The sequence below is a fragment of the Saccopteryx bilineata genome, chromosome 2 (genome assembly GCF_036850765.1).
Source record: "Saccopteryx bilineata isolate mSacBil1 chromosome 2, mSacBil1_pri_phased_curated, whole genome shotgun sequence".
Taxonomy (NCBI): Eukaryota; Metazoa; Chordata; class Mammalia; order Chiroptera; family Emballonuridae; genus Saccopteryx; species Saccopteryx bilineata.
The window spans coordinates 146,043,164-146,183,507 of NC_089491.1; the positions used below are offsets into that span (position 1 = coordinate 146,043,164).

At 39.4% G+C, this 140,344-nt stretch overlaps 1 protein-coding gene and 3 pseudogenes across 1 annotated transcript; 3 read left to right on the forward strand and 1 right to left on the reverse strand.

Annotated features, from left to right (window-relative positions):
• Nucleotides 1-8,741: 8,741 nt before the first annotated feature.
• Nucleotides 8,742-92,671, reverse strand: YAF2 (YY1 associated factor 2). Its single transcript, XM_066258125.1, is given in 6 exon segments — nt 8,742-10,132; nt 11,522-11,674; nt 60,832-60,884; nt 60,886-60,904; nt 91,963-92,088; nt 92,521-92,671. Coding segments are annotated over 6 exon segments (615 nt in total). The 5' UTR covers nt 92,547-92,671; the 3' UTR covers nt 8,742-9,894.
• LOC136323737 (importin subunit alpha-1 pseudogene) lies at nt 41,438-43,032 on the forward strand (annotated as a pseudogene).
• On the forward strand, nt 75,380-75,483 carry LOC136327718 (U2 spliceosomal RNA; annotated as a pseudogene).
• A 13,988-nt stretch (nt 92,672-106,659) lies between the features above and the next one.
• Nucleotides 106,660-108,678, forward strand: LOC136322345 (TGF-beta-activated kinase 1 and MAP3K7-binding protein 3-like; annotated as a pseudogene).
• The last annotated feature ends 31,666 nt before the right edge of the window (nt 108,679-140,344 follow it).

Genomic DNA, 140,344 nt, shown 5'->3' on the forward strand with positions numbered 1-140,344 from the left:
TTTCTTCGTCTCAACTGGAGAGAATATCCTCAATCATGGGGTGTTGTCAAGATTAAATTGCTTAACGCACATAAAACGCCTTTCACTTAGAAGGCACATGATTAAGCCTTTTTTCAGCTCCATAGTCCTCAGCAGGGGTTTCCCCAGCCTTTAACTTTCTACAATACTGTCTGTACGAGCCATTTCACCCAGATACCTAATTACTCTGTAATGCTGTTGGGGATGCTTCTTTGGCCTCCTGAGGAGGCTGTAGGTGGCTGGAAAACTAATGTCCTCTCTTTTACATCTTTTTTACCTTCACAGCTCATTTCCATGCCCTAAACAAGTTCTCGTCTTCTCCCTACAGAGCTTTCTCTTCAGCTATGCAATTCTTCTCCCTCTTCCTCGGTCGTATTTCCACTCTATTCACTTACCGAACATTTATAGAGTATCATTATGTGCCAAGTACTCTGTGAGTACTTTGGAGTGTGGGGTGGGACAGTGGATACTTGTAAGTGCAATACAGATATTGGATGTAAACCTGTAAAGGTGTAGCCACACACACCTTTACAGGTTTACATCCAATATAGTTATCAATTCTACCTGTGGGTGTGGTCAAGAGAAACTTAAGAGCAAAGGTGGCCATAGAGTCTTGGGGGTTGAGGGTGGAGGGGGCGCGGTTCTTAAGGGAAGTAATTCCAGGCCCGGGGGGATCAATGAAATAGGCTCTTGTGTTCCAGGAACCCTTGAGAAGTTTGATACCACCAGCTAAGTGAATGCAAGAGAGGACATGATCAACGATAAGACTGTAGAAATTGAAGGGGCCAGATATTTGAGTGCCTTGTTTAGTATGCCAAGGAGTTTGGCAGACAATGGTGAACCATTGAAGGGTTTTTTTTTGTTTTGGGTTTTTTTAGTTGAAGTAACATGATCACATTTGCCTTTTAGGGAGCAGATTCTGGCTGCAGCGTGGAGGCTGGGACAGAGATTGAGACTGGAGCCAGAAAGCAGCTACAGTGCCAAAAAGTGAGGGAAAGGAAGCTTTAAACACACACACACACTCTCTCTCTCTCTCTCTCTCTCTTTCTCAGGAAGAAAAACCATGATGTTAAACTGTTCAAATTGCATTTGGAGCTTTGAAGAGTTTGGCCATGAGAAACAAGGTAAGGAAGTGCTATGTAATTTAACAGTTCTCCATTTGAAATCCCTACACCAAAAAAGTGCTGGCTCTGTGACCATTGGAAAGTCACTAAACAAATGTAAGCCTGTTTCTTTCTTCCCCTGTAAAAATAAAATGTCTTGCTGTACCTGACAAAAAAATGAAAAGCTATCATTCTATCAAAATGTGTAAATAGAATGAAAACATACACTTATTCACTCAATAAACATTTATTGAATATATTCTACATGCCAGACAAGTAGCTGGAGTGTACTGCCTTCAAAGTGGAGACAGGCGTAAAAAAATGACAATATTAAGTTGATCTTTCCACTACACCTTAGTTCTTAAAGAAATAAAGATATATGTAAGGAGATAATAAGATAGATAATAAAGGCATTTATAAGAATGGAGAATAGATTTTGAGAGAAAAACTAATGATATGGTACCAAAAAACTATAAAGGATGTTTAATATAAAGAGATACCAGCTCTGGCCAGATAGTTTGGCTGGTTAGAGCATCAACCACGATGCATAGAGGTTGCTGGTTCAATCCCTGGTCAGAGCACATACAGGAACAGATTGATGAACAGATTTTCCAACTTTTTCCTGAAAACACTGAAAAGGCAGTTTTCATTTCTACAACAATTTATGGGAAGAGCATATATGGAAAAATAACCATCCATTTACTTGGCATCAGGGTCCTGGACCATATCAGCCTTTTAGGTTCCTTTTAATCCTATAATTAAAAAGGAAATTCTGTTGAAAAAGTATATAAGGTATTACAAAAATAGAAATGATTTTGTATTTCCCACGGACTGTCGTGTTTATCTTAGTGTATTAAGGAGCTGTGTGTACACATCTGATCATTTTTAGAATTTACATTTTTTTCATATTCCTAAAATTAATTTAAAATTTTAATGTTTTAATAGTTATATTTTTTCATTTACTATGTACATATTCCTGTCTTATTTTTTTCATATCTGGACCATCCTCTTAGTTCTCTAATGACAGGCTGGCTATATACAAATCTTTTTTTTTTTTAACAATTTTTTTTTTTTAGATTTTTATTTATTCATTATAGAGAGGGGGGGGGGAGAGAGAGAGAGAGAGAGAGAGAGAGAGAGAGAAAGAAGGGGGAGGAGCAGGAAGCATCAACTCCCGTATGTGCCTTGACCAGGCAAGCCCAGGGTTTTGAACCGGCAACCTCAGCGTTTCCAGGTTGACACTTTATCCACTGCGCCACCACAGGTCAGGCCTATATACAAATCTTTAATCAATTATCTCTTCCTTTCATGCTGTCAAAAAAGGAAATTTAGGCAGATAAAATTTAAAAGTAGCAATGTGTTATATCTTATAGTCAAAAAATTAATCTTGATTTTTCTTACAGCTCCTAGTACATGTTGTATCTATAGTAGACATTCAATTAATGAGTGTTTTTATTGTTTTTAATGTCTTCTCTAAGTCACTCTAGAGCAAATTGGGGTCCTGCTCAGTAAGTGTTTCCTTCACCTCTGTCTACGTTGGAGTACTTGATTCTTAAAAAAAAAAAAAAAAAAAAAGGAGATATCCTATTGGGGGAAAATTAAATTTTATACCTTTTCAGAGTAAAACTCAAAAACTTTTTTACACAACTTACACTTTATAAAGGTCTATGCATAATATAATTTATGCCTTACAACATTTACCTGAAGTCGATTTTACCCTTTTAAACAAGGAACCTGAAATTCAGAGAAGCTTGCTAACCACATCGCTAATAACGAAGACCCATAATTTGAATGAAAACCTTTGAGGATAGTCTGTCTTTGTTTTTCCCATTGTACCATGCTATCTCACTATGAACAAATAAATGATAAACTGTGGGATGTAAATTTTAAAAAATCAACATATGAATACTGTGTATCTTAGACTCTTCTTGGGGATTAAAATAAAATTTACAACCAGAGAAATATAAATCAGATTAGTTACAGAGCACAAATTATTAGAAACTCACACTAAAACTAAAAATTATTCTCTCCCCCTGTAGGCCTCCAGTGAAATTTCACCATTTCCACAGTCCAGTTGCTAGAGACATTGTTGGGCTGGAGGAAAAAGTTGGAAAATAATGTAGTCAACAACTTAAAAAGTATTTCAAGTGTTCAGTCAGACCAGTAAATGTGGGAAAAGAGTAGAGTCAGGAATAGGATGAAAGAGTAAAAATCTTAAAAAACCCAGCCACCAGATTAGAAAAAATGGTATTAGAAAACCAATGAGCCCTGGACAGTGGCTCAGTAGATAGAGTCTTGGCCTGGCCTATGTATGCTCCAGTTTGATTCCCAGTCAGGGCACATAGGAGAAGCGACCATCTGCTTGTTCCCCCTCCTCCTCTCCCTTCTCTCTTTCCTTCTTGTAGCCAGCTCAGTTGGTTCAAGCGAGGCCCCGGGCACTGAGAGCTACTTTGGAGTGCATCCACCTCAGGCACTAAAAATAACTCTATACTCAAGCATTGGCCCCAGACGGGGTTGCCAGGTGGATCCCAGTCAGGGCGCATGTAGGAGTCTGCCTATCTCCCCTCCTCTCACCTGAAAAAAGAAAAAAAAAGAAAACCAATGAATGAGGACACCTTAGCTCCTACATTGTTCCAGAATTCAGCTAGCATATCCATCTACAATGGAAGGAAAGTGGGGAGGGGAGTATGGGCTATCCAGTGGTCATCCGTGTATTTCTCCCTTTGTATTTCTCCCCAATCTTCACTCCCATTGTTACAATAGATAATCTATTATTTTAAAATAAATGCTCTCAGTAAAATTAATAGCTGTATTTTTAGGAAATTTTATTCATGGGGAAAATTAGAATTAAAACACATGCACAAATTCTTCTAACCCAGGTTCCCAAAAATTTAAGGCCAATAATAATCACAAATTCTGAAACGACCACATTGTACAAGTCCAGTGCTTAGCTGAAAAAATCAGAATTCTTGTTTTTACCCATTTTCCTTTGTATATAGGAATAACATCACTGGACAGTCCTACATTATGTTTGGTTTCTTTTTTTGTATTTTATTTTTAATAAAGTAAAAAAAGTTCTGTTTTGCTCTAATTTTAGTATCCCTTAAATTATTTATCCTGTACTGCAAACACGTTTGGTTTTTTTTATTATTATTATTTACTCTTATTTGTTATTTACTCTTATTAAAGATCAAAAACTACTTCTTAGGCCTAAGGCCAGGTCACTCTGCTCTGTAATTCAGACTATTCTTTTTTAAAATAATGCTTTCACTGCCGTTTTGTCCTTTAGGCTTCTCCTCCTAACTAGATAGGAAGGGAGAGAGAGAGAGAAAGAGAGACATTGATTTGTTGTTCCACTTATTTATGCATTCATTGGTTGATTCTCCTATGTGCCCCAACCACGCAAATCCACAACCTTGGCATATTGGGATGATGCTCTAGTCTAACCAACTGGCTACCCAGCCAGAGCTTTCCCAAACTGCTTTTAAACAGTATCCCAACTCTTCTCAATCTTGCTGACTCCAAAGTAAACACTGGCTCTTTCAGTGCTATCATTAGAAAGTAAAGGACAGAGAAGCTAATATGTATTAAAAAGTCTAAATAAACCTTAGCACCCAGTTTAGTTTCTGTATTCTCTTGCTAAAAGAGTCAGTGTTAATGGAAGTATAAAGATGGTATGGTAGTTTTCATCCCGACACCTACTTCCAATTAGGTTAGCAGATGTTAACCAAGGTGCAATCTTAAGTGGCCAAGCCCGTATACTGTCCTCACTGACAGGAATTCCAGCTGATCAGGCACAACCCTACTGGCTCCTTGCCCCCAAAAGTTCCTGTCCAGGCTTATCCTCATAACTTGAAATAAAGCAGTTTTTGAGCTTTTTAAAAAAGTATTACTATTTAGCCTTATTTACAGAAGAGATTTGAGGAACTTTATAAGGACACAAGGAATAAAACATAAGATAAAAACCAGAACCTAGAGAAAAAAGAGGAACAAGTTAGAATACAGACATAGGCAATTGAGTCTTGCATAATTATTAAAAGCAAGCTTAATTTTAATCTGAGATTTCTCACAACTAAAGCAAAACTGAGAACAATTAATGATTTGTATTGGCCATAAGAAAAAGACAAATTGAGGAGTAAAACTTTTCCTGGAACAGGTCTCAATCAAATTTCTCACTTGGATTGAGTGATGTAACATTCCCTCAATAATCTTCACAAAAATAGCAGACCTCCTTCAGCTGTTTATTGATTTTTTTTAAATTACAGTATAGCTTACAGTTTTAAACTTGAGAACATTCAAGCTGGAATAATGAAATGATGCTGTTGCTAAAACTTGTGACACCCAATGTTACCAGCTGAGATCTAACATTTTCATTGTGGACTTGAGGTAGACACTCAGGCCAGGGTAACAGTTCTAGAAACAAGTGTGACAAGCACACCCTCCTCGCTACTTCTGTATATACACAGACTTATTGTTGCAGTGATGGCATTGTGATATTACAGATCTCCTCTGAGATTCACATTTTAGACTTTAACCAACCCCTAGCCCAGTGCCTAGTACACAAGATATACTCAGTAACTGTTCAGTGTTGAATAATACTGATGTGAAGAAAATCTAGATTAGGAAAATACTGAAAGTATTATAACCATAGAACAGCTACTACAGTCTACAACTCCTGCTGACAGCAGGGTGGGAGGTAGAGGGGCGGGGTCTATCACCAGAGAACGATTCAGAACATGAAACATGTCCCAAAGCGCTAAAACCTTTCAGAGCTGTTCTTGATTTTTCCAGACAAACCTGGTCTTATCACAGGATTTCATATGCACCAGAACTGGCCTACTCCACAAAGGCAGGAATATCTGTACTGGCTAAATAGAATGCTACATTGAAAACATAATGTTCTTTAAAAAATTTTTAATAATCTGGACTAGTGAAGATGTGCATTCAGGAAAGTAAAGTGTTCCTATAATTCAAGGTAATACTTCTCTATGGTAGCTTTTTATAATGAACTCGTTTTGAAGAAAATCATTCTAAAGTTATTACACTTACTGCCCTAAATACATAGTCTACTAAACACAACTCAAACTTTAATGAGTTATTAAAAATTAATATTTGCAGAAGACAAACCTGCTCTAAGTTGTTTGCTCTCTCTCCGTTCCTATTAATTTTTCTCCATCATCCAGACTGTATCCCAATGCAGAAATTTTCTAATTTCTGCTACTATTTGTGCTTTGTTTTTCCCTTCTTCTTTCCCTCATTTTTTTCCCATTCCTATTCTTCCTTGCCTTTGATATTAGTAGGGTTATCTTTCATCAATAGCTAGTGAGGGCATTCTTCTCTCGCTTTCATAAAACGATCAGTCATGCCCTGTATTCTGTCACAGCTGTTCTTGTCACTAACTTTTCTATACTTCAATTTTCTACATTTCTTGTCCAGACAATTGAAGGTGATTGTGGTTAAAGGGGAGAGGAGCCAATGCTAATAAGTCAAAATATTATTTTATGGTTATCCTTATCCTTACACAAACTTACTTTTCTTTTTTCCCTTAATTTTCAAAGTACAGCACAAAAATTGTTGTCAATTTCCCAGTTCCTACATCAGGTCTTAAAAGATCCCAGAAAAGAGGTAAGTTGCGACCAAGAATACAACTAAAAAAGGGCCTAAGTGGAAACTAAAACTTCTAGACCATTTAGCATTAATGCACAAACATGCAGAAACTACATTCTATTTTAGGCAATAAATATTTTTATCTTCAAGATAATAAATATGCAATCAACTTAGAAAAGCTGAAGTTTCTCTTTTTTTAATGTTGTCTACTATTATCACTATAATTTTAGGAAAGCATTTAATAAAAATAAACCCTTTATTAAGTCAACTATTGCTACTGTGTAATACAAAAGGCTTTAAGATTATGCTTGTATGCCTCAAATTATATCTTCACTCTTACTTATATCAAAATAAGGTAATAAACTCTAAAAAACATCCAGATTCTTTTTGCATTGAATTTGGTTAAAATAATCCACTGCTGAAATCACAGGGTAAAGTGATTAAACAGAGCTAAAAATGTACCCTAAGCCCAGGCTCTGAATCTTTTTGCATATTTTAACATTAGGTGTAAGTATTGATGAGATTTGGGTCTGCTTCCTCATTTGGAAGTGTTTGAGGGAGGGTGAAATGAAGGCAGATGAAGATGATTATGATTAATGAAAGAAAAACACAATTTTAAAGTAGCCAACTCAATGACCCGGGCACTGGGGATGGCTCTGTGGCCTCTGCCCCAGGCGCTAGGGATGGGCAGAGCATCGCCCCCTGGTGGGCGTGCCAGGTGGATCCCGTTCAGGCGCATGCGGGAGTCTGACTGCCTCCGTTTCCAGCTTCAGAAAAATACAAAAAACAAAAAAACAAAAAAAACTAGCCAACTCAGTTCATTTCTCCTGTCTCATAGTGCGTCCCATCAAGCTGATTACAGAAAGATGGCTGGGCTGGGAGCAGAACAAACATCTGATGCAGACAATTCAGTGTAACCTATACAACACAATTCCTTTCAGTCATCCAAGAGGGCACAAATCATTTTTGTTGCAAAAAAATTTTTTGTATTTTTGTAATGGGATTTTACTGATTGAGATAGTAAAGGCTCACACTTACTAAGCATCCAGTCATGTGTCAGGTAATTAAGAACTTGATATCAAGTGACATTTAATCCTCCCAACAACCCTATATGTTAGATACCATTATCATCAATCACCCTATTTAACAGATGGGCAGTGACCTTGAGTAATTTACTCAGACTCACGTTCTAAAACAGGGATTCAAATGGCAGACAGTCTGTACTCTTCATTTCCATGCTATATTATTTCCCCACCACTACAGAAAGATGACTATGTCCTCCCCCCCATTCAGGTAAAATCCCACCTTCTGTCAGATTTATCTCTTGAAGTCCATTAAAAATACCTCCTGAAAATATCTGAGCATCATCAGAAATCCCAGTACTTCTAAAGCATAGTTTTAATTTAAAATTTAGAATATTTTCCCTGTCATTATTATTTGTAATTTTTGCTATATCTAAAAATAAGTATATAAAAATTTTGAAACGTAAAAAAAACAAATAAGACAAAAAAAATTCATGTCTTAAAAGAATATAACCAGTTAGTTGGGGTCCCATTGAAAGTATCTAATAATAAAAACAAATTTTAATTTTTCATTTAATAACACTAAAAAATGAGGTATATAAATGTTTTAATCACAGACTTTTACTGTATGCAATTAACTGTATTTCACAACTAGCATCTTACAAAAAAGACAGTACCATTGTGCCTATAAAAGTACTGCAATTAAACAGAAAATCACATTACCACGTGAAACCACCAAATATCACAACTGTCAGGGTCCACAGTTTTATTTTTTTCTTGAAATACTATCATGATGTCTTTACGTGATATTTTGTATCCATGTTATGTTTTTGAGTTCACTGCAGAAGTCTACAGGTGGCTATATATTAAGCAAATGGCTAAGAAAAAGCAGGAGACCCTAGGAAAATTTAAGAAGTACTGTGTGGTTTCTAGGTTTGATTTTTAAATATAACATAAACACTTCATTAGTTGTAAACAAAAATGCAAAATCTGTAGTCATAAAAATATTTTATTCATAACTTTACATAACAGTAAGTGGGGCTGTAAATAATTTTTTTATTTGGGGATACTGATAAATGCATAAACTAGCAGTTGTATCTGAAAATAGGGCACTGTGATCTTCATAAGAATTATTACATTTAATAAAAGGCCAATTAAACTGGTTTAAGACTAGTTTTTTCCCAATTCTGTGCAACAGTTCCCATTTCTGTATTAATTAGATTCATACTTCTATAACCCTGGATAAAGTTTGGAGCAAGGAAACAGTGATAGAACTATTAAGTTAAAGCTATTCCAAAATTGCAGCTTTTTAAATATGGCAGGTTTCTTTTCTCTTCTGCTTTTGCCAAATGCTTATAATTATTTGAATTTTAATTTTTCATATAATACAGAAAATACCAGTGTTCCATGACAATAGCACTAAACCTGAATTAGAAAGCTAAATAATCAATGTTTTATTGTTTACTAGTCTGAGAGTAAACATTACAATAAATGAATGTTTTGAAAAATAAGCCAAAAAAAAAAAAAAAGATAAAACCAGAAACATAATTCAGGAATAATAATTTAGTAAAATGTGTCAAAAATATTGGCAATGGTTCATACAAATTCTTTATTTAATAACAATTTTCCTATTTAACCACACCAAGTACCAGCAGGTGTATTAAGAAGATAACCATTAAGAAAATTCTGTTGCAGCAATAGTTGATTAAGTTGACCTTTGACTTGTATACATAGAACTATTTGTTTCACAATTCTCAAATAATACATATTTAGGCAGCTTGCACTATGTTATAAAAATTTAAATTCGTTAACATGCCAATAGTAGAGAATTCAAGAATTATGTGTTAGAATTCACTAAACTAAAAGTGAAAATAGACTTACCAATAACACTGCATAATGAATAATTCAACCACATTTTCATGGCACCTTTAACTGTGGAGATCAAAAAGTTAAAGTCTGGAAATGTTTGGTAGGCATAGATTGCAATAAAATCAAACAGATTCTAACAAACTTCTATTTTATGTAAAACGCAAATTGTGGATTGTACATGACTATGTTTGTCATGAAAATGTGGTACTTCTTGGCATAATCTGGGTATTTGCATGGTATGACAGAAGTGACTAAGAAATTGGAGAAAATAAACTTTAATGAGATTCTCCATTCAGTGATGAGGCTTCTCCTCTGGGTGAAGATGACCTGGACATTCCCCTCTCTGTATTGTCAGAGCTAGAGCCACTCTGACTGTGTTGATCTGCAGAAGCAGCACTAGATGCAGGCGGTGACTTTGTTTTCTCCTTAAAGTCTGTAATAATGACTGTCAGATCTCCAACGGTAACTTCCAAATGCTGAGCACTACTCCGATCCACATTTTTCAATCTTGGCCTACACATACAAAAGATAAAATTTTAAACTAGTTTGTCTGTCCATCAACTTTCTGTGCATATCATGAATCAATCAGGTAAAACAACAAAATGAATACAACTATTTTTTTAATACATCTATGTTTAAAGCTCTAAATTCATGTGTAACTAGACACAAAAATACCATTAAATGTTTCAAATAATTAACATTAATCAAAACAATCACTCATAAATCTTCTTCAATGTGACAAAAAGCTATGACACTTGGAAGAAATGATCTCTTAACTCATAATTTTGTAGACAGATTATCAATTTTATTTAAAAAAATGTTTTAGAATGGCAACGACACAGTTACATCACAGAAGAAGTTGGTAACATCTAAGGTTACAATATAGCAGGGCTGCTACTCCACTGATGAACATGGATAAGGGCATCGAGACTGTTCGTTCTGCCTGGACCCATGACCATTCTGATTAAAGCCCACGCAAATACAGAATCTGTGAATACTGTGAATATCACTCCTGGCTTTACAAGTGAAAAGAAATAGCTCAAAAACAAAAGTCGGCCCTGGCCGGTTGGCTCAGCAGTAGAGCATCGGCCTGGCGTGCGGGGGACCCGGGTTCAATTCCCAGCCAGGGCACATAGGAGAAGCGCCCATTTGCTTCTCCACCCCCTCCCCTCCTTCCTCTCTGTCTCTCTCTTCCCCTCCCGCAGCCAAGGCTCCATTGGAGCAAAGATGGCCCGAGTGCTGGGGATGGCTCCTTGGCCTCTGCCCCAGGCGCTAGAGTGGCTCTGGTCGCGGCAGAGCGATGCCCCGGAGGGGCAGAGCATCGCCCCCTGGTGGGCAGAGCGTCGCCCCTGGTGGGCGTGCTGGGTGGATCCTGGTTGGGCGCGTGCGGGAGTCTGTCTGACTGTCTCTCCCCGTTTCCAGCTTCAGAAAAATACAAAAAATACAAAAAAAAAAAAAAAGTCTTTTAATCTAGTTAAAAAAAAAAAAAAGCATTTTCACATTTAAGCTTATATTTGTGGCCTGTTTAATTTCTAGTACAACTTTCAAACTTAAAAAAAAACCAATTGCAGCCTGACCTGTGGTGGCGCAGTGGATAAAGCATCGACCTGGAAATGCTGAGGTCGCCGGTTCGAAACCCTGGGCTTGCCTGGTCAAGGCACATATGGGAGTTGATGCTTCCAGCTCCTCCCCCCTTCTCTCTCTCTGTCTCTCTCTACTCTCTCTCTCTCTCTCTCTCTCCTCTCTAAAAATGAATGAATAAAAAAAAAAGAAAAAAACCAATTGCATGATACTTTAAGGAGATGAAATATTTCACTTCTATTTTCTATACATCAATATTAAAAAAAATAAGCAGTCAATTTTATTATTTCAAAAGTGCCATACAACACTATTTAAATTTACCTGGTTTTCTTATGACTGTTCTTTTTGCTAGTTGTTTCTTTTTCACTTTTTTCTTTTTCTACTTTATCTTTTTTCTCTTTCTTTGACTGTGAAGGGGGCACGAACTGCTGAGTAACCTGCTGTGCAACCAACTGAGAGACAGGTCGAGGTTTCCTGTGCACATGTTAAAAAGAAAGGGTTTTTAGTTATTATTGTAACTTACAAATACATATTCCTTATTAGAGAATAGCTCAAATTATGAGAATAAGTATATGTTATGATTTTCAAGTATAAAACTCCTTATATGTAAGGTGATATACAATTAACATATATACACACGCACACACATTATTATTTTTCCAATCCAACAAAAATAGAAATATCATATAATAGTTAAAAAGTTATAGCCCAAGGTATATGGTCAAACCATTAAAATATAACTTAGATAAATCAACATGAAAATTATTAAGTGTCTCAAACTTCATCCTTATATAAGGAAACCCATGTATAAACATAAATTTTTAAAAATAAAATTCAAAACTTACACTAAAATAACATGTAAAATTTTTCCTCCTCTCTGAGAAAATATCTAACCATCTGTGACAATGACTGTTTTATTTCCTTTAAAATCTTTCATTTATTCATTTAATAAATATTTGAGTGTTGAAGTTTCCAGTCCTTATCACTCAATTCCTTGAGGCTTCTTACATATCTAGCCACAATCTCACCATGCTTTTTTGACCTTGGAGATCTGCCAGTCCTTTGAGACATGCCTTCTCACTCAGTCATTTTAAAGATATTTATTGAGAAATTACTGTAGGAACTGCAGAGAGATATCTGAAATGTTTCCTGGCTTCAACCTTTGGTGCCAGTACAAGCTCTTACTCTATTGGCCCAGAACAAGCTTCCAGCTTTGGCAAAAGTCAAGATTCAAATTAAGTAATCTCTATGTTCTTAAAATGAGAGAAAAAGACCGAGGAGGGGAAAAAGAAAAAAAAGGAGGATAAAATAAAAATTCATTTCAACAGATGATCTATAAACAATAGTAATTTTATTGTCTGAAAAGTCCTGGCCCTATTTTGGTCAGTAGAGTTACTTAAAAAACAGTGTTTTGTTTTGTTTTTATGCATCTAGGGTAAGACAAAACAGAAATCAATGAGAAAATACTGCATAATCTACAATTCAATGCTGCAAGGAGGAATCCTTTGAAGGAGAAAACAGGAAACAGTATCTAAAACAGATTTCAGCAGATGGATAATGAGTTTTGTTTAGAGCCTAAAGAATCTGAAATACAGGAAGGATATTCAGGAAAAATGTCCCAAGTAGAACTAACAGAGAAATCATGGTTAATGATGTAGATTAAGAGTTACACAAATGGACGTGATACTGAAAGCATGGTAATTAATGGCTGAGCGTATTAAAAAAATGAACTTAAAGGTTAAAGAAGAGATTCTCAAATTTAAGATACATCAGAATCACCTGGAAGGCTTAGCCCTACTTCCAAAGTTTCTGATTCCATAGGACTGAGGTAGAGCCCAATAATTTGTATTTCCAACTAGTCTCCAAGTTACACTGATGCCTCTGGTCTAGCCACCACACTTTGAGAAGAAGCTTGAAGAATTGTAACATATTAGTACTACTGTAGCATAAAGTTTGAGACAAAAAGGAGGGAGTGGCAGATAAATAAAAAAGGCAAGGCTGAATGGCTAGGGAAGGAACCTGATAATGAAAAGCTAAGGAGTCTGATTTACCCTTCAAAGATGGGAGATCACTGAAGAAACTCCAATTTAAATTTTACAAAGATTACTGTCAGCAGTCTTAAGGGGAAAGGTACAACAGAAGCAAGGAAACTTAGAAAGCTCCTTTAAAAGATCAGGCAAATGGTGTGCAGGGGTCCAGGGTTCGATTCCCAGCCAGGGCACACAGGAGAAGCACCCATCTGCTTCTCCACTCCTCCCCCTCTCCTTCCTCTCTGTCTCTCTCTTCCCCTCCCGCAGCTGAGGCTCCATTGGAGCAAAGTTGGCCCGGGCTCCGAGGACAGCTACATGACCTCTGCCTCAGGTGCTAGAATGGTTCTGGTTGCAAAAGAGCAACGCCCCAGATGGGCAGGGCGTTGCCCCCTGGTGGGTATGCCGGGTGGATCCCAGTCGGGCGCATGTGGGAGTCTGTCTGACTGCCTCCCCGTTTCCAACTTCAGAAAAATACAAAAAAAAAAAAACTTTAGAAGACCAGGCAAAATTAATGGAGCATGAATTAAGGAAGCAGCAGTGGAGTTATGTAAGACAGACTGAAGAAGCAGAATCAAGGGGACATGATGACTTATCAGATGTGCCTTTCTCACTTCTCAACCAACATTCCTTAGCAAAACATACAGCAATCCTTGCCCGGGAGTGGCCAACTTATGTGGGTAAGTTGGCCACATAAAAAAAAGAAAAAGTCTTAGATGTTGATAAATGCTATGAAGAAAATAAAGTAAGGAACACAGGGAGTGTTGGGGAAGAAGTTGCAGTTTTAATTTTGTCTTGTTTCCTCTTCTAAAATAAACTCCACAAGGGAAGAGATGGTATTATGGACCACTATATAACAAGGACCAAGCACAGTACTTAAAAAAAAGTACTAGTTACTTAATATTTGCTGAAGAATGACTAAATAAAGTCAGGTTTAATGAGGAATTAAGTTTTTTTGTTTTGTTTTAAAGGAGTAATGTCTAAGCTTACTCATTGGCCAGGATTAACCATTCACTACACAGAAGGAAACAAGTAATGAAAAAGTAAGAATAACAAGCATTAATTTTTTTTTTTTTTGGCAAGAGAATGAATGTACATGAGAAACAGACAGACAGGAAAAGAGATAGATGAGAAGCATCAACTCGTAGCTGTCACACCTTAGTTGTTCATTGATTGCTTTCTAATATGTACCTTGACTAGGGGCTCCAGCTGCGCCAGTGACCCCTTGCTCAAGCAAGTGACCTTGGATTTCAAGCCAGAGACCATGGGATTACATCTCTGATCCTATACTCAAACCAGTGAAACCGCACTCAAGCTGGTGAGCTTGCACTCAAGCTGGATGAGCCCACACTAAAGTTGGCTAACTTGGGCTTTCAAACGTGGGACCTCAGTGTCCCAGGTCAATGCTCAATCCACTGTGCCGCCACCGGTCAAGGCTTAATTTCTCTTTTAATAATGATGGAGTATAAAAACAGAAAGAAGTTCAATGGTATGGCAGGATTGAGAAAATATTTGTTTAGGCCTGACCTGTGGTGGCGCAGTGGATGGAGCATTGACCTGGAACGCTGAGGTCGCCGGTTTGAAACCCTGGCCTTGCCCAGTCAAGGCATATATAGGAGTTGATGCTTCTTGCTCCTACTCTCTCCTCTCTCTCTCTCTATGTCTCTCTCTCTCTTCTCTAAAATGAATAAATAAAATCTTTTTTTAAAAAAAGGATTTGTTTAGACTAGTGCCTAGTGAATAGTGAGTCACATAAGATTGAGTCACTCCAAGATATAAAATGCAACTGAGATGTAGTAATCATTTGGTCTCCAAGGTAATAGGGATCTCTGAATCTATTCCTTCCATAATAAATGAAGGTTCAACAACTTCCTTTATTACATTTGGTACTGTTATTCCCTTCCCTTTTGCATCCCAAAATTTAATGCAAAATAAATTTATAAAAGCATTAATGAGTTAAATTGAATTGCAATAAAACTGTAAACATTAAAATAAATTTACATTCTTTTAAATCTAGAGAAAAATCCTTAAGTTTTAAGCAATCAATAAATTGATGATATTCAGAAGCCATTGATACTAACTTAAAATATAAGGTCTACCAGAAAGTTCTGTCTGTTTCTATCACAACAAGTTTCGACATGTAAGCACATGTTTATTTGGCGCATGTGTGCCTCTTTAATTTTATCACTTAATGTATACATACTGATGTAGCAAATTAACTAAAACAAAGTTGATTCACGTTAGTCTTATGTGTGAAGAGTTAGTGTACCCATGGCTACTGATAAAGTTCATTTACGCCACTGTAATTTTTACGAATTTCAGCAAGGAAGAAATGTTACAGAAGCATGTCTGTCACATCCACCATATTCCCGACTTAGCACCCTCCGACTATCACTTGTTTTTGTCCTTATAAAATTTTTTGAAGGGCAAAAAATTCAAAAATGAAGATATCAAACAAGCACTGGTTCAATTTTTCACATCAAAAAATAAAACATTTTTCAAAAATAGGATATACAAATTGCCCTCACACTGGCAAGAAATTGTTAATAATAGCAATTATATTATTTAATAAAGTTTATTGATGGTAAGAAAAATTTGTATTTTGTTTTATTCCAAAAATGAACAGAACTTTCCGATAGACCTTATATATACTTATATTCTGTTTAGTACTGACTTTAGGTAAAATGGATTATTTTTCTAGGTTTTTTTGGATTCATTAATGACCTCAACGCTGTTTTTTTTCCTAAGATCTAAATATCTCAATTGTGGATACTATGATCATGAAGATTTTCAGGAATATAACTGTTGTGCTGTGCTTAGGTACAAAATATTTTTATAACATGATCAAACACTCCATCTCCCCTCCAGCATTTGTCTCCAAGTGGGTACCTATCTATTTGTGACACAGTCTTCAACATTGTCACTCCCACTTTCAAGTGAGAAGGGATAATCCTAATTCCCCAACTTCACAAATCTTACAAATTCTGCCAAGTCTTTTTCATATTTAACAAGTTTTATGGCTCCAGAATCTTCCTAGAATAATTTTCCCTTTTATACTGCCCATATAAAATATGAGTCCATTAATGTGAAAATGAAAGCATATTAGTAGAACAGAATTTACTTCATAAAACGATGATGCTAAATTAAATAAATTAATAATTTATTTCCAAATGAATTATGAATATAGAATTCTTCTAAGTGTTAAATTTTCAATGTTAAGAACAAAATAATTAATATATACTCTCCTACAGGCAAAACCAACTGAGAAAAAACAATTAGTTGTACTGCTCAGGTGACAGACTGGACTAAGGAGATAAGCTAGAAGACTAAACTAGAAATGAAGTAATAGTAATATGGATCCACTGTATGGTGTAGTCAGGGGAATGAAACTGAAGCAGTGAATCTGATGACATTTCAGAAGGATAATATAACCTGATGTGTGCTGAATAAGGGGAATAAAGAACTCTCCCCAAATGGGAGTTAAACTGAAAGAAATGAATTCAGTGTTATGAATTGAATGTGTCTCTCCTCCTCAAATTCGTATGTTGAAATCCTACCCTGCAAGGTGATGGTATTAGAGGAAGATCCTTTGGGAGGTGATCAGTCAGGTCATGCAGGTAGAGCCCAGATTAATGGAATTAATGTTCTTATAAAAGACGCCACAGAGAGACCCCTTGTCCCTTTTATGATGTGAGGATACAGTAAGAAAATGGTTGTCAATGAGGAAGAGTGTCATCAGACACAATTTGCCAGTGCCGTGATCTTGGACTTCCCAGTCACAAGAATTGTGAGAAATGTTTGTTATTTATATCCCACACAGTCTATGGCAGCTCATATGGATTAAGACAGACAGTTATAGGAATCCACAAGCATAACTATTCTAAATAGGAGGGACTGATGAACTTGGTACTGGCCATGTTGGGTTTGTAGAATTTATAAAATATAAGACTAGGGGTCTGATAAGCAACCATATGATCTCTGTACCTATTGTTGTGTAACTGATTTTATTTTTTTAATCATCAACAAATTTTCTAGTGGTTCCCTTATTGCTCAAGAAAAATGTTATTTCTAGCCTGACCAGGTGGTGGCACATGGGATAGAGCATCCACCTGAGATGCTGAGCACCCAGGTTCAAAATCTTGAGGTTGATGGCTTGAGCAAAAGCTCGCCGGCTTGAGCAAAAGCTCGCCAGCTTGAGCATGGGATCATAGACATGATCCATGGTCGCTGGCTTGAGCAAGGGGCCACTGGCTCAGCTGGAGCCCCTCAGTCAAGGCACATTACATTATGAGAAACAATCAATGAACAACAAACATGCTGCAACTATGAGTTGATGCTCTCATCTTTCTCCCTTCCTGTCTGTCCCTGTCTATCTCTCTCTTTCTCTCTCTTGGGTAGTTGTATTTTCTACCCTCTTTTTATCGTAGACCTTATTAAATGTATACTATTCGTTCTTTTATTGCTTTTTTAATTGTGGTTTTTCACTCGAAGACTGTAATTAACTCTTCTGTTCTAGGATTATTTGTTCTGGTTCAAATTTGGAAGAAAAACACAAAATAGAAATGCATATGTATACATATACCTTACTATTGAAATAGAGTTTTTTGTTGCTCTCTACAGGCTAAATGAGCTTTAAAGACCCTTCACTGAAGATGGAGGGAACATAGTTTACAATGATATTTTTATATTATAAAGTGACTCGTCACCATGCCCTGTTAAAAAGAAAGGCCTCCTATCTCCAGAAAGCTTAAGGTGGTTTAATTATGGTCCCTTTTTCTATTTAGTGAGAAAAATAAGGAGTAGAGTAGGAATTTTAGAGGTGGCAGATAATTAACTAAGAAAATAAAGGACAGGGCATTTTTTAGAAGGTATGCCCTTTTATGTTCAGGGATTTATCATTTGGGGTTTTGACAATACACCTGTAATGCCAACAGTTCGGTGATAACAAATTTGAAAGGTTCATCTAGTTAGTAAAATATCCCAGCTACACTCTATTATCTTCTTACATGTTATGATTAAGCTGTAACTTGTGAAATACAGTATTTAAGAATTTTGGTATCCCTAAGTGTCTCTATATATCCATCATAAATGCCCAAATGGACTGTGTAAAGTTTAGCAGGTCTGTTGATTTACTGTAATGTAAGAAAAAAAGGAACATTTCAACAACCATTTAATGAATATCTACTATCCATCAGAACAAAATATTTTAGAAGCTGTTAAACCTCCCATGTGAATTGGAGGCTTACTTTTTAAGATTTTATTTATTCATCTTAGACAGAAGAGAGAGAGAAAGGTGGCAGTGAAGGAATAGCAGGGAAGCATCAATTCGTAGTTGCTTCCTATATGTGCCTTGACAGGGCAAACACAGGGTTTCGAACCAGACCAAAGCATTCCAGGTCAACACTTTATCCACTGTGCCACCACAGGTCAGGCAAGAGGCTTAATATGTTCCATTTCTAATTATGTGTCTGCCCTTCACCTCCACCACCCTCCAATACAAATTTTATGTGCTAAGTCTAAGAAAAATGCTTTAAGCTTGATCAATCTCATTACAATTTAGCTTTGTTAAACTGGACAGGCAAAACAAAAAACAAACAATATAATACAATAACTGGTTCTTTTCTAAAAGAGGCAGCATTACTCATAGCTCAAAAAGAAGCAATCTGGTTCATAACACTAAAATATATGGTAAATTGAAGCAATATAACAAATCTCACTAAGTAAAAAAGACTGAACAAAACTCAAACCTGTTGTGAGTCTGTTGATACAGTGTCAACAAAGCCCAAAAATCTAACCAAGGAAGATTTATAAGCACCCACCCTGACTGACAAATTTATTTCACACTTACACTTGTCAGGTACACGGTGAGAAGCTTCATCATATAACAATACAGACTTAGCCCATGCCCTCATAAAGTTTACTTAGAGGAGAAAGACACCACACAAAAATGAAAATAAAAGTAAACTTTGTCAAAAGCACTTAAAAGAAATAGGTGTGCCATGATAGAGAAAACAGGACTTATTATAGACAGGGTGGAAAGAACTTTATTTAGTTCACGTTTAAACCATCAGTACACCAGGAAAAAGAGCCATGGCACAAACCCCTTTTTTAAATACGTTAAGACATTTTATAAATAATTTACAGATGAAATTAAAAAAACAATGATTAAAAATTATAGTAACACAGTAAACCTACCTTTTTATTCCCTAATTACATGGTTTTAAAGGCATACAGACCTAAAATACAGTTGTTGGGGTTTTTTTATTCTTTTTATTCTTTTTTTTTTTTTTTTTTTTTTTTTTTTAGAGAGGAGAGAGACAGAGAGGGGGACTCCTGCATGCGCCCGCCCAGGATCCACCTGGCATCAGCCCACCAGGGGGCAATGCTCTGCCCATCTGGGGCATCGCTCTGTCGCAACCAGAGCCATTCTAGTGCCTGAGGCAGAGGCCACAGACCCATCCTCAGCACCCGGGTCAACTTTGCTCCAATGGAGCCTTGGCTGCGGGAGGGGAAGAGAGAGACAAAGAGGAAGGAGAGGGGGAGGGGTGGAGAAGCAGATGGGCACTTCTCCTGTGTGCCCTGGCCAGGAATCGAACCCGGGACTCCTGCACGCCAGGCCGCTGCTCCACCACTGAGCCAACCGACCAGGGCCTCAGTGTTGTTTTTTAATGTAACTAACTCATCAGCTATTATGTCTAATCTTGGGAACATCTTATAAACACTGGTTTCCTGAATTTATATACACCTCTGATAAATTTTGGCCAATCTTTACATCCACTTCTTACACTGGCATTGTCAAAACATTTTACTTTGAAAACCTTGATGGCTCATCATATTTTGAAAAGAGAACAGCCATTTTCTTTGCTCCAAAATTACCAAACATTTTCATTTTTAGACTAGTATATATACATATCCTCCAGTATCTATCCATTTATGAATCATATCAAATACATGTTGGTGTCAAATATTATAGAAGAATACCATCACATGTCCTAATATCAAAATAAGATGGTTCAAGTTCACTGTTGCAAAATATCGCATGATGAAATCCTTTTGTTGAATGACTATCCACATGAGAAACCGTATTTCCTCTTTGTCCTTCAACATATATTGTTCATGTAACAACTCGAGTTTGCAAAAAGGTCATCTAGGATGTTGTCACTTGAAAACCTGGTCAGAGAGCTCTAGCATTATGCAGCCTATAAGCATTAGCAAACACAAAGAAATTAAAAATTACTCCATGGCAAATCCCTGGATTTCTCCTCCCCTGTCTGGTTCGGCCTGCTACAGACTCTTCCCCACCCAGGCTTCCTGAGGTAAATCTTACTTGACAGATCAGTTTTGAGATTTTGTGCTAGAGAGTCAGAAGGAAAGGAAGTTAGGAAAAAAGAAATTGCTAAAAGAGTTTTTTTTGGGGGGGGGAGGGGGAGTTTTGAGGACTGTAGCTTGAGAGAAAAACTATTACTTAAGGGCAGAGGTGAAAAATGGAAAGTGATGACTAAAAAATGCTCCAAGGCTATATGTCTTTTATTCATAGTGTGTGAGAAACGCAAAGAATTTCCTAGTTTATTTTGAAATCGTAAAAAAAAAGAGTTTATCTGCAAAATAAATTAGCTTTACTGGTCTTCCTTCTGTACATGTAAATATTTGGTTCAAATAATACATTATACAATGTGTTATTTTATTTTTAAAATGGTTAATATATATTCAAAAGATTGTGCATCAAATATTTGTGGAGCCCCTGCAGAATCACGGTCTTCCACAGTCCTCTGTGATGCTCTTGATCTTTGTATCACTGTGTGCTACCTCCTCACCAACCAGACTATTTAATCTCTCCATGGAGAAAGATCACATCTTACCTATTTTTGTATCCCTAGCATCTCATATAGATCTTATATGTAGTAGATGCTCAATAAATGTCTTGATATTAACAATGATTATAAATACAAGTTAAATAAGATGTGTAAGAACTATTAATCAATTGTGTAAACACTGATATGATTATGTGCCAACTTCCAGCATCTTTCTTGAAAAAATTTATGATGCATTTTGTTTTTGAGCCATTTAGTTCTTTTCCATAAAGATGGAATGAAGAGTTTAATGCATGTCTGTTTTCTATAAAAATTTATTATTAATTCAAAAGACAGAGTCGCCTGACTAGGCGGTGGCGCAGTGGATAGAGCGTCGGACTGGGATGCAAAGGACCCAGGTTCGAGACCCCGAGGTCGCCAGCTTGAGCGCGGGCTCATCTGGTCTGAGCAAAAGCCCACCAGCTTGAACCCAAGGTCACTGACTCCAGCAAGGGGTTACTCGGTCTGCTGAAGGCCTGCGGTCAAGGCACATATGAGAAAGCAATCAATGAACAACTAAGGTGTCGCAATGTGCAACGAAAAACTAATGATTGATGCTTCTCATCTCTCTCCGTTCCTGTTTATCCCTCTCTGTAAAAATAAATAAATAGGCCTGACCTGTGGTGGCGCAGTGGATAAAGCGTCGACCTGGAAATGCTGAGGTCGCCGGTTCGAAACCCTGGGCTTGCCTGGTCAAGGCACATATGGGAGTTGATGCTTCCTGCTCCTCCCCCCTTCTCTCTCTCTCCCTCTCTCTCTCCTTTCTAAAATGAATAAAAAATAAAAATAAATTAAAAAATAAATAAATAAATAAATAAATAAAACAAAGACAAAGAGTCCTTTTAAAGTGGTTCTCCCTACCCTCAAATAATGGAATCATCTACTCTTCTAACAGCATTATCTGACCAGCAAAATTTAAATAGTAGCTACAATAAGGATATTAAAATGTTTTTTGTTATTATACTAACAAAATCTTACAAGAAATCTCAATATATAAAACTATAAGCCCTGGCCGGTTGGCTCAGCGGTAGAGCGTCGGCCTAGCGTGCGGAGGACCTGGGTTCGATTCCCGGCCAGGGCACACAGGAGAAGCGCCCATTTGCTTCTCCACCCCTCCGCCGCACCTTCCTCTCTGTCTCTCTCTTCCCCTCCCGCAGCCAAGGCTCCATTGGAGCAAAGATGGCCCGGGTGCTGGGGATGGCTCTGTGGCCTCTGCCTCAGGCGCTAGAGTGGCTCTGGTCGCAACATGGCGACGCCCAGGATGGGCAGAGCATCGCCCCCTGGTGGGCAGAGCGTCGCCCCTGGTGGGCGTGCCGGGTGGATCCCGGTCGGGCGCACGCGGGAGTCTGTCTGACTGTCTCTCCCTGTTTCCAGCTTCAGAAAAATGAAAGAAAAGAAAAAAAAAAAAAAAACTATAAGAACTTTTACATCTGTGAATTTGATGTGGAGGCTACTTAAACCCCATGTGCTCAGGGCTCATTCTCTAATCTCCCAGTTATCCTGAAGTGTGGCCCTGCCGAATACAATGGGGAAACCACTGATCCAGTGTATTCACACAATACCAATTAAATTCACACCTCAGGTTCAAAGTACTCTTTCTCCTGTCACTAGCCTAAGTGTGCTGACAGAATGTATGAAATAATATCCTTCACCATTTCAAGAATCTATGCATAGTATGATATTTGGAAAAGTCTTTAAGGTCTATTATATTTAATTGTAAACATCAAACACTTCTACAGAACCCCATAACATAATTTTCCCTAAACTCTTAGGAGGTAGCAGCAGGGGAGACTTGATTCCTTGGAAGCTACTACTATAGTCCTTGGTAAGCGCGGACAAAAGAGTTTTGTTTTACAACTATAAAAACTAGGTTAGAGTGTTTGGCAACTAAGTCTCTGGAAAATCCTTCAAATCATTAAACATCATCACAGTTCACATAACTTGAAAGACCTAGGCCACTCTCCAGAGCTACAAAGCAGTCATCCTCAGCTTTTCCTTCCCCTTAGCCAAATAAACATCAAGTCCTTTCCATTTTTCTTTCATATTATTGGGACAACTCCCCTTTATCACCCCATGAACACCACTCTAATCTAACCCAATAGCAGCATCCTATACCGCCTATTTGACTGCCTTCTCCCTTCCAATATAAGACGAGTCTTCCTTGCATTCCTTTATTTAACGTATTTATTAAACACTCACTATGTTCAAATCACTGTTCCAAGCACTGGGAATAGAGCACTGAACAAAACTTACCTTTACTGCATACCATATTATCCTGGGTGATCTTGATTCTATTTCACAGATAAAACAGAAGCTATGGGATTAAAATTTCCAAAAGCTCCCTTCTGTGCCCATATACTCTCACTTCCCTATCCAAATTCCTATTTGAGAACATGCCTCTACCTGCTCACTGGTTCCCTCCTCCAGGACACTACTCCTGCTATTGATCTCTTTTCTCTTCTGCTCCAACAGTATTTATTTCCTTCTCTAAAAGGTTATTCTTATGAGCATACACATACATTATAATAGTTCTTACCTTAAAAAAAAAAAACCTTTCCCTAAGTCCGCATCCCTTTATATCTACTGCCCCATTTCTCTCCTGTTTTCTACCTCAGTATTTTTGTCCCTTACCATTTACCAAAATTGGTTCTTTCAAAGCACCAACAATCACTTTATCTTTTCCATTGGTCAACTGCAGCTCTCAACATACTTGGTCTTTTAAAGGATCATTTAACAGAGTTTATCACTCCTTCACTTCCAGCAAAACTTTCTCCACAAGTCTTTAGAACACCATGTTCTTCCAATTTTTCTCCTGCCTCACTGGCTACTCTTTCACGGTCTAATTTACCAATTCCTTCCCAATTTCTAAATTGTGCCATACCCCAGGACTCAGTCTTCAGATAGCTCTTCTATCTACTAACCCTACTTGAAGTGTGGTTCACCAACCCAACTAAGGGAGTCTGCACTGGGAGCCCCCTAGAAATGCAATTCTCAGACCTAGTCTCCAAACTATGGGTTTTTTTTATCTATGCAAAGCTTGAGAAACACTAGTATAGGTGACCTAATACAGTCATCTGCTGTAAATACCATCTGTACAATGATTTGCAGCCTTGACTCCAATTAGAATTAAACTACAATGTTTTAAAATAACTATGCCTAGGAGGAAAAATGTTAAATTTTATAGGTTGAATAAAATTTGTAAAAACGAACATTTAAACTAGATTTTAAAACTGAACATTAGTTTTAATAAAAAATTTTCTCAAGGACACACATGCACACACACATACAACCTCTCATGTTGAAACATATGAACAAATGTGATCCATATTTATCCGACTACTCCACACCAAGGTATTTATCTAGAGAGAAAGTAGTATATGTCTACACAAAGACTTGTATACAAATGTTTATAGCAGCTTCATTTGTAATGGCCAAATTCTGAATGAAAACCCAAGTGTCCATCAACAGTTGAGTGAAGAAATTGTGAGATTGCTGGGTTACATGTCTACATTTAGCTAAAACAGTTCTTATCCAGAGATTACGTTTCTCTTTTATGGTACAATTTCCATTCTTGTAACCTGTATCTATGGACAACTTATAACAGGCTAGTCCCAGAGATAGTGCAAGTTCGGTTCCAGACCACAGCAATTAAATCAATCTTTTTACTAGTGAAGAATTTTGACTTCAATTTGTAAAAAATGCAGTATCTTTAAAGCACAATAAAAGAAAAAAAGAAATGAAAATGCCTGTATAAGCTATTTCTCCTAAATTTCTCTCTTTCCTTCATTCCTTTACTCATTTATTGTAGCAGGCAGTCTTCTTTCTAAAGATGGCCCCCAATAATTCTTGCCTCCTGGTATTCATGTCCTTTCTAATCCCCTCCTTGTGAGTGGGCTGGACCTAGGAAAGTCCTTTAATAAACAGAATACAGCAAAATGATGCCACTTCCAAAGTAAAGTTACTAAAAGACTCCCGCTTTCATCTTGCTCGCCCTCTCTTGCCTTGTTGTGAGCTCCCCTATAGAATGGCCTATGTGACCAAGAACTGAGAAAAGCCTCTGGTCAACAGATCAGTGAGGAACTAAAATCCTCTGCCCAACTGCGGGTAGGGAACTAAGGCCTGCCAACAGCCACCTGAGTAAACCTGGAAGTAATTTCTCCCCCACTGATACCTTAAGATGACTGCAGCCCATAACAGACCCTGAATCACAAAACCTAGCTAAGACGTGCCCAGATTCCTGACCCACAGAAACTTCAGGTAATTAATATTTGTTTTAAGCAGCTAAATTTTGAGGTAATTTGCTATGCAGCAACAGATACTAATATACACACTGACACCTATCACATTCTAAGAATTGAGATGCCATTCTTCATTACAGAAAATCTGGTACCCATACTGCTTGTTTGAGACATCTCACTATGGTCCTCTGAATCTTCATGTATCACATAGGCATTACAGTACAACAAATCATCCACCAGATTACAGCACCTTCAGTGAAAAACAAGCTGTCTGTCCTTTGTTTGAGGTTACTGATGTAAATACTTGATTTGTCCTTCAGTTAGCATTCTCATAATAGAGCTGTCCTATTTGGTGTTTCTTTTCACTCCTTTGCAATGATCACCTTTATTCTGTGCTGTTATTCTTGCTTTGCAGTTTACTTTGTATTGTCCCTCCTCACTCCTTGCCCTATTGCTTTTCCTGTGCTTCTTGGCCCAATGTGGGTAAGACACTGGTTTTCACTATCATCCATGCAATAGTATTGTTCCCTTCATTTTAGCTCTCCTGTACGCTTTACCAGCCAGGCCTTTACTGCTTGTGTAATAATCAGATCAGTGGCTGTTTTAATAACTGTTCCTAGAGCAGCTGAGTGCAATGTTCTCAAAGCATGGTCTGTGTACCACCAGTGGGCCCTGTCGGTCCATCTAGTGCCCCTAGGCAGCCTGGTATAATCATAAATTTAAAAGATCGAATATGATTTTCCACGGAAACTCCATTGTTAGTTTGTAATGCATAATACAAACTCATAAAAATTGTTTTAACTTATAAAAGTAGGTAATTCCAGAAATTCCAGAATTCAGAGTAATGATATAAACACTGAACAGGCCTTCAACAGAATATAGAATGTCAATCAGTATTACTGAGGTACATAAGTCGGAAAGCACTGATATGTATGTATAAGTGCCTGGAAAACAAAAGTGAAATGGAAAGTGTATTGTAAATATCTGAAAACAACTTTTTAACAAATCAGCATCCTTTTGCCTCTAGACACCACAGTACAATTCTTTGTAAAACATTGACATGAAAGCTTTTCAATAATTTTCAAAATATAGTACTTCTCTGAAAAACAAAGTAAATTTTTACAAAATATAGGCAAAATATGCTCTTCAGCCTAAAACTGATGCATTTTGTCACCAAAAAAGAAGTCTGAAACTACAACAGCATCATTCATAGCTATACCCATAATAGCAAAAACATTATAAGAAACTTTTATAAAATTTACAAAGTTGATGACATGTTTGAAGAGAAAGCAGAAGACACCAAATTCTTTTAATATATTATGTAGCTGGCCACTGTTTAATATTAATAGCATACAATATGGAAGAGTTAATACTGTTACATGTACATGCTATGAGATGCTTTTGCTTTATAGCTCAAACAAACCACAAATGTGAAAAAATATCCATTCTTGTTATATCATTATAGATAACCTACTTGAGAGAGAAGTAATCAATGACTTTTTGTTTGATTTATCACTGACATGCCAAGCTACAAAAAGTTATTTCCAAAAGAATGAAACAACATTGAAAATTGGAAACTGGGGATTCACCTGCAAAAGGTAGGGTGGGATCAGTATTGATTGAACAGCAAGTATTGGTGTAGATACAAAGCTATAAAAGAGACTGCAATTAATTGCCTAATTTACATGTCGCACTATTCCTCAATGTATAGCTAGCAATAAAAAAATACACCTCCCAACTTTGATTCAATATGATCAGAATGGTCATAATATCTATATCTTTTTGTTTTTTTTTTAAGTGAAAGAAGGAAAGATTGACAGACTCCCACATACGCTCCAACTGTGATCCACCTGGCAACCCCCACCTGGGGCCGATGCTCTGCCCATCTTGAGCTGATGCTCTCAACTTTTAGAGCCTGAGGCAGAGGCTCCATGGGGCCATACTCAGCCCCCAAGGCCAAAGCACTTGAACCAGTTGAGCCATGGCTGTGGGACGGAAAGAGAGAGAAAAAGAAAAGAGAGAATGGGAGAAGCAGATGGTCACCTCTCCTGTGTGCCCTGACCAGAAATCTAACCTGGGATTTATACATGCCAAGTTGATGCTCTACCACTGAGCCAACCAGCCAGGGCCAAGGCCAATGCTATGCTCATCTGGGGCCAATGCTCACAACCAAGCTATTTTTAGCACCTGGGACAGAGGCTACATGGGGCCATCCTCAGCTCCCAGGGCCAATATGCTCAAACCAATCGAGCCATCATTGCAGGAAGGGACGGAGAAAGAGAGAAAAAGGTGGGAGAGGGGAGAAGCATATGGTCATTTCTCCTGTGTGCCCTGACCATAAACCAAACTCGGAACTTCCACACGCCAAGTTGACACTCTACCACTGAACCAACCAACCAGGGCCAGTATCTTTCTATACAAAAAATTATTGAATGTATTGCTTTTCCACCTTAATGTAAACTGTCTATTGCAGGAAAACATGTTAGCATTTCTTCAGGACACTAATACTTTGAAATGACTGTTTCTATAATTCTAGAGATCTGCTCAAGTGACATGTATATTGAAGCAAGATGTTTAAATCTTGAATAGTATAAATATGTTGATTGGAGGTACAATGTGTTTAATTTTTAGTTTAAGAAAAAGCCAAATATGGTACAGAGAGTTGAACACTAAGAGATTGACTTTCCCACTAATAACTGAAAAGCTAATTAATATGACATCTATCACTGCCTCAATTTGAAATACTTCAACTTTCAGCAGTGTAGTGAGATAAGGTTAATCAAGAGTCTGAGGGTAGAAAAAACAGCTTAAGAAATAAATCATAATTTGAGGGGTCATGTTCAATCAAATATCCAGAATTATCTGAGCAGCCACCAGTTGCTACCATTTCAGCAATGTGCAATTTTAAGTTAGCATAAAATAAGAGCAGGAAAAGAAACATAATTTGGGGGATATGATCTGTAGTTCAAACTCATGAACCCTATAGAAAAGCTGGTAAGCAACACCTCTTTCACAGATATAACTCATAACCACCACTATTTTTTTTTTCTGAAATGAGAAGCAGGGAGGCAAACTGACTCCCGCATGTGCCTGACTGGGATCCACCCAGCATGCCCACTGGGGGGCAATGCTCTGTCCACCTAGGCCATTGCTCCATTGCAACCGAAGCCATTCTAGTGCCTGAGGCAGAGGTCATGGAGCCATCCTCAGCGCCCAGGGCCAACTTTGCTCCAATGGAGCCTTTGGCTATAGGAGGAGGAGAGAGAGATAGAGAGAAAGGAGAGGGAGAAGGGTACAGAAGCAGATGGACACTTCTCCTGTGTGCCCTGGCTGGGAATCAAACTTGGGACTTCCACATACCAGGCCGACGCTCTACTTCTGAGCCAACTGGCCAGGGCCATAACTATTATTTTTTAAAGTACTATTTAATCACTTTAGGTGTGATATTTTTTAATTTACCTAATATTAGTTGTATACTTATGCAGTACATATCCTCTGTGTTTCAAAGATACTGAAAGATTGAGATTCAATGGCATGATGTTTAAAAGCGCTTGGAGATAACGTAAGATCACTTGGAGTCTAATCCTACTATGATACTTGGTGAAAATCTCGTTTCTTGTTTATAAAATAGGAATTGTGAGGAGTAAATATTGTGAGCATAAAAATATCTTAATACATTATCTTATACATAAGTACTAATAAAGATTAATAATAAATTATTTATTCTTATTCCTTAGGTTATTCAGACAACTGAGTGTATAAAAACCTGAACGTTAACATGTGACAGTACTCAAAAATTTGATTTAGGAATATATCCTTAAAGTTTAACTCAGGGGTCCCCAAACTAGAGCCCACGGGCCACATGCGAGCCCCTGAGGCCATTTATCCGGCTCCTGCTGCACTTCTGGAAGGGGCACCTCTTTCATTGGTGGTCAGTGAGAGAAGCACTTTATGTGGCATCGCTCACGTACAGTACTACTTCCGGTGACGCGGGATGCACATGTCAGGGCTCCAGAAATGCGTCATATCACTTGTTACGGCTAGCAGTGACAAATATGGAACTGGACATTGACCATCTCAGCCAAAAGCAGGCCCATAGTTCCCATTGAAATACTGGTCAGGCCCTGGCCAGTTGGCTCAGTGGTAGAGCATCAGCCTGGCGTGCAGAAGTCCCGGGTTCAGTTCCCGGCCAGGGCATAGAGGAGAAGCGCCCATTTGCTTCTCCACCTCTCCCCCTCTCCTTCCTCTCTGTCTCTCTCTTCCCCTCCCGCAGCCAAGGCTCCATTGGAGCAAAGATGGCCCGGGCGCTGGGGATGGCTCCTTGGCCTCTGCCCCAGGTGCTAGAGTGGCTCTGGTAGCAACAGAGCGACGCCCTGGAGGGGCAGAGCATCGCCCCCTGGTGGGCAGAGCGTCGCCCCCTGGTGGGCGTGCCGGGTGGATCCCAGTCGGGCGCATGAGGGAGTCTGTCTGACTGTCTCTCCCCGTTTTCAGCTTCAGAAAAATAAAATAAAATAAATAAAAAGAAATACTGGTCAGTTTGTTGATTTAAATTTACTTGTTCTTTATTTTAAATATTATATTTGTTCCCATTTTGTTTTTTTACTTTAAAATAAGATATGTGCAGTGTGCATAGGGATTTGTTCACAGTTTGTTTGTTTTTTTTACTTTCTAATTTCTGAAGCTGGCCTGACCAGGCCGTGGCGCAGTGGATAGAGCGTTGGACTGGGATGCAGAGGACCCGGTTCAAGACCCCGAGGTCGCCAGCTTGAGTGCGGGCTCATCTGGTTTGAGGAAAAGCCCACCACTTTGGACCTAAGGTTGCTGGCTCCAGCAAGGGGTTACTCTGTCTGCTGAAGGCCCGTGGTCAAGGCACATATGAGAAAGCAATCAATGAACAACTAAGGTGTTGCAACGCGCAATGAAAAACTAATGATTGATGCTTCTCATCTCTCTCTGTTCCTGTCTGTCTGTCCCTGTCTATCCCTCTCTCTGACTCACTCTGTCTCTGTAAAAAATAAATAAATAAATAAAAATTAAAAAAAAATAATAATTTCTGAAGCTGGAAACAGGGAGAGACAGTCAGACTCCCGCATGCGCCCGACCGGGATCCACCCGGCACGCCCACCAGGGGTGATGCTCTGCCCACCAGGGGGCGGTGCTCTGCCCCTCTGGGGCGTCGCTCGGCTGTGACCAGAGCCACTCTAGCACCTGGGGCAGAGGCCAAGGAGCCATCCCCAGCACCCGGGCCATCTTTGCTCCAATGGAGCCTTGGCTGCGGGAAGGGAAGAGAGAGACAGAGAGGAAGGAGAGGAGGAGGGTGGAGAAGCAAATGGGCACTTCTCCTATGTGCCCTGGCCGGGAATCGAACCCGGGTCCCCTGCACACCAGGCCGACGCTCTACCACTGAGCCAACCGGCCAGGGCCTTGTTCACAGTTTTATAGTCTGGCCCTCCAATGGTCTGAGGAACAGTGAACTGGCCCCCTGTGTAAAAAGTTTGGGGACCCCTGGTTTAAATCTTTCAGCCTGACCAGGCAGTGGCACAGTGGATAAAGCATCAACCTGGAATGCTGAAGACCCAGGTTTGAAACCCTGAGGTCAACAGCTTGAGTGAAGGGTCATCGGCTTGATCATGGGATCATAAGGCAAGACCCCATGGTCACTTGCTTAAGCCCAAAGGTCGCTGACTAGAGCAAGGGATCACTGGCTTGGCTAGAGCCCCTCGGTCAAGGCACATATGAGAAGCAATCAATAAACAACTCAAGTTCCGCAACTACGCGTTATGTTTTTCATCTTTCTCCCTTCCTGTCCGTCTGTCTCTCTCTTGCTTTAAAAAGAAAAAAAAATTTCAGTCTTTCATACTTTGTATTACCAAACAAACTGGCAATGCTACACTATACCCAATTTGGAAAAACTAAGTTATTTGGCTTTTTCATTTTACCTCTCTTTCCCAGTTCCAGATAACTACTGCTAGTCTCCAATATGGTGGCCAATGAGTCTCTCATCTCCTGGCATCCATGCCCTTACCATCTCCTCCCACATAGAAAAGTGCTGACCTGTCTAACCAGAAAGATACTGCAGAAATGACAAAGAGGGACTTTCAAGACTAGGTCACTGTGACTTCCTTCTTGCTCACTCTTGGATTAGTTAATCTGAAGGAAGCCAGCTGCTACATTATCAGGACACAAAAAGTAGGCTGGCCTATGGGAAAGTACACATGACAGGGAACTGAGACCGCCAACAACAGCCAGTGTGGGTGCCCCACATCTCGGAAGCAGATGCTGCTGCCTCACTTGACATCTTAACTGCAACATCAGGGTAAACCCAGAGACAAAACTACCACACTAAGCTGCTCCCAAATTCTTGAGTCACAGAAACTGTAAGAAAAATGCTTTGAGATAATTTGTTACACAGAAATACATGGTAACTCTGTTTATCAAAAATCCATGTGAAAAGACAGTGGTGTCTAGTGTGGGAAAGGGGAACATAGAAGAGAGAAAGAGGAAGCGAAATAGGACTAGAGCTAATCAAAGTGAATAGAATAAATCAATGTAAAGAATTCAAAAATATTTCAGGCTGTCATTATTTCTAGGTTCCTAAGATCATTTCCATTTCTCTGTTTGTCCTTATCTATATTTTCACACCTTTAACAATATACTTTTCAAAATAAAAAGTATATACTCTTTAATTATAAAAACTTTCTCTAAGTATTCACATGTATAATTTTATTATGTAGTAATTACTTGACAACAACTGAAGGTCAACTGTTGAGATTACTATTCACTTCAAAACTTATATGCAATCACTGGCTAAATGCAAGAGAGTTCGTAACATCACGGAACCTCAATTTAATAGAACAAACAGATATGAGGAATCCAATATGGCCTAGAATAGTGGTCGGCAAACCGTGGCTTGCGAGCCACATGTGGCTCTTTGGCCCCTTGAGTGTGGCTCTTCCACAAAATACCACGTGTGGGCAGAAAGGACAGCTTAGGAGTACCATAATTAAGTTAATAACAATGTACCTACCTATATAGTTTAAGTTCAAAAAATTTGGCTCTCAAAAGAAATTTCAATCGTTGTACTGTTGATATTTGGCCCTGTTGACTAATGAGTTTGCCGACCACTGGCCTAGAACACAGTATATTCCCAATAAATATTTGTTGAATAAATAAGAGAACACACACACACACACACACACACACACACCCTAAACTGGGGAGTCAGAATGGAAAAGAAATAAGAAATATGCCCTGGCCGGTTGGCTCAGTGGTAGAGTGTCGGCCTGGTATGCAGGGGACCTGGGTTTGATTCCCGGCCAGGACACATGGGAGAAGCGCCCATTTGCTTCTCCACCCCCCTCCTCCTTCCTCTCTGTCTCTCTCTTCCCCTCCTGCAGCCAAGGCTCCATTGGAGCAAAGATGGCCCGGGTGCTGGGGATGGCTCCTTGGCCTCTGCCCCAGGCGCTAGAATGGCTCTGGTCGTGGCAGAGCGACGCCCCGGAGGGGCAGAGCATCACCCCCTGGTGGGCGTGCCAGGTGGATCCTGGTCGGGCGCATGCGGGAGTCTGTCTGTCTCTCCCCGTTTCCAGCTTCAGAGAAAAAAAAGAAAAGAAAAGAAATATGTCAGGGAAGCCTTCCTGAAAAACTGGTATTTAAAGTGAGTCTTAAATAATATGTAGAATTTCAATGGATAAAGTTGAAAAGAAGGGCAATTAAGACAGAGGGAGCAAAATGAGCAGTTACAATATCAGAATGATACAGGGAATTTCCAAAGTATTTTCAGAAAACACATAATTAGGAAGTAACCCAGTACAGCGGGAATACTGATATTATAGTAAGAGGCAAAAATGGAAAAGCAAACTGGAACCAGGCTACAGAGAGTTATTAAGTGGTCTATAAAGTTTAGATTTCATTCTAAAGTAATAGAGATCCATCACAAGTTCAATCAATATGCTATTCTCTCTACTTTTACAGTTTATGTTTGAAATGTTATATGATAAAATTTAAAAACAAAAAAAAACCCATGAAATTTGCCCTGGTTGGCTGGCTGACTCGCTGGCTGGCTGAGTAGATAAGAGCACCAGCCCAGTGTGCAGACCTCCTGGGTTCCATCCCCAGTTAGGGCACACATGAGAAGTGACCATCTGCTTCTCTTCCCCTCCCCCTCCCCCTTCTCTCTCTTCCCCTCTCACAGCCAGTGGCTCAGTAGGCCCAAGCATCAGCCTTAGACACTGAAGATAGCTCAATTGATTTGAGCATTGGCCCCAGATGGGGGTTGCTGGGCGCATACAGAAGTCTATCTCTCCTCCTTTCACTTAAAAATAAAAAACCAAAAAACCCCCTGAAATCCCTTTTGAATTCTCACTGCTCACAATGCAAAGGTATCAGGGTCAGACTTAATGGCAAAGAACACCATTAAGACATTATTACTTTGGGCCCCTTGCTTGGTGGCCCAGAAACCCTGGGCCAGGAGGTTGCAGTGGTTGTCGGTTATTGATGGAGCCCTTGACTCCCTGCCCTGGGGTTCCTGCTTTCCTGCCTCAGGCAGCCTTCACTCCACACTTTGGACAGGTGTGGAGGTGCCCACTGCTGGGCTTCTTCTCTGCTGGGCTCACCATGCTGCTCCCAGGCCTCGGTCCTTATCATGCCTTTGTTCCTTTCTTCTTTTTTAACCAGGTAAGTTTTTCTTATGAAGTAAATTTTGGGCAAAAAAAAGAGATTAGTACAATAGCTGAGAGAAAAGCAATAAGGATTCAAATAGGGCTTCAGAAGTTAGATGGGCTATGTGAGAAAGTATGAGAAAAACAAAAATACTTAGATGTCTAACTGGATTTAGGGTCCTAAGACAGAGAAAAAGAGGAAATAATGACTTCAAGGGTGAAAAGCTGGGTGCCTGAGAGCATATTGATGCCACAATAGCAGAAAATATAGTTAGCTGCTTGGCCTTGGGTATATATTTATGTCAGTGTGTATATATATACACACATACATATACACATATCTATAAATATGTAATCTGATGTTTAAATATTATATATATACAGCCCAGACCAGAAGGCTCAGCTGGGTAGAGTATCGTCCAGAAGCACAGAGGTTGCCAGTTCAGTCCCTGGTCAGGGCACATACAGGAATAGATCGATGTTCCTGTCTCTCTCTCTCTCTCTCTTCCTCTCTCACTAAAACCAATATTTTAAAAAGTTACATACATTATATATTACAAAACTTACATATACTATATAACATATTGGCAGCAGATATAAAATCCTTAGAAATTTTATATTCCTGATTATGTTTCTTAGGTTAATATTAATATTAGATGGAATTTGATAAGTACCAATTGATGCTAATGACAAAGAAGATAAACCCACACTAAGTTCAGAGGAAAATTGCCTTAGGGTAATAACATCTTGCTGATAATTCATATACAAAAAATCAATTCAAGACAATCAACAGGTTCAATGTAAACATCAGTATAGCATACACTTTCTAAATAATAAAAGCAGAAAATGTTAAAACACAAATCCTGATAAAAATCACATTTTAACATATTATACAATACCATACCATTTTCTTTAGATTGCTTTTTCTATTTAATTCAAGATGCTCATAATCAAAGTAATTTCATTCTATTTTAAAGAATTTTTTTTTTAAATACCTATGATTAGAAGTATTTTTTTAAATGAGCCTAATAATACCAATCACAGCTAGCCTACTTCTTTTCGATTATACTACATGTGCATTAATTCTTTACCGTTAGGGTCATAAGAAATCAACAGTGATTATCATCTGCTATCTGCTAACAGAAAATCTAATTAAGATTTCAGTAAGTCCTACAAACTTTGGATCCAAAATATGGCTATAAATAAAGTTTATGGCAGAATATCACATTTCTTAGAATAAAAACACAGTATTCTGAATGAAAATAAACACTCATGTTTGCTAAGACAGATTTAGCTCGAATCAGTTAAATTATATCACAAAATATTAAGTGAACTAAGGTTGAAAAGAAGTATAAATTACATTCATTTAGAATGAATGGGCCATAATAATATATTCCAAAATAACTGAAAAGAGGAAGTTAAAGCTTAACAATAACATCAAATATAAAGAAACATGCAACAAAAAGACAGGGCTACCTGAAGTAAACAAGAAGAGAAAAAGACGAAGAAATTTCTGCTGATTGACAAAGTCCTAATTTACAAAGGACAAAATGGCCCTCTTTTCTCAGCATTTCTCAGCCAAACACACTAGTGAACTCCCAGCTTCTCTTTTCCAAAGTCTATAAGGAACTACTTCAGGATCCTCTCTATCCCTAATGATCCTAAGAAATTTAAGTCAAGTTTACCTTCCAGATCAAGCTGGGAAATAGTTGTAATTTCCTCTCCCATTCCATAGTTCTCCATCTGCTCATGCTAGCCAAAACTTACTTTAGCAAACAGCTAAAACACAAATGTACGGCTAACTTGACAAATATATAAACATATTAGTAATGCATCAACCAAACAGATCTTTGCTTTTTGATCAAAGGAAAAGTATAAGGAAGAACAGAAGTTTATTAGGCTCTACAAATGAAATAAATAAAAATGAAACTTGAGAGAAAAAATTTTATAATTTTACACAGGATTACACAAGTTAACATATATTATGTACTAATAAATGGAACCTATGTGCAGAAATTTTTGTTCCAAGTCCACAAATACAATTTACTAAAAACATGATCACTGAGTTAGACCAACAATGACTACAAATTAACTCAGTTTTTTGAAGTAAAATTAACTTCCTATAAAAGAACTTTCTTAACATAAAATTTACTATCAGCCTGACCAGGCGGTGGCGCAGTGGATAGAGTGTCGGACTGGGGTGCAGAGGACCCAGGTTCAAGACCCCGAGGTCGCCAGCTTGAGCGCGGGCTCATCTGGTTTGAGCAAGGCTCACCAGCTTGAACCCAGGGTCGCTGGCTCCAGCAAGGGGTTGCTCGGTCTGCTGAAGGCCTGCGGTCAAGGCACATATGAGAGAGCAATCAATGAACAACTAAAGCGTCGCAACGAGCAATGGAGAACTGATGATTGATGCTTCTCATCTCTCTCCGTTCCTGTCTGTCTGTCTGTCCCTCTCTCTGTCTCTTTAAAAAAATAAATAAAAAATTTTTTAAAAATTTACTATCAGTTGTCAACTAAATTTAGCAATTCACTAGTAAGTAGTAGTTCATTGCAAATGAAAGATACTATCACATTAATAGTCAAAGTTAAATGTAGTCAAACTGCAAATAAAATACCTGTGCATTTTACTATATGTTAATTATACTTTAGTCAAAAAACTAAATATAGCAACACTTTAGTTTTAAGTAACTGAAGATGAATTGTTTATTGATTTTATTGATTTGAGAAGAGGAAGGAAGAGAGCAGGAGAGACAGGAACATCAAGCTGTTCCTGTATGACCAGGGATGGAGCCAGCAACCTGCATGCTTCAGGACGATGTTCTAACCTGCTGAGCCATCAGGCCAGGGCAAGAACGAATTATTTAGATAAAACTAATTTCTAGACTCTGGCCAATTGGCTCAGCGGAGAGAGAGTATCGGCCTAACATGGACTTCCACACTCGATCACTTGATCCCCCATCAGGGCGTACATAAGAAGCAACCATCTGCTTCTCTTCCATTCCCTCTTCCCATCCCTCCTTCTTCTTCTCTCATAGCCAATGGCTTGGTTGGTCCAAGCATTGGTCCCAGATGGAGGTTGCTGGGTGGATCCCAGTCGGGGTGCATGCAGGAGTCTACCTCCCCTCCTCTCACTTAAAATTTATTTTCCAGCTGACTAAAGTATACATTTTTTAAAAATATAATCTTTTTTCTTCCTAAAAATGTTACATGCTCCACTGCCATAATAGTGTAACATATAAAAGCTATTAACTTATTAAAGGGTATCTTATGTGTGTCAAGGATCATACTAAGCTCTTTAATATTCACTAATTTAATTTCAAATTATTTTTGACATGATGAGGAAACCAGGACTCAAGATATTTAAGAAATTTTGCCATGATCACATTCCAAGTCATACTTAATGCTAGGTCTGCATGAATGTTCTACACTTTTTTTCCTGGGGTTTATTTTTTTTGTTTTGTTTTGTTTTTTTGTATTTTTCTGAAGCTGGAAATGGGGAGGCAGTCAGACAGACTCCGGCATGCGCCCGACCAGGATCCACCCAGCATGCCCACCAGGGGGCGATGCTCTGCCCATCCGGGGCGTCGCTCTGTTGCGACCAGAGCCACTCTAGCGCCTGGGGCAGAGACCAAGGAGCCATCCCCAGCGCCCGGGCCATCTTTTGCTCCAATGGAGCCTTGGCTGCGGGAGGGGAACAGAGAGACAGAGAGGAAGGGGGGGGGGAGAAGCAGATGGGCGCCTCTCCTGTGTGCCCTGGCTGGGAATCGAACCCGGGACTTCCGCACGCCAGGCCAACGCTCTACCACTGAGCCAACCAGCCAGGGCTTTTATAGTATAATTGAAAAATTAAAATAGTATATAATTTAAGGTATACAAATAATATTTTGATATATAATTAAGCTATTTAACAAATCCATCAACTCACATCACCTTTTTTTTTGTAGTCAGAACATAGATTTACTCTTTTAGCAAAGTTCAAGTACATGGAACAGTATCAACTATAGTCATCATGGTGTACATTCAATCCCCAGAACTTTATCTTGCATAATTGAAACTTTGTACCATTTTAGCAAAATCTTGCCATTTCTCCCACTCCCCAGCCATTTCACTGTTTCTGAGCTCAACATTTTTAGATTTCACACATAGGTGAGCTTCCACAGTATTTGTCTCTCAGCCTATATTCTGTATATGTAACAATGTTGTGCTGTCTTGATGACACAGAACACCCACTTAGAACCTCAAAGAACGTGTCTCTCTGGAACCATCAATCAAGATGTTCTCTAGGCCACCTGCCCTTATCTAAAATGGCAGTTCCAGAATGTTGTATCATTCTACTTGGTAATTCTTTCATCTCCTATCTTATTGTCAGTTATCACTTCTCAGTATATCTGCTTCTGGCAATCTTAATCATCCCATTCACAACTCAAAACCCAAGCTAGATCCAATTTATCTTTCATAACCAGAGAGGAACTGGAAGTTGCCAAGAGTAAGAAGATCTTACCAAACTGCTGATCATATTTTAAAAAGCTGTTTTGTATCACCATTAAAGACTATGACATAGGAAAGTGCATAATAGAATACAGTTATGATTTTTTTTATTTTTTTTAAATTTATTTATTCATTTTTAGAGAGGAGAGAGAGAGGATGAGAGAGAGAGAGGAGAGAGAGACAGAGAGAGAGAAGGGGGGAGGAGCTGGAAGCATCAACTCCCATATGTGCCTTGACCAGGCAAGCCCAGGGTTTCGAACCGGCAACCTCGGCATTTCCAGGTTGACGCTTTATCCACTGTGCCACCACAGGTCAGGCGAATACAGTTATGATTTTTAAAGCTGCAAACTATATACCAAAGACCTAGTACAGGAGGGATGGGAGATGAGGAAGCAGTGGTGAGGAAGAGGTGACTCACCCCTCTGCAATCAAAGCAGCTCTGCTTCTGCTTTACAAACTGGAGTTTGAAACAAAATTCTTTGAGGTTGTACGTGTGAAAACTATTAAAATAAGCTAACCGAGAACACTTTAAGACTGCATTGGACGAAAATTACTGGAAAATGGCTGAAAATTCAGTAAGGCAAATAGGTCTTGAAGACACAGTGACAAAATGCCCAGAACAAGCACTGGATGTTATCTAAAGAGTTTAGGGATTACTTCTACATCATGACTCTTTAATTTGTATAGCATTTAGCAGAGCTAGAATAAAGTTAAATAATAAGAGAATTTCCTTGCCTTGTTTCTAATTTTAATTTTACATATAAAAAAGGACTTTCCTAGCCCTGGCCGGTTGGCTCAGCGGTAGAGCGTCGGCCTAGCGTGCGGAGGACCCGGGTTCGATTCCCGGCCAGGGCACATAGGAGAAGCGCCCATTTGCTTCTCCACCCCTCCGCCGCGCCTTCCTCTCTGTCTCTCTCTTCCCCTCCCGCAGCCAAGGCTCCATTGGAGCAAAGATGGCCCGGGCGCTGGGGATGGCTCTGTGGCCTCTGCCCCAGGCGCTAGAGTGGCTCTGGTCGCAACATGGCGACACCCAGGAGGGTCGCAACATGGCGACGCCCAGGATGGGCAGAGCATCGCCCCCTGGTGGGCAGAGCGTCGCCCCCTGGTGGGCGTGCCGGGTGGATCCCGGTGGGGCGCATGCGGGAGTATGTCTGACTGTCTCTCCCTGTTTCCAGCTTCAGAAAAGTGCAAAAAAAAAAAAAAAAAAAAAAAGGACTTTCCTAACTATGGTTTTGAGATGCAAAATACAATTATGTTAACATTTCAGTGACTTTCAGGAATATATGTTAGATTTTATTAACTACAGTTGAAGATCTATTAAGATGACCATATGGCTTTTCCTCTTTTATCTACTAATATGTTGAAGTATATTAAGAGTACTCCAACACATCTTTACAGTCCTGAAATAAATTCTGCTTAGTTATGGCATGTATTTTACACACACACACACACACACACACACACAAAGTAATATATTATATTTTGAATGTACTATTGAGTTTCTGTATCAATATATTCTTAGGTGAAACTCAGCTGTAGTTTATTTTAATATAATATCTCTATCAGGTGTTATCAGTATTCTGCCTGCTTTGTTGCTCTATTTTTATGTCACAAATATTATATATTTGAATACTTTCTATACATCAGGCATTGTTCTAAGAAGTGTGTTTGTTTGATTGCTTTATTTCAGTGAGAGGCGGGGAGGCAGAGACAGACTCCCACATGTGCCTGACCAGGATCCACCCAGCAAGCCCACCAGGGGGCAATGCTCTGCTCATCTGGGGCCCTTGCTCTGTTGCAACCGGAGCCATTTTTTAGCACCTGGGGTGGAGGCCACAGAACCATCCTCAGTGCCTGGAATCAACTCGCTCTAATCAAGTCTTGGCTGCAGGAGGGGATGAAGAGAGAGAGAGAGAGAGAGAGAGAGAGAAGTGAGAGGGGGAGGGGTGAAGCAGATGTATGCTTCTCCTGTGTGTCCTGACTGGCAACTGAACCCGGGACATCCACACGCCAGGCCAATGCTCTACCACTGAACCAACTGGTCAGGGCAGAAGTGTGTTTGTTTTAACCTGCATAAATTTCATAGCAACTTGTCTCACCTGATGTTTACTGCTTATATTAATTCAACTTTGTCTAGCAATAATATCCACTGACAATTTTTTGTTAATATTTGCCTACAATTTTGGTTTGACTACTGATTTACTTTCAACGCCCTTAGTAATTTTGTTCTAGATGTGTTTCTAACATCAAGCGTATGGGGGGGGGGGGTTATAGTTAATCTAATCCAAGTCTTGCTGAAGAGCTGAGCTTATGTTGTATGCATTTATTATTTTAGCAAGCATATTTCGTACTGTTTTTGTTTTCTGGGTGTTTTTCCCCTTCCATTCTTTTTGTTATCCATATTTTGTTGCATAGTAATTTCACATATTAAATAAATGTTTAGTAAGTGCCTACCATGTGTGAAGAACCATGCTTAGTGTCAGAAACACAATAGTGAACCAAAAAGTTAGCTATATATAATTACAAACTGCAACTCTGTACTTCCCCATGCCACTCCAATACCATAACATAAGCAATTCTAATATGAGTGAGGGTAGATAAAACTTTCAAGAAAATTTTCTCATAAATTCTGGCATGCTCAGATTTAAATAAGACAAAGGAGCTGCTGAATGAAAGACTGAGGGAGATTATCTCAAGCAGAAAGTAAGCCCTGAGTATTCAAAAGTGGAAAGAACTTAGTGCATTACAGACTGAGTGTCAAAGGGCTGGAAAATACTGAGTGAGAGGAAAGATCAAGAGACAGGCAGGTCAGACGAGATCTACAAATGGACCACATTAAAGAACCTAATTAACACCGTTTTGGGGCTGATCCACAGTAGACATTCTCAGAGCAACTAAACCGCGCCTGTGCGCTCCTCTCTGTCTCCTATGTAGTCTGAACCGACTGTATATCTTTCTTCCTTTGTCTCAAACCATGTCCACCAATGAGGATGCTAATTCACCAGCTGCCCACCTTAAGATTCAAGAACAAGGGGGAAAAGACAGTACAGAAATGAGGTGTCGTTGAATAGAAGTTAATGTGGAGCTGAGGAAAGCTAGTACGGATGACCAGATGCTGAAAAGGAGAATCGTAGGCTCATTTCCTGGTGATGTTACTTCTCCACTGTAGGAGAACCGCAACAACCAGAGCACCGTAAATTGGTCTGTTGAGGACATTGTCAAAGGCATAAACAGCAACAATTTGGAAAGCCAGCTCCAAACTACTCAGGCTGCGAGGAAACTGCTTTCTAGGAAAAAATAGCCACCCACAGACAACATAATCTGGACTGGTTTCATTCTCAAATTTGTGTCCTTCTTGGGTAAAACTGATTGAAGTTCGATTCAGTCTGAATCTGCCTGGGTCCTCACACTGCTTCCAGGACATCAGAAAAAACCAAGGCTGTACTAGATGGAGGTGCTATCCCAGCATTTATTTCTCTTTTGGCATCTTCCCACGCTCACATCAGTAAACAGGCTGTATGGGCTCTAGGAAACATTGCAGGTGATGGCTCAGTTTTCTGAGACTTGGTTATCAAGTATGGTGCAGTCAATCCACTGTTGGCTCTTCTTGCAGTTCCTGATATGTCATCTTTAGCATGTGGTTACTTATGGAATCTTACCTGGACACTTTCAAACCTTTGTCACAACAAGAATCAAGTGCCCCCGTTAGAAGCTGTTTAGCAAATTCTTCCTACTTTAGTTCGTCTCCTGAACCATGATGATCCAGAAATATTAGCAGATAGCTGCTGGGCCATTTCCTACCTTACTGATTATTCAAATGAACAGACTGAAGTGGTTGTAAAAACAGGAGTTGTGCCACAACCTGTGAAGAGTCTAGGAGCTACTGAAATGCCAGTTGTGATTCCTGCATTAAGAGCCATAGGAAATAGTCACTAGGACAGAAGAACAGACTCAGGTTGTAATAAATGCAGGAGCACTTGCCATCTTTCCCAGCCTTCTGATGAACTCCAGAACTAATATTCAGAAGAAAGCTACATAGACAATGTCAAACATCACTGCTGGCCACCAGGACCAGATACAGCAAGTTGTGAATCGTGGATTAGTCCCATTCCTGTTGCTGTTGCCTCTAGGCAGACTTAAAGACACAAAAGGAAGCTGTATGGGCTGTGACCAACTATACAAGTGGTGGAACAGTTGAGCAGATTGTACATTTGGTTCATTGTGGCTTAACAGAACCACTGATGGACCTCTTAACTGTGAAAGACATCAAAACTGTTCTGCTTATTCTGGATGCCATTTCAAGTATCTTTCAGGCTACTGAGCAACCAGGTGAAACTGAGAAACTTAGTATAATGACTGAAGAATGTGGAGGTTTGGACAAAAATTGAAGCTCTACAAAACCATGAAAATGAGTCTGTACAAAGCTTCACTAAACTTGACTAAAGTATTTCTTTCCCTGTAGAGGAAGAAGAAGATCATAATGTTGTACCAGAAACTACTGCTGACGGCTATGCATTCCAAGTCCAGGATGGCACTTCTGGGACCTTAACTTTTAGATTGTTCAGCTGAGGCATTAGAAATTGTTTGTTGTGTACTATGTTTGGTATAAGTTTGTTTCACTGTTTCTCTACTAAGAACTCTTTTTAAATGTGGTTTGTAACTGTAGCACTTTTTACAAAAAACTATACTTGAACAGTTCCAAACTGTACTTACTGTATAAAGCTTCTCCTTTCAGTGGGTTTCTTATTTCTATGTGGAATTTCATATTTTGCGGTGTCCTATACATAAAGATTAAATTCCACCATTTCTGTTACTTAAAAAAAAAAGAAAAAGAATGAACCTCATTATTCTAGGTGAAACATACACCCTGAAATATGCTTCAGGAGAGAAGTGACTTCTATCATATCTCCATTTTTAAACTGTTTTGTAGAGAATGACTGGTGAGTGAGTTCCACAGCGGTGAAGAGAACACGTGGCACACTATTAGAGTGGCCCACACAAGAAGTGACAGTAGCATGGAGTAGCTGGCAGATGGTAAAGATGGATGGAAATGAACAGATCCAAAGATTTTAATCAAGATAGTATTATCATACTTCCTCCTTCTCTTCCAATATTACTTTTACATATAGTATAATTTTACTATTCCTATAATAAAGACATCACTGTTCCTTTACATAAACTCATTCAGTAAATAGTCAGTAAACATATTATTACAGCCAAGTAACATGCCACATATGGGAATATAGCAAAGAAGAAAAACAAACCTCTAGCCTAACAAAGCTTTTAATTTGTGAGATAAAATAAAACTAAGCCTTCCTTATATGTTTCTGATAATGTCCTATCATATTATTCTAAATCAGTAATATTAAAACATTTTATTTTTGGTGTAAGATAGTCATTCATTCACTCAAAAGATATTTCTAAACACAATCTATGTACCAGGTCCTATTCTACAGGCATACAGAAATACTGCCTCATGGAGCATACATGCATTATAGAAAAGAGAGGCAATCACACATATATAAGTATGAAGTATTATTAAGAAGTCATAGAAGATAAAGCAGGGTCTGGGAAGACAGAGTTACACAGAAGTGCTATTTTTCTATGAGGAAATCAGGGAAGCACCTGGGCTGAGGTTACACTTAAACAGAATCCTAAATGAAGAAGCAAGCACCGTGTAGGTATCTAGATGTAAAATAATTCAGGCAAGGCAAGAACTGCAAAGGCCCTGAGGCAGAAGGCTGATATATTCAAGGAACACTAAGGCTACCAAAGTATCTGAACTGCAACAGGTGGACAGAAAATAATATAATTAGTTCAAAGAGGCAGCCAAGGGCCAAATCATGTAAGACCTTTCTTTCATACAATGGAAAGAACTTGAAATTCTATTATCCTAAGTAGAATGAGAAACTAAGTAGAACGGGAAAGTTCCCAGGAAGAGAACAAGAAGATTTAACTAAAATTTTTTAAAAAAGAAATTGTCTGGTTGCTCTATCAGAATGGTCAGACTCCAGAATACTGCCAACACTAAATGCTGGTGCAAATGTGGAGCAACCCAAGTTCTTATTCAGCTGATGGGAATGCAAAATGGTGAATGGATGAATAAACTATGGTACATCTAGATCTAGACAGTGTAATATTATCCATCACTTTTTAAAAAGCTATCAAGCCATCAAAAGGATGGAAGACCTTAAATTTATATTAGCAAGTAAAAGAAGCCAATCTGAAAAGGTTACATTTTGTATGATCCCATCTATATTACAATCTAGAAAAGGCAAAATTATAGAGACACTAAACATCAGTGGTACCAAGGGCTAGGAGGAGGGAGGGATAAATAGGCAAAGCACTGAAGAGTTTTAGGACAATAAAACTCTTTTTTATGGTACCATAATTGTGGGTACTTGTCAAAATGTATTTGTCCAAACCCACAGAATGTATATCACTAAGAGAGAATCTAATGTAAACTATGGATTTTGGGAGATAATGATGTATCAATACAGGTTCATCAATTATAACAAATGTACCATTCTAGTAGGGATGTTGACAATGGGGTAGGTTAGGCAAGTGTGAGGGCAGAAGTTATATGTGAGAATTTGTGGTCCACAAGACAAAGCTAAGAGACATGAAGCTCTATAATTAAATTCTGGTTCTACTAGTGAATAGCTTCTGTTCCTAGGTAAGTCATTTAACCTTTCTGAACTCTACTTTCCTAGTAAAATAATTATAATAATAAGTCATTCTACAAAGGGATTTGTGAAGATCAGATAAAAAGGAGCTTTGGAAACCTAAAAAGGCTACTATTAGAGTCCAGATGGTAGAGGAACAAAGGGTAATCAGAAAAATCAATTAGGAATTTACAATAATAAATAGATAGGAGATGATGGTGGTTTATATTAGGACAGCAATAGTAGGGAATGGAAAAAGTGATATAATTCTAAACATATTTTGGAGGTATGGCATATAGGACTTGTAGATGAATAGGAAATAGAGAGTGAAAGAGGAAAGAGACAGTATTATCAAGAGAAGAGAAGTTTGGGGATAGAAATGTAAGTTCAGTACCATCCATTTTAAAACATGAGATACCTGAAAGACAAAAAATAGAGTTGCCTAAATAACTGCCTAACAAATCACATGTAAAAAAATGAGAGTCATGCCAAACTTACTGAAAACACTGTTTTTAGCCACATCTTACACATGCATATTTTAAATATCAAGATAATATAAACTCTAATATTAGTTAAAATACTGTATTAACAGGTGGTTATAACAAGATAGACATGGTTTCAACTATTCCTTAGTTTACAGTTTAGTGTGACAAACATGAAAAATATTTAATCAATTAAAATATATGCACTGCCCTGGCCAGTTGGCTCAGTGGTAGAACATCAGGCCAGAGTGTAGATGTCTTGGGTTCGACTGACGGTCAGGGCACACAGAAGAAATGCTTCTCCACCCATCCTCCTCTAACTTCTTTCTCTCTCTCTTCTCCTTCCCTCCTGCAGCCATGGCTTGATTAGAGCAAGTTGGCCCCAGGTGCTGAGGATGGCTCCATGGCCTCCGCCTCAGGCACTAAAAAATGGCTCCAGTTGCAACAGAGTAAGGGCCCCTGATGGGCAGAGCATTGCCCTCTAGTGGGCTTACCAGGTGGACCCTGGTTGGGGCGCATGCAAGAGTCTGTCTCTGCTTTCCCTCCTCTCACTAAATAAAATAATAATAAAATATACACACTAAGTATTATTGTGGTAGAAGTCCAAATTGAGGAAGAAATTTAGATAGAGATAAAATCTTCTGACTCGATGTCAGAGTTCTCAATTAATGAGAGAGAATACACAGAAGGGTAGTAGAGGGATGATGCATGTATGAACATAATCAATAAATTATTTTAGCTAGCAATATACCATGAGTAAAGCACAGGTTATGGTCAAATAACACCTTACGAATAAAACTGTGACATGAGATATAACTTCAATTTAAAACAACATACATAAAAACTATGTCAAATGCTGAAACAAGAGGGTTCTAAAAGTACATTACCAGAACTATTTTTTTTTTTTTACAGAGACAGAGAGAGAGTCAGAGAGAGGGACAGATAGGGACAGACAGACAGGAATGGAGAGAGATGAGAAGCATCAATCATTAGTTTTTCGTTGTGACACCTTAGTTGTTCACTGATTGCCTTCTCATGTGCCTTGACCGTGGGGCTATAACAGACCAAGTAACCCTTGCTTGAGCCAGCGACCTTGGGTCCAAGCTGGTGAGCTTTGCTCAAAGCAGATGAGCCCGCGCTCAAGCTGGCGACCTCGTGGTCTCGAACTTGGGTCCTCCGCATCCCAGTCTGACGCTCTATCCACTGCGCCACCGCCTAGTTAGGCACATTACCAGAACTTAAAGAAATGAAAGGTAAGCAGATACTGAAATAGGTATACCCCCCACACCAAAAAATAAACTTCTTAGGATATTCTCCAGGTTGAAATTTAGAGGATGAACAGAAGAGTAAAGAGAACAGTCCATACAATAGAAACCACAAAAGCAAAGACTGATAACTAAGAATTATTATAAGAGCTGAGAGAAAGAAGTCAGTCATTCAAGAAATATTAACTATACACCAATTTTATTAGAGGCCCTGTGAAAGAGATACCCTTTAAAAGTCTACTGAACAGTATGGGGAGCAGACCAGACTATCAAAAGCAGTTGTAGTAAGTGTTAAGACTAGGTTAATTTCAGACAGTTACAGAAATAGATAGGCCCATCCTTGGAAGCTGGGAAGGATTTTTGAAGGATGTGACATCTAAACAAAGACATTAACAGGAATTAATCAAATCTGGAGTGGTGGTCGGGAAGCGGTGGGGACAGAAAATGGAGAGGAAAGGCAAACTAGCATCTATCGATAGATATTAGAGTGTATGTGAGTGCAAAGGCCAGAAACAATAGAACACAACACCCGTAGGTGGATGGTGAATATGACTGGGGCGAAACATGTCTGGGTGAATGGCAGAGGCTAAGGCCAGAGAAGTAAAGGGGAACCAGACCAGGAAAGGATTTCTAAGCCATGTTAAAAAGTACAGACTTTACTTAAGGATGTCACTTGGCAATACTAAAAGGTTCATATCAAAGAAAATTTATAGTAGTGAGGGACCAGATTATCTAAAACAGGAGCAGCAAGCTCAATTATCTACAAAGACAAAGTAAGTAATAAAAATGAGTAAAAAGGACCCGATATAAGAAAAACGGAGGACACAACAGGGAGTTAAAAGAACTATAGAGAGCAAAAGTCCCCTCTAAATGGGGCAAATTGTTGTAATGAACAATGTGGCTCAGTGTTACTCGATTTTCCAGTTAATAAAAAGAAGCTGAAAAGTTGAAATTTCAAGAGAAATATCCTCAATTTTTAAAAATGACAATTCGATTTGTTTGCAACATGGTGCAGACCAACACTGAGGGGACCAAACAAAACAAGACTAAGTCAAGCCAGCAGCCATCAGTTTCCAGTCTCTACTGCAGAATCCCAGAGACTAAGGCCTCTAACTTGAACTTGACGGCCGCAGAAAGTTCCTGGACATTTAAAGAGGAATAACAAGTAACCACCACTTAAGAAGGCACTGTCAGCCTTATTTACTATCAAGAAAGTACCTAACACTTTATTAGTTACAGTAAATATTTATAGAGAAAGTTAAAACTGGAATTTTTTTGAAAAGCAGGGCCATGACAGTTGATTGGACAAACTGGAGGACAAAAAATTTAACAAAAAAACCCCCCAACTAATCCAACACTCCTTTGCTCTTAAGCTAGCTCACTCTTCTACTAGTTTTCACTTTTGATCAAAGCTTCTACCACATGCTGCCTAGTGTTCTTTCTTTGGCTATATAACTGCCTCTAACTCACAAATGTAGCTAACACACCAGTGACCACAATTAGCAATTATCAACTTTCACCTAGCTAGGGACAATGAAATAAACAGGATGAAATAAATAGGATGAATAATCCAGTGGATGGGAGAATAAGAATATTCTTTGCTTCACTTAAACATCAGGCCAGGACGTCCCATGCTAATTCTCCACTGTTGCTAAAACTGCAACCTAAACATCAGGGATAAGTAAACCAAATGATGCACTAACTGTGCTGGGAACACCCACCAGAAACAACAGGTATGCATGGACAGTACGGCTGGAAAAGAAATAGAGTACGACTGAGATGCTGCTGGGAGACAGATGGAGTAACCCTAACAGAGAGGCAGGCTGAGAAAGACTAGGAATTCAGAACAGGTATGAAAGTTAAGCAATAATTAAGACCAAAAAAACAAAAACAAAAGGAAACTCAAAACCCCCAGGATCTGAGCATTTATACATTCAGAATCCAAGTAATCTCATATTATAAGAGCAAAGTCTGGCACTGTTTGATATAAATCATAGAAGATTCTTCTGCTGTTATTGGGACACATGAAAAGCAGTATTAGAGATTATAAATTCATTTACTGAGAATAATCGTCTTAAATGTCCCTCATCTAGGAAAGGTGAAACCAACAGACTATCAGAATGTGGCTCCATTGCTGAGCAATGAAGCAAGAGCCCCAAATGGGCACAGCATCGCCCCCTAGTGGGCTTGCCCGGTAGATCCCGGTCGGGGTACATGTGGGAGTCTCTCTGCTTCCCCTCCTCTCACTAAAATAATTTAAATTTTTTTTAATTTGAAATTTTTTTTAAAAAGAATATAAAGTCATATGTATTACTGTACCTTAGATATGACTTCATTCTGTACTGAGATATCTACTAGGAAAAAATATAGAGAAAACGTGCATTACCTTGAAAATCTCTAAGCAACAGTATCTTAGGGAATGGATGTCCAAATGAAATGATCAAATAAGGAATTCTTCTGGTTCAGAGCAACTTTAAGTCAAGAAAAGAGGTTTTTTACCCTGCTAAGGTGAAGGAGATGACAATGACAATAATGTGCAATCCTACCTACAATTCCCCATGTTCAAGGTCTGAGTCTGACAGTCTGATAAAAGCAAGAATCAATATTCTGATTCAAAGCTTACAGGAAGAACATTTTACACTTTATCTAAAAAAAATTATCATAAGTAAACCTAATATCAGGAACCACTACAGAAAGACCTAAATGCTGTCAAATTTAGGAATGAACAGTAGAGTTTCAGGTGACCACTGATGAATAGTAAAGCCAAGCACCCACGAACAGGTGAAATAGTAAAAGAAAAAAAACTCAAAAGCACCTGTAATGAGACGTAACAGAATGATACAGAACCAAATATTCTCTCAGATACACCCAGCCTGTGCTACACAATGCAGAAGCTACATGTGAGTACTAGGAATGGAAAATGTGTTAGGCCAAATTGAAATGCTTTCTAAGTATAAAATATGACACAGATTTTGAAGACTTAGTACGAGAAAGATTGCAAAATATTTCACTAGTAATTAAAAGACAATACTTTAGATACATTACATTAAACACAATATAATATTAAAAGCAATTTCACCTGTTACATTTTATTTTTTAATTTGGTCAAAAGAAATTTTAAAATTACACATATGGCTCCCTTCTGTGATTTACATTACATTTCTATTGGAGAGCACTGTTATAAATTAGTCATGTTTAATGTGAAACCTTAAATTAACAACTATTCTAACTTTTTCATTGAATTTAATATTGCCCGTTCTTTTAGTATTAAATTCCTCTTGGGTACACCCTGTAACATGAAGAACAATGACAGCTTACAGACTATCCAGAAAAGAGATTGAATCAAATTTCTGGGCAGAGGTTGAGCAGGATTGTCCCACCAAATGGTAACCAGGCTCTCTTCATGTTATCTCTGGCAAAAGGGTTACATCATAAGAAAGATGTACACATGGAACAGGATTTGACCAATACTTTGATGACTATAATCCATTCAGCAAATATGCTTTGTATAAAAATTTTCTCAATTACATATAATCCAATTGTTATTACAAAGTAAGATCAACATCTTTCACTATGATTTATTCAAGTATACCAATTCTTAGGAATTTTTAGATATTAAAATTTTTAACCTTGGAAAAGATCTCACCTAACAGTGACACTGATTCGCTACCAAGGGAAACACAAATCTCTCACTGAAATGAGAGGAAATAACAGTACGGCAACTACTTTTTATGAGACAATATGACAATTTTAAAAGCCACAGCAATTCTCTAATTATAAACCTAATACAATCTGGAAACAGTTCATGTTCCATCTGGAAACTTCAAGAGAATGTGTGGTTTTAGGAAATTAAGAATTGCACAAATAAGATGCAGGATATAAACACAATACAAGACAGCAGTGACTAAAAGAGAATATAGTGATTTTGAGGAATACAGTTGTACTACCTCAATATTACACTACTATTGTATTTTTTTAAAAAATGTGTTGGACTCAGCACAATGAAAACTGGATTTAGAGATTCAAATTTTCTTAGAGATTAAAGTATTTCTCAAATCAAAGTTCTTTGGCACAAAACAATTCAAGACTTTATATTGTGTTCTCAGTCGAATTACCTAAGACTTTGGTAATGAGTGGAAAAAATGGAGCCAATACAAGACATCGCACATGGCTTAAGGAGAATTTGGATTCGGGTGCAAGCTGATTTGACAGTGAAGAGTGAAAGTGATCAATTATTCATTCAAACATCTAGGAGTCTACTAATACAAAGCATACATAAGTCATTTGAAGTTTAAGTTTTGGAGATACAGGGGTGAACAAGCTACTACCTCCAACCATTATAGGTTTATTCCCTAGTAGTTATGTAAAAAAGAGTAAGCAGCAAGATTGCCATTGGTATTTCATTGTCTGTTTCCTATGCCCCAGATCAAGATATTTTCCCTTCTCCTGTATGTATTTAGAGGGAAAAGGGTGGAGATAGAAAAACGGGGATAAAGAAATCTGCACTTAACATACTGAATTAAAATTATTTATTTTAACTCTTTCCCTGTAAAACTCTGAACTCTTTAAAGACAGGATGAAACCAATTAATCTCCTTATCCCTAACTTGGTGTCTGGCGCTCATCTGTGGCTATCTCAGAACTAGATTAAATGATAGCCATTGTGCTAAGGCCACTGCTTTCTTTTTCTACTATAACCAGTATCAAAAATAAATGAAGATTAAAATAATAAAGGCCAATCCTTCCTGTGTATTTTCTTGCAAAAATAAGCATATATGTACATTAAATGTAGGTGTTTAAAAGCAATATACATATTCTTTCAGGAAGAACAGGTAGGTCTCCCCCCCCTAAAAAAATTAGGAACCTCTCACACTAGAGAACATCTCCAGGGAGCCATGCAGGGAGAGAGAATCCAAAGAGACCTGTGCAGTCTTGCTGAGTTAAGGGTTGAAAATGCAAAGGCTAGACTTAAGAGAAAAAGGAGCTTCTTAGAGAGAGGCCTGTAAGATCTACATGGGGGTTCACATGCGTCTTCGGCCGAGTACCGATCTATCCATATGAGCAAACGATCCAAATCTGGGGAAAGAACCATAGAAACAGAGTAGGCAAAACAATTTCCATGAAAGGAAGGGAAAAGGAAGGGGAGGGAAGGACAGGGGGAAAGAAAATAGGCAGTTTCATAAAGTTAATTTCCTCCCACCACTATCACTAGATCTCCCTCACTTCCCAACCCCAACCAAAAGGAAACACTACAACGAATTTGTATAAATGAGATCACATCATCCTGTGACAAACTTTTCCTTACATTCATGAGGTCTCTCCTCATATTTATATACATCAAAAGGCAATATGGCATAGTACACTCTGGAGCCAGGCAACTGAAGGTCAAATCCTAGCTTTGAATCCTGGCTCTATTTACTGCCTATGAGAGTGGGTAGGTTATTTCAGCACTCCCATATATAAAATGGAGATAATGACAGTGAATGTTTCTGAATTCCTAGAACTAAAACAGTTCATGTTTTGAGGTGGTGAACACATGATGCAATATATAGATGATGTATTATAAAATTGTACATCTGAAATCTATGTAATTTTATTAATCAATGTCACCCCAATAACTAAATAGTTAATATTTATAAAATACTTAGAATAATCCCTGTACATAGACAGTATAATTTGTTTCTTAATGGAAAAAAAAATCACCAATGATAATAAGCTGAACATAGATCTAGGTACTGGGAAATTCTCTGTTATACAACTATTTTATACCTTATTTATTCCTGCCTCCTATTGCTACTTTTTTTTTTTTTTTTCTACAGTACATTTATTAAAGCTGGGGACAATGAAATAAGAAAGGGCCTAAGAAGCAGCAACAGTGAGACTAGCTGAGGCTGCTTTGGCTCCCTAAAAACGTGACAATAAGTAAGCCAAGGCAGAGTTGCTGTCAGTTCTCTGGAGAGTCGGGGGGAAGGGAGACTTGAGCGCAGGTTCAGGAAGTTAGCCAGTGATAAGCTGCTGCTAGCCATTGCTCCCTGGTTGCAAGTTTTGTAGGAACTTAAGAGTTTAGGAGACACCCCACTGTAGAGGTAAAAGAGGAAGAAGAAAATGTGTAGGGGTACTCCCAGGAAGAAGAGCACATCTGACAGAGATTAAGATTTTTTTCCAAACAAATATCCCTGCACAAATGCTGGGCAAATGTACAAGATTCTCTAGACTAACACCTTGAATGGTAACTGCAGAATACTAGAGTATGCACATTTTCAACTATGTAACATTTACCTGATCCTGAGCTTTGCAATCTAATGAGTGAAAACTGATGGCTCATAAGTTTTTAACTGCATTTCCCTGCAAATGAGACTAAGCATCTTTTCAGTTCATTAGCCATTCCAATTTCCAGTTTTCTCTGCTATGAATTCCCTTAATATCTATTGCTGATTTTATTTTTTATTTGTATTATCTGTCTTATTCTTTTGATCTTATATACTCTGAACACAAATCCACTGGCTATTACAGAATCTGTGTAACTCCCAGTTGTGCCAGTTATGTTTTAGTTTGGCTTATATCTTTATTAAACCTACGTTTTTGTTTTTGAGGTTCTCAAACCCTTTATCCTTAATGGTTCAGATTTCTTTTCTCGATTAGTTTAAAAAGACCTTGAATATTCTAAAAACATATTCTTCTATAGTTTCTTCTTTAAAACTTTTTTTCATGTTCAGTGTTTAACCAACTGGAATGTATTTCTGCATATGGTTTGAGATCTAGTCCCTTATCCCATATAGAAAACTAATTTGCTGGTTCATGCTCTTTCCGTTAAAAGAAAATGCCATATCCAGCCATTACCAAATTCAAATACATATGGATCCATTTCTAAGCTCTGTTACATTCATCTGCCTTTTCCTGTATTAAGGTTATATACTATTTAAATGGTTTTTTTTACTTTCGTATTGAGGTATAATTTACATAAAGTAAACACTGCACACAGCTTGATTTTTTTTTTTTTTCCCCGAAGTTAGAAGCGGGGAGGAAGTCAGACAGACTCCCGCATGCGCCTGACCGGGATCCACCCAGCATGCCCACCAGGGGGCGATGCTCTGCCCATCTGGGGTGTAGCATGTATATTGATACATGCTACAACGTGGTTGGACCTTAAAAATATTATGCTAAGTGAAAGAAGTAAATCACAAAAGCTCACATATTAAATTGTTGTATTTATATGAAATGTCTAGAAGAGATAAATCCATAGAGGCAGAGAGTGGATTAGTGGCTGCCTAGTGCTGGTTGTAGAGAACTGGGATTGAGCGCTAGTAGGTGCAGTTTCCTTCTGAGATGATGAAAATATTCTAAAACTGATTACAGTAATAGTTGCATAACTGGAAAAATACTAGAAACTGAATCATACATTTCAAATGGGTAAATGGTATAGTTTGTGAATTATAGCTTAATAAAGTTGCTATTATTGAAAAATTCTTCCTGGGGAAATTTCTTAAATAATTTTTAATTTCTTTGGATTTTCTTTTTTCTTGTACAGTCAAATTTGAAATGATTATTTTTCCCTAGAAAACAGATCATTTCACTTGGTTTAAGAAATTTATATACATACAAATCAAAAGTATTTTTCTTGAGATCCTTGAAGTTACCATTACACTTGTAATTATATTCCTTTTTTATACATGATTGCTTTGTAACTATATTCCATTTTTTAAGTTTTATTTGTCATCTGTTTCTTGATGAGTATTTTCAGAACTTAATCAGCTGCAAAGCAGCTTTGATTTGGATAAATATCACTATTTTCTTATTGTTGATTATTTTCTATCTAACCAAATTCTATTTTTATTTCCTCTCTTTTCCTTCTTTCTTTGGTTTTACTTTCTACTTTTTTAAGTTGAATATCTGGTTCATTTATTTTAACCTAAAACATGCAGTTAAGGTTATAAGTTTGCCCCTAAGCACCACTTTTCTTGTATTTCTCAAGTTTTGATACAATGTTTCATTGTGACTAAGGTCTAATTCAGGGGTCCCCAAACTTTTTACACAGGGGGCCAGTTCACTGTCCCTCAGACCACTGGAGGGCTCCCACATACAGTGCTCCTCTCACTGACCACCAGTGAGAGAGTTGCCCCTTCTGGAAGTGCGGCAGGAGCTGGATAAATGGCCTTAGGGGGCCAAAATGCGGCCCGCGGGCCGTAGTTTGGGGACGCCTGGATATTTTAATTCTTGAAAAATTCTTAGCCATTTTTTCAATATTGCTTCTCTACCATCCTCTGTATCCTCCTGGAACTCCAGCAAGACTTTTGTTAAGTTTTTCAATCTAGCCTCCAAGGCATCTTAGCTTTTCTTCTGTATTTTTCATCTCTTTAATCTACCTGTGCTGTGTTCTGAGTTACCAGTTTTGTCTTGATATATATAGATACTGTGTGTGTGTGTGTGTGTGTGTACATATTTAGCAAGAGGCAGGAAGACAGAGAGATGAGACACATCAACTCATAGTTGCATCACACCTTAGTTGTTCATTGGTTGCTTTCTCATATGTGCCTTGACTTGGGAGCTCCAGCCGAGTCAGTGACCCTTTGCTCAAGTAAGCGACCAACAGGTCATGCCTATGATCCCACACTCAAGCCAGTGACTCCACGCTTAAGCTGGTGAACCTGCGCTCAAGCCGGCAACTTCAAGGTTTTGAACCTGGGTCCTCAGCATCCCAAGTCAATGCTCTCTTCACTCTGCCACCGCCTGGTCAGACTAAAATTAACTTCTTTCTTTAGCTGTGTATAACTTCTATTATGTCCATTTATTGAGTTAAAACTTGCTAAATTTGGCAACTTCCCTGACCTCCATCTCTCCCCCATCTTTCTTTCCTCGGGGCCAGGGAACCTTGCCGGGCGGGATGTGCACTCTGTACCCAATAAAGCCGTCTGCTATTCCATACTTTGTGGCTCTAGCCTCTTCCTTCCTTCTCAGCGGGGAAAAATACCTTACATTTTGGTGCTGAAAACCCAGAAGGAGTTAGAAGTCTGCAAGGACCGCTCCTTTCCCCTCCCTTCCGAAAAAGAACCAGGATCTCCGACTTTCACCCACTTTGGCGCATGGTGCGGAGGGTCCCCTGCCTCCGCCTTCCTCTCAGTTCTTTTTTCCGAGACTCCCTGTCCAGAACCATGGCTACGTCGGGGGAAGGGGGGTGTCTTTTCCGTCCGAGTGCGTGTGCTTGTGGAGACCTCCCCAGGCACATCCACTTTCGTCCGTGACTGGACCTTGAGTTTTTGGGACGCTAATGCTAGGGTCTGATCACTCCGAGAACTGAGGGCAGCTGTTGGGGCACAGGAATTTCCCTCCCTAGGGAGGAGGAAACTGTTCTTCTTCTCCGCTGTGGCCAGGCCACAGATCCCACTGAATTAGCCTCCTGAAGGGACTTTTGGTGTTAACACCCTCACCAATTTAACTATTGCCAAAAAAGCTGGGAACTGATTGGAGATCTCTTACATTCAAGGCCTCTAATTATTCGCGCACCCATCCTTAATCTCTGTGCCGCCTGTTCCACCGCGCAGGCCATTTTCTGGCCAGAGAAATCTCACCTAAAACCTCTACTCCTGATCTTTCCTTCTCTGCAGACTTCCAACTCTCTCTCTCTTCCCTCTGAGAGTCCCGTCCCCTCCCTTCATAAAAACCTGTTTCTTATTCGCCATCTACTACCATCTCTCTTTCACCTCCCCTGCTGGTCAGGGGCCCCTCCCTTCAAAAATAATAAATAAATAAATAAATAACTTGCTAAATTTTTCATTTTCAAGATTTCAATTGGTATGTATCTATAAATTTATTGTTTGTTGATTGTTCTTGTTCAATTGTAATGCAATATGCTCTTAATAGACTGGAAATAGATATATTTTAAGCTAACATACTTTTAGGTTAAATGTTCTTCAAAAACTTTTCCACTATAAAACTCTCCTTTAATGTAAAATACACACACACACACAAACACCTTCTTAGAAGTCCTCTTGACTGCTATTCTATCTACCAAATGCTATCCCACTGTGCCTACCTGCATCAAGGCGTGGAAAGAACAAGTTCTATCATTCTCATTTTAGAATTAGAAAAACGGAAGTACACTAAAGTTCTTTTTGATATAATTTCTCTCCAACTTTTTTTTTAAGACTTTATTCCATTTTTAGAGAGGGGAGAGAGAGAGCAGGAAGCATCAACTCCCCCATGTGCCTTGACCAGGCAAGCCCAGGGTTTCGAACCGGCAACCTCAGCATTCCAGGTTGATGCTTTATCCCATTGTGCCACAACAGGTCAGGCTCCAACTTTTTTTCTGAGAAATATCAAATCAACATAAAAGTTAAAAGTACAATGTATATATACATCTATATGCCCTTCACCCAGGTTCAAAATTAACATGTGCAACATTTGCTTTATCTTTCTTTTTATCTCTCTTTATATATACATACACACACCATACCAAAATACCCACATTTTCTTTTCTGAGCCCTTTCCTAAACCCATTATGATACTTAATTCTAAATATTTCAGTATATACCTTTAAAGAAGAAGGGTATCCTCAATATAACCATCATACCATTATCAAACCAAATAAAGCATAAGAAAGAATAGTCTCTTACATGGATGTGTATAAGTAGACTAAAAACCAGCATTGAAATAAGCCAGTCAGAGAAAGACAAGTACCATGATTTCACTTACATGTGGAATCTAATGAACAGAATTTACTAACCAACAAAATACAAATAGATTAATAAACAGAAAGCAGGCTGGGAGCTGTCAGAGGGGAAGGGGGATAGAGGCTGAGTGAAAAATGTAAAGGGATTAAACAAAGGAGGGAAAAAAGCTAAGACTTAGACCAATGTGGTGATTACAGGAGAGAAAGTAGGGGTGGGGGAGGTGGAAGAGGGGAAAGGGAGGACAAATGGTGATGGAAGGAGACTCAACCAGGGGTGGTGAATGTGCAGTGTAGTGTACAGATGATGTATTATGAAATGGTACATCCAAAATCTATGTACTTTTATTAACCAATGTCACCCCAATAAATTTAATTAAAAAAAAACACTTAAGTCATTTGACTAGATGGTCTTTATCTTGGCTTGTCTATTGGTTCTCTGGTAATTATTTAGTAGTGATACTCAATCTGTCAAAAAAGCAGTTCCTTCTTCAATGACTTGAAAACAGATTTCATTTACTGCTCCATCAGAAAGGTATATTTAAATCCAAGCATTCCTGAAAATTAAGCAATAACCTTCTAAGTTAATAAAACCTCAAAAATCAAGTATACTACTGAATTTCCAATTTTTTTCTAACACTACCAGAGTCTTAAAGTAAAGCCAATCTAATTAACTCTCAAAACTACACACTCCTTTGTAATGTTCCATAGAAGAAGTTTATATTGTACTGAACAATCTTAATTTCACTATACCAGTTTGAAAGGAAAAAACATGTTCTTAAAATATACAGCATAGATAGCATTAATAAACCAAACAAACCTATTTGTAAATGAAAAAACTGTTTAGTATATTTGTGAATTTAGATAAGAGAAAAAAACAAATTTTTTAGTGGATACAATTTAATCTCAGTCACTGGAATTAGAAACTAAATAAGATTTAAAAAAATAGTAAAATTCTATTCTTGCCCTCAAAAACCACCTAGATCAGCTTAAGAGTTTTATTTCAAAAGAAACAACAGGCCCTGGCCGGTTGGCTCAGCGGTAGAGCATCGGCCTGGCGTGCGGGGGACCCAGGTTCGATTCCCGGCCAGGGCACATAGGAGAAGCGCCCATTTGCTTCTCCACCCCCACCCCTTCCTTCCTCTCTGTCTCTCTCTTCCCCTCCCGCAGCCAAGGCTCCATTGGAGCAAAGATGGCCCGGGCGCTGGGGATGGCTCCTTGGCCTCTGCCCCAGGCGCTAGAATGGCTCTGGTCGTGGCAGAGCGACGCCCTGGAGGGGCAGAGCATCGCCCCCTGGTGGGCAGAGCATCGCCCCTGGTGGGCGTGCTGGGTGGATCCCGGTCGGGCGCATGCGGGAGTCCGTCTGACTGTCTCTCCCCATTTCCAGCTTCGGAAAAATACAAAAAAAAAGAAAGAAAGAAAGAAAGAAAGAAAGAAAGAAAGAAAGAAAGAAAGAAAGAAACAACAATATAATCTTAAACATTTAAAGTCTAAACTGTATCATACAGATAAGAACCACATCTGTAATCTCACAAATGTTTAAAATCAACCTACAATTAAATAACAGCTAACAAGAAGAGTATTCACTGTGTGTTGCTAGGTACTGTCCTAAATACATTCCATTAATTCAATCCTCAGAGCAATCTCATATCTCCACTGACTGAAACAGAGGTGTTAGCACAAAAAGATTTTATGTAAAGGGTACAACTTGACATCAATCTTAAAATATAGAAAAGCAAAATGGAAAGGTCATATCAAGAAAATGGAAAAGAACAAACCAAAGTATGATATAAATACAATAAGTGTCCTGGTAAGACCAAACAAAAGTTCTATATCGAAGAAATTAGAGTTAGAAAATTGAATGGCACTGGATTATGAGAGGCCTTAAGTACCTAGTGTTGGAGGAAAGCCAAAGCACTGAGTGACTTTCTGTTCCCATCCTGAGGAAGTGAAGGTTGAGGCCAAGCACCAGTGACTGAAAGCAGTCACGTTCAGGGACGGCCCAAGGACATGAGTGTTCAGCCCAACTGGAGCTTTCTGCAGGCCAGGAATCAGACAGACAGATGGTGTTTTGTCTCAGAAAGGGCAAGAGAAATCCAATCAGTTTTATAAAACTAAGTAATAAAATTGTACACTGTATTCTGCTTATTAGTTTCTTACACAAGATGATATACTTCTGCTTAACAAACTGAATAACTAATCTCTTCAAGGCACTTCAATCCTTGAGAGATTGTGGTCCTCCACTTGCAATATTGTTATTGCTATCTCATTCCTTTGTGACCTCCTCTTCATAAAACCCAACGTTAACAACAACCTAGCACGTGGATGAAAATTTTATAAAATAGCTAGAGCAGGGCACTACTACAGGCTCTTGATGTGCTCAAAGTGTCCTTTTAGAAATGGTACCCTGGTAAGAATGCAGAATGGATGAGAGAGAAATGAAAAGCAAAGGAACGCTGTCCATTTCTAACACTTACATGCCAGCTCAATAAGTTATCTGGTGCCTGAGGAACCAGAGAACACAACCAAGCCAATTGTGCCACCCTTCATATCAATAAGCCCATCCACTGTGAATAAAGAAATGGTAAATATGATTACAACATGCCCTGACTTATTTTCCAAATATATCTTCAGTAAAGTTAAAAAGTATACTGAAAACTATGTCCATAAGAAGTGCTAGTCAAGCAACATAAAACTATTTTTGCTGTTCAGTACTATGCCAAAAGATTCTAGCCAAATTTGGCATAAGCATAAATTTGACAATGTTAAGTATTTACTTCAATAAAGCAACATCACAAATAAAAGAACAAAATAATTCAACAAAGAGCTTCCTTAAATTACTTTAGAACTGTTAGACTATTTACCATAAGGTAATAAACAGCCATCATGTAAATGATACACTTTGAAATTAATGTCACATTTATTCAGATACTATTTAATAACTAGGTATCTACCATCCATACAATAAATTCCATAATCCACATCAAACTTACAAAAAGAAGCTATCACAAACAACTTCCTTTCTTTGTAACTAAATGAACTCCTTCTAAAGAGAAGAAATGTGAGAAAAAAATCTCAAGTTTGCAAAAACTAGATTACTTACCAGTAACTTGAGTTATCCTATTGGGTCTTTTCCCTCACAGATCCACCTCTCTTGCCCTTCTGTCCAGCATGAGTCTTCCTGATGGGCATCCACTGGCACTGAGGGGGCATGCAGTACAGACGTATATGTAAGAAAGCTGGGGGGAGAGGATTTGGGAGATGCTAGAGACATGCTTCAGCGTACTTGCTTACCTTCCTGAAATTGGGCATTTCAATGGTTCCTTGGTCCTCGAAGCATTCACAATTAACTTCAAAGAATGTGGATCTGTGGAGATTACCCAATAGGAGAACTCCAGTTACTGGTAAGTGATCCAGCTTTTTCTTCTCTATCAGAATAAGAAGATTATTAAATTTTATTTGAGATTATTAATACATATAGAACTACAAAGGAAAGGGTTGTAAATTCAGCAGATAACTACATATTCATGAACCAAAGTAAATACAGAAACTATCTGCTAACTACAGTGTCAACAAAATCTCCTGGTATTATCAGAAACACAAGTAATGACAAACAAACAAACAAAAAGATGAATAGTTTCATTTTGTAAATTTCCACTATAATGGCAGCTATACTTTAATATACAAATATAAATTATAGGACTATTCTATTTCACTGAAACAACACCATCGTCTCTAAATTAGTACAAAGATAAATAGATGAACAAAATCTGTCATTTCCTAACTAGCCATGGTCAGTAACATTCACTGAATTTTCTTGTAGAGGCCACTACAGTGGATTAACAATATGTAAGACTTCAAATAAAAAGCATCAGTACAATCCCCACTCACCAATCAGTAAATCTTTAAAATAACCATTTGCCACCTATTAACAAACCAACCACAAACACATATACAAGTATGTCAAGGCCATGGATAAACAATAGTGCTGATTTTAATTTCATTATTACTTGTACAAATTAGTATAGTAATATTTTTTATTAACTGTTATACTTTTTAAATAATTGCCTAAAAATGGATCTGTCATTAAAATAAAACAAAAAACCGGGTGACCGGTGGTGGCGCAGTGGATAAAGCGTCGACCTGGAACGCTGAGGTTGCCGGTTCAAAACCCTGCACTTTCTGGTCAAGGCACATGTGGGAGTTGAAGCTTCCTGCTCCTTCTCTCTCTCTCTCCTCTCTAAAATGAATAAATAAATAAATTTAAAAAAATAAATAAATAAAAATAAAAAAAAAAACCTGTTTCCAATAAAAGGGGGAAAAAGGTCTTCTCAACAAACCTCTATTTTCAGGATCACATCAAGACAATCTATCACCTTTAACTCAACACATATTAATCAGGCTCACATTCATTTTATTATGCTACAGCAGTGATGACTTCAAACTAATTCCTTTTGAAGATAAAGAGATATTTTAGTAATACTCCTCTCTTTTAGCATTATGTTACTAAATAACCATTTCCTACTATCAAGAAACTATGTATTCATGGTTCTTCAGTCTATAGAAACAAAGATAATGTATACTTTTTCCCTAATTTTAATCATAAACAGGATAAAATAATATATAATTATTCAACAAAAACTGAAAATGTAGTTCTAATAAAAATCTTACATTTCATTCTTTTTTTAAAACTTTTTTTAATATTTATTTTATTTATTCATTTTAGAGAGGAAAGAGAGAGGGAGAGAGAGAGACAGAGAGAGGAGAGCGAGGCAGAGGGGAGGAGCTGGAAGCATCAACTCCCATATGTGCCTTGACCAGGCAAGCCCAGGGTTTCGAACCGGTGACCTCAGCATTTCCAGGTCGACGCTTTATCCACTGTGCCACCACAGGTCAGGCCATTCTTTTTTTTTTTAATTTTATTTATTTGTTTATTTTTTCACAGAGACAGAGAGTGAGTCAGAGAGAGGGATAGACAGGGACAGACAGACAGGAACAGAGAGAGATGAGAAGCATCAATCATTAGTTTTTCATTGCGCACTGCGACACCTTAGTTGTTTATTGATTGCTTTCTTATATGTGCCTTGACCGCGGGCCTTCAGCAGACCGAGTAACCCCTTGCTGGAGCCAGCGACCTTGGGTTCAAGATGGTGGGCTTTTGCTCAAACCAGATGAGCCCGTGCAAAGCTGGCAACCTTGGGGTCTCGAACCTCGGTCTTCTGTATCCCAGTCCGATGCTCTATCCACTGCACCACCGCCTGGTCAGGCTTACATTTCATTCTTGTTATGAGGTAATACTTGTATTTGGTAAAGGCTAACAGCACGCGTCAAGATTTTTGCTAGATTTCTAGTTAATTTTAAGATACAAATTGTCTTTGGTAAATTAAATCTATTCTTCCATAAGCCTGAGTTTTAAAAATAACAGTAATTATTACATTCATTTTTAAATGACTCCTTTATTCAAACAGAGGCACTACCTAGACTTCCATTTCTAACTGTAATACAAAGATAAATACCAAAGAAGTCATCTAGTTCACTTCTCCAGTTAACCAAAATCCTAGTTAACTTCTATTCCCTGACAAGCGAGCAAATGCACGGCACAATGGTCTTCTATGTTTGATCAACTAGACAAAGACACAATAATCCAAATATTTTATCTTTATGGCATAGCCAGTATAAAAGATGTCATTAAGAACTAAATAATATTTTCCAAATTTTATTTATAGCAAATGCAGTCTCCATTAAACTCAGGTATTATGAATTTAAAATAGAATCAAATGCATTTTTTTTAATAAATTTTTATTAATGGTAATGGGATGACATTAATAAATCAGGGTACATATATTCAAAGAAAACATGTCTAGGTTATTTTGTCATCAAATTATGTTGCAAACCCCTCGCCCAAAGTCAGATTGTCCTCCGCCACCCTCTATCTAGTTCTCTGTGCCCCTCCCCCTCCCCCTCTCTCCCTCCCATGTCCTCCCTCCCCCCCCACCCTTGGTAACCACCACACTCTTGTCCATGTCTCTTAGTCTCATTTTTATGTTCCACCAATGTATGGAATCATGTAGTTCTTGTTTTTTTCTGATTTACTTATTTCACTCCTTATAATGTTATCAAGATCCCACCATTTTGCTGTAAATGATCTGATGTCATCATTTCTTATGGCTGAGTAGTATTCCATAGTGTATATGTGCCACATCTTCTTTATCCAGTCTTCTATTGAAGGGCTTTTTGGTTGTTTCCATGTCTTGGCCACTGTGAACAGTGCTGCAATGAACATGGGGCTACATGTGTCTTCACGTATCAATGTTTCTGAGGTTTTGGGGTATATACCCAGTAGAGGGATTGCTGGGTCATAAGGTAGTTCTATTTGCAGTTTTTTGAGGAACCACCATACTTTCCTCCATAATGGTTGTACTACTTTACAGTCCCACCAACAGTGAATGAGGGTTCCTTTTTCTCCACAGCCTCTCCAACATTTGCTATTACCCGTCTTGTTGATAATAGCTAATCTAACAGGAGTGAAGTGGTATCTCATTGTAGTTTTGATTTGCATTTCTCTAATAACTAATGAAGCTGAGCATCTTTTCATATATCTGTTGGCCATTTGTATCTCTTCCTGGGAAAAGTGTCTGTTCATGTCCTCTTCCCATTTTTTTATTGGATTGTTTGTTTGTTTGTTGTTGAGTTTTATGAGTTCTTTGTAAATTTTGGATATTAGGCCCTTATCTGAGCTGTCGTTTGAAAATATCAGTTCCCATATAGTTGGCTGTCTGTTTATTTTGATATCAGTTTCTCTTGCTGAGCAAAAACTTTTAATTCTGATGTAGTCCCATTCATTTATCTTTGCCTTCACTTCTCTTGCCATTGGAGTCAAGTTCATAAAATGTTCTTTAAAACCCAGGTCCATGATTTTAGTACCTATGTCTTCTTCTATGTACTTTATTGTTTCAGGTCTTATATTTAGGTCTTTGATCCATTTTGAATTAATTTTAGTACACGGGGACAGGCTGTAGTCGAGTTTCATTCTTTTGCATGTGGCTTTCCAGTTTTCCCAACACCATTTCTTGAAGAGGCTTTCTTTTCTCCAATGTGTGTTGTTGGCCCCTTTATCAAAGATTATTTGACCATATATATGTGGTTTTATTTCTGGGCTTTCTATTCTGTTCCATTGGTCTGAGTGTCTATTTTTCTGCCAATACCATGCTGTTTTGATTATCGTGGCCCTATAATATAGTTTAAAGTCAGGTATTGTAATGCCCCCAGCTTCATTCTTTTTCCTTAGGATTGTTTTGGCTATTCGGGGTTTTTTATAGTTCCATATAAATCTGATGATTTTTTGTTCCATTTCTTTAAAAAATCTCATAGGGATTTTGATGGGAATTGCATCAAATGCATTTTTTTAATTGAAGTGAATTAAAATATCTTGAAAATGTTTTAATGTTTAAGGTAACCAAAGGGGCACTTAGAGACCATCACTGAAAGATGTTTTCTGTTGTTATCATGCCATAAGCTCAACTAAGATTGGCTTATAAAAGAAATTCTGAAAATTAGGACACTATTCAAAAGTATCCTGTGTAAGCTTTAATAATCATAACACCCATCCACAAAAAGGTACTTGTCCCTCCTTAATAATCAAGAACTAAATCAAGCATTCCACTAATGAAAATCTATTCTATCAACTCAATCTGAACTTAGTGAAAAACTGCTCAGAAAACAATGTGGTATCTAAATTTCACTTACATTACTACCCACTTGGGTTTGGACATTACATTTTGGCAAGAAGTAACTTAAAATAGAATTGGTTTTGATGATTCCGGGGTATATTATTTTCTAATTTTCATTAAGATTTAAATATTTAATGTAAGGTATTATGGTTATACATATGTAAGTTGTTCTGGATAAATCCTGGACTTAGAATCCTGAAATAGTGTAATATAATTTGATATTATACACATATTCACACATCTTTAAGTGACATTACTGACAATCCATATAAAAATGTATGTCTATATATATGTTCCCCCATATAAATATGTGTAAATATAATTGAGCTGAATCTCAGTTAACCAAAGTAAGGTTAAAAGTGACTTATAAATTTATTAAGTAATGTTAGTTAGAAAAAACTGTCCTCTTTTTTTGGTCCTTGAACAGCTCATCAGATAGGAATCTCATTTAATCTCGTTTTTTCTAGTTAGAACCTCCCTCTCATTATCATCCAAAAGAGAAAAGTTTTACAGGCACAGAAGTTATAAACAAAAATTATAAAAATAATACTTTCTCCTTAATACATTTAACAAAAATTTATTGGATCTATGGTGCCTTATCTCCCTTTCAGTGCCATGATACACTACCCTCAGAGTCCCCAAATTATAAATACCATCTCATTCCTAATAAAAATTTTCCTTTTCCTTAATTTTTATTCACCACTTCACCTATATCAATCTATAAAAACAAAACAGTACTATTTTCTTATTAATGCAAATTAGACTGAAATTAAGATGGCAAAAAACTAATCATCTATAAAATAAGAACCTACTTCACAGGGCTATTGTAAGGAATAAATAAGTTAATGTAAGTAAAATTTACAGAAACAATGTCTAGAATCTAACAATTAACATGACCACCAAGAAATAAAATTATTTTCAAATGATTTTAGTTATAACCTCTTTACAGGAATGTACCTAAGGACTAAAAGAACTATAAAGAAATTCTCACTCAGAGATTTTTGTATTCTTTTTTTTTGTATTTTTCTGAAGTTGGAAACAGGGACAGTCAGACAGACTCCCGTATGTGCCCAACCGGGATCCACCCGGCATGCCCACCAGGGGGCGATGCTCTGCCCACCTGGGGCATCGCTCTGTTACAACCAGAGCCATTCTAGCGCCTGAGGCAGAGGCCATAGAGCCATCCCCAGCGCCCCGGCCATCTTTGCTCCAATGGAGCCTTGGCTGCAGGAGGGGAAGAGACAGAAAGGAAGGAGAGGGGGAGGGGTGGAAAAGCAGATGGGCGCTTCTGTGTACCCTGGCCCGGAATCGAACCCGGGACCTCTGCACGCCAGGCCAACACTCTACCACTGAGCAAACCGGCCAGGGCCCATTTGTATTCATTTTGATACTATTATTTGAAACTATAGTCTTCATATTGCAAGATAACGAAAATAATTGATGTTATTGATTAGGAGTCACAATTTGCAGAATAAAAGAGCTACATGAACATACTGCCTGACCTGGGGTGACACAGTGGATAAGCATCAACCTGGAATGCTGAGGCTGCAGGTTTGAAATCCTAGGCTTGACCAGTCAAGGCACATACAGGAAGCAACTATGAGCTGATGCTTCCTGCTCCTCCTGCCCCTAACCCCCACCACCTTTCTTTTTCTCTTTCTCTCTCTCTCCTCTCACTAAAAAAACAAACAAACAAACAAAATAAATAAATAAAGCATTTTTAAAATGCTTTATTTTAAAACTGTATGGAAAAGCTGAAGAAGAGGGATGCTGGCAGGTAAGTCAGGACCTCTGCTCTGGACAGAACAGCTCCCCTTTTATCTATTGTATATATTTTGGGTTCCCCCATATGTTTTCATTTCAAAAGAATTCTGCAATGATTCCAGTTTTAAACTTTAAAGGATGGTGTGTGGTTGGCAGTCTCTAAGATTATCATAATGATCCCACCTTCTGGAATGCATACCTTTCAGTAATCTCCTCCCTCTGAATATGGGCTGAATTTCGTGACTCATTTCTAAGGAACAGAAGCAATAGGATGTCACTTTGCAAATTAGATTATAAAGACTATACCTTTTGTTTTGGGGGCCTCTACCTTGGGATAAGCAAGCTGCCATGTTGTAAGCAGCCCCCTGGAAAGACCCTATGGCCAAGAAATTCATGTCTCTGAACAAAAGCCAGAGTCCTGAGGCCTGCCAATAGCCATTTAAGGAACTTGGAAACAGGTGTTCAAAGGCCTGCTGACAACCACATGAGTTAGCCTAGATCCTCCCTCAGTTTAACGGGAGAAGACCTGGGCCAGAACCACTTACTAAGCTACTTCTGAATTCTATTTTGTTTGAGAGAGAAAGAGAAAGAGAGAGAGAGAGAACACGAGAGCGCACGCGCACACGAGATGAGAAGTATCAACTCACAACTGCAGCACTTTAATTGTTCACCGATTGCTTCTCATACAGGCCTCGATGGAAGGGGGGTGCTCCAGCCAACCCAGTGACCCCAGGATGTTGGTGATCACACGCTCAAGCCAGCAACCCCATGCTCAAGCTGGTTAGCCTGCCCTCAAGCCCCAGATGAGCCCACACTCAAACCAGGTGAACTTGGGGTTTTGAACTTGCAACCTCAGCATCCTAGATTGACGCTCCATTCACTGCGCCATTCACTGCGCCACCAACCAGTCAGGCTACTTCTGAATTCTTGACAAAAAAAAAAAAAAGCCACCAAGTTTTGGGGTAATTTGTTACACAGCAATATGTAACTAATAGAGAAAGCTACAAAGCTATTAGTATTAACCTAAAAATGGCAAAGCAAATGTCAATTAGCTGTCAAAAAAAAATTCATAGGTAAATAATGCTGATGAGTTGATGGGTGGGGGCCCAATTCAGAATTTTGCTTTTGGTTTTTAGGCCCAAATATTCAACCAAATACTAAAGCAGAGAAGACTGAATGAATGAATTTTCCAACCATCCTCACCAAACTGATTTAATAAATCAGATGCCACCTCCGGGGCATTTCCTTCCCAGTATCACCATACCTGGACAGGGGCCAAAGCATTACGAAGAGCTACATAATGTATGTGGCAGCCCTGGAAACTGGTTGCTTGCTATATCTGACTACTTTTAAAAACCTGAATGTGGGCCCTGGCCAGTTGGCTCAGCGGTAGAGCATCAGCCTGGCGTGCGGGGGACCCGGGTTCGATTCCCGGCCAGGGCACACAGGAGAAGGCGCCCATTTGCTTCTCCACCCCCCCCCCTCCTTCCTCTCTGTCTCTCTCTTCCCCTCCCACAGCCAAGGCTCCATTGGAGCAAAGATGGCCCGGGCGCTGGGGATGGCTCCTTGGCCTCTGCCTCAGGCGCTAGAGTGGCTCTGGTCACGGCAGAGCGACACCCCCGCGGGGCAGAGCATCGCCCCCTGGTGGGCAGAGCGTCGCCCCTGGTGGGCGTGCTGGGTGGATCCCGGTTGGGCGCATGCGGGAGTCTGTCTGACTGTCTCTCCCCGTTTCCAGCTTCAGAAAAATACAAAAAAAAAAAATAATAAAATAAAAAAATAAAATAAAATAAAAATAAGAAAACCTGAATGTGGCCCTGGCCAATTGGCTCAGTGGTAGAGTGTCGGCCTGGCGTGCAGGAGTCCCGGGTTGGATTTCCAGCCAGGGCACACAGGAGAAGCACCCATCTGCTTCTCCACCCCTCCCCCTCTTCTTCCTCTCTGTCTCTCTCTTCCCCTCCCGCAGCCAAGGCTCTTTTGGAGCAAAGTTGGCCTGGGCGCTGAGGATGGCTCTATGGAGTCCACCTCAGGCACTAGAATGGGTCCGGTTATGACAGAGCAATGCCCCAGATGGGCTGAGCATCGTCCCCTGGTGGGCTTGCTGGGTGGATCCCAGTAGGGCGCATGCGGGAATCTGTCTGTCTCCCTGCTTCTAACTTTGTAAAAATTTAAAAATTTTTAAAAATCTAACCTTTATCCTGTAATTACATTTTTGCTCATCTCTTCTGATTATAATACCAAAATTAATTTGACCAGATTCTAAGCCCTGCATTACTTTTCAAATCAATTCTTAATAACCATCTCAAAGATGTTAAGTGCTTATCTTCTGTGTAAAACTGATTTTCTAAAACTATGACTAATTTTTCTAACAAATTTCAGTATTGTATGAAATCAACAGTGACAGTTTTCAAACTACTGCCTATTCTCTAAGTAATAACTTTGTTTTTCAGCACTCATAAAATCTAAATCATGAGTCACATCAAGTTCAATGTACCCCACAGATGACTATCACTTTACAAACCAAATACAGGCTTATGGAAAATGCTATGACTTCTCTGGTTAGCTGATCCAGAAAGAGTGCTATGATTCACTCCTCCTAAAAACAAAAGATAAGGGCTTCTTCAAACCATGCATGGTCATCCTCCACAATTTACCATGCAATTTTCGAAGAGTCTTCAAAGTTACTGTACATTCACTTACCACTTAAAAAATTCTAGATACTAAAATAGATCCAATTTTTAAAATTAGTTCTATTAATTTCTATAGCTAAAATCAGGAACCACCTGTAGAAGTGCAGGCTTAATGACAGATTTACTACATAAAGTTTTCTTCCTTGAGAAACAAAATAAGATACTAACATAATTTTACTCATCTCCCAAACTACCAATATTAACCTCCTTTATTTAATCTATAGATATGATTCAGAACTGTTGTAACTATCATAAAAAGCTTAGTATAAGCACTATGCAGGATTATCTTGTTACAACTTAAAATATGTAGGATTTTAATGCCACATTTGTTAAAATAAACATTACATAGAATACAAAGAGAAATTTAAGATTCTGTCTGATAAAAGTAAAGAACATCTGACAAGGCTGACTATATCCCTCCTTTCGAAAACATCCTTTTCCCTGTTTCTGTAACATTACACTTTCCTGAGTTTCTTATTCCATATTTAATTTTTTTCTCCTCCATTTTTCTTCTTTGTGGATCTCTTCTTCTACCACCACAAAACAGTGCCATTTCTCAAATTTCTGTCGTAGGTTCTCTTTTCTCAGACTACGTAATCTATTCTCTCCCTATCTGTCTTACCACTCTCATGTCTTCAACTTGGTCATGTATACTGATGACTATCCAATTAATATTTATAGCCCTGTATTCTTTCCTAAGCTTAAGCCCCACATATCCAACTGCCTCACAGATCTCCCCTCTCAAATCTAATAGTGAACTATCACCTTCCCCAAACCTGCCCTTCCTCCCGTTCTGTCAGTGAGATGTACCACCATTTATTTATGCAGCTACTTAAGCCAGAATCTGGGATTCATTTTTACCTCTCCCTTCTCTACAACCCAACTTCCTATCTCCTACAGCCACTTATGGATGGCTGGATACCAGCCATCCATAAGTCCTACAAAAATTTTCTCCTACACATAAAGTGAATCATTTCTCTTTCACACTGGTATTATCCTCGTTGGGCCACGACTAACTCTTGCTTAGACTATTGCAATGGCTTCCACTAAATGTTTTTTTTTCTGCCTCCAGCCAAGATTAAACAAACTTAACTAAGCAGGACGTTAAGACAATAAACTGCTGTATGGACTGCAGTTTCAACTATTTATTAAATTGATGGCAAAAGAAACATTCTAAACTGTTGAAAATAGTGAGTACAAAGGTAACTTGGGTTACATAAATTCTTTTATCAAATAAAGTGGGCATAATTAAACATACTCCACCCAACTCACAAGTTCATGAAATGAAATACTAATATTCTTTAAAAAACAAAAAAAGTGGAAAACAGTTTAAAGCAGCAACAGAAACAGATAAATGATAAAAAAACAAACAAACAAAAAAAAACCTTGCAGTTCAGTTAAGCATTATCAAGACAATGTGACAGGCATTGGGAATTTTTATTAATGTTATTTACAATTATCTTTACTATTAAAAACCATGCTAATTTCCTTATATCATTCATCGCATTTAATCATCACCAAAAAGCCCTATGGTTACATGGCTACAAATGGCAAGGTGGGGATTTAAACTGAAATGTGATTCCAGGACCGATGGTACTTTTCTCAAGGAAATTTGCCCAAGGAAGGAAAGAGAAACAAAAGCAAAATATTTTCAATACACTATAAACACAATCATCACATCTGACACAGAATGTTTTAAGAGTAACTGTAAGGGCATTATTCTGGCCTAGGGATAAAGGAGTGCTTCTTGAGAGAAATGATGCTTAATCATAAAAAGTTAAGAGGCTGCAGTAGACGAGAGAGTGTGAAGCAGAAGAAACAGCATAATATAGCACATAATAAGATGACATAGTGGCCTAAAAAAAGACCATGACCATGCTCTCTGACAATCCATCCTTAAAAATAGACTCTTTACAGCAAATAATAAAAAATCGCTGCTTGACCCTGGCCGGTTGGCTCAGCGGTAGAGCGTCGGCCTAGCGTGCAGAGGACCCGGGTTCGATTCCCGGCCAGGGCACATAGGAGAAGCGCCCATTTGCTTCTCCACCCCCCCCTTCCTCTCTGTCTCTCTCTTCCCCTCCCGCAGCCGAGGCTCCATTGGAGCAAAGATGGCCCGGGTGCTGGAGATGGCTCCTTGGCCTCTGCCTCAGGCGCTAGAGTGGCTCTGTTCGTGGCAGAGCGACGCCCTGGAGGGGCAGAGCATCGCCCCCTGGTGGGCAGAGCTTCGCCCCTGGTGGGCGTGCCAGGTGGATCCCGGTCGGGTGCATGCGGGAGTCTGTCTGACTGTCTCTTCCCATTTCCAGCTTCAGAAAAATACAAAAAAAAAAAAAAAAATGCTGCTTTAATTATTTTAATTCCTAAGTGTATACAGACTGCTTACCACTATTACACTACCAAAGTCCTATCTTGATGGTAAGGCCCAAATTCTGTGACAGTCCATATCAGGTTACTATGGAAATGTTATTTTTTTAGGAGAAAACACTTATTCTCATGTTCTGGTTTTTTCAGTTACCCCACTAGAATCCACATGTTTGACAATAGGGACTGTTATACCCCTATCTAAATTATATCACCACTTGTGTATTTAATGTCTTTTTTTTTACAGAGACAGTGGGATAGATAGGGACAGACAGACAGGAGTCTAGAGAGTTGAGAAGCATCAATATTTCATTGTGGCACTTAGTTGTTCATTGATTGCTTTCTCATATGTGCCTTGACCGTGGGGCTACAGCAGACCGAGTAACCCCTTGCTCAAGCCAGTGACCTTGGGTCCAAGCTGGTGAGCTTTGATCAAACCAGATGAGCCCGTGCTCAAGCTGGCGACTTCAGGGTCTCAAACCTGGGTCCTCTGCATCCCAGTCTGATGCTCTATCCACTGCGCCACCACCTGGTCAGGCTAATGTCTTTATTCAACATTTTTAAGGACTTACTATCCAATAGGCACTATGCCAAATACTTTCCAAGAATTATCTCATTTAATCCTCGCAAGGACCCTATCAGGTAGATGTTGTTATCATCTCTATTTTATGAATGGAAAAATCTGCAGCTCAGAAAATTGAGTATCTTTCACAAAGTCACACAGCCAGTAAGCGGTGAAACCAATATTTAAACCCAAACAGTGGAACTCCAGGGTCTAAACTCTTCACCACTATACTATATAATTGTAGGGAATTATTAAATACTGAAGTTCTTTTTTTTTTTTTTGCTTTACATTATTATACTGAATACACAAAATATTTAAGATAAATATGTATTTGAAAAAATAAAACTAGACATACTTTCCTGCACTAAAAATATGAATATATAATGAAATTCTATACAAATGGATGATGGCAAGGTTACAGTTAAAATGTAAATTACCTGGCCCGGGCTGGGTAACTCAATTGGTAAGAGTGTTGTCCTGATATGCCAAGGCTATGGATTCGATCCCCAGTCAGGGCAGACACAAGAATCAACCAATGAAAAATAATAAGTAGAACAAATAGATGTTTCTCTCTCTCTTCCTCTCTCTTCCTCACTCTCCTTCTTCCTCTCTCTCTAAAATCAATAGAAAAACTATAAATGTAAATTACCAAGAAATATTATAGAAAATGCTGTGTGATCAGGGACATTAAGTTTATGGAAAATTGGCAGCAAGAGAATTTGATAACCAGATTCTTATAGATAATCAAAATCTTTCTAAATTTTATCAAAAAGCACAATTTGGGCCCTGGCCAGTTAGCTCAGTGGCAGAGCGTCGGCCTGGCATGCGGGAGTCCCGGGTTCGGTTCCTGGCCAGGGCACACAGGAGAGGCATCCATCTGCTTCTCCACCCCTCCCCCTCTCCTTCCTCTCTGTCTCTCTCTTCCCCTCCTGCAGCCAAGGCTCCATTGGAGCAAGGTTTGCCCCGGCACTGAGGATGGCTCTGGTTGCGGCAGAGCAATGACCCAGATGGGCAGAGCATCGCCCCCTGGTGGGCGTGCCAGGTGGATCACGGTCGGGCGCATGCGGGACTCTGTCTCACTGCCTCCCCGTTTCCAACTTCAGAAAGATACAAAAAAAAAAGGCACAATTTGATGGCATTACAAATTTAATCTATGTTTCACCTACTGCTCATTATTCATCTAAATCTGATTATGTAGCTCTGGGCCTATCAGCCTTGGTCTTAAAAAGGAAGAGCAAAGTGTCTAAGAAGATGGGTGAAAAGAAAGAAAAGAAAGACACAGGGAAGGTTTCATGAGAGAAAGCCTCACATTTCCCCTCCACTATTATAAAGCACTTTATCAGCTCTTCCCTTAGAAATGTGAGGCTAAGAAGTCCAGTCACAATTAATTCAGCCTGTGCTGAACAGAAGAATCTGAGTTGTATAAGAACCAAGTGGTGATTTTCAAAATAATGGTTTGACAGCAAAACACCTTTAGGAAATAAAAATCAAGACAAATCCTAATAAATGAAATATTTAAGAGCGCAGGTGATCTGGCTGAAAAAGAGTGGGGAGCATGGAGCCCCACTTGCTCGCTCCTATTGCCAGCCAAAGAGATAATCCCCAGAGACCTCACGGTCCCAATCAACACAATTCAAAACTTCTGGGCCCTTCTGCGGGAGGGCCAGCTCCTTTCTACCCCAAGCAACGTGTTACTTGATTTTAACTGGCAAACCCATCTCCTCCTACTCCCTTATATCCTGCGACCTGCCTTCTCACAGGAGGCTTCCAAAGCAGCCCTGAATGAGCTGTACAATTGAAGGAATGGATGGCTGTGTATGGATAAGTAGAAGCAGGGATAAGAGGAAGAAGGTGTTAATAGAGGAAGCATTTTTGGACCTAAGAGCTCATGAGTGAAGTGCTGGGCATACAGAGAAGCACCACAAAGACACACCCACACATTCACTTACCTGTATACCCATGCATGCCAACAGACACACTCATACTCGCAACCTTGCCTGCACACGCGCGTGTGCACACACACACACACACACATACACAATAAAGGGGGGAAAGCTCTTTGGAAAATGCAGATCAACTGGAATTAACACCTGAGAATCTTGCCCAGCTCCAATCAGCACTTCTCAAATTTTAGTTTGCATATGAATAATCTAGGAATCCTGTTAAAATATAGGATCTGACTTAGCATGTCTTGGTAGGGAACCAGAGATTCTTCATTTCTAACCAACACCCTCCCAGGTGATGCCAAATACCACTGGTGTTTGGAACAACTTCAACAGCAATGGTCTACAGAACACTATGTCCCAACATGTTCTGGTCAAGTAAAATTGAGGACTGCTCAATTAAATAAATCAAGTTGTTCTACCAAAGGACTTCTCAAACTTAAACTCCATGAAGACATATTATGCAGTATTTTCCAAACTTTCTTGACTTCTGGTTTTCAAAGAGCATTCCCCCAAGACTAGTGTTTGTGAAACACACTGGAGCACAGATGATTGGACAGGTGAAAGCAGTCATGGGAAGTCAAGGAAAGTGACAGATTTAAAAGTCTCCTCCTTTCTCCCCTTCTTTCAAAGAGATACCTCAACTTGCACTTTCAAATGCTAATATCTACATGTAAAAAGACAAAAAAGAAACACAGCATTTTAAAAGTAGCTTTCTCTGGATGGAGATACGTTATGATGATGGGCATCCCTGTTTTCCTCCTTATCCTTCTTTATTCTTTAGTATCTTCAGTGATTGCTTCTCGGCCTTTTGGCTAAGATCAAGTGTAGTATCTTCAATGAGCATGTATTACTTTTGTCATCAGACAGTTATTATCTTAAGGGGAAAAAAACTCTACCCACACTGCTCAGGTTATTTTCATCCACATTTGAAAGAATTATTTTAATCAGACTTACATAAAGTAGAAAAGGTTTCCTAGTAAAGGGAGAGCTGTTGGTGGAGTAAAAAAAATAAAGAAATCAGAAAATTTTAGAATGTAGGCTAGAAATGAACAATAGTGAGACTTTGGGCCCTGGGGAAACAAAAAATAAAAAGCAAAAAGGGATGGAAAAAGACAAAAGAAGAGCAAAACAACTTTGCCTACTCTGCAAATGCACACAGAACTCTACTTAAACAACTACTTCTGTTGCATCAAATATCTACTTGCTGCTCTTGTTCCTGGTATGTCCAATAAAACTACAATATTGTGCAAAGCACCTTGGATCGAACTAGAAAACATGTCAAGATCAAGTGTTTTAACTCATCTAAAATTGTCAAAGAGCTGTACAATCTTTTTATCATATATATTCATATATACATATAATCAAATTGGTTATTAATTATACTATTAGTGATTCTTAGTGTTTATATCACAAATAAAAGGGGAAATAATATTTACTGGGATTGTTCTCCTAAGAAATATTATATCAAAAAAAACAGGACACACAGCACAATGTGACTAAAGAAGATATCAAAATGAAGTTAATATTTGTACTTCAAAAATATTAATTAACATAGGGAAAATAACTGACTGTATTTTGTTCTTCATTCATTATAGTGCTAGCCCAACTTTAACAAAAGTTCTTATTACATTAGTTATAAGTAGTAATTTTAATGTTAGAAATTATCAAGATGTACAGCACTAGAACTAGGTATAATGAAATTTACAAATCATTATGAAGTTACTTGCTAGCAAATTTAAATGCTACCACAGTCAGGTTATAAAAGGGACTAGAAATCCAATCTAGGGTCTAACACCAGTGATGAGATGACCATCTTTCAAGGCCTGCTTCTTACCTGTCAAAAGGATGCTAGACTAGAGCCATGAGTTCCAACAAATAGAAATGATCTCACCCAGAAGATTGCTATGTGTTACCTAGCACTTCTCTAAGACAGTACCACAACAAGAAGCCTCCAAACTGAGCTGAAAATCCTACCAAGAGTTTGCAAACAGTAGTGGCCTCAACCCATCTCAAAGGTTTTAATGCAAACCTGAAATTCTCAAGATCTTCCCAAAGGCTATCTTATCACTCTAACATTAAGGTTTTAAGTAATAAAAACTACTATAGCCAATCTCAAGAAATGACTAAACATTATGGAAGCTCTTAAAAGGTACCCTTCCAGCTCAAATTTTCAGTAATTCTATAATTTTTCATAGTAAACAATATTACAGAAGGGAGGTATAATGAGTATTTTAAAACAGATTATCAATCATAGATCATATATCAAAAGGTAAAGATTTTAGCAAACATGAAAGCCAATGAATAAAAACACTGTAGGTAGGTGTTCAAAATTTACTAAATGAATAACTTACAAAGTCACTATGACATATTTTATACACTTATAATACCAATAAAATTACGACCTATAAAAGTTTTAAGAAAATGTATCCTTTATTTTCTTCTTTTCCAAGTGAGAGGAGATAGACTCCCACATGCATCCCAACAAGTATTCACCCAGCAACCCCCATGTGGGGCCAATGCTCTCCCCACCTTGGGCCATGCTCCCAACCGAGCTACTTTTAGTGTCTGAAGCGGAGGCTCCACAGAGCCATCCTCAGAATGTGCAACTAATGTGCTCTAACCAATCTAAGTCATGATTGATTGGGGGGGGGAGGAGAGGAGAGGGGCAAAAGGAAGGGGAGAGGAAGAGGAAGAGGGGTGGAGAAGTAGATGGTTGTTTCTCCTGTTTGCCCTGACCGGGAATCGAACCCGGCACATCCACAAGCCAGGCCGATGCTCTACCATTGAGCCAACTGGTCAGAGCCAGAAAAATGTATCTTTCAAAAAAAAAAAAACCACTAAGGTTTCAATAAATCCTTGAATAAAATTTGATACCCCAGAGAATGTAATCTTTCTACCAAAGCATGCTGGCCCTATGCCTACCCTTGAAAGAAAGAATAAACAAAGAAACATTTTACCCAAATAGGATTATTTTATAAACCTAGTTATCAGAAATGGAAGGATGAAAAGGTCCACCAGTCAAACAACCTGAATTTCAGTCTAGTCTCTAACACCAATGATGAGATGACCATCTTCCTTTCCTCCATGTAAGGTGGTTTGATGAGCAAATGGAAGACATTACAGAAAAGAATTTTGAATACAGTACATGATAATTTAAAGATAGCTTTTACTACTGAATTTCTACTCCCCCCACAAACCACCAATAGTAACTAAAAATTAATCTGGCAGTAATAAACTTTTTTTCAAATACATACTTACTGGTAATGGCTACCATTTAGTGAGCACTTGCTATGTGTAAACCACTGTTAAAACAGCTTTACATAAACTCACTAAATCTTCTCAGCAATACTTTTTAAAGAAAAGGAAAAAAAAAAACCCAGAGTAGCACTGCCAATATAAGCAAAAAGATAGCTGAAGAAACATACATTAAATTTAATAATGTAGTCCTATTACAAAACTACTATATTCTCAAAAAGGGTGGTTTCTATCCTGGCAGGATAGTTCATCTGGTTAGAGCACCATCTCAAAGCACAGACTTGCCAGAGGTTGTTTCTCCCCCTTCCCCATCAATATGTAAAAAAAAAAAATTGTTAAGGTGGTTTCTTGGACAAGTACTAAATATGTGTGTGTGTGTGTGTGTGTATATATATCTATACACACACACACACACATTTAATAGCTTATAACATCCTGTGTAAATTTGTCATAGGCAGGTAATCAATTTAGTCCTCTGAATTTAGTCCTCTGAAATCTTACTTCAATTATGTAACAACTGTTTTAACTTTTTTTTTTTTTTTTTTTTTTTTTTTTTTTTTTGGTTAGAGTAGGGGAGATAATGAGACAAACTCCCGCATGTGCCCAGGATCCACCTGGTAACCGTCTTGGGTCGATGCTTAATCAACTGAGCTGTTTTTGTGCCTTAGGTTGATGCTCAGACCAACCAAGCTATCCTTAGCACCCAGGGTCAACACTGGAACCAATCAAGTCACAGGCTGCAAGAGGGGAAGAGGGAAAGAGAGGGGGGATCGGACGGGGAGAGAAGCAGGTGTTCGCTTCTTTTTTGTGCCCTGACCAGGAATTGAACCTGGGATATCCATAAGCCTGGCAGATGCTCTATCCACTGAGTAAACCAGCCAGGGCCACAACTATTATCTTAAAAACAGTAGTTTCAGCCCTGGCCAGTTAGCTCGGTAGGTTAGATCATCATCCCAAAGTTGTGGGTCAGAGTACATACAAAAAGCAACCAATGAATGCATAAATAAGTGGAACAACAAATTGATGTTTTTCTCTTCCTCTCTCTCTCCCCCTTCCCCTCTAAAAATCAGTAATTTTTTGTTTTGAAAAATAGTAGTTTCTTTTAAAAACATACACATTTATACAGATATATATATATATATATACATGCACAAAGAGAGAAAGAGACGGTTTTACCCAGCAATGAGTGGCAGCTTTATGTAGCTGAAATTTTGTAAGTGAAAGGTAATCCATCAAATTGGAAAATTGGCAATGATGTTACAGCACAAATTATCAAGAGTGCTTTACTAATAATTGCCACAGCAATAACTGATTTTGTACTTAATTGAGCACAGGACTTCTTCAAAAACTAGAGCTATGTTGGAAAATCAGCTTTAAATTCCTTCCGTTTACTCCTTAGTGATATTATCTATCTTCCTTGTTAGAATTCTAATTCTGTAGAATTCCACAATTCTGTAGTCCTCGCATAATTCGTGGCATACGGTACGTATCCAATAAGAATTTAAAGAATTCTCAAATTTTGTTTACTTCCATTTATTTCCAATAATTCACACATGTATACAGGAGGGTTCTTTTCCAAATGACTTATACAACCTATATTAGAATTCCAACTTTTTCAAAGTTTATTTTTAAAAATAAATAAATCTTCCTTCCTAACACCTATGGTTCTCTTATAACAAACCTTTACTGAACACCTATTATTTCCCAGGTACTTTGTCAAGCATCTTTGAAAAAGATAATGAAAAACTCTTATTTCCCTTAAAAATTGGTAGCTGGCCCTAGCCGGCTGGTTCAGCAGAGAGCATTGGTCTGGCATGTGGACATCCCAGGTTCGATTCTGGGTCAGGGCCCACATGAGAATCAACCATCTGCTTATCTTCCCCTCCCTCAAACACTCTCTTGTCCTCTCACAGCCAGTGGCTCGACTGGTTTGAGCATCAGCCCTGGGCACTAAGGATAGCTCAGTTGATTTGAGCAATGGCCCAGATGGGTTACCAGGTGGATCCCGGATGGGGCACATGCAGGAGCTTGTCTATCTCCCCTCCACTCTCTTAAAAATAAATAAATAAATGTAAAAATTGGTAGCAAAACAAGTAAATGCATACATGTAACAGAATTATAGCATAAATGATATAGTAAAGGTAAACATTACAAGTTGATTGCAATTTGCTAATTTGTATTATTTATCCTTAAAGTAGTAAATTCTTATATAAAAAATACTACCCCATTTAGAAGATAAAAATTAGTTCAATTCTGCCTAACCAAGGGAGTGGCGCAGTGGATAAGAGCGTCGGACTGGGATGCGGAAGGACCCAGGTTCAAGACCCCAAGGTCGCCAGCTTGAGCACAGGCTCATCTGGTTTGAGCAAAAGCTCACCAGCTTGGACCCAAGGTCGCTGGCTCAAGCAAGGGATTATTCAGTCTGCTGTAGCCCCACGGTCAAGGCACATATGAGAAAGCAATCAATGAACAACTAAGGTGCCGCAATGCACAACGAAAAACTAATGATTGATGCTTCTCATCTCTCCATTTCTGTCTGTCTGTCCCTGTCTATCCCTCTCTCTGTCTCTGTAAAAAAAAAAAAAAAAATTAGCTCAATTCTAATTATGTTGAATTTAATTTATTCCATTAATTTAAATTCAGTATAGTTCAAATGCAAAATCTGAATTTTAAACTATTTTTCAATTAATCTCAAATATCATAAATCTGAGTTTTAGTATACTTTTATTTTTTGATAGCCCTTCAGTGTCAACTTTAAAATAAAATAACTTGCCCTGGCCGGTTGGCTCAGCGGTAGAGCGTCGGCCTAGCGTGCGGAGAACCCGGGTTCGATTCCCGGCCAGGGCACACAGGAGAAGCGCCTATTTGCTTCTCCACCCCTCCACCGCGCTTTCCTCTCTGTCTCTCTCTTCCCCTCCCGCAGCCAAGGCTCCATTGGAGCAAAGATGGCCCGAGCGCTGGGGATAGTTCTGTGGCCTCTGCCTCAGGTGCTGGAGTGGCTCTGGTCACAACATGGCGACGCCCTGGAGGGGCAGAGCATCACCCCCTGGTGGGCAGAGCGACGCCCCATGGTGGGCGTGCCGGGTGGATCCCGGTCGGGCGCATGCGGGAGTCTGTCTGTTTCTCCCTGTTTCCAGCTTCAGAAAAATGAAAAAATAAATAAATAAATAAATATATAAAATAACTTTAAAAGTCATTTGAAATAGAATTTATATAGTTGAGAAATAAAATACAATTCATAATACGATATATTCATTCATTACTTCAGTCATTTACTTTTCATTTTTAGCTAAACTATAGAAATTTACATAGTCTGGATAACACCTAAATACATGGTGGTAGATGAGATTGAAAAAAGGCCCTGGCCGGTTGGCTCAGTGGTAGAGCATCAGCCTGGCGTGCAGAAGTCCCGGGTTCGATTCCCGGCCAGGGCACACAGGAGAGGCGCCCATCTGCTTCTCCACCCCTCCCCCTCTCCTTCCTCTCTGTCTCTTTCTTCCCCTCCCGCAGTGAGGCTCTATTGGAGCAAAGATGGCCTGGGCGCTGGGGATGGCTCCTTGGCCTCTGCCCCAGGCGCTGGAGTGGCTCTGGTCGCAACAGAGCGACGCCCCGGAGGGGCAGAGCATCACCCCCTGGTGGGCGTGCCGGGTGGATCCCGGTCCGGCACATGCGGGAGTCTGTCTGTCTCTCCCCATTTCCAGCTTCAGAAAAATACAAAAAAAAAGAAAAAAATTAAACATAAAACTGGCCCTGGCCAGTGGATAGAGCATCAGCCTGGCATATGGACATCGAGGGGCAGAGCATCACCCCCTGGTGGGCGTGCCGGGTGGATCCCGGTCCGGCACATGCGGGAGTCTGTCTGTCTCTCCCCATTTCCAGCTTCAGAAAAATACAAAAAAAAAAGAAAAAAATTAAACATAAAACTGGCCCTGGCCAGTGGTCAGTGGATAGAGCATCAGCCTGGCATATGGACATCGTGGGTTCGATTCCCGGTCAGGGCACACAGGAGAGGCGATCATCTGCTTCTCTCCCCTCCTTTTCCCTCTTTTCTCCTCCCCCAACCCCAGCAGCCAGCGGCTAAATTGGTTTGAGTGTGGCCCTAGCACTGAGGATAGCTCAGTTGATCCCAGCATCAGCCTCAGGCAGTAAAAACAGCTTAGTACTTGAGCATCGGCCCCAGATGGAGTTGTCAGATAGATCCCAGTCAGGGTGCATGCGGGAGCCTATCTCACATCTCCCCTCCTCTTGCCTTAAAAAAAACACACACACACAAAAATAAACCTTTCCAAAGGTATACCTTAAAAATATTAAGGTAATCATGTAAAATTTCACCTTTGAAATAATGCTGAAAACTAAATAAGAATGCTAAAAACTGAGAGGAAAATTTTATTTTCCACTTGCATACATGTTTTTAAGAATATATGACAAGAACAACTAAAAATAAATATGGTATATAGAAAAAAAGAAGACATTAAGTTCTTTAATTATATTCTAATTTATTCTTCAAAATAACCACAAAATGTGTTATAACTTTGTTCTTTAAAAATACTATTGCCATGCTTAAAGATGAAGAAACTAAAACTTGAATACATTCATCTTGGTTACTAGTCTAACTATAAAAATTGTGCTTTTAATCAAATTACACAGCATCAATATATAAAGCAAAATTGTGAAAATAATAATACTAAACTAATATAATTATATATACCAGTAAATTATGAACAAAAGTCTTATAATTTTAAAAACAGACTTAAAAATTATTTGAAAAGCAATGCCAGGTGTCAAATTACAATAGGCAAATAAAAAAAATCATTAATTGAAAAAGTTTAAATATCTGCAGTGTTCCCCAGTACTTTACCAGTTTCTGGGGATACCACAGTAAGAGTCCTTGCCTGGTAGGGCAGACAACTATCTTCACAATATTACAATATGGTGATTCTGTAGGAATAATTAGGTAGGTAGGTAGGTAGGTAGGTAAGTAGATAAAATCAATGTGACATTTGGTGTGGGGGGGGGTAGGTAATCTCAGAGGGTTTCTCTTAAGTACCATTAGATCAGAATACCTACTTTACATCCATTTGATGTAGCATAGGATTCAATGGGATACACAGCAGAAAATGAAGCTAGGAATGTAGTTTAGGTTATTGCCTGGAATACCATTCTCAGGAGTGTGACCTTTTTTCAGGAGTTACTGGAGAATCTCTCTCTTTTTTTTTTAATACAGGGACCAACATAATTACATAGTTTTAAAAAACTGTACTGAAGATAACATTAGTATTATTACAGAGAAAAGACCAATTTGTCCAATAACTCATGAGAGAAATGATATGGGCTTCTAAACTATAGCTACATAAATTGGGGAAAGGACAGATTTGAGAGAAAATCCAAAGAAAGACTGACTGTACATAAGGGATAATGATGAGTTAGAATCAAAGGTGAGTCAATGATAGTTTCCGGCTAAGGTTCCAGAAAATTTGTTCCACATACAAAGAGAGGCCAAGTTTGGGTTGGCAGAAATTGCTATCAGAGATGTATAAGAAAACTAGAGAAAAGGAGGGTAATTTCAATTTTTAACAAAAGGTTACCAATATCAAATACTGCAAAGGTGACTTAGAAGACTAAGATTAAGCCACTGAGTTTACCTGGTCACTAGGTCATCACAGAGATCTTCCTCAACAAAGGATAAAGGAAAGGAGAAAGAAAAAAGAATGCTGCTAAAGTAAACCTGTTTTATGTAGAAACCCAAGGCAGTAAAACTCTAGACCAAGTAGTTCATAAACTTTTTGGTTTCCCCTCTCTTTACACTCAAAAGTTGAAAGAGCTTTTGTTTATGTAGGTTTTATCTGTCAAGAAATAAAATGCTTTATTAGAAATAAAAACAAAAAAATTAACATTTAAAAACTCACTAAAGTACATCACATGTTGATATAAATAACATTTTTATGCAAAAACCCGTATTTTCCAAAACAAAGATAATTTTGCATGAAGACTGGCACTTGTATATTTTTGCAAACCTCTAACATCTGGCTTAACAGAAGACATCTGGATTGTCATATCTTCTTAATACTTTCAATTTGTTGCACTATGCTGTTTTGGTTCAATACAAAAAAAATCTGGACTCCCACGAATATGTAGTTGAAATAAGGGAGGAGTATTTTAATAGCCTTTTCAGATAATTGTGGATATTCTTCTCTGATATTACATAAAACACAAGTAACTGTTTCTCGAAGGTTAGCTACATGTAAAATCTGAAACCACATCAAAAAAGTTTTCATTGTATTCCCTTAAAACCCAGTAGTTTATTTAGTATTTTGAATGGATTATATCCATACATGGTTTTGTAACATCACATGTTGGTTATCAAGAAATATTGGGTCGACCCTGGCCGGTTGGCTCAGCGGTAGAGCGTCGGCCTGGCGTGCGGGGGACCCGGGTTCGATTCCCGGCCAAGGCACATAGGAGAAGCGCCCATTTGCTTCTCCACCCCCACCCCCTCCTTCCTCTCGGTCTCTCTCTTCCCCTCCCACAGCCAAGGCTCCATTGGAGCAAAGATGGCCCGGGCGCTGGGGATGGCTCCTTGGCCTCTGCCCCAGGCGCTAGAGTGGCTCTGGTCGCCGCAGAGCAAAGCCCCGGAGGGGCAGAGCATCGCCCCCTGGTGGGCAGAGCTTCGCCCCTGGTGGGAGTGCCGGGTGGATCCCGGTCGGGCGCATGCGGGAGTCTGTCTGACTGTCTCTCCCCGTTTCCAGCTTCAGAAAAATACAAAAAATAAAAAATTAAATTAAATTAAATTTAAAAAAAAAGAAATATTGGGTCACTGGGTTACAGAGATCTTCCAAATACTAACAAACTCCATGATAAAATATCAGAAATTACATTCATTGACATGACCACACAATCACATCGTTAAAGTATTGGGAAGTTCTTAAGCTCACTGTAGTGGTCACAAGTTTTCAAAAATTCTAATTTTCACTTAAAAGCTCAATTTTTATCATTGGCAACAAATACTATCAATTGTTTTTCTAGACATGACAGACTCACTGTGTTCATTTTTGAAAAAATATCAGCTAAATATCCAAGTCTGAGTTCTTTCAAGTAAAAATTATATTCTATAAAAAAAGGCAGTTAGTCAAAGTCAAATGCTTTCCCTTGAATCAACCACCTTACTCTGGTATGAAGCAACAGTGCTTTACACCAGTGGTCCCCAACCCCCGGGCCACAGACTGGTATCGGTCCGTGGGCCATTTGGTACCAGTCCACAGAGAAAGAATAAATAACTTACAATATTTCCATTTTATTTATACTTAAGTCTGAACGATGTTTTATTTTTTTTAAATGACCAGATTCCCTCTGTTACATCGTCTAAGACTCACTCTTGATACTTGTCTCGGTCATATGATACATTTATCCGTCCCACCCTAAAGGTCAGTCTGTGAAAATATTTTCTGACATTAAACCGGTCCGTGGCCCAAAAAAGATTGACAACCACTGCTTTACACATACTTCCTAGTTCAGGCGTGGCCAACAGCTTTTTCCCCCAGGCCAGATTAGAAAGAAAACTTTTTTCACAGGCCGGATGATATATTAAAATTAAAAAATGTTAAATACAAAATTGATTTGTTTAGCCTGACCAGGCAGTGGCGCAGTGGATAGAGCGTCGGACTGGGATGCAGATGACCCAGGTTCGAGACCCCGAGGTCACCAGCTTGAGCGCGGGCTCATTTGGTTTGAGCAAAGTTCACCAAGCAAGGGGTTACTCGGTCTGCTGAAGGCCCAGGGTCAATGCACATATGAGAAAGCAATCAATGGCCCTGGCCGGTTGGCTCAGCGGTAGAGCGTCGGCCTAGCGTGCGGAGGACCCGGGTTCCATTCCCGGCCAGGGCACATAGGAGAAGCGCCCATTTGCTTCTCCACCCCTCCGCCGCGCCTTCCTCTCTGTCTCTCTCTTCCCCTCCCGCAGCCAAGGCTCCATTGGAGCAAAGATGGCCCGGGCGCTGGGGATGGCTCTGTGGCCTCTGCCCCAGGCGCTAGAGTGGCTCTGGTCGCAACATGGCGACACCCAGGAGGGTCGCAACATGGCGACGCCCAGGATGGGCAGAGCATCGCCCCCTGGTGGGCAGAGCGTCGCCCCTGGTTGGCGTGCTGGGTGGATCCCGGTCGGGCGCATGCGGGAGTCTGTCTGACTGTCTCTCCCTGTTTCCAGCTTCAGAAAAATGCAAAAAAAAAAAAAAAAAAAAAAAGAAAGAAAGCAATCAATGAACTAAGGTGTTGCAATGCACAACGAAAAACTAATGATTGATGCTTCTCATCTCTCTGTTCCTGTCTGTCTGTCCCTGTCTATCCCTCTCTCTCTCTCTCTCTATTAAAAAGAAAAGATGTGTTTAAGTAAACAAAACTATTATGTAATTTATGAATAAATGTGTGAAAAAAATTTTAATATACAATATTTTAATAAAAATATTAATTACATACTGTATAAATATTCAAACTGTATCACAATCAATCGGAACAATATTTAATTAATAGAATGAGCTTGAAGGGGTTATATCGCAAATAAAACAATTATTTCATTTTACAAACAGCCTGGACACATTTCCAGTTATCAACTGCAGCTATTGTCTATGCTATAATGCCACTTGATTCAGCACACTTGACCACAAAAATAACAAACTGTTTGACCTTGGGTGCGCCCTGGCAAACTCCACCTAAAAGAACGTGGGTTTCACATCGCCGCTAAACATCAAACAGTTCATATCGAGTACAGACAAGTACAAAAGTTGTAAATTTTTATAATGGAGGTTTTTTTAAAAAAAATAAAGTATTGCGAATCCATTCGACCAATTATTGGAAGTTAACCCTATATTAGTCACAGAAAAAAATTCCGCGTATCACTATCTTCTTAAATATCTCAATTTTCAATAATCAAAGACACTTCCGCTTCTGAGTAGCTGAGATTTTAAAGTAGCGGAAAATATTAAAAATTTAATCACAGGCCCTGGCCGGTTGGCTCAGCGGTAGAGCGTCGGCCTAGCGTGTGGAGGACCCGGGTTCGATTCCCGGCCAGGGCACACAGGAGAAGCGCCCATTTGCTTCTCCACCCCTCCGCCGCGCTTTCCTCTCTCTCTCTTCCCCTCCCGCAGCCAAGGCTCCATTGGAGCAAAGATGGCCCGGGTGCTGGGCATGGCTCTGTGGCCTCTGCCTCAGGCGCTAGAGTGGCTCTGGTCGCAACATGGCGACACCCAGGATGGGCAGAGCATCGCCCCCTGGTGGGCAGAGCATCGCCCCTGGTGGGCGTGCCGGGTGGATCCCGGTCGGGCGCATGCGGGAGTCTGTCTGACTGTCTCTCCCTGTTTCCAGCTTCAGAAAAATGAAAAAAAAAAAAAAAATTTAATCACAGGCCGCATAAACTCACTACGCAGGCCAAATCAGACCCGCGGGCCGTATGTTGGCCATGCCTAGTTCATGAGACAGATTTTAAAAGACATGAGACTTCATAAAATCAGTAACTTCTCCTACTTCATCAAAGACATTCTTAAGTGAAACAGAAGTTATTGGTACTGCATATGCATGGTGGTGAATATTACAATGACTGTAACAATTTGGTGCCACTGCTTTGATTCATACAAAGGGGCCAGCCGTTTTACACACCACTGCCTCTGCACCTCCACTGAAGGTGTCACACAGTGAAAAAGACAAATATCATCTTAGGATGATTATGAAAGCAGTTTGGGCCTCACAGGCTTCCTAAAAGGATCCTAAAAGGGAACTTCAAGGTTCCTCAGACCACACTTCATAAACTATTATTCTAGACTATCTAAACACAATCATTTTCAAAATTTCTCTATAATACTGAACCCATGTAACTACTCTAACCCAAAATATAGGGAGGAAAACAAGCCAACCAACCTCCTAGAATAAGGAGTCTCTGAACAACTGTGTGGTAGCTGGAAAGGCTCCTCAGACAGGTAAGAATGGCTCAGGAACTCTGCGTATCTGAAAAATGGACTGACTTAGATGGTCCTTAATTTTTTCTTCCCATCCCCACGCCAAAAGTCTAGGAGAATCTGCCAAACTTCAAATTACAAGATAGGAAGCAAGTATGAACCGACAACAATGACACTGAAATGTTTATCAGATGATAAATGGTTTCTTCAAAATGTGAATTTTATATAATTTATTCCCATGTTATAGAAGCTGAAATTATTTATTCGTTTTACCAAGAGTCAGATCCTAACCATAATAGGGCTTTTAGTTACAAACACTATTTTTCTTTAAATTAGAAAAATTTACCTCTTCAGCTCACATATAAAGGAAAGATTTACTAATACTACCTCATGTACAGAATTTGGTACAAATTAAAGTGTTTCTGATTTGACAAAATTGTAAAACTTTATGGAAAAAACAAAGAAACATCTATTTTGCTCACCTCTGTATGCCCAGTTTGTAGCTCAGCACTTGTATAAAATAAGATGTTCAATAAATATTGCTGAATGCGGGGACTGAAGTGGCTGAAATAAGAATCCTGGTCGCTAGACTCCTACTACAAAACTTAGTATGCTTTCTACTCCGTGAAATCTTTTTCATAGTTCTGTAAAACACCTTAAGGATCCTAAAGGAACTATTACAATTTACCCTGAGAAGATAACATTATTTTTTACACGTGAAATTACACCAGAAAGCTTGCTATGAGCTAGGTGTTTTCTAAGTTCTCATTCAGATCAAAGTTCATCATTATAATTTTTTTAATATTTGCTCTCTGAATTACCAGTAAGCAGTAATTTCCATTCCTATATGAAAAAGTGGCAATCATAATCTAATTCAATTATCATATATTGATTGTACTATTCTCACACATACACTCTATACTAAGTATTTCATTTTCTGTGATGATTCAGAATGGTTCTTAAATTTCTCAGGTTTATCTGAGACACTTACTGCCTTGAAAGAACTTGAGATATAAATATGAAGGAAACTATGTTGTACTTTTTTTTAAATTTTTTCAATTCCTTTTTAGAGAACAGAGAGAGAGAGAGAGAGAGAGAGAGAGAAAGAAGGGGGGAGGAGCAGGAAGCATCAACTCCCGTATGTGCCTTGACCAGGCAAGCCCAGGGTTTGGAACCAGCAACCTCAGTGTTCCAGGTCAATGCTCTATCCACTGCGCCACCACAGGCCAGGCCATGTTGTACTTTTGATGACAATTTGTCACTGTAGCTTTTTCTTTTTTAAAATTTTCCCTGTCACTTTGACACTTATCATTTTTTCCTCACAAAAGCACAATGTAGAAAACCTCAGGTACTTGAACTATGCAGTTATTTAGAGTCTGGATAAAAAAAGAAATTAATAAAATCTGAACTAATTAAGGCCAGCAAGTACCAAACTGAAATTCAATTGTGGAAATGGTTTAATTGAAACTACTTCAAATCATATTTCATTTTAAAATACTACTACTAATATAACCTCACTTCATTCCATACAAACAGTTATTCTTCAAAAACCATGACCTACCAAGAGATAGCCAAATAAATTGGTCTTCTGTTGAAATATAAAGGATGTGAATGAGATAGTCTTCAAAGAAAAATATTGTCAGTGAAGACTTAAAAGGGAGACTATGAACTGCATCTTCTCTGAAGGTTTAGAAAGAAAAGATTTTTGAAATGTCTTGGATGGTTTAGACTTAGCCTCCCATTTGGTGACTGAGACACAATCAGTTCAGAGGTCTGACCCAAGGGATTCGAGTCTTGTCTGTCTCAGGCAAACAAGGCATTAGCAATCTGCATCCTTCTGCTCTGCAGCTATCAGTCCCTGCTTTGGTAATCGCCAACCTTATCCTTGAAATTACCTTAACTGCTAATTAACATGTCAGTTGTAGGAAATTATTTCTCCTAACTACTAAAAATTTTGCTTCTCCATCGTGCTCTGCAGTCCTTTAATCCTGTTTTCTAACGTTACCAGAGAGGGCAATACACTATTTCTTGGAACAATCAATATCTGCCCTATTAACATTGCCCTGCTTCATTATTTTATCCAAACATGGATTCCACTGATTTTCAGAAACAGTGGTAGGAAAATAACAGAGAAATGAGAGCTCTTAGGTTTAACTTATGGCCAAAATCAAGAGAAGAGACAATTCAGAGAGAGGAAGGAAGAAGCTGAGAGGGTTGTAGTGTAGAACACTTACTTTTAGGAACAGAGTGTCCCTTAGACTTCTGGTGAGTTGCCCAGAGCCTCTTCAGTTTCAATCCAAATGACAATGCTTCTCTGAGTCCTCCTCAAGTAATCCACTAAAAATTGGATCTACAAGAGCTCAGATGTACTGGTAAAAGAATGTCAGGGGCCCCAAGTGGGCCTCAAGCCTCCTTTAATCTAGGCCCACTTCTCTGTCCTGGGCCAACTCCCCTGTGCACTAAATTCCTTCTTCTTCCAGGTGCCAGGGATTCAGCCTGTTTCTTCTCTTCTGAGCTGCCATCACCTACTCTATTTCTCAGGGTTCCTCTAACCCCAAGACTGGCTGTGGAGTAGGACACCAGCTTCCCCCCTTCCTTGCTGTCCCTGCAAATAAACATATAGGCTCTTCTAGTTTCAGCATTTTTCTAATGGCTACAAGAAAATGGAACAAAAAGCAACAATATCGTACCAGAGATTAAGATTATAATAGCTGCCTCCACTTTAAAGTCTCTGCCTCCAAAAACCAAATTTTCTGAAAACCGCTTATTGAGCATTTTTAAAAGCACAAAGTACTAACATATACAAATCTAAACCAAAACCAACTTTATGTAGACATAAAGATATTGTGCTTTTCAAAAATACTGTAATCACGGGTCCAAAAATAACTACCACATTCATTTATAAAAATAAGGACGTTTTTATTAGAATGTTCTGTTACATTTCCTTGAACTTTGTAAATGTTTGAAAGTTTGCTTTTTTTATGAAAAATGCTCATATTTCATCCAATGTAAGTGGGAATTTGCAGAAAACATCTTTTTATTTACAAAAGATGTCAAAAACAACTAGTTTCACTTAGCAAATCTTAAAATCTGAAATTAACAACCATTTCTGAATCTACATTTTAAAATTTCATATGTCCTAAATAGTGTTTAAAAATCTAAATATCTCATTTTAAAAAATCTAATTTCTACTGAATATATAAATCTAATGTCAATATTGTGTTGGCATTTTTTAAGACAACAGTATTATCACATTAGTATGCTTACATTTTTGTGAAAATTTAGTTTGTAACAAACTTTGTAAATATCAAAAACATGTTATCTAATATCAGGCCACTAATCACAGGATTATAATGAATTAATTTAAAGGCTACCTTCCTACAAAGGTGAAGGAACTCTGTAACTAAGTGCTGGCGTAACAAGAATGTCAACGAGTTTGAATTTACTGGATGATTTTCTTTATTCACTTAATTGTTTTTTTAAAGACTGAATTATTGTAAACTTACAATAAAATAAAGAATGAAAACAGGCAGAGATCATTTAATCTCATTTGTATAGTCTAATAGATTGCCATTTGATCAAGGTAAAGATATTCGTATACTTCCAGTAAAAATGTGTCCGTGAACTGGGCTCACCTCTATCTATTTATAAAACATTAGAGAATTGCAATACAAACACTAAACAAAACCTTGATCTGACCCTTCCAGGCGTCTCTATTAAAAAAGGAAGTTAAGCCTATTGTGTATTCTATAAACAGGTATTTTTCTTTTTGAGGAACGAAATTAAATTACATCTTTTGCTCCTAAAGAGGTCTTCATGGTTTTTCTTTGATTCCTGCACACTCATAAAATGCAACCAACATTATATACGAAAAGTGTTGGGAGGGGCATTACACACAGCGATAGGAACTAAATCGCAGTAGCTAATGCCTTCCTTAAATAATTTATTCTTTCTTGGCAGCAAAAAATGTTACAGCCTCTTCAATTACACCTCACCGCAAACCAGCGCTTGGGTCCCGATCAATCTGACCCAATTCCTACCGCGGCCACCGCCTCAGTCTGGCCTCCTCCCGCCAGGTCTGCGAGTGTCAGGGAAGGGGCGGCAGTCGCGGGGGTGGGGGGACGTCCTCTGCGCGGCGACCGGCCGGCCCGCGGCGCGCCGGGCAGGCCCGGGACTCACCGGGTGGAGGTGCCCTTCCGCACATCGCACATCATGCACTTGAAGGCCTCGGCGCTGTTCCGGAAGGTGCAGACGCTACAGTCCCAGTAACCCTCATCCGAGGACGGCTTCGGCTGCCGCTTCGGCCTGCAGGACACAAGCCGGACACGACGCCACGCGGGGTCACCAGCAGGCCGCGCCCGGGGCCCGAGCCCCGCGGCTGCCCCCGCCCCGCCCCCTGCCCCAATTCCGCGACCCCCGCCCCGCGGGACCCCAGCGCGCCGCGCTCCGGCTCGGAGGGGGAGGGGAGTCAGGAAGGGGGAGGGCGCGACCGCGGCTGAGGTCGCCGCTAACGCTCCCGCCGCCGCCGCCGCCACTCTGACACCACGGGCTGCCGTTCCGGCCGCCGCCATCGCGGCTCCATTGTGGGGCGGCCGGCGCCGGCCTCTCACGCGGAGCAGCGGCGCCGCCCCCGTTCTCGTCCCGCTGCCCGGGCGGCGAGTGAGGCGGCCTCCCGAAGCCCAGCGCGAGGGCCCTGCCGCCCGCACGGTCCAGGCCCGGGGGCCCGGGCGCTGGTACCTGGTGGGGCTCTTCTTGTCTCCCATGGCTTGGCTACAGATGCACGCCAGGAGTCGCCGGGGCGGCCGCTCTGTTTGTCAATACGGAGGATAATAAGCCGGGCGGAAACGGGCGGGGAAAGAGGGAGGGAGGGGGCGGGGAAGGCCGCACAGCAGAGCTCCCGAGCCGCGGCCGGATCCCACGCAGCCTCCAGCTGTCGGGGAAACTCCTGCCTCGGCGCACGTGACCCCGCGCCAGCCAACCAGCGGCCGCGCCGGAGACTTCAAACGCGGCCAGCGCGGCCCAGCACCCGCGGCGAGTTCGCTGGCGGCTGGCGTGGGGGGTGACGCTGCAGCCTCGGGCGCCGCCGCCGGCCCTCCGGCCGCTTCCCCGCCTGTCTTCGGCATCCCTAGGGAGCCCTCTGTGTGTCCCGCGGGCTGGCGGGGATGCTTAGTCCTTCCGCGGGGTGTCTAGTCCGAGGTGGGGCCGCCGTTCGGAGGTCAACCCAGCTCGAGACAAGGGTGCCCGAGTCAGGTCTCCGGGTACAATCACTCTCCCGGCCTCAGCCGCCGGGGGCTGCCCCGACCCAGACCGAGGGATACCTGGGGCAAGACGGGAACCAACACTGAGCGCCATTGCTAGGGCTCTGCGCACGCAAATGCTTTACCAAGTAGGGACTGTCGCCCTTAATTTAGAGGAAATGAAACCGAGGCTCAAAAGAAGTTAGGTGACTTCCTCTGTATTACATAATTAGAAAATAACAGCCAGGAATCTAACCCTGGTTTTACTTGCAAATGCGCTGCTTTGGTTTCCCAGGCCTCTACAGTAGCTGCTTTAAAAAAAATTTTTTTGTTTACTTTAAAGTACTCATAAGTCCTTTTTGAAAAATAAAATAGCAACAGCTTTACATTTTGCCTGAACACGATATGTTGACTAAAAAACAGAAAACCCAGGTCTCACTAATTACTTCAACATACTGGATGCCCTTCTCCTGCACGGCTAGGCTGTAGCAAAGCCATCTAACTTGTCTCTAAAACTCTAGCCTCAACTCCCCAATCTATTCAATGTCCACAACCTTATTAGTAATGAAATGCTGGTAAACTGGTGCCATCACCCCGTTCAAGGATTGTGCTACGGCCCTCACGCTCTGGAGCCTGGCAGTAAGGACTTCTGCACCTTGCCCCTGCCTTCCCACCCCATTCCCCGTCAGAAAAGCTGCCTCCCGGCAAAGACTGCGGATGAAATTCATTGCCTTCCGGAACTCTTCCTTCACTCACATGGCTGGCTTCTGCATAAAATATTTCCCTCTAATCTTTGACCATACTGTTTCTACCCATCTTTTTAGATTCAGAGCATGTCTGAATTCTTGTAAAATAGTAATCTTTTCTTTTTAATTGATTTTTTAAAGAGGGGAGGGAGCATGAAGAGACAAGAACATCAATCCGCTCTTACCCTGACCAGGGGATGGAACCGGCAACCTCTGTGCTTCCAGACGATGCTCTAACTAGCCGAGCTATGTGGCAAGGGTGTAAAATAATCATCTTAACCTAAACAGGATTTAATCTACTATAAAGAAAAAAGAAGGCCCAGATTCTCGGCCTTTTTCCTGTTCCTGCACTGATAGACCTTGGAAACTTTGCTTAATATCTGTAATTCTCAGCCTCTTTATCTGCAAAATGGCATCTGTGTTTATGAGGTTTTTAGCATTATATGGCAGGCACTTTCTAAATCTCTTTATACAAGTGCCTGTTTTAAAGAACTCCAAGTACTATGCAAATGTTCTCGATAACTAGCCTATGGCTTCATTTGAAAGACAAGAAACTTAGAGCCCTGGTTAAGTGGTTTTTCTTCTCCTCAGCTAGCCTATGGCTTCATTTGAAAGACAAGGAACTAAGAGCCCTGGTTAAGTGGTTTTTCTTTATTGAACAGGCCACAGTTAGAGCTCAGATATCCCATCACACTTTCACAAACCCTGCTTTCTGATTAACTGTATCACCTCAGTTTACAGCGATCTCTGAACTCACTGCATAGTCTGTACTTCCAATGTCACTTCTTGAGACTCAGACCTTGATTCAGAAGCACAAAAACCATGAGGAACATGATTTAAAAAGCATGCAAGAAAAGATCTAAGGCCTAGTCTTCAGTCTTTCCCTAATGCAGTGGGTAAACTTGTCACTTCTTTTTGCCCATCTGTAAAATAAAGGAGTTACAATTATTATCTCAACAAAGGTCCTTTCAAGCTATGACATTGTAATATTTTTAAATTCCTCAACTGGCTGAATCTTCAAGGAAACTGATAAGAACTGTAGTCTACATGCAAAAGTGATGGTAACAAATGAAAACCAATCATATATATCTTAAAAGCTTGGTTAGGGAGGGATATTAGTTTAGTTGGTTAGTGTTTTGTTTTTGCAAAATGAAGATACTTTACTAATTTTATTATAAAATGTATATGTTACCATTGTATTAGTTTCTAAATTGCCAAGACAAAATATCACAGAATGAGTGGCCTAACAATAGAAATTTATTTTACAATTATGGGGGCCGGTTGTCCTGAGATCAAAGTTATCTACAAGTCTGATTTCTTCTGAGGCTTCTCTCCTTGGCTTGTAGATGGTTGTCTTCTCTCTGTGCCCACACGTGGTCTTTCGTGTGTTTGTGTGTGTCCTGATATCTTCTTCTAAGGACACCAGTCATAGTGGATTAAGTCCTATCCATATGATCTCATTTTGCTTTAATTACCTCTTTAAAGATTCTCCAAATACAGTCACATTCTGAGGTACTAGGGATTAGGACTTCAACATGAATTTGTTAGGAGGCCACAATTCAGCCTATAATACCAGTGTAAAAAATTTCAGGAAAAAAAAATTTTTTAAGCCTAACCAGGTGTTGGCTCAGTGGATAGAGCGTCGACCTGGGATGTTGAAGACCCAGGTTCAAAATCCTGAGATCACCAGTTTGAGCATGGGATCGTAGACATGACCCCATGGTTACTGGCTTGAAGCCCAAGGTTACTGGCTTTAGCAAAGGGGTCACTGGCTCAGCTGGAGAGCCTGGTCAAGGCACATATGAGAAAGCAATCAATGAACAGCTAAAGTTCCACAGCTATAAGTTGATGCTTCTCATCTCTCTGCCTTCCTGTCTGCCTCTCTCTAACTAAAAAAAAAAAATGAAAAATAAAGGTGTTTTTTTTTTTAATTAAGATATCCAGCACCTTCTTGTAACATTACTAGGACAGATTCACAATTCTCATGTGAAACCCTTAAGTGTGGATATTTTTGTAAGTAAGGGGATTTTCAAAAGAGGATGGTACAAATACCGAAGTAGTGCACCATAATCAAATGCATTAATATTTATGCAAAACATATAAATATTCACACCATGTTGAAAAGTAAAGTCTATACATCAGTTCTACTCAGGTTTTACTGGTAATGATTACAAGTCAGGTAAAATGTGAAGATACTTTCAATTTTCAGTGCTTTTTCAGTTACAGGATTATGGAAAAAGGATGTTTATCTGTAAGAATTTGAGGGCATATTAAAAATGAAAATATTACGGTTAAAACCATCTATATGCCCTGTCATAGCAGTTCCACTTTGAGGACTATAAGGATACAACATGAAGGGCATAAAAAGGTTTTCACAGAGACAGTCATTGCAGTTATTTTACTTCCTTTTTTTTTTTTTTTTTTTTTTGTATTTTTCCAAAGTGAGAAGGGGGGCAGGGGAAGCAGACAAACAGACTCCTGCATGTACCCAACCAAGATCCACCCAGCATGCCCACCAGGAGGCAATGCTCGGCCTATCTGGGGTATTGCTCTGCTTCAACCGGAGCCATTCCAGCACCTAAGGTGGAGGCCATGGAGCCATCCTCAGCACCCAGGCCAACTTTGCTCCCATGGAGCCTTGGCTGTGGGGAAGAGAGAGATAGAGAGAAAGGAGAGGGGGAAGCGTGTAGAAGCAGATGGGAGCTTCTCCTGTGCGCCCTGACCAGGAATTGAACCCCGGACTTCTACACGCCGGGCTGACGCTCTATCACTAAGCCAACAGGCCAGGGCCTGCAGTTATTTTAATAAACATTGAAAACAGCCTGACCAGGCAGTGGCACAGTGGATAGAACGTCAGACTGGGATGCGGAAGACCCAGGTTCGAGACCCCAAGGTCACCAGCTTGAGCGCAGGCTCATCTGGCTTGAGCAAAAAGCTCACCAGCTTAGACCCAAGGTCGCTGGCTCCAGCAAGGGGTTACTCGGTCTGCTGAAGGCCCACAGTCAAGGCACATATGAGAAAGCAATCAATGAACAACTGAGGTGTCGCAACGAAAAACTGATGATTGATGCTTATCTCTCTTCATTTCTGTCTGTCTGTCCCTATCTCTGACTCTCTCTCTGTCCCTGTAAAAAAAAACAAACACATTGAAAATAACCTGAATTTCCATCAGAAGAGTAGTTAAATAATGATCTAACCAAAAACCTGGATTTTAATCAATCACTAAAAACAATGTTGAGGATCTGAATAGACATTTTTCCAAGACAGACATACATATGGCCAACAAGTACACGAAAAGATGCTCAACATCACTATTCATAAGGGAAATACAAATTAAAACTACCATGAGTATCACATCACACCTGTTAAAATGGCTATTCTGGTGACGTCACGGAAATGGCGCCATGAGCAGCGCATCCGACAGATCTCCCCAAAATCACAACAAATTTATCAACTAGAAACAGAAAAATTTATCCTCGGAGCATTCCGGAGTTCCACACAAACTGAAAGCGAAAGGACTTTTATCACTTGAATCTGAGAGACGAGGGTGTGGAGGAAGTTAACTACCGCAGGGACGTTCATTCAAGCCGCGAAGGGAGTGTGCCTGTGGTGAGTCAGCCCACACTCGGGAGCGGCGAGCAGCCGCCGGCGCGCCCGGTCCGGTTGCAGAGCGAGCACCGCTAACGTTCCCAGCGGCCCGCACACTGTGAGTGAGAGTCCCCAGCCACGGGTGCCGGGAGAACCCCATTCGCGCACATGCCCTGGGCATTCCACGCGCCCAGAGCGCGCTACTGGCCCGCACACCCAGGGTGCCCCATTATCCTGCGCCCGGTGCGCCCCAGCCGCCAGCGGCGGGGCAAGCGGGAGAGGCGCCAGGGCGGTCTTCCCTACTTGGGAGATTCTCTCCGTGGGCGGGGCACCTCACCCAGCCATTCAAGCTAACAATCAAGCATTGGGGGAGGGGCGCGCAGGCAGCCTGAAATACCTTCGGGAGCACAGCTGCGGACCCAATCACTGAAATTAGCTTAACCCATGAAATCTGCGCACCCACGGGTCATAATTGATGAGATCTCTCTCAGTTCAGCGATCCAAGACAAGAGGCGTGATATTTTTTAGAGCCTCTCGCTAAAGGGGCAGGGGCAACTTCTGATTGATAGAGCCTCCATATTCAGGGATAAACGCTAACAAGAGGGACTTGGCAGATAATAAGATCTATACTACACTAGTCGCAAGCAGAGACTAGTGCCTGTTCTTCCCAGCCAAAACAAGCTACAAAGTGTGGAAAGCCTGGGTTGAGTGGTCCAACTGAATGCTAGGTGCTGAACAGTCACCTTGACAACAATTGACTCCCACCCCCGCCTGATTACACTGGAGGCTGACTGCCAGAGCCTTTCCCAAAGCCTTGCGCTAAGTGGGGATAGAGTGGGGATTTCCTAGCTCTTTGAGCCTCTTACTCCCCAGGCAGAAGCAGTTGCAGCCTTATAGCTGGATCACCAGGCTGCTAATTCAGGAAGGGGGGACTAGGAGAGAGACTCCAGGAAAGCAAACTCTCTCATCGTTGGACCCTGCGAATGCCAACAAGCCTTGACTACCAGCAAGAATAAAGCCAATTATATGACATTGCATAGAATCCCATCAACTGCAAATCCCTACCTAAGTGTGACACAGGGGCAGAGCCTGGAGTACAGAGTCACCGACCAGGAAGAGGGAGAGAAAAGAAAAAGGAAGAAGTTAACCTCTCAAAATCAAGAAAAATCCACAGACTTTACAACTTGTTCCACTAATTTTTTTGTTGTTGTTGTCTGTTTCTTCTATCTTATTGCCTTTATTATTATTATTTCTATTTCCTCCACCTCGGTCCTTCTATTCTCTGCCCATCTTATGCTTCCCTTTTCTTGAACTACACTACTCATGAGTGTTACATTTTATTTCTCTTCTTCATCCTCACCCTCCTTTAAGGTTATACTCCCAAACACTTAACTCTCACTCTCTCCTCTTTTGTTTTTTTTTTGTTTTGCTTTATTTTGTTTTTTTCTCTTCCTTTTTTTTCTTCCTTTGTTTTTCTCTTTTTCTTATTTTTTCCTTTCTATTCATTTTTTCTTTTCTCATTTTACTTTTCCTCCCATTTAATCCTCAATCACGAACAAATTAGTTAATTTGGGACTCAAGGGGTTTTTTTGGTTTTATTTTTCTTTTTTGCTTTTGTTTTTTTTTGTTTGTTTGTTTATTTTTGTGGCAGTTTGGGTACTTTTTATGTTGCTTTTTAACTCACTAGAATTCCTCCCAACCCAAGGTCTCCATTGTATTTAGTCTTCGCTCCACTTAATACAACAGATTTTTACTTATTATTTTTATTTTTTTCTTTATTATTCTTTTTTTTCCTCCTTTTTTCTGGTTCCCTCTTATCCCTCTCATTATATCTCTTAGTCGACCATCACTTACAAGCAAATCATCTTATGCTTGTCTAAGATTTTCTTCCTTTTTTTTTTTTTTCATTTAGTAGGTCCCTACTCCCTTTTTTTGCCCCTTGAAATCTTCACCCCAAATCAGGCCCTCCGTTATAGGCAGTTTTTGTTCCATTTAGCATAATATAATTCACAGGTCATCACGATATTTCCCTGAGGAGGGGAGAGGAGGGAAAGAGAAGAAAGAAAAAAGGGGGAAATAATAAATTATTACTGTTTTTTTTTGTGGGGTGTTTTACCTTTTTTGTTTTTGTTTTTTTACTTTTTACTCTTTATTAATTCTAATTAGTGCTATCAACAAGACCACCTTCAGATGCCAATAATAAAGAGGAAATCAAATATTATGGATACAAAAGAAAGAGAGGTAACACAAATAGATGTGAAAAAATCTATGAAGACTTAACATATTGGAAGCCTTGGAGCTAAATGACAGAGAATTTAAAATAGAAATCTTAAAAATACTCAGAGACATACAAGAAAACACAGAAAGGCAATTTAGGGAGCTCAGAAAACAACTCAATGAACACAAAGAATATATTACCAAGGAAATTGAAACTATAAAAACAAATCAAAGAGAAATGAAAAACTCAATTCACGAGCTGAAAAATGAGGTAACAAGCTTAGCTAACAGACAACCCAGATTGAAGATAGGATTAGTGAAATAGAAGACAAACAACTTGAGGCACAACAGAGAGAAGAAGAAAGAGACTCAAAAATAATAAAAAACGAGAAGGCCCTACAGGAATTGTCTGACTCCATCAGAAAGAATAACATAAGAATAATAGGTATATCAGAGGGAGAAGAGAAAGAAAATGGAATGGAGAATATACTCAAACAAATAATAGACGAGAACTTCCCAAGCCTGTGGAAAGAACTAAAGCCTCAAATTCAAGAAACAAACAGAACACCGAGTTTTCTTAACCCCAACAAACCCACTCCAAGGCACATCATAATAAAGATGATACAAACCAATGACAAAGAAAAAATTCTCAAGGCAGCCAGGGAAAAGAAGAGTACAACATATAAAGGAAGGCCTATTAGATTATCATCAGATTTCTCAGCAGAAACTCTACAAGCTAGAAGAGAGTGGACCCCAATATTTAAAGCCCTGAAAGAGAGGAACTTTCAGCCAAGAATACTATACCCATCAAAGCTATCCTTCAAGTACGAAGGAGATATAAAAACATTCACAAATACAGAAAAGATGAGAGAATTTATCAACAGAAAGCCCCCACTCCAGGAAATACTAAAGGGGGTTTTCCAACCAGATTCAAAGAACAAAAGAAAACAACACCACAAGTAACAGCTCCACCAAGAACACAATAAAACCAAACTTAAACTGTGACAACAAAGGAAAAAAAGGGGGGAGAGGATGGAGATTAACAGTAGCAAAGGACGATGAAGTGCAGAAATACTCATAAGATAGGGTACTATAATGAATATGGTAGGTACCCTTTTCATTACTTAATGGTAACCACCCTTGAAAAAACCACCACAAAAACACTTGACTTAAAAAAGGTAGCAACAGAGGAAAGAAGTATGGAACACAAACAAACAAAAACAAATGATAGAAAAACAAAAGAGAAGAATCAAACAAGATACAAAACTAACAGAAAGCAATTTATAAAATGGCAGTAGGGAACCCACAAGTGTCAATAATTACACTAAATGTAAATGGATTAAACTTACCAATAAAAAGACACAGAGTAGCAGAATGGATTAAAAAAGAAAATCCAACTATATGCTGCCTACAAGAAACACATCTAAGCAACAAGGATAAAAACAAATTCAAAGTGAAAGGCTGGAAAACAATACTCCAAGCAAACAACACCCAAAAAAAAGCAGGCGTAGCAATACTCATATCTAATAATGCTGACTACAAGACAGAAAAAGTACTCAGAGACAAAAATGGTCATTTCATAATGATTAAGGGGAAGCTGAATCAAGAAGACATAACAATCCTTAATATATATGCACCAAACCAAGGAGCACCAAAATATATAAGACAGCTACTTATTGACCTTAAAACAAAAACTAACAAAAATACAATCATACTTGGAGACCTCAATACACCGCTGACGGCTCTAGATCAGTCATCCAAACAGAGAATCAATAAAGATATAGTGGCCTTAAACGAAATACTAGAACACCTGGATATGATAGACATCTACAGGACACTTCATCCCAAAGCGACAGAGTACACATTTTTCTCTAGTGTACATGGAACATTCTCAAGAATTGACCATATGTTGGGCCACAAAGACAATATCAGCAAATTTAGAAAAATTGAAATTGTACCAAGCATATTTTCTGATCATAAAGCCTTGAAACTAGAATTCAACTGCAAAAAAGGGGGGGAAAAAACCACAAAAATGTGGAAACTAAACAACATACTTCTAAAAAATGAATGGGTCAAAGAAGAAATAAGCGCAGGGATCAAAAGATATATACAGACAAATGAAAATGAAAATACGACATATCAGAATCTCTGGGATGCAGCAAAAGCAGTAATAAGAGGAAAGTTCATATCACTTCAGGCCTACATGAACAAACAAGAGAGAGCCGAAGTAAACCACTTAACTTCACACCTTAAGGAACTAGAAAAAGAAGAACAAAGACAACCCAAAACCAGCCGAAGAAAGGAGATAATAAAAATCAGAGCAGAAATAAATGAAATAGAGAACAGAAAAACTATAGAAAAAATCAATAAAACAAGGAGCTGGTTCTTTGAAAAGATCAACAAAATTGACAAACCCTTGGCAAGACTCACCAAGGAAAAAAGGCACAGGACTCAAATAAATAAAATCCAAAATGAAAGAGGAGAGATCACCACAGACATCATAGATATACAAAGAATTATTGTAGAATTCTATGAAAAATTATATGCCACCAAATACAACAATCTAGAAGAAATGGATAAATTCCTAGAACAATACAACCTTCCTAGACTGAATCATGAAGAAGCAGAAAGCCTAAATAGACCAATCAGCAGGGAGGAAATAGAAAAAACTATTAAAAACCTCCCCCAAAATAAAAGTCCAGGCCCAGACGGTTATACTAGTGAATTCTATCAAACATTCAAAGAAGACTTGGTTCCTATTCTACTCAAAGTCTTCCAAAAAATTGAAGAAGAAGCAATACTTCCAAACACATTTTATGAGGCCAACATAACTCTCATACCAAAACCTGGCAAGGATGGCACAAAGAAAGAAAACTACAGACCAATATCTCTAATGAATACAGATGCTAAAATACTAAACAAAATACCGGCAAACCGAATACAACAACATATTAAAAAAATAATACATCATGATCAAGTGGGATTCATCCCAGAATCTCAAGGATGGTTCAACATATGCAAAACGGTTAACGTAATACACCATATCAACAAAACAAAGAACAAAAACCACATGATCTTATCAATAGATGCAGAAAAGGCTTTTGATAAAATACAACACAATTTTATGTTTAAGACTCTCAACAAAATGGGTATAGAAGGAAAATATCTCAACATGATAAAGGCCATATATGATAAACCATCAGCCAACATCCTATTAAACGGCATAAAACTGAGGACTTTCTACCTTAAATCAGGAACAAGACAGGTTGTCCACTCTCTCCACTCTTATTTAACGTGGTGCTAGAAGTTCTGGCCAGAGCAATCAGACAAGACAAAGAAATAAAAGGCATCCATATCGGAAAAGAAGAAGTAAAGCTATCACTTTTTGCTGATGATATGATCCTATACATCAAAAACCCGAAGTCTCCACAAAAAGATTATTAGAAACAATAAACCAATACAGTAAGGTCGCAGGATACAAAATTAACATACAAAAGTCCATAGCCTTTCTATATGCCAACAATGAAATATTAGAAAACGAACTCAAAAAAATAATCCCCTTCACGATTGCAACAAAAAAAATAAAATACCTAGGAATAAACATAACAAAGAATGTAAAGGACCTTTATAATGAAAATTACAAAGCATTGTTAAGGGAAATCAAAATGATACAATGAGATGGAAAAATATTCCTTGTTCTTGGATAGGAAGAATAAATATAATCAAAAGGGCCATATTACCCAAAGCAATATACAAATTTAATGCAATTCCCATCAAAATTCCTATGAGATTTTTTAAAGAAATGGAACAAAAAATCATCAGATTTATATGGAAGTATAAAAAACCCCGAATAGCCAAAACAATCCTAAGGAAAAATAATGAAGCTGGGGGCATTACAATACCTGACTTTAAACTATATTATAGGGCCACGATAATCAAAACAGCATGGTATTGGCAGAAAAATAGACACTCAGACCAATGGAACAGAATAGAAAGCCCAGAAATAAAACCACATATATATGGTCAAATAATCTTTGATAAAGGGGCCAACAACACACAATGGAGAAAAGAAAGCCTCTTCAACAAATGGTGTTGGGAAAACTGGAAAGCCACATGCAAAAGAATGAAACTCGACTACAGCCTGTCCCCGTGTACTAAAATTAATTCAAAATGGATCAAAGACCTAAATATAAGACCTGAAACAATAAAGTACATAGAAGAAGACATAGATACTAAAATCATGGACCTGGGTTTTAAAGAACATTTTATGAACTTGACTCCAATGGCAAGAGAAGTGAAGGCAAAGATAAATGAATGGGACTACATCAGAATAAAAAGTTTTTGCTCAGCAAGAGAAACTGATATCAAAATAAACAGACAGCCAACTAAATGGGAAATGATATTTTCAAACAACAGCTCAGATAAGGGCCTAATATCCAAAATTTACAAAGAACTCATAAAACTCAACAACAAACAAACAAACAATCCAATAAAAAAATGGGAAGAGGACATGAACAGACACTTTTCCCAGGAAGAGATACAAATGGCCAACAGATATATGAAAAGATGCTCAGCTTCATTAGTTATTAGAGAAATGCAAATCAAAACTACAATGAGATACCACCTCACCCCTGTTAGATTAGCTATTATCAACAAGACGGGTAATAGCAAATGTTGGAGAGGCTGTGGAGAAAAAGGAACCCTCATTCACTGTTGGTGGGACTGTAAAGTAGTACAACCATTATGGAGGAAAGTATGGTGGTTCCTCAAAAAACTGCAAATAGAACTACCTTATGACCCAGCAATCCCTCTACTGGGTATATACCCCAAAACCTCAGAAACATTGATACGTGAAGACACATGTAGCCCCATGTTCATTGCAGCACTGTTCACAGTGGCCAAGACATGGAAACAACCAAAAAGCCCTTCAATAGAAGACTGGATAAAGAAGATGTGGCACATATATACTATGGAATACTACTCAGCCATAAGAAATGATGACATCAGATCATTTACAGCTAAATGGTGGGAACTTGATAACATTATACGGAGTGAAATAAGTAAATCAGAAAAAAACAAGAACTACATGATTCCATACATTGGTGGAACATAAAAACGAGACTAAGAGACATGGACAAGAGTGTGGTGGTTACCAGGGGTGGGGGGAGGGAGGACATGGGAGGGAGGGAGGGAGAGAGTTAGGGGGAGGGGGAGGGGCACAGAGAACTAGATAGAGGGTGGCGGAGGACAATCTGACTTTGGGCGAGGGGTATGCAACATAATTTAATGACAAAATAACCTAGACATATTTTCTTTGAATATATGTACCCTGATTTATTAATGTCATCCCATTACCATTAATAAAAATTTATTAAAAAACATAAAAAAAAATAAAGTAAAGCAACTATGAGTTAAAAAAAAAAAAAAGAATGGCTATTCTTATCAAAAAGACAAGCCTGACCAGGTGGTGGCACAGTGGATAGAGCATCGGACTGGGATGCGGAGGACCCAAGTTCAAAGCCCCATGGTAGCCTGCTTGAGCGCAGGCTCACCAGCTTGAGCCCAAGGTTGCTGGCTTAAGCATGGGATCATAGACATGACCTGATGGTTGCTGGCTTGAGCCCAAAGATTACTGGCTTGAGCCCAAGGTCGCTAGCTTGAGCAAGGGATCACTTGCTCTGCTGTAACCCCTTCCCCCAGTCAAGGCACATATGAGAAAGCAATCAATGATCAACTAAGGAGACTAAGGAGCTGCAACGAAGAATTTATGTTCTCATCTCTCTCCCTTCTTATCTGTCTGTCCCTATCTGTCCCTCTCTCTGTCTCTCTGTCTCTGTCACACACACACACACACACACACACACACACACACACAAAGACAAGAAATGATGAATGTTAGCCAGAATGTATAGAAAAAGGGACCCTTGTGCACTGTTGATGAGAATGTAAACTGGTACAGCCACTATGGAGAACAGTGTGGAGATTCCTCAAAAAATTAAAAACTAGAACTACCATAGGATCCAGCAATTCCACTTTGGGTGTTTATCCAAAGAAAACAAAAACACTAACTCAAAGAACACACAACCTCCCCATTTTCGTTTTAGTATTATTTACAGTAGCCAAGATATGGAAACAAATCAAGTGTCCATCAATGAATGAATGGATAAATAAATTATAATATATATAGAATATATATAATGGAATATTATTCATCCATAAAAAAGAATAAAATCTCACCGTTTTTGACATCATGGACCTTGAGGCATTATGCTAAGTGAAATAATTCAGACAGAGAAAGGTAAGTACCACATGATCTCTCGCTTATATGTGGAACCTAGAACAAAAGACAAGCTTATAAATACAGAGAATAGATCAGTGACTATCAGAGGCCAGGACAGGGGCAGTTAATGGGTAAAAAAAAGTCAAAAAATGCAAGCTTCCAGTTATAAAATAAATGTCATGGATGTAGTGTACAGCGTGGTGATTATAGTTAATAATACTGTATTTCCATATTTGAAAATTGCCAAAGGTAGATCTTAAAAGTTCTCATCATGGGTGGCAGAGATGGTGGCTCTTGGCTCACCATACCTAGGCTCCACTGGTGTGCACCCGAGGTGGGGGGTTGGGTGGGGAAGCAGCGCCTGTGGGGTCCCCCCACACACACACACACCACCACCACCATCACCAGGGGAGCACACTGTGGAAGTGACTGTGAAGAGGCAGCAGAAGCAAACAGAAAGCAGTACTTTCCAGGATAGTGTCTTCTGCCTTTTCTTCAAGGTTTTTATCATGAATTACCACATGCCAAGCTGCATTAGGTATCGTAGTTGAAGTTTCACTGAACAAATTGGAGCTTCAACACCCCCTGCATGCTTACCAGTCGGATCCTACTATAAGCAAAAGCCCTTCCTTTCCCACCTATAAAATGACTGTGGTTTTGGAAGGTCATATATTGGAAAGCCGGTTAGCATCCATTTCCTAAGAGAAACTTGACCACCATTTGCTCTGGCATCGCACACAGCAGTCCACAGCTTGACATGCAGATTCTCCTTGTCCTCCAATGTTTCTCTGAGATTTCAAAGGGTGTGATGTCTCTACACATGTTACACAATAACAACAATCTTGAAGCCTGTTGCTGAGACCTTCCCAAGGAGGGTACCAAACATATATGGAATACCATAGTGTGGATGACTAGAAATCGCCTTTTGCATATTAACCTGGATATCCTTTCTCCTAGTAGCTACCACCCAGAGGATGGAGCGCAACTTCATGGTGGTGGAACACTGGTACAGAGCTCAGGCGATGGACATTGATCCAGAGCATCTAGCAGGTAAACTGCCGATATGTGTAGTACAAGAGCTATGCTGGGCTCCAGCTGTTGTGGCTGCTACTCCCAACTACAATCAATTTTTTATGAATGAACAGAAGTACAGCTGCTCCTCCTTCACAGCCACCTCCATAAACATCTTCCATGCAAACAGAAGTGAGTCCATCTGCTGTGCAAAAACCCTCACTGCTGCCACCACCTCCTTCATACATGCACATACCTCGATACAGTACAAACCCAATTACTGTTACAGTATCCCAAAATCTCTGGACAGACTGTACCAAGAGCTCTACAAATTCTTCCACAAATTCCAAGCAATCTTTATGGGTCTCCTGGTTCTATTTCTATTAGACAGACATCTCAGATAAGACAGACATCTCAGGAAGACAGACTCCTCAGAGTATGCCATGGCAGTCCTCACCACAGGGCCCAGAGTCTCATTATAGCCAACGTCTTTGACTTGTTTATCCACATCACTAGAACTATCACCCTTCTCAGTATTCTCCCAAACAACAGCAGATCCTTCAAACTACTCATCAACCGCCACCTCCTTCTCAATGTCCTTCAGCTCTCCACAGCATCAAGTGCAACCTTCCCAGCTGGACCATCTGAGTCCCCACATCTTTATGCCACCAGATCCTTCAACTACTCCACTCCATCCATATCAACAAGGACCTCCTAACTATCCCAAACAGGAAAACCATTCAGTTGCTTATCTTCCATATACAACATTTAGCTTACCTAAAGATTACAGTTGAATCTCCTCCCCTTTTGTTTAATCAGAGGCAGGAAAAGAGAGAGAGACAGGAACATCAAGCTCTTCCTGTATGTGCCCTGACCAGGGATCAAACCAACAAACTCTGTGCTTTGAAACCATGCTCCTACCAACCAAGGTATCTGACTGGGGCTTAATTTTTTTTAGTGAATTGATTGATTTTTAGGGAGGGAGGGAGAGGGAAGGAGAGAGAGGGAGGGTGAAGGGAAGCATTCATTTGTTGTTCCACTTAGTTGTGCACTCATTGGTAACTTCCCATGTGTGCTCTGACGGAGGATCAAACCCACACCTTGTTGTTTCAGGATGACCCTCTAACCAATTGAATTAACTGGCCAGGGCCCAGCTGAACACTCTTCAAAGAGTCTTTCACCTATAAATCAGCTTTGTACACAGACTTAGCACTCACTGTACACAGGCCACCACCTCACCTTCAAGTTCTTCAGGAGGAATATCCAGTCCAGTAAAAACCTCTATGTACTGTCAAGCCAGTGTATGTTCTATACACATAGTCAACTGGACCTTCATGCACTCCATCATCATCTCTTCAGGTGGAACCAAACCCAACTACAGGTTTTAAAATTACTGTAGACTGAGTAACAACTGAAAATCTTTTAAATTTAATGAACCAAGAAGAATGTTCTGCAGTCACAGAACCTATTCAACCCATATCAGTGATACCAGGCTCTGGGGGAGCAAAGGGAAGCCATCAATATCACAGGAGTTCTAGTTCTGGATCAGAAGACTGTGCCTATACACAAGCCTTGCATGACCTGATGCAGAGACGGCCCAGAAGGGTCAACTGCACCATTCCAATTCCCACGCCTGAGGAAATGACAAGCTTGAGAAACATGAACAGACAACTCCAGATAAATGTTGACTGTACACTGAAAGAAGTCAACCTCCTTCAATCTAGAGGAAACTGATCCAAAAGCTGTGAGTAATTTTTATGACAACATAGAACCTGGTGCAATGGTACCACCCAAGCCATCTAAAAAAAGAAATTAATAAGCTGCCCTGGCCGTATAGCTCAGTTGGTCAGAATGTCATCCCAAAGCACAGAGGTTGCCTATTCGATCCCCAGTCAAGGCACATGCAGGAACAGATCCATGTTGCTGTCTCTCTCTTTCCCGCTTCCTCTGTCTCTCTCTCTAACATCAAGAAATAAAAGTTAAAAAAATAAAAGGTAACCCTGACTGGTGGTGGCACGGTAGACAGAGTGTGGACCCAGGATGCTAAAGGCCCCAGTTTGAAACCCAAGGTTACTGGTTAGAACACAGGCTCCTTGGTATGAGCGTGGGCATACCACCTTGAGCAGGATCATCAACATGATACCAAGGTTGCTGGCTTGAACCCATAGGTCACTAGCTTTAAGCCCAAAGTTGCTCACTTGAGTCCAAAGGTCGCTGACTTGAAGCCCAAGGTTGCTGGCTTGAACCCAGTCACTGGCTTGAACCCAAAGTCGCTGGCTTGAGAAAGGGGTCACTGGCTTAGCTGGAGCTCCCCCACTACCCTTACCCCCCACACACACCCCGTCAAGGCATGTATGAGAAGCAATCAATAAACAACTAAAGTGAAGCATATACAAGTTGATGTCATCTCTCTCTTTCTCCCCTCCCTTTCTGTCTCTCTCTCTCTAAAAAAAATAAAAGGTAAAAAAAGAAAAAAGTCACCACAGGAAATTCTGTAGTTATGTATGGTGATGGATGTTGACTAGACATATTGTGGGGATCATTTTGCAAATATACAAGTATCGAATCATTATGTCAAACACCTAAAACAAATATAATGTTATGTCAATTGTATATCAATAAAAATTAAAATGGCATTGATTCATAAATAAATAAGTAAATAAGTGTAGGGTACTTTTGTTGCACTATGCATCATCTTCGTATTCTCTTTTGCTTTCATGCCCAGATAAAAAAAAAAACAAAACAAAAAACCTATGTTGATTAAGAATTTGTAAGAAGAGGCATTGCTTATGTTGTAATGGTTTTTAAATATATATATGTCACTATGGAGTGACATAGGTCAATCAGGATACATAGGTTCAAAGAAAACATCTCCAGGTTATTTTGACATTTGATTATGTTGCATACCCATTACCCAAAGTCAAATTGTCTTCCATCACCTTCTATCTGGGTTTTTTTTGTGCCCCTCCCCTCCCCCACCCTCTTCCTCTCCTCCCCCCCCCAACCACCACACTCTTGTCCATGTCCCTGAGTCGTATTTTTATGTCCCATCTATGTATGGAATTATATAGTTCTTAGTTTTTTCTGATTTACTTATTTCACTCAGTATAATGTTATCAAGGTCCATCCATGTTGTTTTGAATGATCCGATGTCATCATTTCTTATGGCTGAGTAGTATTCCATAGTATATATGTACCACATCTTCTTTATCCAATTGTCGATTGAAGGGCTTTTTGGTTGTTTCCATGTCTTGGCTACTGTAAACAATGCTGCAATGAACATGTTGTAATGTTAAGTGGCTAATGCAAAATAAAAAATTGATTTTACATTAATGACTAAACTGTATAAAAAGCATAGAAAAAGATCAGGAGGAAACACACCAAAATATTAATGCTGGCTTCATTTCAGCACAGAATAACACTTTTACTACACTATCAGCTCCTGGCCTTTTATTCCTTCTACTCTCCAACTCTCTCCCTCCCTATATCCTACCCCTTTCTAACAGTTCTGTATTTCATCCACTGATTTTGCCTTGACCCACCTGTCAGTGCACTATTTCTCCTGCATTTGCTCTTTACTCCAAACCAGTCCAACACTAGCTTTAGCATAGCCTCCCATTTCTACATGTTGGCTCTCACCCACCTTTCCCAAATCCAAAAAGGAATGTGATAGGGACCCAAAACATATTAATAAGGGATGAATTTGACTAGGGAGTTGGAAGATATTTCAAGGCTTGAACCCATACCTCAGGAGAGAGCCCATTGGGCCCCTCATGCTGGTGTCTCTGTCAGGGTCATGTGAAGCTGGGACTACAAATGTTAGGGAGACTGCAAACTGGATTCCGCTTCTACCTTAGAAAGAAACTGCTGCTGCTGGAACAGTGCTCAGAGGAGCAGGAAGTGGGCTGGAGGACAGCAAAAAGGTAACAAGAAGCTGATGGAAAGGAAGCAAGTCACTTCTTCTTTCTGCCTTTGTCTCCTCCTGGCATCCCCTACTGGGAGAGCCAGCTGGAGCCAGCTAACAAAGCTGAAGTGTGTCCCAGAGTACAGAGGTGTACCAGCATCACGAAGCAAGCAGGGGTCCCCAAACTTTTTACACAGGGGGCCAGTTCACTGTCCTTCAGACCGTTGGGGGGCTGCCACATACAGTGCTCCTCTCACTGACCACCAATGAAAGAGGTGCCCCTTCCGGAAGTGCGGCGGGGGCCAGATAAATGGCCTCAGGGTGGACGCATGCGGCCCGCGGGCCGTAGTTTGGGGACGCCTGGCAATGACCGAATACTGCCACAGTGACCCCTTTGACACTCACAGTGTATCAGCAACCCATTTTCCCCCTTGTAATCAGGATCAGTCTCCCCATCCAATAGAGCATCTTCCTTATTTGTCTGTTGGTTCAGTAGTATGAGGAACACTAAATGTTCATCTGACAGTTTCATCTTCCAATTCAAAAGAAGATCCACTGCTGTGGCCCCTGATGGAAGCATTTCTACCCTGGAAATCAAGATCTCCAAATCAGTAAATTTCAATGTCATGGGGATAGAAAGAAAAAATTCTATAAGCTCTTAATTTCTATATTTACTCTGGCTATGGAAAAGATAACATACATATTGGTCTCTTATTTAAAGCATATACTGCACTGTGTAAGATAGTACCACATTTTTTCAAAATATTTTCTCCAAACTGACCAAGTCTTGAGTGCCATTCCATTGTTCTATTAGGCCAGACGTTCCTGGATGATGGAGCATGTGATATGACCAGAGGATTTCACAGGCATGAGCCCATTGATGTATTTCTTCTGCTGTGAAATGAGTTTCTTAATCAGAAGCAATGTTGTACAGAATACAATGAAAATGGATCAGGTATTTTTTTAATTAATTTATTTATTTTTTACAGAGTCAGAGAGTGAGTCAGAGAGAGGGATAGACAAGGACAAATAGACAGGAACGGAGAGAGATGAGAAGCATCAACCATTAGTTTTTCATTGCGCGTTGCAACACCTTAGTTGTTCATTGATTGCTTTCTCATATGTGCCTTGACCGTGGGCCTTCAGCAGACCAAGTAACCCCTTGCTGGAGCCAGCGATCTTGGATCCAAGCTGGTGGGATTTTGATCAAACCAGATGAGCCCACGTTCAAGCTGGCGACCTCGGGGTCTTGAACCTGGGTCCTCCGCATCCTAGTCCGATGCTCTATCCACTGCACCACTGCCTGGTCAGGTGGATCAGGTATTTTATAAGTCCACCAAATGGTGGTGCTAGAAGAAGCATTGTAGACAAGGAACACAAATCTATATCCAAAAGATGCATCTATCCCAATAAAAATATTTCTGTCCCTTTCCATGAGGAAAATGGTCCAATATAATCAACAAAACAGCAGGCTGGCTTGTTTCTTTGAGGAAGGATTCCAAATAGGAGACTCATTGTTGGTCTGTTCTCTTGACTAGTTAGGCACTCAGCAGTCACAGTGTGTAGCAGGTTAAGCCCATGGAGAGCCCCCGTTTCAGACAACATGCCCATTCTGCACATGGTCCCATTAAGAAAGCATTAGGGTGGCTGGAAACAATAACTGACAGACAATAAGAGACTGTCATTTTTATCCACCTGATTATTGAAAGCCTCCTCTTCAGATCATGTCTTTTAGTGAGCAGTTGCATGGAACACAAGTATCTTCATACTGTGTGCCCATTTTGAGGCACTTCTCTTATCCCAGACCTTTCTATATCAATCTCCCAATCTTGTCCCTTCTGAGTCACTGACCATCTAGTCCAAATGTTAGCAAGTGCCCATGAATCACTGCAGATCCATACTTCTGATCATGTTTCAGTCCAGTTAAGATGGACAATCAAATGTGTTGCATCACACGATGCTCACTGGGAGAATTTCCATCCTCTAGTGACCTTCAGGGTCACCCATTGGGACTGTACCCATGCAATTGTCCACCTCTCTTTGTTGCCAATGTATCATGCAGAACCATTTGTATACCAGCCCTAGTTTTTTTCTCCTCAATCAAGCAGTTGTAAGTAACTCTTTATAAAGCCATCAACATGGACTGAGGGAGAGGAGGCGTCACTGATGAAGGACTCTTCATGCAATAAGTTCCATAGTCGTAATAATTTTATCCCTATTCATGTACTGAGTAATTTTATAACCTTTCAATACAAGATATAAATGCTATAGCTACAGTTAGAACCCCTGGCAAAGCTAAATGTATTTTAATCTTTTTTTTTTTTTTTTTGTATTTTTCTGAAGCTGGAAACGGGGAGAGACAGTCAGACAGACTCCCGCATGCGCCCGGCCGGGATCCACCCGGCACGCCCACCAGATGCGACGCTCTGCCCACCAGGGGGCGATGCTCTGCCCCTCCGGGGCGTCGCTCTGCCGCGACCAGAGCCACTCTAGCGCCCGGGCCATCTTTGCTCCAATGGAGCCTTGGCTGCGGGAGGGGAAGAGAGAGACAGAGAGGAAGGGGGGGGCGGTGGAGAAGCAAATGGGCGCTTCTCCTATGTGCCCTGGCCGGGAATCAAACCCAGGTTCCCCGGACGCCAGGCCGATGCTCCACTGCTGAGCCAACCGGCCAGGGCCTTAATCATTTTTTTATTTTAATCATTTTGATATTAATGGTTGACCCAAAAAATCTACTGTAACATATCTGAAAATGTTCTAAGCACCCAGAGTCTTCTGCCAAGAGCACAAACACAGCTGCAATGTCATATTTCTCAAAAGTGAAAGTAATATTTCCCTGAGACATGATCTTGAAAACAGATGTTTAAGGAGCAATTTCAATCTGTTGTCAGATGTATATTCATAGGAAGATGATTGAACTAGCATCAGCTTTTGGTGTAATATAGACTCTAGCAATTTCTTCAAGGATTTCTTCAGCAAACACATTGCCATCTAAATAATACATTTCATTAGTATACTACATTCTAGAAGCAAACCCATCTTATTTTAGTAACATACATAACAGATTTTACATGTTATACATTATTTGACATTTCTCGGATTAAATGTATCTTTAAATTTTAATATGAACAAAGTATGACAATAAGCAAAACAAAACTGTTTGCCTAACCAATGGTTAATGGCATTATCCATAGCCAGACTGCCTGGATTAAAATTCTGGCTCCAAAATTTACCAGCTGTGCTCTCGTGGGCAAATTACTTAACCTGTGCCTCGGCTTTCCTATCTATGAAATTGGGCAAATAATAGTATGTATTTATGAGGTTGTAATGAAGGTAAGAAGTGAATATATGGAAAGCCTTTGGAAACAATGCTTAACACTTAGAAGTAATAGTCAAGGTCTAGCTCTTTTTCTGAGGTAGCTCAATAGAATGGCTAGAGCCAGACTAACAGGGTTTTTTGTGTGTGTTTTTTTTTAGATTTTATTTACTGATTTTTTTAGAGAGAGGAGATAAAAAGGCAGAGAGGAGCAGGAACCATTAACTTGTTGTTGCTTCTCCTATGTGCCTTGACAAGGCACGCCGGGGATTTTGAACCAGCAACCTCAGCATTCCAGATTGACGCTTTACTGCGCCACCACAGGTCAGGCCAGACAGACAGTTTCTAATCTTAACTCTACAGTTTATTCCCTGCATAACATTAGACAAGTTATTTAACCATTTTTGTACCTCAGTTTCCTCATTTGTAAAATGGAAATAATAATAATGCCTCATGGAATTACTGTGGGTTGATACACCTGAAGTACTGCGGCTGGTATACAGTAAGCCCTATATAAATATTTGCTTTTACCAGCTGCTCTTGGGTTTTTTTGTGTTTTTTTTTTTACAGTGACAGAGAGAGAGTCAGAGAGAGAGGTAGACAGGGACAGACAGACAGGAATGGAGAGATGAGAAGCATCAGTCATTAGTTTTTCGTTGCACATTGCGATTGCTTATTTGTTCATTGATTGCTTTCTCATATGTGCCTTGACTGTGGGCCTTCAGCAGACTGAGTAACCCCTTGCTGGAGCCAGTACCTTGGGCTCAAACTGGTGAGCTTTTGCTCAAACCAGATGAGCCCACGCTCAAGGTGGCGACCTTGGAGACTCGAACCTGGGTCCTTCCGCATCCCAGTCCAACACTCTATCCACTGCACCACCACCTGGTCAGGCTATCAGCTGCTCTTGCTTACTCTGAATGCCAGTGAGACTTGAAAGCCTTGAGAGCTAAGTGGATTTTCAGGTCGCTCATCCTCCCAGAACCCACTAAATACTCCTATGGGGCAACCAGGCCAACCTCCAGGATTCCTTCTGGCCAGGTTTCCCTATGACCTTCCAGACAACTAGAAGTTTACATATAATTATAATTATTTCTATTTTAGATTTAAAAATAAACAACAAGGAGAGAGGCATAGAACCAGCTGAAAGTTGTAATATATTACAAAGTTGAGTTGGCTCTGGTTTTAGCCTAAAACTATTTTTTATCTATGTATTTTTGTATCCAAATATTTATCAAAAAGTATTTATCACTTAGCTTCTCTGGTCCTCAATTTCTCACTTGTAAAATGAAAGGATTATACTCAACATCTCTCATATCCCTTCCAAGTGTCACATTCTAAAACTCTAGCATTCTGTTCACGGGACAAGATGATACTTGGTGTGGTGTAGTCCACTAGCAGGTAAGATTCCATTTCTCTTAGACTATAGTGTATCAAATCCATAACTCAAATACCACTCACTGTTGGTGGCAGCTGCCTAGACTGTAGGATTCCATAAATCCTATAATTTCTTCTTCTTATGAAGAAAAAGGGACCAAAATAAATTGGAATGTTTATAATAATATGTATTTTTATGGCTCAATTGCTATACAGCTCCTGAACTACTTTGAAATAATAGAATTTTACAGGTTTGAAAGTTTCTAAAATCTTTACAAATCCAAGCCTAAATTTTAACTTTAAACAAGAAAATACATATATGGAAAAGTTCTTTACATAGTCACTACATTTTGAAAATAAAAGATGTGATCATTTAAAAAATCAGTCTGATCTTAACTTATTTTTAACTAAAGAGCTTTATGATAATGTAGATGGAAACTTCTGGTTATTCAGCAAGTGTACAGAAGTCATTGATTCTAAACTGACTTCAAAGCATTTCTATGTGATAAGGCGTCCAGCTCAGATTTCATGTATATGAAGTCATGCCAGTTGCTAGGAGGATAAGCAGCTTTACTTTGATGGTTTTGAGTTTCCACATTTGTTTTCAGCTACTCTGCCAGAAGCACATACCCCACACTGCCCACACCCGGATAAATTTCTCTGATGTTTTTAATAGCAAGACATTTTTTCCACTAACTTTTTACTTTTATTAGATAGTGGAATGACTTATCTGTTGGCAAAATTTGTTCATCCATTATTATGGCTCTTACTGTATCATGTACTCATTGATTTTATAGTGTTCTTTAATATATAATTTGGTTTCATCTTTGAAGTAATATAGTGATCCATTTACCAATGTATACTTACTTGAAAGACAATTTCTGGTGCAAAATAGTGCAAAACCACGTTACCACACCTGGCATCATGTTTACAACATTAGCTCATCTCTTCACATACTCTGCAGCATCCCTCTTGATATGTTTCTTTCATAAAATATATGTTTCTTGGTCATATAGTTTTGTTTTTTTAAGCACCTAAATAGAGCTCCAGGATTATTATTAACTAGACTATTATATCATATATCTGATTTTTAAAAAAATTATGTTTCAACTTAATACAGTAAAATTCACTCTTCTATGAGTTTTGACTAATGTATAGAGTCACATAACCACCCCAGTAGTCAAGATACAGAACAGTTTCATCCCCCAGAAAGGTTTCTTCAGGAAGCCCCTTTGTATTTAACCTTTCTCCCAACCTCTAACTTCTGGCCAACTACTGGTCTGTTCTTCATCCAACAGCTGCCTTTTCCAGAATGACACATAAGTGGAATCATACGGATGGGTGTGTAGCTGTTTAAGTCTAGCCTCTTTCAATGCATTGAGACTCATCAGTGCTGTTGCTTGTATTAATAGTTTGTTCTTTTTGTTGCTGAATAGAATTTCATTACATACATATAGTTCATTATATTAAGACATAAGAATTGTTTCCATGTTTTGATTATTATAAATAACGCTGCTATCAACATTTGTTTGCAGGGTTTTGTGTGACTATGTTTGCATGTCTCTTGGTTAAACACCTAAGGCTAGAATTATTGGGTCACATAGTATTTTATGTTTAAATTTTTAAGAAACTGCCAATCTTCTGATGTTGCTGTACCGTTTTTGCATTCCTATTAGCTATGTATGAACATTGTAGGTGCTCCAAATACTCCTCAGCACTTCTTTCATAAAAAATATGTTTCTTGCCTGACCAGGCGGTGGCGCAGTGGAAAGAGCGTCGAACTGGGATGCAGAGGACTCAGGTTCGAGACCCCGAGGTCGCCAGCTTGAGCGCGGGCTCATCTGGTTTGAGCAAAAGCCCACCAGCTTGGACCCAAGGTCGCTGGCTCCAACAAGGGGCTACTCGGTCTGCTGAAGGCCCGCAGTCAAGACACATATGAGAAAGCAATCAATGAACAACTAAGGTGTTGCAACGCTCAATGAAAAACTGATTGATGCTTCTCATCTCTCTCTGTTCCTGTCCGTCTGTCCCTGTCTGTCCCTCTCTCTGACTCACTCTCTGTCCATATAAAAAAAAAATATATATATATGTTTCTTGATCATATTGTCAGCCGTTTTTTTTTTTTTAATTACCATTCCTGTGAGTATGTACCAGCATCTCACTGTGGTTTCAATTTGCATTTTCTTATGACAAAAAAATGTGAGCATTTTTTCATGGGTTTATTAGCCATCTGTATATCTTCTTTTGTGAAGTGTGTTCAAAACTTTACTATTTAAAAATATTGGTTGTTTTCTTATTATTAAAAATTTTAAATTATAGTAAAATATACATATTTAACTTTTCAGCCATTTGTAAATGCAGTAGTATTAAATATGTTCACAATGTTTTGTAACCATTATCACTATGGATATTCAGAACTTTTCATCATTCCCATTAAAACCTCTGTATTAATTAAACACTAATATTATCCTCACCCTTTCTCCCCCCATTCCCTGGTAACCTATATTCTGTTTTATGTCTGTCTGTCTCTCTCTCTCTTTTTTTCTTTTTCCATTAATTTGAAAGGAGGAGGGGGAGGGAAATAAAGAGAAGTATTGACACATTGTTCCACTAAGTTGTGCACTCTTTGCTTGCTTTTCAGATGTACACTAACCAGGGATCGAATCCATGATTTGGGCATGCGAGGAGGATGCTCTACCCATTGAGCAACCTGGCCAGAGCCAATTTTCTGTCTTTTAATTTTCCTATTCTATGTACCTCATATAAGTGGAATCAAGCAACACTTGTCCTTCTGTGTCTGACTTATTTCCCTTACCATAATGTTTCAAAGTCCACCTATGTTGCATCATATTTCAAAATAGCATAATTACTGAATTTATTTATTTATTTATTTATTTATTTTTTTCTGAAGTTGGAAACGGGGAGACAGTCAGACACACTCCCGCATGCGCCCGACCGGGATCCACCTGGCATGCCCACCAGGGGGCGATGCTCTGCCCATCTGGGTCATTGCTCTGTTGCAACCAGAGCCTTTCTAGCACCTGAGACAGAGGCCATGGAGCCATCCTCAGCGCCCGGGCCAACTCTGCTCCAGTGGAGCCTCCGCTGTGGGAGGGGAAGAGAGAGACAGAGAGAAAGGTGAGGGGGAGGGGTGGAGAAGCAGATGGGTCCTTCTCCTGTGTGCCCTGGCCAGGAATCAAACCTGAGACTCCTGCACCCCAGGCCGACACTCTACCACTGAGCCAACCACCAGGGCCTAATTACTGAATTTAAAGAGACCTTTTTGTATTCTGTTTGCAAGTTTTTTATCAGATATATAATTTGAAAATATTTTCTCCCAGTCTATTGCTTGTCTTTTCATTTTCTTTGAGGCTTTTGAAAGAGGGAAAGATTTTAATTTTGATGAAGCCAGTATATCAATTTTTTCTTTGAAGGACTGTGATTTTTATTTAGAACTTTTTATTTATTTATTTATTTATTTATTTATTTATTTCTGAGACAGAGCGAGAGTCAGAGAGAAGGATAGATAGGGACAGACAGAAACGGAAAGAGATGAGAAGCATCAATCATCAGTTTTTCCTTGCAACACCTTAGTTGTTCATTGATTGCTTTCTCATATGTGCCTTGACCATGGGGCTACAGCAGACCGAGTAACCCCTTGCTCGAGTCAGCGACCTTGGGTCCAAGCTAGTGAGCTTTTTACTCACACCAGATGAGCCCACGCTCAAGCTGGTGACCTCAGGGTCTCGATCCTGGGTCTTTCCACATCCCAGTCCAATGCTCTATCCACTGCACCACCGCCTGGTCAGGCTCTAAGAACTCTTTACCTAACTCAGTATCACAAAGATTTCTCCTATGAGTTCCTCTAATGTTTTCATGTTTTACATTAGGTTTATGATCCATTTTGAGCAAATTTTTATATAATGTATCAGGTATGATTTGAGTTTATATTTTGCATGTGGATCAAATTTTTCTAGCATATTTTTGAAAAGTTTAATCTTTTTCCATTGAATTATCTTTGCGCCATTTTCATAAATTAATTGACCATATTTCTGAGGGATCAATTCTGGACTCTATTATGTTCCATTGATCTAAGTGCCTCTCCTTTGGCCAAAACCACTCTTACTTAATCACTAAAGTTTTATAATAAGTCTTGAAATCAGATAGTGTGAATCTTTCAACTTCTCCTTTAAAGTTGTTTTAGCTATCCTAGTTTATTAACTTTACATATAAATTCTAGAATCAGCTTGCTGATATTATAAGAAATTCTACTGAAATTTTGATTGGGGTTGGGATGAATCTACAGATCAATTTGATGAGAATTGACAGTTTAACATTTGTTATTTTGGGATGCAAATATCTGATTCTAATTTTCTGTAACAAATCCTTCACTTCTACTAAATAAAACATAATTTTCTTTTTTCTTGACTAACCTAATACAGATCTTTAAAATGAAGTTTTTTCTGTAGCAATTGAGTTGTTTCCAGGTGATTTTATGTTGCAATAGATTACTCTCTGCTATTAAGTTTTAGAGACACAAAGCTATGATCATTTTTCATTTACTGTTTTAGTTGCATTATTATAATTAAAATGGTGATGATTTTTCTTTGATTTTGTAACTATTTATATCTTTACATGAGCTAAAGCGGTGGTCCCCAACCCCGGGCCATGGACCGGTACCGGTCCGTGGGCCATTTGGTACTGGTCTGCAGAGAAAGAATAAATAACTTACATTATTTCCATTTTATTTATATTTAAGTCTGAACGATGTTTTATTTTTTAAAAATGACCAGATTCCCTCTGTTACATCTGTCTAAGACTCACCTTTGATGCTTATCTCAGTCACGTGATACATTTATCCTGTCCCACTCTAAAGGCCGGTCCGTGAAAATATTTTCTGACATTAAACCGGTCCATGGCCCAAAAAAGGTTGGGGACCACTGAGCTAAATTATTTTAGGGATTGACTGATTGATTGATTGATTGATTGTAATAAAATATACATAACACAAAATGTACCATTTTAACCATTTTTATATGTATAGGTCAGTGGCAGTAAGCACATTCACATGGTTGTGAAACCATTACTATTATCCATATTCAGAACTTTTTTCATCTTCCTATCTATTGAATAATAACTTCCCCTTTCCTCCACCTCCCAGCTTCTGGCAACCACAATTCCACTTTGTCTCTATGAATTTGACTACTCAAGGAGCTGCATATCATTGGAATCACAAAGTATTTGCCCTTTTGTGACTGGCTTGTTTCACTTAACATAGTATGTTAAAGTTTTATCATTGTTGTAGCATGTGTCAGGATTTCCTTTTCAAGGTTGAATATTATTTCATTGCATGTGTGTGTATCAGTTTTTTAATCTATCCATTCATCCATCAATGAACACTTGGGTTGTTTCCTTCTTTTGGCTATTGTGAATAATGCTTCTATGGACATGAGTGTGCAAATATCTGCTCGAGTGCCTGCTGTCCGTGATTTTGGAGTATATCCAGAAGTGGAATTTCTGCATCATGGCAATTCTATGTTTAATTTCTTGAGGGACCACAATATTATTGAGCTAAAGTCTTAAATGAGTGTTTTTCCCATTTAACATTGTTTTTTATGTTATTGCCATATATATGAGGAATATTTAGAAACAAAGATGGACTTTAGATATTAACGGACAATCATGTGGCTAGTGGGAGAGTCAGGAAGAACCTGAGAAGAAATACAGTTCAACAAAGACTTTCTAATTTTTTTTTTATTTTATTTTTTTAATTTTTATTTTTCTGAAGCTGGAAACGAGGAGAGACAGTCAGACTCCCGCATGCGCCTGACTGGGATCCACCTGGCACGCCCACCAGGGGGCGATGCTCTGCCCCTCCGGGGGCGTCGCTCTGTTGTGACCAGAGCCATTCCAGTGCCTGGGGCAGAGGCCAAGGAGCCATCCCCAGCGCCCGGGACATCTTTGCTCCAATGAAGCCTCGGCTGTGGGAGGGGAAGAGAGAGACAGAGAGGAAGGAGAGGGGGAGGGGTGGAGAGGCAGATGGGAGCTTCTCCTGTGTGCCCTGGCCGGGAATCGAACCCGGGACTTCTGCACGCCAGGCCGACGCTCTACCACTGAGCCAACAGCCAGGGCCTTCAATAAAGACTTTCTAACATCTCCTTGTACTTACACTACAACTAGCGCCCCAGGATGTTCACCACATCATTATTTGCTTTCTAAAATTCTAATGTCAGAAGTATATTCAGAATGTGATTTAAAATTTTTTTATTTTATTTGTTAGCAAAAGGAACAGCTTTTCTACCAGGTTTTTAAAAAATTAATAATTTATATAATAAGCCATTTTATGGCTTCATCCTGAATTTACCTAAATGCTGTCTTTTTTTTAATTTTAGATTTTATTTATTCATTTTTAGAGAGAGAAGGGAGAGAGAAGGGGGGAGGAGCAGGAAGCATCAATTCCCATATGTGCCTTGACCAAGCAAGCCCAGAGTTTCAAACCGGCAACCTCAGCAGTCCAGGTTGATGCTTTATCCACTGTGCTACCACAGGTCAGGCCTCAATGCTGTTTTTAAAATTCTATGAAAAGCAAATAAAAGACACAAAAACTACAAAGAACTAAGTTTATTTATTAGGCCGTGTTTATTATTATTCATCCAGCATTATGATAGATCTTAACAATTTTATTTATTAATTTGTATTTTTCCAAAGTTAGAAGCAGGGAGCCAGTCAGACAGACTCCCGCATGTGCCCAAGCAGGATCCAGCCGGCACGCCCACCAGGGGACAATGTTCTGCCCATCTGGGCTGTTGCTTTGTTGCTGTCAGAGCCATTCTAGTGCCTGAGGTGGAGGCCATGGAGCTGTCCTCAGCGCCCCGGCCAACTTTGCTCCAGTGGAGCCTTGGCTGTGGGAGGGGAAGAGAGAGAGAGAGAGAGAGAGAGAGAGAGAGAGAGAGAGAGAGAGAAAGTAGAGGGGGAAGGGTGGAGAAGTAGATGGGCGCTCCTCCTGTGTGCCCTGGCCGGGAATCAAACCCAGGACTTCCACATGCCAGGCTGACCCTCTACCACTGAGCCAACCGGCCAAGGCTAGATTCTTAGGAATTTTAAAAACAAGACACTCATTTAGAATCTACTGTTGACATTAAAAAGAAAAAACCCACAGGTAAATAAATTAAAAAGATAATCCTGTTTTAGATGCAATAGTACTTCTCACCACATATGGAAATGGTGCGGAGGACCCTCTAACTTTTGTTTGGGGAAGAGACAGCTTTAGAGATCTGGGTACTACTAGCATACTGGACAGAGTTTGAAGTTTCCTTAAATGGAAACTGTAGCCTGAAGTCACATTAGTTCCCAAACTACATAGACAAGTGATATTCCTAGAACTGACATATCTTCCTACCTCCTTTGCTCTCTGTCACTCAGCGAGAGAACACTTCAGGAACCATGTCACTGTCCTCTGGCCAGATCTCTCTTCAGGAGCTCATAACACATACTATGCGTGGTTCCATTTAGAATGCCAGCAAAGGCTAAAGACTCTTGACAGAGGCCTAGACATTAGCCTCATCAGACCTGACAACAGCTGAGGTTTTAGCCTGGGGCCATTTTAAACCTCAAAGCCAATTAATTCTAAAAGGCTTCTACTCCCTGTCATGCCCAATCACTCTCACAACTGCAAATCACAGTCTCCCTCCTCCACCAACACTTAAGTTCTATCCTGTCATTCTACGGTTTGTGTTTACCCTCAGTAAATCACTCTTTTTCTGGTGGTTGCCCTCCCACCCTACTTGCTTTAACTATGCCTTTTGGAATGCTCTCCCCAACAACCAACCAAGCAAAACAACAAACCCTTTCACAAGGACAGTGAGTTTTCTTTCAAGTGTTTTTCTCTTTGAATTGGCTGCTAGATAGCTTAGAGCCAATTTTGTGAATATACACTTCCATCTTCATTTATAATCCTATTCTTATTATTCTTTTGCTTTATTTCTAATACTTTTTTTAAAAAACTTTGCTTTGGTGTTATTATCTTTCTAGCACCTTTTAGGACCACATAAGAGTATAACAAACAAATACTCTGGCATTCACTTGTTTCCTATCCAAAATCTATTAGCTCTCCTTCTGTACTAACACCAATTTACTTGGAATATCAATGTGCTCCACATCAAACAAGTTTGCTGTTTCAGGCACCTTTCATGCCCGGAATGCTCATTTGACAAGAGTTTTAGCTAGTGAGATATAAACAGAAGTCTACTTCAGAGTTTTCAGGAAAACTATGTTCCACTGTTAAAAGGGTCCAGCTCATCTATGCTCCTCTTCGTCTATTCATATTTTTAATGTTGATGTTTTGTAAGTTCCTGTACTTTGTCTTCTTCTTGCTCTAACTACAGCGTTCTCATCTTCACCTGCAGCTTTTATCATCACATATAAATAGTTTTATTAGTCAGGATTCCCCAGAGAAGCAAAACCAGTAGGGAGACATATGAAGAGATTTATTGTGGGAAGCGGCTTACAGGCTCACATGACTGTGGAGGCTGAGATATGCTAGGATACACCAGCCACAATCTTGAGAACAGGAAAAGCCAGTCTGACACCAATTGCCTGAGAACCATGGGGGCTGCTGGTGTGAGTCCTGGAGTCCAAAGGCCTGCAACCAGGAGCTCCAATGTCTGAGGGCAGGAGGGGATGGGTGTTACAGGCTTAAGAAGAGAGCAAGAACGATCCCTTCCTGTGCCTTCTGTTCTATTTAGGCCCTTGATGGATTGGAGGATGCCCACCCACATTGGTGAGGGTCGATTTTCTTTCTCAGTCTAGTGATTCAAATGCTAATCCCTTCCAGAAACATCTTCACAGACACACTCAGAAGTAATGTTTTACTAGCAATCTGGGCATCCCAGTCAGGTTAACACATAAAATTAATCATCACAGTGATAATGCCAAAGAATTTTCTTTGGAATTTTAGAACAGTATTTCTAGCTTTTGGCTATCCCTTCAGCATCTGAAATGTGAATTCTTCTTTTTCTCAAAATACGTTTTTCCTTCAGCTTTTCATATTCTGGTTAACAATATCATGATCTACCTGACCACCCACATGGGAAATAAGGATTCATCTTGGAATCTTGGTTCTCGACAGATTCCATATCCACATTTCACATCTGTCTTGTTGCTTTCATTCTTTTAACTTTTTTTTTTTTTTTTGTATTTTCAGTCATTCCTCTGCCTGACCTAGAATCTTTCCTTCTTTTTAAATCTTTTCTCCACATTGTGACCCCACCAGGACAGGGAGTGTAACTTTTTGATTTTTGTGACCCTAGTTAGCCCAGTGGTAGAGTTCTTGCTAAATATTTCTTGTCTGGCTGATTTAAATTAATATTTAAATCTGACTGTGTTATTCTAGAACTAAAAGGTCCTTAATGACTTCTAATTACTTAAACACCTTAGTATCATTAAAAGTTATTCCGTCATTCCTATGCATATTTGTTTGTCATATATAATAGTTGTACTCAGACGCATTTTTTAGGCTTTCTGTCTGCTTCTACATTTTCCTTTCACTTCCCTCATTATACAGCTGTCCACGACCACTTACACTTACAATGAGCATGCTGTCGCCTGCCTTGCCTTCCTTTCTAATCTGATGCTTCTATGCTGCCATAGGCAGAAAAAATAGGAACTGACTGGAAATTCAAAGGGCTACCTTTTGTGTAAAGTTCATGAGCATTAGTGTACAAAAATTATCATTTCTCGTTTGGTTTATCACAGATTTCCCCCTTATTTCCTACTTCTTGGTTATATTACAGAAATGAAAGGTTGTTGGATGTCTTTTAGATAAGTGAGATATAGTTATATACAGCAATTTAAAAATAAAAATTATATGCCAGCTCTGCATATATTTTCCACATGAGGGAACTAGCTTATTTGCAAATCAATAATCCAGTACTTAAATCTGAACCAACTCTAAATGCTTCTCTCATTCACTTTGTTTTCTTGCACTTAACCCCTAGTCTTTGCTTATCCTACTTTAATATCATTGTCATTTCAAACATAGATGGTAGATGTAGGGGAATGCAAAGAACCGGAAGAGAGAAGTCTAGAAACATCTTAATGTATTTACTCCCCTATGCCATAATTTTTAGTAAAGAGATCATGTGAAATTAGCCTGGCATATGCATACCTTATCCCTTTTGTCCCTTTGTAAGGTAACTTAAGTAGAATTATTATTTCAATCAATACATCACCAATGTTTTTAAAAGTTCATAAGCTATTTGACTGTTTCCCTAAACAAAAGCAAAAACTAAATCTACTGGAAAACCTTATCTACAAGTGAGCTGATTACTACTGCCGAACTAGGACAAATATTTAGTCATTAGGAAATACTTTAAATGACAACACTTAAGAGGTATCCATTAGACCACTATATGTGAAGCTGAAGACACAGGAGAAAAGCAAATAAGCAAATACACAAAATCCATTAAAAACTCTCAGTTAGAATAAGCTGTGAGAGTTAGTCATGGAGGAATGCAACAGAAGCTTCCATTTGAGCTGAGCTTTGTTTATCTTGCTTATCTGAAGTCAGAGCCAATAATCCCAATGATCCCAAGAATGGTGATAAATGTTTTTCCTCATTTAGAAAGAGCCAATTGGCAGAACCTTTGCCAATGGGTCAATTCCTGTTCTTAGTAACATGATACAAATAGGGCTCTTCTGATTTAATGCTGGTGGGTCGTGTGCCTTGAGTTGTTTCTCATTAGTAGAGATAGATTTACACCCATTCTCCTATTTTCTGGCTCAGTGCCTTTTACAACCACCTGAATGCACTTAAGAGACCGAAGAATGACATTAACATTTAGGAAACAAAACTAAGCTACCTGACCCAATGGAGTCTGACCTTAGCATCTGTCAAACGCCAGGTTAAGAGCCCTGTGCCCTCAAAGCCAAGGAGGAACATCTATAAGGCTTTTTGTTTCAAAACAGAGGCTGCCACAGCATATCTTTGCTATATTCCACAAAGACTTTCTGTGTGTGTGTGTGTGTGTGTGTGTGTGTCTCCCTGGATTTGATTCTTTCAGCCCAAGCAGATCTAAATCTTAAGTATATTTTAGGTCTCTGCCTTTTTCTGTTTCTATCTACTAGTTTCTAGTGTTTATTGTGTCATTTGGGCAACTTGATTTCTGTCTTTGGTGAATCTCTGCTTCTATTTTTGCTTTATTTTACTAGGTCTCTTCGACCTGCTTGTAGCCTCCTCTGTGTCTGGTTGCCCCTTCTGGCTGCTTTCGTTTTAGCTCTTCCATAACAATTGCTACTGATTTTGATTTATTGAGCAACACAAGATATGGAGAGCTCTCGTAGAACAGAGTAAACTGGCTTGTCAAACCCTGTGACTTTCCATCTTCTAAAATGATTTTATTTGTAAGCTTTTTAGTTGAAGCTGGCTGACATCTTTGAATTATGACTTATAGGTAAGAATCTCGTGATGGGAAAGGCTAGAAAGTAACATTTCTTCTCTCAGTTCCCATTCTTTATGTTTATAACCTGACTGCTGAGTATCCATGGGAGAAAGTGCTTCATTTATGAGGTAAATAATTTTAGAAACAACTTGAAGTTATTATTCCACAAATGTGAACACAGAATGATAACCCGATTAATTGATAGAAATATAAGTAAGGAAAAAAATCTCAATATTTTTTCAAGTAATTAATGATGTCATATGTAAAATTAGAGATATCTATATTTTAAGATTGACTCTCAGCTAAGCACTAACTGTTCATATTCGCACTAAGGAGGCTTGCACCCCTACTAGTTGCCATCCATATATTTTAACTCCTTCTTTATTTCTTTTCTTAAAATTTTTAAGTGAGAGGAGGGGAGATAAGGAGAAAGACTCCCGCAAGTACCCCAGCTGGGATCTACCTGGCAACCTTCATATGGGGTCAATGCTCAAATCAACTGAGCCATCCTCAGCACCCAAGGCCGACGCTCAAACCAATTGAGCCACTGGCTGGGAGAGGGGAAGAGAGAGAGAAGGGGGAGAGGGAAAGGGAGAGAAGCAAATGGTTACTTCTCATATGTGCCCTGACTGGGGATCAAACCCTGGGATGTCCACACATTGGGCAGAGGCTCTGTCCTCTGAGCCAATCAGTCAGGGCCTCTTTATTTCCATCACTCAGAATATAGTGCTTTTCAATGTTTATTAAATTAATTTATTGCGGATGCAACGTGTTTGTTGTAAGGATTAAATCATTTGGAACACTGCCTAGTACATAGTACAGTTGTTTGCTATTATAACATTAAAATTATAATAAGGGCCCTGGCCGGTTGGCTCAGTGGTAGAGCATGAGCCTGGCGTGCGGGAGTCCCGGGTTCAATTCCCGGCCAGGGCACACAGGAGAAGCGCCCATCTGCTTCTCCACCCCTCCCCCTCTCCTTCCTCTCTGTCTCTCTCTTTCCCTCCTGCAGCCAAGGCTCCATTGGAGCAAAGTTGGCCTGGGCGCTGAGGATGGCTCTGTGGCCTCTGCCTCAGGTGCTAGAATGGCTCTGGTTGCAACACAGCAATGCCCCAGATGGGCAGAGCATCACTCCCTGGTGGGCATGCCGGATGGATCCCAGTCGGGCACATGCGGGAGTCTGTCTGACTGCGTCCCCGTTTCCAACTTCAGAAAAATAAATAAATAAATAAAATAATAAAATTATAATAATAGATTAGTATCAAGATCGTGCTGGATGGAACTTAGCCAGGAATATCTGAAATTTGGTTTTGGCCTTGTTGCTCCTTCTTTTTGTGTTGGTATTGAGGGAGCTATATGCACAACGGGAGCAAAACAACACAAAATAACACTTTATTGTTAGCTAGATCTTTGGCTCCAAACCCTGACATAAACTCCAGAGATTTGGAGCAGAAAAAGGCTAAAATTCTACTTCTTTAGGCTAGAGGCCCTAAAACCAATGGCCAAAGCAAATCAATTGGCAAATATTTTTCTCCTTCCTACCTCATCTCCTATTCACACCCAAGTCTTGAAATTTGCCATTCCAGGGGTGTGAAAATTACACATGCCAGAGCTAGAGAGCAAGGGACAAACAATAAGAGAAAAATCATTCCCTGAGCATTGATTATTCACCCCAGATTTTCTCATGCTGGAGCAAGATACTGAACTTGACTGTATCACCTAGGAAAAAAGATACATAAGGAAAGCAGAGTAAGGGGAGGTGGTTTAGGCTTCTACCAAGCCCTAAGCCTGATTTCCAAAACTGCATGGGTCAGAACTGAGAAAAGAAAGAGCTGTTCAGTTTTGAAGGTGTAGCACTAGCTCTTGGCTTATTGTTATCCCAGACTTGGTAGGGCATTTGATAAATGGTCACACACCAAGTTGCTAGCCATGACCACTGCAGTGTTTCTTTAACCAAAACCAAACCATAGAAATTTCTCCTTGGAGTTTGAGTCAGAACTCAAAAGATTAGAACAATGAGGACTACTTTTGCCTATGGCCAACACTTGTCTTCTAGAATTGTGAAGAAAATTGGCAATGATGTATGTAATGTACGTGGCACATAATAATCTCTCAAATTGTAGCTATTTTTCTTCATTTTGCTATTATTACTATTAAAGAAAATCTGTGCTAGGTGCTGAAACACAGAACCAAATGAAAAAGCAAAAATGTAGTGTTTTATATAATAATTACATCTCCCAGAACTGTAGCAAAAAGTGATTGATTACTTAGGACTTAAAACCATGAATGGTTTTACTTTCAGTCTTCTCTGTAATTGATGGCTACAGGTGGTCAAATGCAGTACTTGGGTATAGATTTAAAAACCCTGAAATGAGTACAGAATCTGACAGCTATGTTTCATCTAGATTTACATCATATTTACAGTTTGACTGGGCTTTTAGCCAAAAGAGATTTGCTATAGTTTCATGACATAAAATTATGGCATGAATCATCATCTCTCCAGTCTATTCAAGTAAAGATTTCTTTTCAAAGGATTTTTAAAAAAATAAATGCAGTTCATAATTTGATGTATATGTGCTTCTGCAGTTTAATTCTTTAATTTCAAAAAGTATAGAGAGGAGGGCATGCATTAGCTACAACTACATGTTTGGGTTTATTGGATGAGAACTAAGTGAAGGAATGCAAAAACATGTTTTTGTTCTACTTAGAAGGAGGCAGAGGTTTTATTTAAAAAGAGGCTTGACATTTTCCAGGCAAAACTATTATTTATAGAACACAAAAATATAGATATCTTTGTGAGCAAGGAATTTAGAAACCAATTATCGTGGGTTTTGGCAGGACAGTATAAGACAAATGCAGAATGTTGGAAGAGTTCATACTGAGATCCTCATTCATTACTGCAGCCATAAACAATCAAGTTCAACCATGGAATACCTGGCATTTGCTATGAAGATGAAAATGTGGGTGTTAAAAGACCAGTCCAATAAGATTATATCAGAGTAACTAGGTATTATTTTATTTAACTGAAAATTTTGGTTAATAGGCTTTCATAATAAGCCAAAATAATCTTTAATGTTATTATAACTTCTATGTATTAGCATTTGGCATTCTACTGATGTTAATTTAGTACCCTTATTAAGAGTCATTAAAAAGGTATTAGAAAAATAATAAGATAAAGCCCAATCAAACTCATATAATTTAATTTTAAAAATTTTATTCATTTTAGAGAAAGAGGAAGGAGGGAGAGAGAAAGAGAGAGAGAAACATCAATTTGTTGTTCTACTTATTTATGCATTCATTCCTTGATTATTGTAAGTACCCTGACTAGGGGTTGAATCCACAGCCTTGGCACATCGGACTATACTCTAAACAACTGAGCTATCTGGCCGGGGCTAACTCATATAATTTAAGTAAGATATGGTATTTAGACTGACCCTGCATAAACATAATCATCATCTAATATTACAGCCATAAAATGTAGGTTTTTAACTTCTCTGTAACTTGTTTTGTTTATCTGTAATACGGGAATATATTCTTTGAGTCTTGGGAGGATTAAATTAGAAAATACATTATTTATTTATTTAAAGTGAGAGGATGGGAGATAGACAGACTCTCGCATGCACCCCAACCAAGGTCCACCAGATAATCCCCATCTAGGGATGATACTCTAATCAACTGAGCCACTGGCTGCAGGAGGAGAAAAGGGAGAGAAGGGGGAGAAGGAGGGAAAGAGAAGCAGTCAGTTTTCATGGGTGCCCTGATCAGGAATCAAACCCAGGACATCTGCACGCCAGTCTGGTGCTCTATCCACTGAGCCAACCGGCCAAGGTTGAAAATACATTTAAAGTGCTTAGCACACAGTAAACATTCAACATAGGATATATGTTATCAATAGCAGTACTTCTGTATGGGAAATGATGGCTTATATGTAGTTATATATAAATAACCTGACCAGTGGTTGTGCAATGGATAAAGTGTTGTTCGAAACCCGGAGGTTGCTAGATTAAGTGCGGACTCATCTGGCTTGAGTGCAGGCTCACCAGCTTGAGTGATGAGTTGCCATCTTGAGCATGGGATCATTGACATAATCCCATGTCACTGGTTTGAGCCCAAAATTTCTGGCTTGAAGCCCAAAATTGCCGACTTAAGCCTAAGCCTAAGGTCGCTGGCTTGAGCAAGGACTGCCTGGTGCACCTGAAGCCTTCTGGTCAAGGAACATATGAGAAGCAATCATATGTTCACAACTAAAGTGCCACAACTGTTAGTTAATACTTCTCATCTCTCCCCCATTTTATATCTCTCACAAAAAAAAGTACTGAAAAGGTACTTGATATCATGTTATTATGAAAGTGTAAATTAAAATCATAATGAGATAGGCCCTGGCCGGTTGGCTCAGTGGTAGAGCATCGGCCCAGGGTGTGGATGTCCTAGGTTCGATTCCCAGTCAGGGCACACAGGAGAAGTGCCCATCTGTTTCTCCACCCTTCCCCCTCTCCTTCCTCTCTATCTCTCTTCCTATACCACAGCCATGGTTCGATTGAAGTGAGTTGGCCCCAGGCACTGAGGATGGCTCCATGGTCTCCGCCTCGAGCACTAAAAAATGGCTCCAGTTGCAATGGAGCAAGGGCCCCAGATGGACAGAGCATTGCCCCTAGTGGGCCTGGCTGGTGGATCCCGGTTGGGTCATGTGCAGGAGTCTGTCTTTGCTTCCCCATCCACTCACTAAATAAAATAAATAAATTTTTAAAAATCCTAATGAGATAACACTTCACACCCACAAAAATGACTATGATAGAAAAGATAGTAGTAACTGTTGGTGAGGGCGTAGAGAAACTGGAACCCTTATACCAATGCTAGCAGGAATGCAAAATGATTCAGCCACTTTGGAAAATAGTTTTTCAGTGTATTAAAGTGTTAAACATAGATTTGCCATATATCCCAGTAGTTCTTTTTTTTAGAAAGTTTTTCTTTAAGACTTAAGGGTTTTTTTTAAGATTTTTTATTTATTTATTTTAGAGAAGGGGAGAGAAAGAGTGATAGAGGGGTGAAGCAGGAAACATCAACTGCCATATGTGCCTGGACCAGGTAAGCCCAGAGTTCAAACCAGCGACCTCAGCATTCCAGGTCAATGCTTAACCCATTGCGCCACCACAGGTCAGGCCAAAGAAAAATAATGTCCACACAAAGACTTGTACACAGAAGGTCATAGAAGCCTTACTGATAATAGATGAAAAAGTAGAAATAATTCAAATGTTCATCCACTGGTGAATGGATAAACAAAATATAGTGCAGACATAAAATGGATTTCTATTTGGCAATACAAAAAAAATGAGGTATGGATATATGTTACAATATAGATGAATCTCATAAATATTATGCTAAGTGAAAGAAGCCAGACACAAAGGACCCCCATTTTGTAAGATCCCATTTATATGAAATGTCTAAAAAAGGCAAAACTATAAAGATAGAAGTCAGATTAGTGGCTCCCTGGGACTGGGAATGGGAAAAGAAGTAACTGCAAATGGCTAGATTTTTTTTTTCAGTGTTGGGGGAGATAGAAATATTCTAAAATTAAACAGTGGTGATAATTTCACAGTTCTGTAAAAAATTTAAAACTTTAATTGTACACTTAAAATTATTGGATTTGGGGAGGATGTAAATTATACCCTAATAAAAATCTTTAAGTAAAATAAGATATTTTGTAATCAGAGAGTAAACTCTAAAATAATAGCAACACAATACATATTTTTCAAACTGACTACATATTTTTCAAACTGACAGAGGTAAAATAGAAAAATAAACAAACAACCCCCCCAAAAAAAAGACAAGAAAGGGGACAAAGAAGAACATAAAACAAGTGGGACAAATATCAAGCACATAGTGAGAAGGCATATTTAAACTCAGATATGGAAGTAATAACATTAAAATATAAATAGAGCCTGACTAGGTGGTGGTGCAGGGGATAGAGCGTCAGACTGTGATGTGAAAGATCCAGGTTGGAGACCCTGAGGTTGCCAGATTGAGCACAGGCTCATCTGGTTAGAGCAAGGCTCACCAGCTTGAGCCCAAGGTCGCTGGTTCAAGAAAGGGGTCACACGATCTACTGTAGCCCACCGGTCAAGGCACATATGTGAAAGCAATCAATGAACAACTAAGGAGCTACAATAAAAAATTGATGTTTCTTATCTGTTTCCCTATCTGTCTGTCTGGCCCTATCTGTCCCTCTCTCTGACTCTTTCTCTCTGTCACACACTCGAAAATAAATGAATAAAGATTAAATATATATATATGTGTATATATATATATACACATATATATATATACATATATATATATATATATATATATATATATATAGAGAGAGAGAGAGAGAGAGAGAGAGAGAGCGCCCTGGCCGGTTGGCTCAGTGGTAGAGCATTAGCCTGGTGTGTGGATGTCTTGGGTTTGATTCCCCACCAGGGCACACAGTAGAAGTGCCCATCTGCTTCTCCACCCTTCCTCCTCTTCTTTCTCTCTCTCCCTATCTCTCTCTTCCCCTCCCACAGCCAAGGCTCCATTAGAGCAAAGTTGGCCTTGGCGCTGAGGATGGCTTTGGTTGCAAGGAGTAACCTCCCAGATGGGCAGAGCATCGCCACCTAGTGGCATGCCAGATGGATTCTGGTGGGGTGCATGCGGGAGTGTGTCTCTGCCTCCCAGCTTCTCACTTTGGATAAAACAAAATAATAATAATAATAATAAATATATATATATATATAGGCCCTGGCCGGTTGACTCAGTGGTAGAGCGTTGGCCTGGCGTGCAGGAGTCCCAGGTTCGATTCCCGGCCAGGATACACAGGAGAAGCACCTATCTGCTTCTCCACCCCTCCCTCTCTCCTTCCTCTCTGTCTTTCTCTTCCCCTCCCGCAGCCAAGGCTCCACTGGAGCAAAGTTTGCCCGGGTGCTGAGGATGGTTCTGTGGCCTCTGTCTCAGGCGCTAGAATGGCTCTGATTGTGGCAGAGCGATGCCCCAAGATGGGCAGAGCTTCACCCCCTGGTGGGCATGCCGGGTGGATCCTAGTCGGGCGCATGCGGGAGTCTGACTGCCTCCCCGTTTCCAGCTTCAGAAAAATACAAAAATAATAATAATAATAATAATAAATATATATATAAATAGGCTGTGCCCTTTTATTTATCTATTGCCTCAGCTCTGCATTCACCTTTTTTTCCTGCCCTGTTAAAGTGGTTTTGGGCCTTTTAAAAAAAGTGTGTGTGTGTGTGTGTGTGTGTGTGGTATAATTATTTATTTATTTATTTTTTTGCCAGATGGCACTGAAGTTTTGTCAGTAGAGGTCATGAAAGAAATGGTGCAAAAAGAAAGGATTTTTACTTTTTGCCTCCCTTGAGTTTATTTAGTCTTCCGGCTCCTGCAGCCCCTTTCCAGCATCCAGCATCTACAGTGCACACAGCTTTCCAAACCTCAGGCACTCACCCTTTTACAAGGTTCCTATAGTGCTTGGCCAGCAGCATCCAGCAGCCAGAATCTTTCCGTTTTTTGGGTGGCTTTGTTGCAAAGTTCCTCATCCAAGATGCCTCTAGTAAACAGCTTTCCCCAGAACCCTTCTGTAAGGATATCTAGTAAGTTACAGAGGGCGATTTCTAGAAAGCTTCATGCATGTAACACACGTGGAGACTTCTCTGCCATCAGTGAACCATGCCTGTTATCTCTCAGACTTGAGGTGGGTTTTTTTGTTTTGTTTTGTGTTTTGGACACTATCTCAGTCCTAGCGTAGTAGCCATTCTTTAAATCTACTATCTTCATTAGAATTCTCTTGGCTTTTTACTAGGTACCTCAAACCCAATATAGTTAATAATTCTATTATATTTCCCTTCAAATTACCACGAGATTTCTTTTTCCTGAGTGCACCTAGATTGAAACTAAATGCTCCAATAAGACTTTGCTCATCAGACAACACCAAGCCTAGACTCAACCAACTCTACAAATAAAACACCATTATGAGAAGACAAAGGAGTGCAACCCAAATGAAACCACAAGAGACACCTTTGAGAGATGAGCTGAGTGATATGGAAATAATCAAACTTCCAGATGCAGAGTTCAAAATAATGATTGTAAGGATGCTTAGGGATCTTAGAACAACAATGAAGGGGCAGTTTGAAAACCTAAATAAAGAAATAGCAAGTATAAAAAAGGATATTGAAATATTAAAAAAGAATCAGTCAGAGATGACAAATACAATATCAGAAATGAAGACCACAATGGAAGGAATTAAAAACAGGATAGATAGAGCTGAGGATCGAATCAGCGAGTTGGAGGACAACTGGATTGAAGGCATGAAAGCAGAGAAGAAAAGAGAAAAGAGACTCAAAAAGTCAGAGGAAACACTTAGAGAGCTCTGTGACAACATGAAGAGAAATAACATCCGCATCATAGGGGTTCCTGAAGAAGAAGAAAAAGAACAAGGGATAGAGACTTTGTTCAATGATATTATAACTGAAAATTCCCTAAATTAATGCAAGAGAAACTCTCACAAGTCCAAGAAGCACAGAGAACTCCATTAAAGAGAAACCCAAAGAAACCTACACCAAGACACATCATAATTAAAATACCAAAGCTAAGCAATAAAGAGAAAATATTAAAAGCTGCAAGAGAAAAAAAAGTTATCACCTACAAAGGAGCCCCCATAAGGATGACATCCGACTTCTCAACAGAAACACTTGAGGCCAGAAGGGAATGGCAAGAAATATTCAAAGTAATGCAGAACAAGAACCTACAACCAAGACTACTTTATCCAGCAAGGCTATCATTTAAAATCGAAGGAGAAATAAAAAGCTTCCCAGACAAAAAACAACTCAAGGAATTCATTACAACCAAACCAACGCTGCAAGAAATGTTAAGGGGCCTGTTGTAAACATATCAAAGTTGGAAAAAAATATAGCAAAAAAAGGAATACACCTTTTTTTTTTTTTTTTTTTTTTTGCATTTTTCTGAAGCTGGAAACAGGGAGAGACAGTCAGACAGACTCCCGCATGCACCCGACCGGGATCCACCCAGCACGCCCACCAGGGGCGACGCTCTGTCCACCAGGGGGCGATGCTCTGCCCATCCTGGGCGTCGCCATGTTGCGACCCTCCTGGGTGTTGCCATGTTGCGACCAGAGCCACTCTAGCGCCTGGGGCAGAGGCCACAGAGCCATCCCCAGCGCCCGGGCCATCTTTGCTCCAATGGAGCCTTGGCTGCGGGAGGGGAAGAGAGAGACAGAGAGGAAGGCGCGGCGGAGGGGTGGAGAAGCAAATGGGCGCTTCTCCTATGTGCCCTGGCCGGGAATCGAACCCGGGTCCTCCGCACACTAGGCCGACGCTCTACCGCTGAGCCAACCGGCCAGGGCCAGGAATACACCTTTAAAGAAGAAAATGGCAATAAACAACTACATATCAATAATAACCTTAAATGTAAACGGATTAAATGATCCAATCAAAAGACATACGGTAGCTGCGTGGATAAGAAAACAGGACCCATACATATGTTGTCTACAAGAGACACACCTTAGAACAAAAGACACACATAGATTGAAGGTAAAAGGATGGAAAAAAACATTTCATGCAAACGGAAATGAAAAAAAAGCTGGGGTAGCAATACTTATATCAGACAAATTGGACTTTAAAACAAAGGATATAGTAAGAGATAAAGAAGGCCACTACATAATGACAAAGGGAGTAATCCAACAGGAAGATATAACTATTATAAATATCTATGCACCTAATATAGGAGCACCCAAATATATAAAACAGACTTTGATGGATTTAAAGGGCGAGATCAACAGCAATACTATAATAGTAGGGGATTTCAATACCCCACTAACATCACTAGATAGATCCTCAAGAAAGAAAATTAACAAAGAAACAGCAGACTTATTGGAAACACTAGATCAACTCGATTTAATAGATATCTTCAGATTCTTTCACCCTAAAGCAGCAGAATATACATTCTTTTCAAGCGCTCATGGTACATTCTCTAGGATAGATCACATGTTAGGGCACAAAAGTGCTCTCAACAAATTTAAGAAGACTGAAATCATATCAAGCACTTTCTCCGATCACAACAGCATGGAACTAGAAATGAATCACAGCAGAAAAGCTCAAAAATTCTCAAACACATGGAAACTAAATAGCAGGGTGTTAAATAATGAATGGATTAAGAATGAGATCAAAGAAGAAATAAAAAAATTCCTAGAAACAAATGACAATGAGCATACAACAACTCAAAATTTATGGGACACAGTGAAAGCAGTGCTGAGAGGGAAGTTCATAGCACTACAGGCACACTTTCAGAAGCTAGAAAAAGCTCAAATAAACAACTTAACCCTGCATCTAAAAGACTTAGAAAAAGAACAGCAAGTAAAGCCCAAATGTAGTAGAAGGAAGGAAATAATAAAGATCAGAGCAGAAATAAATGACAGAGAGGCTAAAGAAACAATACAGAGGATCAATGAAACTAGGAGCTGGTTCTTTGAAAAGGTAAACAAGATTGATGAACCTTTAAGTAGACTCACCAAGAAAAAGAGAGAGAGGACTCAAATAAATAAAATTAGAAATGAGAGAGGAGAAATAACAACTGACACAACAGAAATACAAAATATTGTAAGAAAATACTATGAAGAACTGTATGCCAAAAAACTCGACAACCTAGATGAAATGGACAAATTCCTTGAAACATACAATCTTCCAAAAATCAATCTGGAAGAATCAGAAAACCTAAACAGACCAATTACAACAAATGAGATCGAAACAGTTATCAAAAAACTCCCAACAAAGAAAAGTCCGGGGCCCGATGACTTCACAACGGAATTCTACCAAATATTCAAAGAAGAACTAACTCCTATCCTTTTCAAACTATTTCAAAAAATTCAAGAGGAAGGAAGACTTTCAAGCTTCTTTTATGAGGCAAGCATAATTCTGATTCCAAAACCAGGCAAAGACAACACAAAGAAAGAAAATTATAGGCCAATATCTCTGAAGAATATAGATGCTCAAATCCTCAACAAAATATTAGCAAACCGGATCCAACAATATATGGAAAAAATCATACACCATGATCAAGTGGGATTTATTCTGGGGAGGCAAGGATGGTACAATATTCATAAATCAATCAATGTGATTCATCACATAAACAAAAAGAAGGAGAAAAACCATATGATAATTTCAATAGATGCAGAAAAAGCATTTGATAAAATCCAGCACCCATTCATGATCAAAACTCTCAGCAAAGTGGGAATACAGGGAACATACCTCAACATGATAAAAGCCATCTATGAGAAACCCACAGCCAACATCATACTCAATGGGCAAAAATTAAAAGCAATCCCCTTAAGATCAGGAACAAGGCAGGGGTGCCCCCTTTCACCACTCTTATTTAACATAGTCCTGGAAGTCCTAGCCACAGCAATCAGACAAGAAGAAGAAATAAAAGGCATTCAAGTTGGAAAAGAAGAAGTAAAACTATCATTATTTGCAGATGATATGATATTGTATATAGAAAACCCTAAAGTCTCAGTCAAAAAACTACTGGACCTGATAAATGAATTCAGCAAAGTGGCAGCATATAAAATCAATACTCAGAAATCAGAAGCATTTTTATACACCAACAATGAACAGTCAGAAAGAGAAATTAAGGAAACAATCCCCTTCACAATTACAACCAAAAAAATAAAGTACCTAGGAGTAAACTTAACCAAGGAGACTAAAGACTTGTACTCGGAAAATTACAAAGCATTGATAAAAGAAATCAAGGAAGATACAAACAAGTGGAAGCATATACCGTGCTCATGGTTAGGAAGAATAAACATCATTAAAATGTCTATATTACCCAAAGCAATCTATAAATTCAATGCAGTACCAATTAAAATACCAATGACATACTTCAAAGATATAGAACACATATTCCAAAAATTTATATGGAACCAAAAGAGGACACGAATAGCCTCAGCAATCTTAAAAAAGAAGAATAAAGTGGGAGGTATCACACTTCCTGATATCAAGTTATACTACAAGGTCATTGTACTCAAAACAGCCTGGTACTGGCATAAGAACAGGCATATAGATCAATGGAACAGAACAGAGAACCCAGAAATAAACCTACAGTTCTATGGACAACTGATATTTGACAAAGGAGGTAAGGAAATACAATGGAGTAAAGACAGCCTATTTAACAAATGGTGTTGGGAAAATTGGACAGCTACCTGCAAAAAAATGAAACTAGATCACCAGCTTACACCACTCAAAAATAAACTCAAAATGGATAAAAGACTTAAATGTAGGCCGTGAAACCATAAGCATCTTAGAAGAAAACATAGGCAGTAAGCTCTCCGACATCTCTCGGAGCAATATATTTGCTGATTTATCTCCATGGGGAAGTGAAATAAAAGACAGGATAAACAAATGGGACTATATCAAACTAAAAAGCTTTTGCACAGCTAAAGACAACAAGAACAGAATAAAAAGACAAACTACACAATGGGAGAACATATTTGACAATACGTCTGATAAGGGGTTAATAACCAAAATTTATAAAGAACTTGTACAACTCAACACCAGGAAGACAAACAACCCAATCCAAAAATGGGCAAAAGAGATGAATAGACACTTCTCCAAAGAGGACATACAGATGGCCAATAGGCATATGAAAAAATGCTCAACATCACTAATCATTAGAGAAATGCAAATTAAAACCACAATGAGATATCACCTCACACCAGTCAGAATGGCGCTTATCAACAAAACAACACAGAATAAGTGCTGGCGAGGATGTGGAGAAAAGGGAACCCTCCTGCACTGCTGGTGGGAATGCAGACTGGTGCAGCCACTGTGGAAAACAGTATGGAGATTCCTCAAAAATCTGAAAATCGAACTGCCTTTTGACCCAGCTATCCCACTTTTAGGAATATACCCCAAGGACACCATAGAACGGCTAGAAAAGGAGAAATGCACCCGCATGTTTGTGGCAGCATTGTTCACAATAGCGAAGATCTGGAAACAGCCCAAGTGTCCGTTAGAGGACTAGTGGATTAAAAAGTTTTGGTACATATATACTATGGAATACTACTCAGCCATAAGAAATGATGACATCGACTGGATAAAGAAGATGTGGCACATATACACTATGGAATACTACTCAGCCATAAGAAATGATGACATCGGAACATTTACAGCAAAATGGTGGGATCTTGATAACATGATACGAAGCGAAATAAGTAAATCAGAAAAAACCAGGAACTGCATTATTCCATATGTAGGTGGGACATAAAAGTGAAACTAAGAGACATTGATAAGAGTGTGGTGGTTACGGGGGGGGGGGGGGGAGGGGGGAATGGGAGAGGGAAAGGGGGTGGGGAGGGGCACAAAGAAAACAAGATAGAAGGTGACAGAGGACAATCTGACTTTGGGTGGTGGGTATGCAACAT